This window comes from Mytilus edulis, chromosome 13 (genome assembly GCF_963676685.1).
Source record: "Mytilus edulis chromosome 13, xbMytEdul2.2, whole genome shotgun sequence".
Lineage (NCBI taxonomy): Eukaryota > Metazoa > Mollusca > Bivalvia > Mytilida > Mytilidae > Mytilus > Mytilus edulis.
Genome location: NC_092356.1, coordinates 55,495,247 through 55,639,425, shown reverse-complemented (window position 1 = coordinate 55,639,425; position 144,179 = coordinate 55,495,247). Strand labels below are relative to the sequence as shown.

At 31.8% G+C, this 144,179-nt stretch overlaps 5 protein-coding genes across 6 annotated transcripts in view; 2 read left to right on the top strand and 3 right to left on the bottom strand.

Annotated features, from left to right (window-relative positions):
• The window catches only part of LOC139501738 (ATPase family AAA domain-containing protein 3-A-like), an 18,705-nt gene extending 12,482 nt beyond the window's left edge, over nucleotides 1-6,223 (bottom strand). Inside the window, exons 1-4 of the mRNA XM_071290885.1 lie at nucleotides 5,936-6,223; nucleotides 4,853-4,929; nucleotides 2,444-2,605; nucleotides 1,769-1,838 (exon numbers count right to left, since the gene is read on the bottom strand). Coding sequence (XP_071146986.1) covers nucleotides 1,769-1,838; nucleotides 2,444-2,605; nucleotides 4,853-4,929; nucleotides 5,936-6,125 — 499 coding nt within the window. The 5' untranslated portion in view covers nucleotides 6,126-6,223. The remainder of the gene's footprint in view (nucleotides 1-1,768; nucleotides 1,839-2,443; nucleotides 2,606-4,852; nucleotides 4,930-5,935) is intronic.
• Nucleotides 6,224-58,481: 52,258 nt separating this feature from the next.
• LOC139500636 (uncharacterized) lies at nucleotides 58,482-101,061 on the bottom strand. 2 transcript variants are annotated; one of them, XM_071289393.1, is made up of 31 exons: nucleotides 100,799-101,061; nucleotides 99,939-100,042; nucleotides 97,262-97,360; nucleotides 95,811-95,969; nucleotides 94,398-94,812; nucleotides 92,785-92,935; nucleotides 90,641-90,707; nucleotides 89,320-89,428; nucleotides 86,559-86,653; nucleotides 85,303-85,429; nucleotides 84,739-84,870; nucleotides 83,668-83,934; nucleotides 82,989-83,192; nucleotides 79,677-79,817; nucleotides 78,204-78,479; nucleotides 77,036-77,245; nucleotides 76,228-76,368; nucleotides 75,055-75,164; nucleotides 74,628-74,749; nucleotides 73,184-73,308; nucleotides 72,540-72,666; nucleotides 71,719-71,837; nucleotides 70,977-71,111; nucleotides 70,435-70,614; nucleotides 68,888-69,044; nucleotides 67,483-67,586; nucleotides 66,961-67,068; nucleotides 61,162-61,290; nucleotides 60,493-60,678; nucleotides 59,234-59,432; nucleotides 58,482-58,810 (listed from the first exon to the last, which is right to left on the bottom strand). In XM_071289393.1, the coding sequence occupies exons 2-31, from the start codon at nucleotides 100,035-100,037 to the stop codon at nucleotides 58,498-58,500; spliced, it is 4,806 nt and encodes a 1,601-aa protein (XP_071145494.1). In that variant the 5' UTR covers nucleotides 100,038-100,042; nucleotides 100,799-101,061; the 3' UTR covers nucleotides 58,482-58,497. The 2 variants fall into 2 exon arrangements, with proteins under 2 accessions (XP_071145494.1, XP_071145495.1); XM_071289394.1 differs by lacking the exon at nucleotides 100,799-101,061 and having other exon boundaries at nucleotides 99,939-100,211.
• Nucleotides 101,062-109,176: 8,115 nt separating this feature from the next.
• Nucleotides 109,177-113,821, bottom strand: LOC139501672 (caprin-2-like). The gene is made up of 3 exons (XM_071290820.1): nucleotides 113,681-113,821; nucleotides 110,080-110,304; nucleotides 109,177-109,646 (listed from the first exon to the last, which is right to left on the bottom strand). The coding sequence occupies exons 1-3, from the start codon at nucleotides 113,805-113,807 to the stop codon at nucleotides 109,216-109,218; spliced, it is 783 nt and encodes a 260-aa protein (XP_071146921.1). The 5' UTR covers nucleotides 113,808-113,821; the 3' UTR covers nucleotides 109,177-109,215.
• Nucleotides 113,822-114,959: 1,138 nt separating this feature from the next.
• LOC139501671 (thrombospondin-2-like) lies at nucleotides 114,960-120,674 on the top strand. The gene is made up of 6 exons (XM_071290819.1): nucleotides 114,960-115,308; nucleotides 116,194-116,364; nucleotides 116,804-116,977; nucleotides 119,282-119,391; nucleotides 119,851-119,941; nucleotides 120,357-120,674. The coding sequence occupies exons 1-6, from the start codon at nucleotides 115,086-115,088 to the stop codon at nucleotides 120,581-120,583; spliced, it is 996 nt and encodes a 331-aa protein (XP_071146920.1). The 5' UTR covers nucleotides 114,960-115,085; the 3' UTR covers nucleotides 120,584-120,674.
• Nucleotides 120,675-132,824: 12,150 nt separating this feature from the next.
• LOC139501670 (protein brambleberry-like) overlaps nucleotides 132,825-144,179 on the top strand; it is an 11,390-nt gene continuing 35 nt past the window's right edge. Inside the window, exons 1-11 of the mRNA XM_071290818.1 lie at nucleotides 132,825-133,102; nucleotides 135,749-135,877; nucleotides 136,382-136,567; nucleotides 137,006-137,228; nucleotides 137,864-137,980; nucleotides 138,806-138,985; nucleotides 139,887-140,093; nucleotides 141,172-141,321; nucleotides 142,163-142,257; nucleotides 143,038-143,180; nucleotides 143,795-144,179. The exon at nucleotides 143,795-144,179 is cut by the window's right edge and continues 35 nt beyond it. Of these exons, the coding sequence (XP_071146919.1) occupies nucleotides 132,878-133,102; nucleotides 135,749-135,877; nucleotides 136,382-136,567; nucleotides 137,006-137,228; nucleotides 137,864-137,980; nucleotides 138,806-138,985; nucleotides 139,887-140,093; nucleotides 141,172-141,321; nucleotides 142,163-142,257; nucleotides 143,038-143,180; nucleotides 143,795-143,918 (1,779 nt within the window). The 5' untranslated portion in view covers nucleotides 132,825-132,877 and the 3' untranslated portion in view covers nucleotides 143,919-144,179. The remainder of the gene's footprint in view (nucleotides 133,103-135,748; nucleotides 135,878-136,381; nucleotides 136,568-137,005; nucleotides 137,229-137,863; nucleotides 137,981-138,805; nucleotides 138,986-139,886; nucleotides 140,094-141,171; nucleotides 141,322-142,162; nucleotides 142,258-143,037; nucleotides 143,181-143,794) is intronic.

Below are 144,179 nucleotides of genomic sequence, written 5' to 3'. Positions count from 1 at the left end.
TCTATAGCTGCATCAACTCGTCGTTGCATAATATTCATTTACACACAATGAATGTAAACTTTTGTGTTGTATTTAGAACAGTGATCTTTAAATATTTTTAAAACAATTAATTGCCGTGGGAAGACGATACGCATCTCAGTGATCAACAGTGCGTAGTTGAACTTGAACTTGACCTTGCTCACAATATTGAATGCTAAAAATAGTGACATCAATTTTGTCCACGAGATTTTTATTTGGCGGGAAATAGTATCATGTAACAGTAAACTCAGGTGACCTTTCTGGATAACCGTGGGAAAATTCATTTAAGGTTTAAACTTGCTTTGTAATGATTGACATAAATTTGTGTGCGTTAAGATTGAGGCTCTAGAAGGTACTTTTACAATTGATTAACCGGATTCTAAATTGTATTCCTTTTCTGAATTAACCAACATCAGCCTTTTATTTTTACGTTTCTCAGTCAACAGAGGACATAAAACCGGACATTATTTATACGTCCATAGTCAACACTATATATTAATGGTAGATGAAAACAGGATGCATGTCGTTCAGTTCCTGATGGGCCTTGGTAGAGATCCTCTGTGAAAATTTGCCGATCGTAAAAATCCGATCCACATTTTTTTTTACATATTTCTTTTTTGTAGAGCACGATATAATTTCATTTAAATATTCTATTTTATAATTGTTGAAATACTTCTTTTTATATTTCGCTGAGGAGCAGTAAAATACGGATTGCGCCAATCCAATTTTATTTTAAATAATTAAAGATCAATAACAGATCATAACGGATAAAAACACATGATTTTTTTCTCCATATAATTAAGTATTTAAAGGTTGTGATTATTGTGTTGTGTCTGGGCGGCGAATGTATCTCAGTATTTATGAATATAGGGCTGCCACATTGCATACAAAGCTATTTGTCACTTTACAGTTTCCTTTTTAAATTCAAATATTTCTAGTCGGTAATCTACCGAGGTAGTAAAACATAATATTTTACATTTCAAAATAAATTGAAAGTAACAGAGTTCACTTGTTGATCCGATAAATTAACTCTTTGGTTTAATTTAGATTGGACATATTACCGTAAAAAACATAATTTTGTTTTAAGCCAGTTGATATTAATTATATAATATTGAACTATTAATGAACCGAATATTGCTCACTGAGTAAAAGGTTCTAATTGTGGTAAAATCGTCTTTGTTGAAAAAACAAAAATTATGACCTGATCGGACTATAATGAAAATACAAAATAAGTGTTTTATTCGTATTTTTATACGTTTGTACGTTGTATGTCATATGACAATGACATGGGCATATACATACAAGAATAATTATCTTATTTTAAATAAAAATGTCACACTTTTATCTGACAATGAAAGGACATTTAAATAACGTATTTTAAAGCACACAGGTGCAATCAAGATCGATTAAATGTACAAAGGTAATAAATCTGGCTAATCCGATGATGTTGTCACGCGTCATTAATTTTCAGTACATCCGATGGGCAATAAACCAATAAACAGCCACGCGATGTTGGGAGAGAATCTTTGGAGGAAATTGGGAGTATAATCCATGATTTGCGGTGTCACACCGCTACACTCGGAAATCAGAGATTAGAGTTCGCGATTACATACTCTCTGGGCGTACTGTACATTTGACCTACAAGATGAGTATGTAACTAGGCTTCCGAGTCTGGTGTGTTTTTAAGTAATGAGTCAGTAGGTTTAAAACCTATAAACATGATAAACAGTAGAATTATTAGTATAATTACATTTCCTCAATTGCTCCTGTTTTGCAGTAGATTCTTCTTGTTTTCTGAGATTTTCTTCGTTAAGTTTTGCCTGAAATACAAATTGAATTCATCAAACTACCTTTCATTATCAAACAACAAGCTTAAACTGATACATTAGTACAGGATTACCTTATGTGTATTTATTAATCAATTATCATCATGATCATAGAGTTGTGATCTGTTTCCTGATTTTTTTTTTAACATTCTTCTATTCAAAGTACGTTTTTGTTATTTCACTTAAATATCCCATTTTCTTGTATTAACCATAGTCTTGCATTGCAGATACGGAATGTAAAATAGAAAGCTTGAAAGCATTAAAGAAAAACAAAATCTGTGTTTCTGCTAAAATGTTGAGAAAATATAATGGTATATAACCTTATTCTTATAAATTTTTGTTTTGTTTTTACTGCAGAAACAGTTAAACATTTAATAAATGACCAAAAACCTTAGCACTGAATTTTCTTTGTTATGCCAGGTCGGGCTTTTTAATTTCAATTTATACATTATTATGTTAAAACACAGGTATGCTTGATAGAATGTTCATATCAGAATAAAATATCAATTACTATGTTAAGAAATCATTGAAAAGTAGATCTGACAGTGAATGCTACAAAGGTAGGGAGAACATACTCAGGTTTTCACGAGTTTCCTTACTTGTTGTGATAACTGATCATCATAGCGTTTCCGTGCCAACTGATCCTGGAATTGAGCTCTCTGCTGATGTTGTTTTGTTTCTTCAACTAATGTCTTTCTTCTTTCCTCTTGTGCAACTCTTGCTTGCTCTATTTTCAGCTGTTCTATTTGGCCTTCCATTTCCTAAATATAAGAGTCAATTCAAAAATAACAAATGGAAAATACACAAAAATGAATCAAGTTTTTAAAAGTTAAAACTATATATAGGTGTTTTGAGGCAGTACTATGGTAGTCAGGGTTTCCGCTGGCGGTCGTCATTTTCGCAATTTGCTCTGACTTTACCCGATCAGACAATACTCGGAATTCACCTTGACCTTATTACGATTTGGACAGAAAATCAATAATCAGCTGATTGCATTTGATTGCATTTGATAGCTATCGACAACAAAGGACTAATTAATAAAGGTGTTGATTGAATTGTTTGACAAAATGATATGGTTAAATGTCTTCCGCTAATGTCAAATACAGAATTTATTTACCACTTTGCGACGCACGTGTTTGAAGCAAACTTTTGACGTCTCCTCTCCTTTTAAAGATAGTTTAGAAAAGAAAGCTGTTGTTGTGACGAAAAATTTTCAAAAGCAAGAAAAATCTCCGATTTAAAACTTTAACTATCCTTTGACTTTAACATAGGTAATTGATTAGGGAGAGTACTTTAAAGTCGTTTGAGTGACACGTGTGTTTCAAGCATAGTTTTACGTCTCAACCTTTTCATTTACGATGGTCAAGAAGAGAAAACTGTTGTTATGAAGAAATCTATCCAAAAGGTTGGGAACAACCCCTCGAATGAGAGTAGCCCTTCAATGTTATGACTACACATGAAATGAGGGATCAAAATATCATGTGATAAAAGCTTTTGTTTTGTTGTAAAAACCACTTCTTAGTACAAAAGGGCACATCAATATTTTTCTTTTAAAGAAACTTTCCCTACGAACTATACTGGTATTATATAATCAAAACATGTCCATTAATTTTGTTGTATTCCAGGACTTATATCTTCTTTATTATTAAAAGTATAGTGGCCCCCTCATTTAGAAAGAGGGACGAAAGATACCAAAGGGACAGTCAAACTCATAAATCTAAAACAAACTGACAATGCCATGGCTAAAAATGAAAAAAAACCCCAGAAAAACAATAGTACACATGACACAACATAGAAAACTAAAGAATAAACAACACGAACTCCACAAAAAACTAAGGGTGATCTCAGGTTAAAAGTTGTTTAAAATACAATAAATATTTTTCCCTTTTATGTTAAAAACAAAATCTGTTGTTTTAAAGTAAATGTTTAGTGTTTATTCATTAAATGTAGACTCTAAAATAAGTTTGACAGAATAATCATAGACACAATGGGACAAAATCAACTTATTTAAGGCAAAAGGGGGGAGGGGATAAGAAAAAAAGGAAAATTTTAAACGAAAAATATAGTTATGTTACTTGGCGAAAAAAATAATAAAGTGGGGAAAAATATATTGTTTTGGCGAAAGACGTGGCGAAAAAAATAATTGACCCAAGGGAAACCCTGATGGTAGTTTAGAACAGGATTGGCTTGGCAGGCAATATCTTATAAAATATTTATACATGATAATCATATAAATGGAAATATTTTGAATGCTATCTAACAGAAACTTATTGAACTGCATAAAAACTGTGAGTTGGACGAGGCAACACTAAGCACCAAGATTTCCTCTCAAAAGCAAGGATGTATATGCATTGTTGTGCAAAGCATAACCATATTAGAAGATTTTAATGAAAATTTGTAGTTAATCCAGCATTTCAATTTTAGCATGACATCATGGATATTAAATTAACAGTATCCATACACCATGTACACATGACATGTTACATGTACATAATGTATGTTTAAAAGAAACTTTTAACAGATTTTTAATTTTTCAATTGAATATTTCATGTTTTGTGACACACTACATGTAATATATATATATCATTAGCAAAGTTTTGAATGTTTTATACTGTTTTTAAAAACTTATTTTATGATTTTCCTGTGTCTTACAAAAACTGTTACCACTAACCAGCTCATCAAATGTACAGTTGATTTTCAGTGGTTGTCGTTTGTTAATGAGGTTCGTAAATGTTTCTTGTTACTTTTTTTTTTATACAGATTAGAATGTTGATTTTCTTGTTTGAATGGTTTTACACTAGTCATTTTTGTGGCCCTTTATAGCTTGCTTTTAGGTGTAAGCCAAGGCTCTGTGTTTAAGTCTGTACATTGACCTATAATGGTTTACTTTTACAAATTATGACTTATGGGGAGATCTCATTGGCACTCATACCACATCTTCTTATATCTAAGAACACATAAACATGATAAATCTCATGTATTAGACAATAGACAAAATTCCACAATACCTTAAGCTTCTTTTGATTTTCAAGTTGTAAAGTTGTCTCTTGCATTTTAGATAATTCCAATGCTTCTTTGGAGTGTTCTGAAGAAAAAATATCATATCATAGAAACTGTCATATAGATTTTTGTATCATGTTTATTAAATATTCACAGTACACCCAAATATACAATACCATGATTACCATGATTACAAGAATTAATTTATCATTACTTTGGGAAGTTATTGAAAATTTAATGCACTAATAAATGCATAAAAGTATGATTTTACGTACATGATGTATAGGCAATTTTTGTTTGCCGTCAATAAAAATTTTTACGGTTAAATTTGGTTTCAAAGTTGAATGAAAATTCCCTCTCAAAATCCAAACCTAAAGAAAATGGCTTCTCAGCATAATGACATCTCAGTAAGGCATGACTTTTCTGGTGAAAAGTTAAGACAATTATAGAGAACCACTTTTAACATGATTGGAGCGCCCCTCCCTTTTAACCCTCTTGCTGCCAGAGGGATTATACTCAGGAGTATACTCCGGCTGTGCAGGAGTGACACAAATGTCCAAAGTTAAATTTATGCAAGCACATCGTCTCTTTCAATTATAAGATCCAAGATCAAACTGTGCTTTGTTTTTGTTCAATGGGTCCCAAATGTAACAGCCATTATGTTGTGATGTCATATACCGAATGAAGTTGTTTGGCATGTTACGTCACAGACGTTGAGCTGTCATATTTCCTGGCACATGAAATGCAACCTTGAAAAACGGTCTGCAACAAGAGGGTTAAGTTAGTTCATTGACCACTCATAAAAAATTCTGGACCCACCACTGCATAATCATTGCCTGGTGAGTACTCTACAGCAACATAATTATGACATGCACCACTTCAAGTACAGATTTAAAAATTGACATGATCAGACTGGGAACATTTACACTATAGAGTATAGTAAGATAAAATGGCCTATTGGCTAATGAGATTTTATGTAACCTTCGATTTCAAGGACATTGTTTCATCAGCAATTTGTAATGGTTGCATTCATTATTTATCAAACCAATATGTCATACAAGTGTTAGGGATGACACTTAACGTGTTCTTACTTGTAGCTTCCAATTCCTTAGCTGCTTTTGCTGCTCTTTCCAGGGCTGCAGAGTCAAATCGGTATGCATCCATTTTCGACTGAGATCCATCTTTTCCTCCCTTGTCATCGCCATCTGGTGGTGCGGGCGGGTAGGGGATTTGTGGTGGTTGAATATTCTGTCCCTTATTTGTACCAAACAGCCACGACATGTTTAATTCAGGTCCAAAACCTTCTTGGACTGGAATACAGAAAAAGCTTCTGCAAACTCACGTGTAGTAAATTGTCGATCTTGCGCAATCACTACATCCGGTTCTTTTATTGGGTAGGATCAAGTTCGGACAGTTATGTTGTGTTTCCGGGTTTTGACGTGTATATGTTACAGTAAATAGGTGAAATTAGGAATCACACGTAATTACTAAACATTTCAGTAAATACCTGTAATTACTAGCCAATTTAGTAATTACATGTATTTACTAGTTGTTTCAGTGATTACTGGTATTCACTGATTTTTTTTGTCATTTTTACAGCTATTTACTAACTTGATATTTTTGTTTTAAAATTAAAGATATAATCCAAGATACAAAATAAGAAAGTAAAAGGGTAGGTATTTAAGGGCTGACTTAATTAAGGATTAATGAATATAAGGCACACCTTTAGTGGTTGTGAATTGAAACTGAAAAATGGTTGTTTTAAAAGTATTGAAACTCCCTTAATATCATTTGCAGCATGCAAGACAATGATATCAATCCAAAATTGAGATATACATTTGTGAGAAGTTTATAGTCAACTTTGCCAGCTCTTTTTGATGATAAACATTTGATAATGCCAATTTTGGTTGAATAATTCTTAAAATCTCATAATTTCTTTATATTGCAATCTTCATCAGGCATACTCTGCTTACTTCATTTGCTTTAATATTTTATATTGATCAATTAAATCAAAATCAATCATATTATGTCCTTTTAACCTATTTTTAATTTACTTTACATTATGTTTGAAAATAACATTGTAATTGTTCTGCTCATTTTGGGCGCCGTGATTGGCAAATAAAATATTTGTTGTTTGTTGTTGTTGTTGCATATAAACTTGCCCAATGACATAAGTCAAATTCCTTTTATAAAATAGTTTTATTTACGACTTCTTTTGTCAGACTGTCGTGATAAAGCTGACATTCTTCACAAACAAATTTATACAATTTGATGGTGTTAAGGGTCACATTTCATATTTTTGTGTTTCTCTTTTTTATGAGTTTTTCAAGAACTCAAAACTCCAGCTTATATACCTGCAACAAAATTTTATTACCGTTTTTATCTGTATAAGAAAAATCTGTTGTGGATTGAATAAGCCATTCCTTTTGATTTTCTTTCAATGTTGTCATTATGATTATGTTTCTTTTTGTCGAGCCTGCGACCATTGTCGCAAAAGCGAGACACAGCAAACTATTCTGTCGTCAGTAACATTCACAAGTATTCACTATGTGGTTAAAGGTCTTCAAATTTTGATAACTTTCTTAAATTATCCTGGATTTCTACCAAACGTGAACAGAAGCTTGACTGTAATTATGAGATAATTTTCAAGAAGTAAATTTTGTGAAAATAACATTAAGTTTTTCCGTATTTTACTTATAAATGGACTTATATATGCCAGTTAACATTACATTCACATTGTGGTTAAAGTTTTAAATTTTTTTATAACTTTCTCAGAATATCCAAACTTGGACAGAAGCTTGTTTATGATCATAAGATAATATACAAAGTAAAAAATCCCTTTTGGTATATTCCTTATAAATGGACTTTTTTCCCCCACTTAACATTACATACAGTCTGCGATTAAAGTTTTTTTAAACATTTATTAGATTTCATAAACCATCCTGGATTTTAACCAAATTAAGACAGAAGCTTCTTACAGCACTAGTCAAAATATTTGATATTTTCCCCCCATTTTTGTTGAGCCTGCGACTAACAGCTAAAGTAGGCGAGATACTGGGTTCTGCGAAACCCTTACAATTTTAAATCTGAATACATCGGTAACCTATCTTCAGCTAGGTGTTGAATTGAAGTTCACATGAGGTCCAATTATTCACTTGCAAGTGCAAAAATCATCAACCATGTTTCTCTGCTTATTTTAGTAAAATAGAACCAGATTGACTGCTAAAAGTGAATTATAATTTCCCTATATAATTTTCATTAATGATTTAACAAACAAAAAAATTCGTAAGGGTTCCGCGGAACCCAGTGTCTCGCCTACTCAGTTTGCTGTTAATTGCAGACTCAACAAAAATGAGGAAAAACAACAACAAAAATTTCCCTCTCGATACTGTTTTTTTTATTGAAAGAGCTTCCAAATTTGGTAAAAATCCAGGATAGTTTATGAATCTAATAAATGTTTTATAAACTTTAACTGCAGACGGTATGTAATGTTAACTGGAAGAAAACCTAAGTCCATTTATAAGTAAAATACGGAAAAAGTGGATTTTATTTTACAAAATTTACTTCTGAATAATATCTTATGATCACAAACAAGCTTTTGTCCAAGTTTGGTAGAAATCCAGGATAGTTTAAGAACATTATAAAAATTTTAAAAACTTAAACCACAGAATGAATGTTTTGTTTCTGGCAAAAAAACTAAGTCCATTTATAAGTAAAATACGGAAAAGTGGAAATTTATTTTTACAAAATTATCTTCTTGATACTATCTTATGATCATAAACAAGCTTCTGTCCAAGTTTGGTACAAATCATGGATAGTTTATATGAAAGTTATTAAAATTTTAAAAACTTTAACCACAGAGTGAATGTAATGTTTCCTCGCAGAATAACTAAGTCCCTTTATAAGTAAAATACGGAAAAAATGGAATTTTATTTTTACAAAATTTACTTCTGGATACTTTCTTATGATCATAAACAAGCTTCTGTCCAAGTTTCGTAGAAATCCAGTATAGTTTAAGAAAGGTATTAAAATTTCAAAAACTTTAACCACAGAGTGAATATTCTATAGCTAGAATTCCCATAACTTTTGATCAGCTTACCATATTACAACATTGTTTTAACAGTTAGTAAATAGGTGTAAAAATTCATTTTAAAATTAGTAATTACTGGTAATAACTGGGCCGTTTCAGGAATTACTTGTATTTACTAAGTACATCGGGGATTACATGTAATTCCTAAATTTTAGTAATTACATGTAATTCCTAATTTCACCTATTTACTGTAACATATACAATACAATACAAAGTTTTTTATTGTCAATTATGACGCCCAATAATTTGAGCAGTACAATTAAGTTCAATTTCATACAAGTGATTACATATTGATTACATTGATTATTTAACAATTAAACAAAGTCAAGTATTTTCAACCAAATAATTTCTGCAGAAATATATATAGTTTTACAATATAATATAGATGGACAAACTACCGGTGACTAAACTGTATCTATAATTGATTTTCTCTCTTTGAATAAAGTACACAATAATAAACTTACTTTTTTAATTATAACATTATCTTCAGATGACATAAACTAAGGATTTGTACAAATCCTTGCATAAACCATATTAATTTTGATTTATTTGGGAGTCTTTTAAAGTTTTTGTTAACCTTATTTAAGTAATCTATATATTCAGATCTTTTATTTTCTAAAACAGGACACTGAAGAAGAAAATGAATTTCATCTTCAACTTCAGTGTTACATAATTTACATATTCTATCCTCCACTCGAAGCCCCACATATCTGCCTCTTTCAATTTCTAATTTATGTGCACTGACTCTGAACTTAGTGAGCAGTCGCCTTTCATCCTCATTTAAAATTAATAAGTATTTTTCCATATAAATATTTTCTTTAAATAATCTGTAAGTTCTTAGTCTATTTCCATGCTGTTTATTTTGTCTATCATTGTAAAGTTCAGATTTCCAAATACAAGAATATTTCTGTTTTAATTTCTGGTAAATTAGGGATTTTAAATCCTTCTTTGAATTTTTAACAAGTTTAAGATCTATATCAAGATATTTCATAAGAACAGCAATACAACTATACCAACTATTTTTGTTTAAACTATTTAGTGATCTAGAGACATTCAGGGCTTCAGAGAGAAGGATATAATCAGCAGGGACGGATCCAGCCATTTTAAAAAGGGGGGTTCCTAACCCAGGACAAAGGAGGGGGGTTCCAACTACATGCCCCCATTCAAATGCATTGATCGTCCAAAAAGGGGGGGTTCCAACCCCCAGAACCCCCCCCCCCCTCTGGATCCGCGCCTGATCAGACTTTAATATATTTTTATAATATCTAAACATATTGAAAATTACTTAAAGAAATAAGGGATATCTTCTCATTTCACCCAATACAGCTATATTTGTAGATTTTTTACCTAAACCCAAAGAAAATTTACAGAATTTGACATGAATACTTTCTTGTTTCATGTCCTTGCATATTTTAAAAAGATCATGTTCATTTTAATATAGTTTATTTATTACTGAAGATCCCCATATTTCACTCCCATATAACAACACAGGTTTCACAGTATGATCAAATATATGTGAAAGTGTGTTAATTTTAGGTTTATATAAGTTAAAACTGTTTTAATATTTAAATAAAGCTTTCAATCCCCTTTTCTATAAATCATCTTTAGCCTCTGTAAAGCTTCCACTTGCACTCACATAAATTCCTAAATATTTATAGCCCCTAGCCCTTTCAATAGGTATATTATTAATATTAAATATTTGTTCATCTAGTTTTCCTGTTTTAATAAATACTACTGATTTAGTTTTCTTTATATTTATTTGGAGTCCCCATTTATCACAGTAATTATATAGTGTATCAATACACCTCTGTAGACCATCAGCTGTTTCTGACATCACTACTAAGTCATCTGCATACAATAAGCAATTAAGCTGTAAGCAGGTTTACAGGTCTCATCATAAGAGTCAAGAATATCATTTATAAAAATTTTAAATAAAGTGGGGCTTAAATTATCCCCTTGTTTGACTCCTATGTTAGATGTAAAGTTTTCAGTCATAGAATATTTGTCTACCTTTACACTAGCTCAATATTATTATACATATCTGAGTGTTATAAAATAAATCACTGACTCCAATATTTCTCAGTTTATAAAAAAAGTCCATCATGATTAACAGTATCAAAGGCTCTTCGTAGGTCAACAAAGCATGTAAAGAATTTTTTATTGCCTTGTTGAGTATACTTTTTTATAAGAGTTCTCAAAACTAAATGATGATCACTGGTGCGCTTGCCTTTACAGAAACCAATTTGTTCCGGTTTAATAATATTTCTACTTGCCAAAACCTTCTCTAAACGAATATTTAAAATTTCCACACATAACTTGCCTAAACAATTTCCAATGGTAATTCCTCTACAATTTGAAGAGGGTCTTTGAAGGATCATCTTTTGAACCACTTTTAAATAAAGGAACTATTAATATATCCTTTTGTCCAAATTTTGAGAAAATATCCTGAGTTTAAGATACTATTAAACAATTTTTGAAAACAAGACTCATGTTTGACTGGACTTTAACATTTCATTTAAAATTGAGTCGAAACCACTTGCTTTTTTATTTTTAAGTGTACTAATCGCCTTTTCTATTTCTGCTTTTGAAATCAAATTATCAAGTTCAGTAAATATTTTTTCTCTTTCCATGTCTTTTAGCTTATCTTTTAAATGATCACAGGATGCATTAGTGTCTTTTTCATTTAAATTTTTGAAATAAGAAAACCAAGCATCCTGCTCCATAATTAAGTTTTTCACGGCCAGTGGAATAAGACTTATAAAATAAAGAACATTGTTGATATCTCATAAACATGTTTAATTAACCCCGCCGCATTTTTGTGCCTGTCCCAAGTCAGGAGCCTCTGGCCTTTGTTAATCTTGTATTATTTTTATTTTAGTTTCTTGTGTACAATTTGGAAATTAGTATGGCGTTCATCACTGAACTAGTATATATTTGTGTAGGGGCCAGCTGGAGGACGCATCCGGATGCGGGAATTTATCGCTACATTGAAGACCTGTTGGTGACCTTCTGCTGTTGTTTTTTCTATGGTCAGGTTGTTGTCTCTTTGACACATTCCCCATTTCCATTCTCAATTCTATTGTGCCGAAGCACAAAACTATTGAATTACTTGGGGATAAATGAGTGGTGCTGATTATTAAATGGTATCGATTAGAGAACAAGAAATTGGGATGTAAGATCGTAATCCCATTTGAGGAATTAATCTCGATCTCAGTCTACGCAAAGTCCCATCTCCTTAATCCATTCAATATCTCATTAATAAAGATTTCAAGAATATTTTTTTTAACCTTCGGAGAATTCAATAAAAAGTGACTGATATACTTTTAACAGAATGAATAGAGCTACATGTAGATAATGAAATCTGTTGTGCAATCAAAGCTAATAAAAAAAAAACATACACAGTTTCATAGATATAGTTGTATACAGCTGGCAAAACCTCGTTATTATAATATAAAACGTGGGAAAATAAATGAAATGTGTAGGTTGATTTGTATATAAATTCTATAAAACGCACAGGAGTTACATGTAATTGAAATAAAAGCAGTAAAAAAAGTCCGAGAAATCGTAAAAACTGTATGATCTGTGAACAACCAAGGCAATTAAAATACACGAAGTGCAAAACGAATAAACAAATAAACTGATACAGCTTAAATTATGTTAAGGGCATATGATTCAGTTTTGATCCCAATGACATATTTAAATTTTGCTGACAATTTGCATATATACTAGGCTATTTTGTGCATGATTAAATCAAATATGTACTAAAAAATATACCTTCATTTGCTATTTTCTTTTTTAGTAAAATGAGGTCCAAATTTTATATATTTGCTCAAAATTAGGATTTGTGAACGTATTTTTCCTTTCGACAAAAAAAAAACACAACTTTTAGCTGTTTTTTGTTAAATTATTTGTAAATTCTGTTTTTATATATAAATGTCCCTTCAATTTGTGCAATTTGTTTTTCAAATAACTCACATTTCTCAAATGTTCACGACTGTAGAAATAAAACGTCATTTTTTGTTGTACATTTACTGATTTACGTTTTCATAAAAATCGGCACACATAATCTTCTTACGTAGTCAAACCAAATGGCACTGATTTTTGAAAAACAGAGGGGTCCATTAACTTGTTTTTAAGTTAGATAAGTTTGAATGATAAAACTGAATCTTATCCCGATAAGTCATAGTTTGACGTCGCGAAAATAACATTTATGTTAGCAACGTCATTACATCCTCTGTAACTGTATCGTATGCCCTTCTACATTCATACATTTTAACATTTTCCCACTGTTAAAAATCAGGTTAGTGTAAATAGTTAGTGCATCGGAAGTTTTACAAATAAAAGTAAAAGCGAATTATGCTTTGCTGCTACATGCATAAATTACATGTTTTATACGTTTACATAAACAGCAACGTCCAAACCTACCAATACCCCTTAGTAATATCGTAGTAATCACTGACTAAAATATTTTTAGTATAATTGCAATGAAAGTGATACTACAGGCATGTGTCATTATAAAAATCAGATTCACTTCTCCCATGGGAATGTACTACGGAGCCCCGCTAGGGACATGCAAAGGAAAAAAAGATATTGTGCGCACACAATAATATGTTGTGAGCACAACTTATATATATTGTGCGCATAACTTAAATATATTGTGCGCACAACTTAAATATATTGTGCGCACTAAATAATATATTGTGCGCACAACTTAAATATAAAGTGCGCACGAAAAAATAAATTGAGCGCACAACTTCAATATATTGTGCGTACGAAATAATTTATTGTGCGGACAATTTAAATATTTTGTTCGCACAATTTAAACATATTGTGCGCACAACTTAAACACATTGTGCGCACAATATGATATACTGTGCGCACCAAAATAATATTGTATGCGCCCAAAATTAGAAAAACTACGGAGCCCCGTTAGGGACATGCAAAGAAAAAAAATTATATTGTGCGCACAACTTAAATATATTGTGCGCACAACTTAAACATATTGTGCGCACAACATAATATAGTGTGCGTTAAATTATTTGACCTTACACATGGTACGGAGCTTCAATGTCTCCTTTTTAAAGTGACAGAATGGAGAAATGCATAAGGTTTTCTTTTGAAATGGGGCTAGATAACATGGAAATACTCTAGCAAAATATCATCAGTGCATTTGTATCGACACCTGACATGGATACTGAATAAATTACGTTTATTTCGTCTGATACTTGGTTCACCAACAGATGCGTTGGAAGCCTCCACTTTATATCAGAGTTTATTGGAACGGTTTGAAACAGACTTGGCAATAGAGCGAGGACACTATCGAACCTATGTAGACTTTCTTGTAACAAATATACAACTACTATTTGCACTTATGCATTATACTTTATTTCTGAAAATCTCAAGATTTTGTTTTGATTGACTCAAGACTGACATGTTCATCAATTCACGACTTTGATTTTGTTATGCTCCGTCGACGAAAGAGATGGCCATTGTATTTAAAAGTCTTTACGTCCGTTCATCCATCCGTCTCTGTTTGTGGTAAATGATTTGGTTATAGTTTACGATGAAGTTTTAGTGTCATCAACTTAAATGAATAATGTGGTTTCTCTAATCATATCATTATAAAAGTGTAGAGTAAGTCTAATCCACTGAAAACTGAATACACGTACTCAAGTTTTTTTTATCATTAAAGATGACTATGTTTGTTCATGATTAAGTACGGTTTTGACTCAAAATGTACTGTTCGTTATTGAAATGTGACGGTGTGTTCAGTCAAAGAAATTCACCATGAAGTTGTGATCAAATAGAGATAAAACTGAGTACATATATAATTCAAAAGATGCAATATGAGTGCCAATGGGTCAGCTCTCCATCCAAATCATAATTTATTAAAATTTAACAATTATTGGTTATAGTACGGTCTTCATTACGGAGCGTTGGCTCACACCTAACAGCAAACTATAAAAGGCCCAAAATGACTGTAACAAAACGATAAACATATATGAACCACACCAATAAATGACTACCACTAAATAACAAGTTTCCGACATAGAACAGTATGCTAATTATGATTTAGAATTTTTTTAAGAGTTGTGTACAAATGTTTCAGACCAAATTATAGATTCATTCTGATTAAAAGAAGAGAGGGCAAGAGGTCACTGATAGTATCTATTTTTGATCGATTTCATTATACAATTTTACAGAATATTGGTTGCATTCATTATGAAACTGAAATTGTTACGGAGCAATTTAGGAATAGTCAATGAAAAAGTATTCCTCAGTGGTTCATTTTGAAAACAAACGAAACAATTATGATTCAATTTTTCCAAATATGGTCCGTTTTGGGACATCATTTATTCAAATACTTGTGGCCCGATTGATCGCGATCGATGCGAGTACCAATAAGACAACATAATACATATACACCATAGCTCGTACAAATACGGGTTATATTCTTCTCACATATTTTATTATAGTATGATACGCAACACCTAACGAGAGGGATTGTGCTTGATATTCAAATAATTAAGACAGTCATAATCTTTCAATCAGTTTAATTGAGGTGTGGAGCTGGCATGTCAGTAACTGCTAGTAGTCTTTTATTGATTTATGTATCATTGTCATTTTGTTAAGTTTCATTTGTTACCTATTCTGACATCGGACACGGACTTCTTTTAATCTGAGTTTTACTGTCGGTATTGCTGATTTTTTATCTGCATTCTTCAATTTGGCTAGAGGTAAAAAAGGAGGGTTGAGATCTCACAAAAATGTTTAACTCCGCCGCATTTTTGTGTCCTTCAAAGGTCAGGCGACTCTGGCTTTTGTGTTGGTCTTCTATGAATTTAAATTTTAGTTTGTTTTATATATTTTGGATAGATAAAGGAAGATGTGGTATGAGTGCCAATGAGACAACTCTCCATCCAAGTCACAATTTATAAAAGTAAACCATTATAGGTCAATGTACGGTCTTTAACACGTAGCTTAGGCTCACAACAAACAGCAAGCTATAAAGGGTCCCCAAAATTACTAGTGTAAAACCATTCAAACCGGAAAACCAAAGGCCTTGTAATTATTTTGTACATTAAATACAGTTAAACTATACCTTTATTATCGTATCTAAAAAATGAAAATAAAGTCAAGGTCAGACAAATATATATTCATTACAATCATTCCATAAAACAAATAAAGTATATTCATTACAATCATTCCATAAAACAAATAAAGTTTACTTATTCCTTATAGTATCTGAAAAACAAATCAAACAAGAATCAAATAACACGAACCATCAATATAAAATCAAGGCCAGATTAATATTACTGCAAGATAGACAATTACACCATACACACATTCCGTACCCCAAATATATCTAGCTAAATGCTTATAGTATCCTAGAAATACATCAAAAACACAAAAAATTACTTTGCCGGACCACTTAACCCTGAAAATGAGGTCAAGGTCAGATGACACCTGTCAAGTTGCCATTTAGACATTAAAATCGTTTCATACAACCAAATATAGAAGAACTATTGCATTTGGTATCTGAGATTTCGTCTAAACCACGAACATCTAACCTTGTTGAATGATCAATAAAATGAGTTCATGGTCAAGTGAAAACTGTATTCCTAATTTTGGGCGCACATCATATCATATTGTGCGCACAATATGTTTAAGTTGTGCGCACAATATATTTTAATTGTGCGCACAATATATTTAAATTGTGCGCACAATATATTATTTTGTGCGCACAATATATTATTTTGTGCGCACAATATATTTAAGTTGTGCGCACAATATATTAATTTGTGCACACAATATAATTAAGTTGTGCGCACAATATATATTTTTTTGTGCGCACAATATATGTATTTTTTCTTTGCATGTTCCTAGCGGGGCTCCGTAAAAAACAGTTTTCACTTGACCATGACATCCTTTTATGGATCATGGAACAAGGTTTAAGTGTTCGTGGTTTAGACGAAACATTAGATACCAAATGCAATAGTTCTTCTATATTTGGTTGTTTGGAACGATTTTAATGTCTAAATGTCCACTTGACAGATGCCATTTAACCATGACCTCATTTTCAGGGTTAAATGGCCCGGTAAAGTATTTTTTTTGTGTTTTGATGTATTTCTCGGATACTATAAGCATTTAGTTAGATGTGGAATGGTGTAATTGTCTATCTTTCAGTAATGTTAATCTTACTTTGATTTTTTATTCATGGTTCATTGGTCCATGTTATTTGATTCTTGTTTGGTCTGTTTTTCTGATACTATAAGGAATAAATGAACTATATTTGTTTTATGGAATGATTGTAATGTATATATATTTGTCTGGTCGGTATCATCTTACCTTGACCTTTTTTTCATGTTTTTTGGTCAATGTTAAATATCTCAGAATTGGTCTATTTTTCAGATACGGTAATAAAGGTATAGTTAAACTGTATTTAATGTACAAAGTAATAATAAGATTTGTTTCTCAGGTACATTTTGTTCTTCAATACAGCTGAGCAAGAAAATCCCGAATCCAAAGGCGTGTTTCAGCTGGCCCATAAACAAAAATGAGTACTTGGTCAGTGATAATGGACGTCATACTAAACTTTATAAGTGTTTCTCGTTTCTTATATAGATTAGACCGTTGGTTTCAAGTTTGAATGGTTTTACACTAGTAATTTGGTGGGCCCTTAGCTTGCTGTTCGTTGTGAGCCTAAGCTCCGTGTTGAAGACCGTATCTTGACCTATAATGGTTATTTACTTTTATAAATTGTAACTTGGATGGAGAGTTGTCTCATTGGCACTCATACAACATCTTCCTTTATATACACAAAATATATTCAAGAAACTAAAATTAACATAATACGATGTCACGATGGGTAACAAATGAAACTTAACAAAATGACACTGAAATATAAATTAACAAAGGACTACTAGCAGTTACTGACATGTCAGCTCCACACATCAATCAAACTGTTTGAAAGATTATGTCTTAATCATATGAAAATCAAGCACAATCCCTCCCGTAAGGGGTTGAGTATCATACCATCATAAAATATATGAGAAGAACATAACTCGTATTTGTATGAGTTATGGTGTAGATGTATATAGTGGTCTCATTCGAAATCGCATCAATGACGATCAATCGCGCCACAAGTTTTTGAATAAATGATGCCCAAAACCGGACCATATTTGGAAAAAATGAATCATAATTGTTTCGTTTGTTTTCAAAATATTCCACTTAGGAATACATTTTTCATTGACTATTCCTAAATTGCTTCGTAACATTCCAGTTTCATAATGTATACGAACAACATTCTGTAAAATTGTATAATGTGACCTCTTGTTCTCATCTAATAATCAGAATGAAACTATATCTTGACCTGAAACATTTGTACACAACTCTTAAATTTTTAAAATCATAATAAGCATACTGTTCTATGTCGGGAGCTTATTAGTCAGTGATTGTCGTTTATTGGTGTGGTTCATATCTGTTTATCGTTTTGTTATAGTCATGTTGGCCTTTCATAGTTTGCTGTTTGGTGTGAGTCAACGCTGCGTGATAAAGACCGTACTATAACCAATAATTGTTAACTTTTAATGAATTATGACTTGGATGGATAGCTGTCTCATTGGCACGCATATTGCATCTTCTGATTTATATATGTACCAGTTTTATCTTTATTTTATCACAACTTCGAATTCATGGTGAATTTCTCAGACTCAAATTTCAATAACGAACGGTACATTTTTGGTCAAACCGTACTTAATCATGATTAAACATAGTCTTTTTAATAAAAAAAAAAAAAAAAAAAAAAAAAAAAAAAAAAAAACAACTTACACGTGTATTCAGATTTCAGTGGATTTGACTTACTCTACACTTTTGACATTATCAAGATGCTTGATGTTTTGATTGACAACATATTTGTTACGTTTGGAGGATGTGTTTTTCAACAGACTGTCGGAATTCCAATGGGAACCAATTGTGCCCCTTTTCTTGACAACGTGTTTCTTTATTACTATGAGGCTGACTTCATACAGGAACTTCTTAGGAAGAAAGATCAGAAGTTATCAATGTCCTTTAACTTTACGTTCCGCTATATAGATGATGTTGTCTCACTAAATAATACAAAAGGTGAAAACAAAACTTTATGACAAAAGAGATGGTTTCAGCTTCCCAATTGTAAACTTTCCATTTCTATGAAGCAACATTCCAGCAGCGCCTGCATACGGAGTATATATCTCCCAATTGACGATATTCCCGGGCTTGTATTTCCTATCATGATTTCCTTGATAGTGGATTGCTGCTCACAACTTGAAGCTATCAAACCAAGAGTTCCAAATGATGAAGTTGAAATCATCCCTTCGTAAATTTTACGGACGCCAGCACGAGTTGGTTGACCGTTATGAAATAACCGTTTCACAGATGATATCGGATATGTTCCTTCTGTCGGAACTTCAATACCCTTCCCTTTCATGAATGCGACCTAAGGAATAAGACTATTTACCGGATTTGTAATAACATAAGTAACACGACGGGTGCCACATGTGGAGCAGGGTCTTAATACCCTTCCAGAGCAACTGAGATTACACTCAGTTTTTGGTGGGGTTCATGTTGCTTAGTCTTTAGTTTTCTATGTTGTGTCTTATGCACTGTTGATTGTCTGATTGTCTTTTTAGTTTTGGCCATAACGTTGTCAGTTTTTTTTTTCGATCTATGAGTTTGACTGTCCCTCTGGTATCTTTAGTACCTCATTACAATGATATCTTTAGAGAAACCACATAATTCATTTAAGTTGATGACACTAAAACTTCATCATAAACTATAACCAAAACATTTACCAGAAACAGAGACGGACGGATGGACGGACGTAAAGACTTTTATATATAATGACCATCTCTATCGGCGACGGAGCATAATAAAATAAAAGTCGCGAACTGAGTAACATGTCAGTCTTGTGTCGAACAACATAAACAAAATCTTGAGATTTTCAGACATACTGTTTAATGTATAAGTGCAAATAGTAGTTTTATCTTTGTTACAAGAAAACAGATAAAACCACTTAGTCTACATAAGTTCGATAGTGTCCTTGTTCTATTGCCAAATCTGTTTCAAACCATTCCAACAAACAGTGATATAAAGTGGAGGCTTCCAACGCATCTGTTGGAGTCGATAAAAATACAGTGATGAAGTTTTGCTAGAGTATTTCGATGTAATATAGCCCCATTTAAAAAGAAAACCTTCTGCATTTCTCCATTCTGACATTTTAAAAAGGAGACATTGAAGCCTCGTACCATGTGTAAGGTCAAAGAATTTAACGCACACTATATTATTTTGTGCGCACAATATTTTTAATTTGTGCGCACAATATGTTTAAAATGTGCGCACAATAAATTTAAGTTGTGCGCACAATATATTTAAGTTGTGCGCACAATATATTATTTTGTGCGCACAATATATATTTTTTTCTTTGCATGTTCCTAGCGGGGCTTTACATGTACAATTATACCGGCATCGATAAGATTAACGATACAAATATTTGTACTGCATTATAGGCACATGCATTTCTATAATAAATGTATCTTCAGTGATGCTCGATGCCAAAATAAAAAATAGGTCAAAATGTAAAGACAAAACCGCACAAGGAATCAGAGCTTTGCACAAGGGAGATATATTCCATAACCTACTTTTAACCAACATTTTGTAACCTTAGCTAATTTAAATAACACTTTTAGTATATTTTCCCTTGCACTTAGCTGTCACTATTATCCAGAATTTCCCTCTTTCAAATCCAAATGCAGTTTTTTGGTGTTGTTGGTTTTTTTTTGTGAAAAGGGGCCCGGGGGGGGGGGGGGTGAAGGATGATGAAGGTTAGTAGTTACCTCCATATCTTCTCTAACGTTCTATGCAAACACACAGTGTTTAGGTTGGTAAGTACTGCGTAGGTCACAATTTTCATATCATGATTTCAAGTTAATCAAATGACGCCAAATATATTTTGCTTTTTCTTCAGGAGTCCATGTACTTAAGGTTTAGGCTTCTTTTTACTGGTTGAGTTAGGTTAGGTTACACTGTAAACCAATAAAAGTTGTAATTGGCACATTTTGCTTTTGACTGTACTGATTTTTATACTCTGTCATTCTGAACCGGTCCGAATTTTACCCGATATCATTTGATAGTAGTTTGAACATCTGGACTTGTTGTCGACATCGACAAGGCTGTCTTAACCCGTTCTCGATGCCCGAACCATACCCAACCAAAGTCCGTTTTCAATGTCTTTACAAGATTTGATCAATGGACGGTAATGCTCGAACCATACCCAAACAAAGTCCATTTTCAATGTCTTTACAAGATTCGATCAATGGACAGTTATGCCCGAACCATACCCAACCAAAGTCTAAACCATAATTAAAACAATACTTTCCTCATTTGTCTGTATTACGTATTTTGAAAATGAATATTGCGTGTTCTGATTTTTAAATGTCACAATTATACTTTTCATCAAAAGTACACCATTACGTGTTCTGATGAGATTGGAGTTCCTTGAGTACATGGAAATAACTTTTAAAATCTGCAAATATACATAAATGTTTTAATGATTGTCTGTTCAAAATAGTTGATTATTTAATGTTCATTTTAGTTGTTACATGTAACACAGTTTTTTACTCATTTATTTGTTATAAACAAAATCTTCAAAAGAGCAAAGATGAATGGTCGCTAGGTTTTTTGTCCTTTAACATCAGAAGGATGAATAAAGTAAACAAGTACACATGTTCTGATAAAAATTGAAGACGCCCAAGTTAAATTAGAAGACACGATAAAGAAGACAGTATTGGGTAATGAAATGTCTAATAAGAATTGGTTAGAAGTTCATGTACAAAATGTAGGTGTAATTCCATCATTGATTTTACTCTATTAGTCTTTGTTAAATTTGTACTTTTCAAAAAATTGTGCAGAATTTATCTCTGTTTCAATTAAAGAAGTACTATAGGCAAGAGTAAAGTTTAATCCTGTCCAGTACTATAGCAAAAAAAGAAATCACATACCATTTCATTGCATATAAGAAAATAACCGTCACAGGAAGTTAACCAATCAAAATCCCTCCTTAATTAACCTGTGTAGAAGCTTTAGTAACCATGTAACCGTAAGTTTCCAAAATATTCTATAGAAACCCCAAATAAAAAAATACTGGTGCTTTGAAATACCCAATATATATTATTTATGACCCATAAAAGTTTTACTGCAATAACATGTAGGATTAGTTACCTACAACTGCATGTTAAATTCAAGAGAATATTTTTGTCGACCTATTGCAACCGGATGAGACGTACCATGCTTTGGTATCAAAAATGTACACCTGTGAGGTATGGTCGGTTCTATATAATAAAACATAACTAAATATGTATTGCTATAAAGTTATGAAAATTTATGGACCTACATCCAGTCGACACTTATATTTTGGCATTGCACAAGGTCTATCCTTTCTCAGACTGTTCTTGGCGCATGCATCCATTTGATGTGTACTGATGAATATATAAGTCTGGGAAACATGATTTATGTGTTAGTTGTAATGGGTTTGTACTAGCTTGCATCAAATGAAAAGTAACACTGAGACAATACAATTTTACAATGCCTACTAATCCCACAGGCACTTGTCTCGTATGTAACGTATAAAGGGAAAAAATTATTCTGAGAAAAGTGCCTATGCTGCTGATACACAATCTGAAGACTAGCAACAATCAGCGTACTTCCTGTTGCTCAAACATAACATATTGCCAGTAAAATAAGAGAAAATGCCTATAGTTACTAAATACTGGTTTCTGGTTCAATATTTCACCCTATAAAAGTCACCCCTTCATCAATGAAAACGAACAGCCGTTTTTAATGCCATTTGGACGAGAGCTACATATCAAAAAGTTGTGTAGCCTATAGCTAGGGAAAACATTGTTGAGGGGGGATAGGAGGGGTCCTGATCCCGAAATCCCGGGCTTAAAAACACGAAATCCCGAAATCCCGGGCTTTAAAACATGAAATCCTGAGGTCCCGAAACTCGACAAAAAGAATTCCCGGATCCCGAAAGGGTCAATCCCGAAATCCCGAGCTGAAAAACACCCGATCCCGGAGTCCTGATAAAGGTCCTATCCCCCTTCATTGTTACATTGAAATGAAAACCAGAGTCGTTTCATAACACATAAAAAGCTTTTACTTTGTTTTTGTACATAATGACTAAAATCTGCTACCATAGAAAAGTCATTTGTCACTCTCCAACTTATTGAAATCTAGCTGCTGTTATGATGGGTGAGGAAAGACTACTTGTCCAGTAAACAAAACAAAAACAGAAGATTGTAAAAACAATTTAGTCAAATACAATACAAAAAGTAATAAAGGCAAACAATAACTGTTAAATTTGAAAAACAACAGTTCTAATTCATCGTATCAAGCATGAATGAGGGACTACCAGATATGATTTCTGATCATTTCTGACCATCCGGTCTGCAGTAAAACTGAAAAACTCAGAAACAATTAAGTTTTGATTATTACATTTCAAGATTGATTTCTTCAAATCATAATTTCGATTCCTTAAAAGCTGAATTTGGAATAAATCCAGATAATAGAACATAAACTATGCAATCTTGATTGTTATTTCCGCTGCTGAAACAATTAATATTCTTTTCAAACGCCTTCTTTGTCACGCTATAAGATTATGTTGTCCAAATTAATTTTATAAACTATTTTAAATGAAGAACAAACTGCTCTTACATATCCCTATTATAGAAGCAAATCATTAAACATAACATCAAATTTTTATTTACACAATTAGAACGATTAACTTTACAGAAAAAAAATCATATATACATATATATATATATATATATATATATATATATATATCACAAAGGAGTAATAATGTATATGTGTGTGCAAATATTATTGCACTTGATTATCTGTGTCAATTATTAAAGAATTAACAGAATGTCAAAGCAGCAAGATATTATTGCGTTCATTAGACAATAATTGTCTTTTTCATACCACATAAACAAACATGTTTTAAACGATTTTTATGATAAAGACAGTATAATATTCCAGTGACTGTTTATATTCGAAACGGCATTTCTGTATATGTATAAAAAGAAAAAGAAAAGACACATAAGACAGAAAAAGCTAGACAAAAATATCCGAATTTTTGGTTTTTAGAACGAAATATGTTTTTACAAGATTCATATAAGAAATGTAGGACCAATGAAATAATTTTCACCTAAATATATCTGTACTCTTTAAAAAGTCAATATATATTTGTTTAAGAAAACATGTTTATGATACATCATACGTTATCTATATGCTTCACCATATTTGTACATAAAAAATTATATTATTTCATAGTTGTGTTATTCAGAGGACACCAGTAAGGATTAGTATAATAGTGAAGAATGTTAACCTCTTGAAATAAACTATTGATTATTATTAATTTAACCTTTATTTCAAAAGGTTGTATTATCAAATTTCAGAAGATATATGTGTTTTAAAGAAAAGGAGGTGATATGATCATCAAATAACTCTTATTAACAAGATACTGAAGATAGGACTTTTCAAAAATGTTTAGCTGGATGAAATAATTTAACCACGAAGTTCCTTTAAATGTTCAAAATATAAGAAGAAAAGTTCACAAATAAAACATAGAACATCACCAACCAAAAACAGCGTGATCAAAACGGAATTAACTTATGATAAATTTTAGATTATGCTTAGGTCCTGCTTTTGTCAGTCTGTTGAAGACACTCAATCCGTTGGATATGTATTAATTGATATAAAGTCTCGGGGAATATAACTAATTTGTAAGTTATAGTTGGCTTTGAACTAGCTTCCTGTAACTACGTGTTCTCTTTTATCAGTGTTTCGTGTTTAAAGTTTCAAGTTGCGGATCAAGAAATATTGATAAATGGGGTCACACTGACTTCCTAAAGGAGCCTGCTCCATACATGCTTCGGTGATTCCTCAAATAATCAACATTTTTTCCAGAAAAGCGGGGGCTGGTCCTCCTGTCTCTCTTAAACCGTCTCTGGTGTTTATGAAAGGTGTTTTGTTTGTGCGTCGTACCATGTTGATCTTAAGTATACAGTTTTAAAAATAATAAACGTGAAAGATTTTTGTTCCTGTCTCTACAAATTCGACTGCACTTGTTTCAACTCTGCCACTCTGAATAAGTCCGCAATTTCCTATACATTTTGTTTGGCGCCAATCTTCACCATGTCCGATCTTAGTCTGTACTTTACTAAAGCCGGAACCAGTTCTATACCATGTTAAAAAGTTTTATGACTTTTCCACCAGCTGTGCAGCAGTTTAAAACCCGTCCTCGTCTTGTTTAAATTTCATACGCATTCTTTGTCTCGCTAGAAGATTATATTGTCCAAATATTTTTTTTATTAGATATTTATTTTGAACAAATTGAACTTATATCTTTCTATCCTTTAAGCAAATTATATCATCTGTCATTCGATATTCTTTTTGGTTGATGATGGCACTGTAGGTTAATGAACAATTATTCAATATAATCCCTTATTTCAAAAGATTCTTGTTTTTGGATACGTGCAATATAATTAAGAAAAGGAGAGGTTAATATGATTGTAAATAAGCTATGCTTTATTTCACTAGATTCTTAAAGATTTTAACATAGTGATTTTCTGAAATGTTTAGCTATATAAAATAATTCTGACCCAAATGTTCATTTAAAGAAAGAGGCAATACAAACAGCCATGCTAACAGAACGACCTGATACTCTGTACCAGCAACAACAACGCAGTCGGAGTAAAATGAAGGCCAAACGACAAACAGACACCGGTCTGTAAAATAGGTTTTTCCAGTCCGCAATATCCAGACAGGATAGCCGGATGTGAAACATCCACATATCATCAATGTTCATTTGTTTCAATAGAAGATAGAAGAAAAATAGAAGAAAACAGCAAAAATTCACAAATAAAATATCCCGTTAATCCGATCCGTCCTAAATAGGGATGAACTCATAATCAATTCATAAATAAAAGTTAGGTTGTGAAATTTTCAGACTGTTTATCGCATATATCCTTTACCGTGGGATGAACTGATAGATACTTTAGTGTACTAGGAGAAAAAAAAAGATTTATTCATTAATTGTAACTGGTTTAAACTAGCAATAATTGCGTATACACTTATATTGGTGCGTTGTTTTTAATTTGATTATGAAAGTTTATGTTTGTGCTTCATACAATCTAGTAAATTAAGCAATTTACAACAGTTTGTTTCTATGTTGTGCTGAAATACCACTGTCTGGGGCAAGCGACATAAGTTTATATGAACTTATAATTAGTGACCGCTACTCAGAAAGTCGCCCATAGTTTCCATGACATTTCATTAGAAGTATATGTTGATATAGGCTTTATAGCTTATATATATGAAAATATAGAAATGTGGAGGGAATACCATTGAGAGAATTATCCACCAAAGTCCGAACGACGTGGATATAAGCAACTCTAATTCCCCGTAAAAACTTTAAAAATGAAAAATGGAAATTAATAACTGGCTCATTAGATGGACTCATCAGATTGACACTGTCAACTGTATATAAAGACAAAAGACACAGGGTTCTGGTCTACGAGTAAAGTCAGTTATTGAAAAACAATTACTTTTAAGATAAATAAGGCAAAAGTAAGTATGATGTCGATTGAGAGAAAACCAGTCCGAGTTACAAACTAAAGGTGCAATACCACGATTGATTTCCTCTGTTAGTCTTTGTTAAATTTGCACTTTTCAAAAAATGGTGCAGAATTTTCCTTTGTTTGAAATAAAGAAATACTTGGCACGAGTAAAGTTTTATTCTGTCCATTACTATAGAAAATATTTCACATTACATTCCATTGCATGTAAGAAAATAACCATCACTGGAAGTTATCCAATTAAATTTCTCCCCTTATTTAACCTGTGTACAAGTTTTAGTAACCATTTAACCTCAATTTTACAAAATATTCTATAGAAACCCCCCCTAAGAAATAATGGTCATATCTTTATGAAACAGAAATGTTTTTACTGGAATAAAATGAGGATTAGTTACCTACAACTGTCAAATTCAAGGGAATATTTTTTTTCGGTCTATTTTCGTATACAACCGGATGTGACATAACATTATTTGGTGGTATTACACCTAAAACCGAGGGAAGCATATCAACTATATTAAGGAAATAAATAGAGCAACATGAACACTGCAGTGCAACAAAAACAATCACCAACATACATAGAAAAGAACTATAAGATAACAACGGCCATATTCCTGACTTGGAATAAGGACATTTTGAGAAAAAAATGGTCGGTTGAACTTAGTTTTATGGCTAGCCAAACCTCCCGCTTACACGACAATGTTAACAAATTTCGCTAAAATCACAACACACTGTGAGAAAACTACAGCACAAACACACGCAAGAAATCTCATCACAGAGGAACGCACACACAACTTATATAATTGTCGACACAACATGCAACCCGCAGAACAATAACTAACATCTACAAGCATGACAACAGTGTCGCACTTACGTAACGAACATACAATTTCAAACTTTATACAATTATTTTTACTATACCATTTCAAACAATTTTCATTTTAATTTTGTGGACTACACACAAAAACCATAACACAAAAACCATAACAGAAACACCAAAAATAAATACACGAATTTTGGATGTACAAAAAACTGAGATGCAATTCTTTAATTGGGAAGTTGAAATCATACCGTTTGTCATAGATTTATTTCCAACATCCCTATAAATTGGTACTTCAGACGTGCTTTTCTTCTACACAAAACGCATCAGTGGTGTTTGAATCACAACAATAATGTTGCGAAATGAAGAGAAGTGTTAACTGAACTTTTGGTAAGTGTATAGTGTTACAAAAAATATTAGTGTCAAATAATTTGACATCTAAATGCAATAAATTTACAAACAATTAACATATAAAAGACATTGCATGTCAACACAAAAGTGCTGAATACTGAAACCTGGTTCAAAACAATCAAAATAATACATTTAAAATTAAAAAAAAAAAGAGTTTATTTTTCTTAATACTTATACACCACATTTTATTATTATCGTCGTCTCCGATTCATATTGGTTGCAAATACATAAAATGTGAGCAAACTCCCTTGAAAATTAGCATCTGCGATGACGACCTTTTCATTAAATTAACAGCTTTTTTTATGATAATCTGAGTGCTAATAAAGTTTTTATATAAACTGTCAAATATAAATATAAAATTCCCCGTAAGATCAGAGTAAGGACATGCAATGTTTATAGGACATTAAATATATTCATAAGAGACAGTATTCCTTTAACTTTAATCATAAGATGTTGGCTTACTGGTTGTATTCAGTACTGATCCAGGTTCATGTAAGTCTTCATTTTCTTTCTATTTCATTTCATTTTGTGAAAATAGTGTAGACGTTGATATTAGAAATAGATATTCATTTACGATATTTAGTTTTTCTGTTGAAGCAAATCGAGAAACAGGTACACTTGATACACACTTGTGTTAATGTTCTTTTAGGCATTGCTATTGATAATGCTTAATATGCAAATATATATGTATAGTATTAGACTTGGGAATATTATTTTAAAATCTTTTTTATCTGTTTGTTTTGGTGACAAAGAACGTAATTTAGTGATTGTCGTCTGCAGTTTGAAATTGTCTGCCGAATTTGTTTTTCGCTCGTTCATGTGAGCATGAATCACGCCGTCTATCATCTCTTTTGAGTTTTAAATATTATTATACAGGTTACTGTACATACGGAATGGGGTTTGCACGTACGTTAAGGCCGTATCGAACACACAGAAAAAAATCATCAAAAATGTTCGTCACCTACGCCATTTTCGTGTTGCCCAGTTTTGTCTTTTTCTTTTTTAGCCATGGAGTTGTCAGTTTATGTTCGATCTATAAGTTTGATTGTCCCTCTAGTATCTTTCGCCCTCTTTTGCTACTGAAGTATGTATCTAAATTGTTGATTATTTACAAACTCGATATTGAATTACGCAGAATAGTCAAAATTATAGTTTGTTTTTAGTTGTTTTTATTTTCTCATGTTGTGAACACGTATGATATTTTAGTAAAATATATTTTAGTGTAGTATTTTTTTAAACAAAATAATACGTTTGTATCATCAAAAAATTAAAACGCCTAACAACTACAAAATAAACCAATTTATCAAATAAACCTGTGCTGTTCTGCTTTTATCAACTTATTGCTATTTGTCCGCCATTACTGGACATCACAAAGGTTCTCGTAAAATGTTGACGTCAATATATAAAATATATGACACTTAACTGGTAAAGTGATTGTTGTTTGACGTCAACGGTTCAAACGGGACAGATTCTCAGGTCAGCCGGGACAGAATTTCAAATATCGATAAGGTGTATTGGTATCATATTCGGTAAAATCCAAACAAAAATTATTCCACATTATTTTATTTTTGAAAAATAAGTTTCATATGAATGCACTCACCTAATATAAGGCTAAATTATATATAGTTCAAAAGCTTATTATTAATATTTTCTGTTTTGCACGGTCGTCAAAAATTCGTTCTGTCCAATATTTGCTAAGTTAAGGTCATATTTCATGAATGGACATTCCCAAATTTCACTAAAATGCAAAAAGATGCATTTTATTGGTTCTTGTTTTTTTCTTCTAACACCTATATGGACATAAAATAACAGAATACCACAATTTCAAATCAAATGCACATTAAAATGATACCTGTGTAATTTTGCAGAACATTATAAGGTGGGACTTTAAATATCTAATTCTCCTGGTATCAGTATTTGTATGTATCGTTTATAGGTTTATAAATGTTTTTGTTCGTTGTTTTAAACTGCAAATAAATATCATAATGTTCGGAAATCAGCCTTAAACCTTTTGCAGTTGCCCTTAATACTCTCATCCGATTATAGGAATCAATTTTCTTTGTATAGATATATAACACATCGATAATTTCAATATCAGGAGATGATAATTTTTCATATCTAAAATGATGATGGTAGTCTTTACGGAATGTACAACGTATAAGTTATCTTATTTAAACTCTGATTTTTCCCGCAGAGTTATAAATAACCTTAACCATAATTGGCACAACATTTTGGAATTTTCCAATGCTATTCAACTTTGTACTAGTGTATTTTCAATACTATTTTGATCTGAGCATCACTGAGGATTCTTATGTAGACGACACGCGCGTCTGGCCTTTAAAATTAGAAGCCTGGTACCTTTGAAAACTTAACAGTATCAAAATATCACAACTAGTTCACTGTAGTAACACAAATTACTTAAAACCTTACTTATATCGATAGATAAACAGATTTGTTTTGTAAGTGTGGCTGTACCTGAAGACAACTAATTCAAAACGGTATAGCACATCGTAATTTTTCATAACAAATAAACCCATCATAGATACCAGGACTAAATTTAGTATATACGCCAGACGCGCGTTTCGTCTACAAAAGACTCATCAGTGACGCTCGAATCCAAAAAAGGTAAAAAGGCCAAATAAAGTACGAAGTTGAAGACCATTGAGAACCAAAGTTCCTAAAAGTTTTGCCAAATACAGCTAAGGTGATCTATGCCTGAGGTAGAAAAGACTTAGTATTTCAAAAAATTCAAAAATTTGTAAACAGTAAATTTATAAATATAACCACATCAAAGCCATAACCTGGTCTTTTTGTTTTGTTGTTGTTATGTTGTTATGCAGCTCTTTATACATTTATGATATTGTATTTTGTCAAATACCTTCTCTATTGATAACCGCCTGGTATGTTTTTTAAAATCTTCATTCCGGAATCGTTCTTCCAGATTTATAATAGTGATCTTTATCACATCGGTCAGTCATCTTTACGTACTAAAATCTTTGAACTTATTATCAACCTAATTTGTTAAATTCTATAATATTTCATATTTTCAAGTAAAAACAAACATAATGTGTTAGATTTACACGCGACGCAATTTAATACTGACAAATGTATCGATATTTGTTTTTATTAGTTGAAAAAAAATTAATAAAATAGCTTATTAATTGCGTTATAACTCAATATATCGCATTTTGCTAAATATCATGTGTGTATAAAAGTGTTTCATTTCATATTTTAAGATCAGATTAACATGGGAATATCTTATAATTTGAAATCAAATAACTTTATATATTCAATAAGAGTGCTCAAGGGTTCCTTGACGTTTATAATTATTATCAATGGTACCAGGATTATAATTTAGTACGCTTAAAGCGCGTTTCGTCTAAGACTCATCAGTGACGCTAATATCAAAATATTTATAAAGCCAAAGAAGTACAAAATTATAAACTATGGCCATAACAAAAAACATAACAGCGACGAAACTTTCGGTTTCCGCAGTTTTTGTAGATGAAAGAAAAGTATTATAAAAGAGCAAAAACCAAGATGACAACCAAGTCACACCAAGTCAAACAAACAATATCAACAAGCGCTGGACATAAAGTTCAATAGTAACGGGAATTCCAGAATTACCAGCTAGAAGAATTAAAATACGGTGCATAAAACAAAAACAAAATAGATTCCTTAACATCACAACAATTTTTTCTCATTTTTGGTAATGTTTAAAACAGGAAAGGGATGAAATAGTTTTATTAAAATTGTTAAACAAAAGGGTCACACAAAATAAAAAAAGAAAACAAACAGAAAAGGAAACGAAACATGCAAAATATGCGAGAATGCAGAACTGATCACATATTATCTACAGAAAGGCAAAGAGTTCAAACATCGGAATTTAACACGACTGGTGCCACATGTGGAGCAGGATCTGCTTACCCTTCCGAAACACCTGAGGTCACCCCTAGATTTTTTTGGGGGGAGGTTTGTTTTGATTATTCCTTAGTTTTCTATGTTGTGTCATGTGTTCTTATGTTTGTCTGTTTGTTTTCTTTCATTTTTAGCCAGGCGTTGTCAGTTTAGTTTCGATTTCCGAGTTTGACTGTCTCCTGGTATCATTAATCCCTCTGTTAAAGTTTTATTCAAAGAAGCAGTCTTTTTTATTGACAATCTTGATTGTATATAATAGAGAATGGAGAACAGGAATGTATCAAAGATACAACGACGCGAGCAAAGAACCGAAAAATAACAACTTTTGTATGTATAGTAACTGTCCAGATTTTTACAAATCTATTATCAAGGTAAAGATACAGGATATGAATGAGATAATAATAAGAGCTTATTGGAAAACTAAAAAAGATGACACATAGCTTCAAAAGTAGGGGAATCTGAATTGAGAAGCAGTACAATTCACAGAAAACTTTTTTTCAAAATGCAACAAAGACACTTCATGAGTTGTTAGCATGTAAACTTTTAAGAGATTTTTTTTTTCAAAATGTCCAATGAAATTCATGCAATCCATGCATGCATTTTGGTGCATCATTTCCAAAATTTTGTTCTGTTTACGGGTTACTATGTCGCTGGGTAAATGTATAGTATCCGTTCATTGTGATAGCATTCCAAATTCCCTTAGGTACTACCCATCTAGTATTAGGTCACCACTCCATTTTTCTATAAATGACAGAGCTCCACCTAGTTGCTACATGTTATGATCGATGGGCAGTCAGTCATTTGTATGTCAGTGAATTTCGTTTTACCATCAAACTTGAATTTTGAATTAAAATAGTCTGATGCGTCCTGAAACTTTCAGTCTTTGAATAGTTAAGGAGTTTGAAATTACTGAAATAGATAATTAGGTATCAAAGGTACCAAGATTATAATTTAGTACGCCAGACGCGCGTTTGGTCTACATTAGACTCATCAGTGACCCCCATATCAAAATAATTATAAAATTGAGAATGGAAATGTGTCAAAGAAACAACAACCTGACCAAAGAGCAAACAGCAACTGAAGGTCGCCTATTGGTCTTCATTACAGCGGGAAACTCCCACACCCGGAGGCGTACTTCAGCTGGTCCCTAAATAAAATATATACGTGTTCAGTGATAATAGACGTCATACTCAACTCCGAAATAACATATATGTTGAGATCTCAACCCTCCCTTATACCTCTAGCCAATGAAGAATAAACAAAATCACAACAATGCGCACAGTAAAACTCAATTAAAAAAAGTCCAAGTTCAATGTCTGAATAGGTAACAAAAGAAAGTAAACAAAATGGCAATGATACACTAAATAACAAATGACTACTAGCAGTTTCTGACAGGATAAAGTATTATACCATCATAAAATATATGAGAAGAACATAACCTGTATCATGCCAACAACTGGTTTAAGAATACATGTGTTTATTTCCGACGCAAAGACACTATAAGTGAATCAATATTTAAGCCAAAATATGTAATATTTAATGACCTGACAACAATATCGTAACTATATCCCTTCTTAATAAGTCTGTTAGCTTTTAAGGGGAATGCCGACATTTTTGTGCTTTGTAAAAAATATTACCATAAAAAAATGCATGTGAAATGCCTGAACGTATAAGATGTCTGCATGTTGAATTATATTTACGAATGATTTCCTTGTATCGATGATAAAATTTAGTAGATGTTTTTGACTAGTTTGTAATATCGAAAACTCTGGTGTAATAATTTTCAGTAATACACACACTACTATCGATAAAATCTGTTACGTTGTTACATACGCGAGCGATTATTACAAGTTGAGATATATAAACGCCGTAAGACGGTGACAAGGTCCATATTGCTTATCATTTTGTACGATAGTATACAAATACTTTTGAATTGAATGAATGAATTGAACACAGTGGAGGTGTCATCACTTTTAACTTATGTGTACACGTATATCGTTGAGTTTATGTTATTTTACCAATGATAAAGAAAAACCTAAAGTTTTGTACTTTCTTTTATTGATTTCAACAGAGAAAAGAATGAGGAAATGCCCTTTGCATTTTTATTCTTGCTATATAAACCTTTCATTAGATAGTATTACTGCCTTTTTTTCAATAACGCCAACTTATTGACATATTGCATTTACGTCTGGCATGACATGAAATTGAATATCTATATTTAAAACACACACAATATCAGAGTTGATAACACATGTAACACTTTGTGTGTCTATTTAGTTTAATGTTTCATTCGTTTGAATTAAAAGGTAGAAAGGCCGGCCATTTCTACTTATTATTTTACACTCTTTTCAGTATAACATAAAACATACACATTAAAGTGACGAATAGAAATGTGATACGACGAATTAAAAATACCTAATTACTTCAAAAATTTGCCAAACCATTGTTAATACATTAACTCACAAAACACTGAACTCCGAGGAAGATTCAAAAAGGAAAATTTCTAATCAAATGACAAAATCAAAAGCTCAAACACATCAATCGAATGGATAACAACTGTCATATTCCTGACTCAGTAAAGGCATTTTTTTACATAGAAAATGGTTGACTTAACCTGGTTTTATAGCTATAGCTAAACTTCTCACTTGTATGACAGTCGCATCAAATTCAATTATATTGACAACGATCGATTTGTGAACAAAACAAACAGACAAAGTAGGTATACATGTCAAAAATAGAGGTACATCAGTCAACATTGTGTTTTTACCTTACTCACAATAAAAGCAAACAGACAAAGTAAGTAAACATGTCAAAAATAGAGGTACATCAATCAACATTGTGTTTTAACCTTACTCATTATAAAAACAAACAGACAAAGTAAGTAAACTTGTCACACATAGAGGTACATCAGTCAACATTGTGTTTTAACCTTACTCACTATAAAAACAAACAGATAAAGTAAGTAAACATGTCAAAAATAGAGGTACATCAGTGAACATTGTGCTTTATTCTTACTTACTATAAAACAAACAGACAAAGTAAGTAAACATGTCAAAAATAGAGTTACATCAGTCAACATTGTGTTTTAACCTTACTCACTATAAAACAAATAGACAAAGTAAGTAAACATGTCAAAAATAGAGGTACTTCAGTCAACATTGTGTTTTAACCTTACTCACTATAAAAACAAACAGACAAAGTAAGTAAACATGTCAAAAATAGAGGTACATCAGTCAACATTGTGTTTTAACCTTACTCACAATAAAAACAAACAGACAGAGTAAGTAAACATGTCAAAAATAGAGGTACATCAATCAACATTGTGTTTTAACCTTACTCACTATAAAACAAACAGACAAAGTAAGTAAACATGTCAAAAACAGAGGTACATCAGTCAACATTGTGTTTTAACCTTACTCACTATAAAACAAACAGACAAAGTAAGTAAACATGTCAAAAACAGAGGTGCATCAGTCAACATTGTGTTTTAACCTTACTAACTATAAAACAAACAGACAAAGTAAGTAAACATGTCACACATAGAGGTACATCAGTCAACATTGTGTTTTAACCTTCCTCACTAAAAAACAAACAGACAAAGTAAGTAAACATCACACACATAGAGGTACATCAGTCAACATTGTGTTTTAACCTTACTCACTATAAAAACAAACAGACAAAGTAAGTAAACTTGTCACACATAGAGGTACATCAGTCAACATTGTGTTTTAACCTTATTCACTATAAAAACAAGCAGACAAAGTAAGTAAACATGTCAAAAATCGAGGTGCATCAGTCAACATTGTATTTCAACCTTACTCACTATAAAAACAAATAGACAAAGAAAGTAAACATGTCAAAAATAGAGGTGCTTCAGTCAACATTGTATTTCAACCTTACTCACTATAAAACAAACAGACAAAGTAAGTAAACATGTCAAAAATAGAGGTACATCAGTCAACATTGTATTTCAACCTTACTTACTATAAAACAAACAGACAAAGTTAGTAAACATGTCAAAAATAGAGGTACTTCAGTCAACATTGTGTTTTAACCTTACTAACTATAAAAACAAACAGACAAAGTAAGTAAACATGTCAAAAATAGAGGGACATCAGTCAACATTGTATTTCAACCTTACTCACTATAAAACAAACAGACAAAGTAAGTAAACATGTCACAAATAGAGGTACATCAGTCAACAACCTTACTCACTATAAAAACAAACAGACAAAGTAAGTAAACATGTCAAAAACAGAGGTACTTCAGTCAACATTGTGTTTTAACCTTACTAACTATAAAAACAAACAGACAAAGTAAGTAAACATGTCAAAAATAGAGGTACATCAGTCAACATTGTGTTTTAACCTTACTTACTATAAAAACAAACAGACAAAGTAAGTAAACATGTCAAAAATAGAGGTACATCAGTAAACATTGTGTTTTAACCTTACTCACTATAAAAAAAACCAGACAAAGTAAGTAAAGTTGTCAAAAATAGAGGTACATCAGTCAACATTGTGTTTTAACCTTACTCACTATCAAAACAAACAGACAAAGTAAGTACACATGTCAAACATAGAGGTACATCAATCAACATTGTATTTAAACTTTGCTCACTATTAAAAAACAAACAGACAAAATTAGTAAACATGTCAAAAATAGACGTACATCAGTCAACATTGTGTTTTAACCTTACTAACTATAAAACAAACAGACAAAGTAAGTAAACATGTCAACAATAGAGGTACATCAGTCAACATTGTGTTTTAATCTTACTCACTATAAAAACAAACAGACAAAGTAAGTAAACATGTCAACAATAGAGGTACATCAGTCAACATTGTGTTTTAACCTTATTCACTATCAAAACAAACAGACAAAGTAAGTACACATGTCAAACATAGAGGTACATCAATCAACATTGTATTTAAACTTTGCTCACTATTAAAAAACAAACAGACAAAATTAGTAAACATGTCAAAAATAGACGTACATCAGTCAACATTGTGTTTTAACCTTACTAACTATAAAACAAACAGACAAAGTAAGTAAACATGTCAAAAATAGAGGTGCATCAGTCAACATTGTGTTTTAACCTTACTCATTATAAAAACAAACAAAGTAAGTAAACATGTCACAAATAGAAGTGCATCAGTCAACATTGTGTTTTAACCTTACTAACTATAAAACAAACAGACAAAGTAAGTAAACATGTCAAAAATAGAGATACATCAGGCAACATTGTGTTTTAACCTTACTCATTATAAAAGCAAACAGACAAAGTAAGTAAACATGTCAAAAATAGAGGTACATCAGTCAACATTGTGTTTTAATCTTACTCACTATAAAAACAAACAGACAAAGTAAGTAAACATGTCAACAATAGAGGTACATCAGTCAACATTGTGTTTTAACCTTATTCACTATCAAAACAAACAGACAAAGTAAGTAAACATGTCAAAAATAGAGGTACTTCAGTCAACATTGTGTTTTAACCTTATTAACTATAAAAACAAACAGACAAAGTAAGTAAACATGTCAAAAATAGAGGTACATCAGGCATCATTGTGTTTTAACCTTACTCATTATAAAAGCAAACAGACAAAGTAAGTAAACATGTCAAAAATAGAGGTACATCAGGCATCATTGTGTTTTAACCTTACTCATTATAAAAGCAAACAGACAAAGTAAGTAAACATGTTAAAAATAGAGGTACATCAGTCAACATTGTGTTTTAACCTTACTCTCTATAAAAACAAACAGACAAAGTAAGTAAACATGTCAACAATAGAAGTACATCAGTCAACATTGTGTTTTAACCTTATTCACTATCAAAACAAACAGACAAAGTAAGTAAACATGTCAAAAATAGAGGTGCATCAGTCAACATTGTGTTTTAACCTTACTAACTATAAAACAAACAGACAAAGTAAGTAAACATGTCAAAAATAGAGATACATCAGGCAACATTGTGTTTTAACCTTACTCATTATAAAAGCAAACAGACAAAGTAAGTAAACATGTCAAAAATAGAGGTACATCAGTCAACATTGTGTTTTAATCTTACTCACTATAAAAACAAACAGACAAAGTAAGTAAACATGTCAACAATAGAGGTACATCAGTCAACATTGTGTTTTAACCTTATTCACTATCAAAACAAACAGACAAAGTAAGTAAACATGTCAAAAATAGAGGTACTTCAGTCAACATTGTGTTTTAACCTTATTAACTATAAAAACAAACAGACAAAGTAAGTAAACATGTCAAAAATAGAGGTACATCAGGCATCATTGTGTTTTAACCTTACTCATTATAAAAGCAAACAGACAAAGTAAGTAAACATGTCAAAAATAGAGGTACATCAGGCATCATTGTGTTTTAACCTTACTCATTATAAAAGCAAACAGACAAAGTAAGTAAACATGTTAAAAATAGAGGTACATCAGTCAACATTGTGTTTTAACCTTACTCTCTATAAAAACAAACAGACAAAGTAAGTAAACATGTCAACAATAGAGGTACTTCAGTCAACATTGTGTTTTAACCTTACTCACTATAAAAACAAACAGACAAAGTAAGTAAACATGTCAAAAATAGAGGTACATCAGTCAACATTGTGTTTTAACCTTACTCACAATAAAAACAAACAGACAAAGTAAGTAAACATGTCAAAAATAGAGGTACATCAATCAACATTGTGTTTTAACCTTACTCACAATAAAAACAAACAGACAAAGTAAGTAAACATGTCAAAAATAGCGGTACATCAGTCAACATTGTGTTTTAACCTTACTCACTATAAAAACAAACAGACAAAGTAAGTAAACATGTCAAAAATAGAGGTTCATCAGTCAACATTGTATTTCAACCTTACTCACTATAAAAACAAACAGACAAAGTAAGTAAACATGTCAAAAATAGAGGTACATCAGTTAACATTGTGTTTTCACCTTACTCACAATAAAAACAAACAGATAAAGTAAGTAAACATGTCAAAAATAGAGGTACATCAGGCAACATTGTGTTTTAACCTTACTCACTATAAAAACAAACAGACAAAGTAAGTAAACTTGTCACAAATAGAGTTACATCAGTCAACATTGTGTTTTAACCTTACTTAATATAAAAACAAACAGACAAAGTTAGTAAACATGTCAAAAAATAGAGGTACATCAGTCAACATTGTGTTTTAACCTTACTCACTATAAAAACAAACAGACAAAGTAAGTAAACATGTCAAAAATAGAGGTTCATCAGTCAACATTGTATTTCAACCTTACTCACTATAAAAACAAACAGACAAAGTAAGTAAACATGTCAAAAATGGAGGTACATCAGTTAACATTGTGTTTTCACCTTACTCACAATAAAAACAAACAGATAAAGTAAGTAAACATGTCAAAAATAGAGGTACATCAGGCAACATTGTGTTTTAACCTTACTCACTATAAAAACAAACAGACAAAGTAAGTAAACTTGTCACAAATAGAGTTACATTAGTCAACATTGTGTTTTAACCTTACTTAATATAAAAACAAACAGACAAAGTTAGTAAACATGTCAAAAAATAGAGGTACATCAGTCAACATTGTGTTTTAACCTTACTCATTATAAAAACAAACAGATAAAGTAAGTAAACATGTCAAAAATAGAGGTACATCAGTCAACATTGTGTTTTAACCTTACTTAATATAAAAACAAACAGACAAAGTTAGTAAACATGTCAAAAAATAGAGGTACATCAGTCAACATTGTGTTTTAACCTTACTCACTATAAAAACAAACAGACAAAGTAAGTAAACATGTCAAAAATAGAGGTACATCAGTCAACATTGTATTTTAACCTTACTCACTATAAAAACAAACAGACAAAGTAAGTAAACATGTCAAAAATAGCGGTACATCAGTCAACATTGTGTTTTAACCTTACTCACTATAAAAACAAACAGACAAAGTAAGTAAACATGTCAAAAATAGAGGTACATCAGTCAACATTGTATTTTAACCTTACTCACTATAAAAACAAACAGACAAAGTAAGTAAACATGTCAAAAATAGAGGTACATCAGTCAACATTGTATTTAAACCTTGCTAACTATAAAAACAAACAGACAAAGTAAGTAAACTTGTCAAAAATAGAGGTACATCAGTCAACATTGTGTTTTAACCTTACTCACTATAAAACAAACAGACAAAGTAAGTAAACATGTCAAAAACAGAAGTGCATCAGTCAACATTGTGTTTTAACCTTACTTAATATAAAAACAAACAGACAAAGTTAGTAAACTTGTCAAAAATAGAGGTACATCAGTCAACATTGTGTTTAACCTTACTTAATATAAAAACAAACAGACAAAGTTAGTAAACTTGTCAAAAATAGAGGTACATCAGTCAACATTGTGTTTAACCTTACTAACTATAAAACAAACAGACAAAGTAAGTAAACATGTCAAAAACAGAAGTGCATCAGTCAACATTGTGTTTTAACCTTACTAACTATAAAACAAACAGACAAAGTAAGTAAACATGTCAAAAATAGAGGTACATCAGTCAACATTGTGTTTTAACCTTACTCACTATAAAAACAAACAGACAAAGTAAGTAAACATGTCAAAAATAGAGGTACATCAGGCAACATTGTGTTTTAACCTTACTCACAATAAAAACAAACAGACAAAGTAAGTAAACATGTCAAAATAGAGGTACATCAGTCAACATTGTGTTTTAACCTTACTCACAATAAAAAAAACCAGACAAAGTAAGTAAACATGTCAAAAACAGAGGTACATCAGTCAACATTGTGTTTTAACCTTACTTACTATAAAAAAACCCAGACAAAGCTAGTAAACATGTCAACAGTAGAGGTACATCAGTCAACATTGTGTTTTAACCTTACTTACTATAAAACAAACAGACAAAGTAAGTAAACATGTCAAACATAGAGGTACTTCAGTCAACATTGTGTTTTAACCTTACTCACTATAAAAACAAACAGACAAAGTTAGTAAACATGTCAAAAATAGAGGTACTTCAGTCAACATTGTGTTTTAACCTTACTCACTATAAAAACAAACAGACAAAGTTAGTAAACATGTCAAAAAAGAGGTACATCAATCAACATTGTGTTTTAACCTTACTTACTATAAAACAAACAGACAAAGTAAGTAAACATGTCAAAAATAGAGGTTCATCAATCAACATTGTGTTTTAACCTTACTTACTATAAAAAAAAACAGACAAAGTAAGTAAACATGTCAAAAATAGAGGTACATCAGTCAACATTGTGTTTTAACCTTACTCACTATAAAACAAACAGACAAAGTAAGTAAACATGTCAAAAATAGAGGTGCATCAGTCAACATTGTGTTTTAACCTTACTCACTATAAAAACAAACAGACAAAGTAAATAAACATGTCAAAAATAGAGGTGCATCAGTCAACATTGTGTTTTTACCTTACTCACTATAAAAACAAACAGACAAAGTAAATAAACATTTCAAAAATAGAGGTGCATCAGTCAACATTGTGTTTTTACCTTACTCACTATAAAACAAACAGACAAAATTAGTAAACATGTCAAAAATAGAGGTACATCAGTCAACATTGTGTTTTAACCTTACTAACTATAAAAACAAACAGACAAAGTAAGTAAACATGTCAAAAATAGAGGTACATCAGTCAACATTGTGTTTTCACCTTACTCACAATAAAAACAAACAGATAAAGTAAGTAAACATGTCAAAAATAGAGGTACATCAGGCAACATTGTGTTTTAACCTTACTCACTATAAAAACAAACAGACAAAGTAAGTAAACTTGTCACAAATAGAGTTACATCAGTCAACATTGTGTTTTAACCTTACTTAATATAAAAACAAACAGACAAAGTTAGTACACATGTCAAAAAATAGAGGTACATCAGTCAACATTGTGTTTTAACCTTACTTAATATAAAAACACACAGACAAAGTTAGTAAACATGTCAAAAAATAGAGGTACATCAGTCAACATTGTGTTTTAACCTTACTCATTATAAAAACACACAGACAAAGTTAGTAAACATGTCAAAAATAGAGGTACATCAGGCAACATTGTGTTTTAACCTTACTTACTATAAAACAAACAGACAAAGTTAGTAAACATGTAAAAAAATAGAGGTACATCAGTCAACATTGTGTTTTAACCTTACTCACTATAAAAACAAACAGACAAAGTAAGTAAACATGTCAAAAATAGAGGTACATCAGTCAACATTGTATTTAAACCTTGCTAACTATAAAAACAAACAGACAAAGTAAGTAAACTTGTCAAAAATAGAGGTACATCAGTCAACATTGTGTTTTAACCTTACTTAATATAAAAACAAACAGACAAAGTTAGTAAACTTGTCAAAAATAGAGGTACATCAGTCAACATTGTGTTTCACCTTACTAACTATAAAACAAACAAACAAAGTAAGTAAACATGTCAAAAACAGAGGTGCATCAGTCAACATTGTGTTTTAACCTTACTAACTATAAAAAAAACAGACAAAGTAAGTAAACATGTCAAAAATAGAGGTACATCAGTCAACATTGTGTTTTAACCTTACTCACTATAAAAACAAACAGACAAAGTAAGTAAACATGTCAAAATAGAGGTACATCAGGCAACATTGTGTTTTAACCTTACTTACTATAAAAACAAACAGACAAAGTAAGTAAACATGTCAAAAATAGAGGTACATCAGTCAACATTGTGTTTTAACCTTACTCACTATAAAAACAAACAGACAAAGTAAATAAACATGTCAAAAATAGAGGTGCATCAGTCAACATTGTGTTTTTACCTTACTCACTATAAAAACAAACAGACAAAGTAAATAAACATGTCAAAAATAGAGGTGCATCAGTCAACATTGTGTTTTTACCTTACTCACTATAAAACAAACAGACAAAGTAAGTAAACATGTCAAAAATAGAGGTACATCAGTCAACATTGTGTTTTAACCTTACTCACAATAAAAACAAACAGACAAAGTAAGTAAACTTGTCACAAATAGAGGTACATCAGTCAACATTGTGTTTTAACCTTAGTAACTATAAAACAAACAGACAAAGTAGGTAAACATGTCAAAAATAGAGGTACATCAGTCAACATTGTGTTTTAACCTTACTCACTATAAAAACAAACAGACAAAGTTAGTAAACATGTCAAAAATAGAGGTACATCAGTCAATATTGTGTTTTAACCTTACTCACTATAAAAACAAACAGACAAAGTAAGTAAACATGTCAAAAATAGAGGTACATCAGTCAACATTGTGTTTTAACCTTACTCACTATAAAAACAAACAGACAAAGTAAGTAAACATGTCAAAAATAGAGGTACATCAGTCAATATTGTTTTTTAACCTTACTCACTATAAAAACAAACAGACAAAGTAAGTAAACATGTCAAAAATAGACGTACATCAGGCAACATTGTGTTTCAACCTTACTCATTATAAAAGCAAACAGACAAAGTAAGTAAACATGTCAAAATAGAGGTAAATCAGTCAACATTGTGTTTTAACCTTACTCATTATAAAAACAAACAGACAAAGTAAGTAAACATGTCAAAAATAGAGGTACATCAGGCAACATTGTGTTTTTACCTTACTTACTATAAAAACAAACAGACAAAGTAAGTAAACTTGTCAAAACTAGAGGTACATCAGTCAATGTTGTGTTTTAACATTACTCACAATAAAAACAAACAGACAGAGTAAGTAAACATGTCAAAATAGAGGTACATCAGTCAACATTGTGATTTAACCTTACTCACAATAAAAACAAACAAATATGTAAGACAGAAGCACAAAATGGAATAACGACCAAGCATATAAGCAAAAATAAAAGACAAGAATACACAATAACGGGATGAATAAGTAAAGACCCACGTCCTATGTATCAAAGAAAATACCTAAAGGCATATAGACAAAGATCATTAGGCAAAAACGAAAGACAAAAATACGATATTCATTATAGAACAAAAACACAATAACGAGATGCACTAGTACCGGGCAACGTCAATAAATATCAATAAAAACAGACTAAAGTTTTAAGTTTTACATCACGGTTCAAAAAACAGATACATGATTTTTTCAAAGAAATGTTATTTTTTTTACGTAAATATTACTGAATGGTAATGTACTTTTGAGTCTGACCTCAATTGTTTTGTCCTTAGTATTTAATACAAATAACATGCCTACAACTCTTGAAATGTGTTCACCTCTCAACCCATATTTTAGAAAAATACGCCTTTAACCAGACAAGTAATTTATTGAAACAGTTAAACTTGTAAATTATGAACAGCTTAGATTATACGATTTATAAATAATGACAACATGTTGTAAAAAAGAATATTGCATTCCAGAAAAGAGAAAAAAAGAAATGTTGATTCAAGAAATTAAGCTTTAAATGGAAAACCATTATAGAGGTTTATTTTTACTGTTCACGACTGTACCACTAACAAATTCACATATTTCAGCTGATGTCTTTCTGAAATATTTATCTCTTTTACAATTGTGAATACTCATAAAACATTAGTCATATAAAAAGAAACAGAGGTAATTAAGTTTCGATGATTGGTAATAAAATATTTCTGACTTAGAAATACATTCAGACAGTTCAAAACATACGTATCTAGACTTTTTCAAACGGAAGTAAAACAGCTGACTAGAAGTTATGATTGGTTTCAATTTCAAGATCAACAATTCAGAAATCGGAAACAAATTTAGTGTTTTTGGCCGATTTTTTTTTATTATGGACTATAAAGACATTTGTTATCTTCTACTAATGAAACCATTGCAGAACCCAGATGATTCTTCAATAACAATATTTTATCATCTGAAAAATAATCTTAATCTAAAAACTCATTATATCAGTAAGTGTCTCTTTTGCGTGCTGCTGTGGATCACATCAAGGAATAGTACGATAGAAAGTTTAAATTCTCGGTATATAAATACATACATAAAGAAGTTAATAATGAAATGTATTCGTTCATTGTTTAATGTGTCTTTTAATTGAGGAAAACACTTTAATAAATATTTTTTAGTGGGCCTTTTTATGTTGTGATGTTGCGCTATTGTTTCAGTTTAGATGATGGTCTATTAAATAATTTAAAACCCTCTGCATTTGTTTCAACCTGGAACCTGAATGCTATGTTTGCTGTGTGGGTTTTGTGGACTTAGTATGTCTTTCGCCGCCTGTTTTGCCAGGGTTTCTATTGCTCTGCTTTGGATTTTTCCCAAACTAAATACTATCATTGAGATCCTGTTCTTAAGGGGGAGCTTGCCAATTTCTCTCGGTTATTTGTGCGCATAGTTTCAGACATTAAACAAAATAGTGTGTGTGTGTGTTTTTTTTTTATATCATTAAACGAAATACATCCCGCAATTCAGTTTTTGTGGTATAATCTACTCTGCTGAATCATTACGACTATCAACTACATTTTAAAGAATTGTCTAGTTATTTATTTTCTTCACACGACTGGTATACGTATCCTAAGTATATTATATCTAATTCGTTTCTTTCGTACATTCTAATCGTTTACTCTTGGCACTAGTTTGGTAATTGATTCGTTTTTCTTTTGTCTTTTATGTCAATATCAATTACGGGAACACCAGATAATTTCTTTCACCATAAGAGCCTCGATTCAAAAGAAGTAGTCCAGACCATATACATCTTTGGACTATACGCATAGGGTCATAACGTGTTATCTTAAGCTTTCCTTCGCAAATTTTGACATTTTCACCTTTTATGTGTGTTTGTTTTGTTCACACATCGTACATCATATGTAGCTGCCATACAAGTGAGAGGTAAAGCTAGCTATAAAACCAGGTTCAATCCACCATTTTCTATTTAAGAAAATACCTGTACCATGGCAGTAATATGACAGATGTAATCCATTCGTTTGATCAGTTTACGCTTTTGTTTTGTATACACATGTGATCAAGTGTATGTTCCGAATATTCATATGGTTCGGAACATTTATCTATTTACAGAAATTATTAAATGGGTTTCAACTCGAATTTATACTGATTTTTGATTCCTCAACTATAAAAGATGAAATAAAGAAATGGATTCATAGTTTCGACCGAAAATTAATATATCAATAAAAACTATATCTTGTAACTTTTCAAGATATTTTGTTCATCACAAATCTTTGGTGATCTTTTATAATTATGATGTGACTAATACTTGATTTTCAAATAAAATATTGATGTAATTGCTTGTGTACCTCGTTCAGGTAAGGTATATTTTCAATATTTTGGTTGTTATGTTTAGTTCTTGTTAAGTTGCGTGCCCTCCAAGGTATATACTGCTTTGCCGATTACATAAAATTGAGAATAGAAATGGGAAATGTGTCAAAGAGACAACAACCCGACAATAGAAAAAACAACAACAGAAGGTCACCAACAGGAATTGAAATAAAAATGAACAAAAGAATATGTTTTGTATACGAAAATGAGAACTTCAAGGCATTTCGGCAGCATGCACTTTTTTAAGACAATAATAATTAATTTATCTTATCAATCATTAAGTAAAGTTTTACTGGGATTTAGATAATACCATTTCATACGTTCATCAATATAATGTTATTCTAAAAAAAAGATAGATTAATAGAATATATTTTTTCTTCATACAGGTGGTCCTTCCAGCCGGATTTGAATTTTTCACTGAACCTGACAATCTACCAAACTGTGTAAACCCTCATTCATTAGTAACACCTAGAAATACCATTGACGGACTATTTGGTTCTAAACGTTCACGATTGCAACCAACAATTTACAGTGTGAATGAACAATTTTCACCAAATGTTCATTTGCCATGGACATGTACATTTGAAACATTCTGGAAGGACTTGGGCGAAAACCATTTCCCGCGTTTTATCCAAGATGGAATTTGTAATTCTGGTGCATGTTGGTATGGACACTACTTTTGTCAGTCTGTCGTATACAAAATGGAAGTTATCTACAGACAATTCAGAGAGCGATGTTTAGATAGAAATCTCCCTAATATTTTAGCGTCTGATTGGAGATTGAAAGAAATTAATATAACAGTGGCATGCCTTTGTTCTAGAGGTTGAATTCACAGACCACTTCAATAAAGTATTGCATCTCAAAATAAATAGTTAAATTTCGTGTCTGTTTTGTTAAATATGTATGCCACAAGAAGTTTAGGTCAAAACAACAGATTTGTTCCAGTTTTACATGAGCAAAACAATAATACAATCAAAATGATATCTTGATTCATTGGCAAAGAGGGGGACATATACCAGAGGCCATTACAACTCATAATTAGAAAAAAACTGACATCGCCAGGGCTAAATAGGTAAAAGACAAACAGGCAATCAATAGTACACAAGAAAAATCATAGAAAACTAAAGACTAAGCAACACAAACTCCATAAAAAACTTGAGGTGATTTCAGGTGCTCCAACAGGGTAAGCAGATCCTGCTCCAAATGTGACATATGTCGTGTTGTGATTGTATGTTCACCCGTCAGAATAGTCAAATAGTATAACAATGCAGCATGTCATCCGGTACTATTCTTTTATTTATAATAATAATACTTAAGATGGGTATTCAGCTGTTTTAATTCAGTATTCTTTTTACTAGAATCTAATTATAAAATAAAACCACTTACATCCTATTTGTCTTATAAATAAATCTAGGTTAATCAGCATTCACGTTAATAACATTGATGGAAATGTAAGTGATAAGCAATACACAAAACATAATAATCCCCTTGTCATCCTGGTAAAGGACTATGGTTAAGGGTATTAGTATCGTTTAGGTGTGTAACTCATATGAATAACTCTTTTAACAGTTATATTATTTAGGTACCTTATCATTTTCATGTACATGTTCATGATCAAATGAGACCAGAAGTAGTATCGAAATAAATCGAAATAATTTTGGTACTAAAGAAAATTTATAAATTCAGTTTGGATATTGGACAATTTTCAGAAAAAGCAAAATGAAGGCAACAGTCGTATACCGCTGTTCCAAAGTGATAAATCGATTAGGAGAAAACAAATCCGGTTACTTACTAAAGCCGAGGGGAACACATCAACAACTATTAAAGGGGGAAAACAACAATAGAAACACTGATGTACAACAACAAAAAACGCTAACATACATTTAAAAGAACTACCTGATAACAAATGCCATATGCTTGACTTGGTACATGACATTTGATGAAAAAAAGGTCGTTTAAACCTGATTTTGTAGCTAGCCAAACAAACCATTTATATGGCGATGTAAACAAACGTAGCTAAAATGACAATTATCCGTGACAGCAATAGAAATTTATATATAAAAAAAAAGATGACGATCGTCTATTTTTTATAAATAGTATAAACCTACTAGTCTCACCTCTTTGTCCGGTTTGATGAAAAATTAAGAACGCAATAAAAATTAGGAAGAGAAAATATATTCATTTATCTCTAAGAATAAGATTTCAATTTATTGTAAATGATTATAGTTATAATTCATTATAGCGAAGCAAACACAACAGTTATTGTCTTTGTAGCATTGGAGCAATGGTGTTCATAAATTCTGATATATGTATGTCCCTACAATATCATACTCTTATGTTTGTTATAAAGATATTATTGGGTGCCTTGTAAACCTGAATGATATTCTATTGGAAGGTTTGTTTGTGTTTTAAGGAGTTTTGGATCTTGTAAAACACAACGAACTTACGTGGTCCTCGTTACGATGATACATGTAAATTGACAGGACACAAGTAATTTGAAAGGCCCTCTTTTCTTTTTTGATTAATTTTCGACTAAGGAGATCACTGGAAACCATGACAAACAATACAATGATTTTACTTGATACATTTGGATTTTTGCCATTTGACTAACACTTTATAATTTTTATATTTTCTGTAGCATTATTTAGATTTCATTTACAACATGGAAATTTCCACAGGACTCAGTCATGTAATAACTGGTTAATCTCTTCTGGCACAAAATCTACGACAAGGAAGTCAACAATAAAGCAATTGATAATGATTTATATTGATGTCAGATTGATTATTCGCTGTTTTCGTTATGTTTGTATGCATCTTTGCTGGGTACTCGGGTGTATGGTTCCGTGAGATCTATTGTCAAATATTTCTACCAAGGCTATAACATGAATAAAGAGGTTCTGTTATTCTTTGGTATATGATTACTTATTCAATTGGTGTCTCTCATAGGAATTTTTACCCTATCTCCTTGTTCGTGTTAGCAGACTTACGCTAACATAAATCTTAAATAATTTTCTGAAACAGTTTGAATATAATTATTATTTAGCGTCTCCATATAAATATAACCGGACTATCACTTGAAAAAATTTAAGAATGCCACATAATAAAAACAAAAACGTTTACATTGCTTGTGATAAGTCTTTACGTTTTCATTTCTGTTAAATATTTAACATCATACGTGTATCAAAGTGACGTGAGAACATCGTCACCGAAACAGATATGCAAATTCGAAGATGCACTAGTTCTCATTCTCAAGGGTAGACATTTGGTTACTACCTCTCCTACTAACATCCCAGGAGTAAGACAAAAAAAAAGAGGGTTGGTGAAAATTACACTTTATTAATGTTATCCATTAGGAAGTAAAATCATGAAATGGAAGTTTGTTTTGCAGATGATTTGGTTTTCTCTTTTTAAAAGTCAACAAAAATCCCGAATCATTAAATATAACGTATTTACTCCTTTTCCTCCTATTTATTTAATCAGCCTTCTCCAACTTCGACCCCTGTCAATGTAAAAGAGTTTACTTATCTGTATTTTTGTAGAGGAGAGGGTTATACCATATGGATAATACGTTAATGAGACAGCAATCAAACTTCGAAAAAATTCAATCGGAAAACACACATCTCAATGCTACCATTGAAAAAAACTGATTGCTTTAGTGGTATTTCTGCATGTCACAGTTGTGTATTTGTTTATCTATTTATCTAACATTATCGTAATAGAACGGTTACCATTTGTAGAACATGATCTGATTTCCCTTCCGGAACACATTGAGATCACTCGTAGTTTTTGCTGGGGATCCTGTTTCATTGTCTTAAGTTTTCTATGAAATGTTTTGTGTACTATTGTTTGTCTGTTTGTCATTTTATTAGCCAAGGCGTTGTTACTCTTGTACCGTTCGCTTCCCTTTAATCATTTAAAACACACATGGCAACAAACAAATGAAAGTTTTTTCTTAAATGGGAAATGTCTGTTTTATAGGATCAAATTAAATGTGGAGTCATATAATATGAAGAGAAAGAAAAAATGTTGACGTAGATAAATTAATCCTCTATAGAATGAAGCTTATACAAAACGTAAGAAATCTAGAAATAAGTCATTTGTCTCATTTACAATCGTTGGAATCGTTCAAAATCTCCTAACTTTTTTTTATCATTATCTATTTTTGTACAAAACTTTATAACTCAATTTGAAAATGAGGTTCTTTAATACAAAGTCAAACGAGCATCAATAAAACAAAATCAAATATAAGTGTACTTTAACATTTATTTAGGGCACATATAAAAAGAACAAAGGCAAGTCCATAATTGAAATGTTATGGTATTAAAAATATGTTTAGCGTCTTCGTTACACTATCTGTTGTTTTGTAATATGAATTAGCGCTGGTGTCTGCTATTATATTGTTGACAACGGTGTACCCATTATTATTCGTGGGTGTAGGTTAATCACAAATTTAAATTTCTATAAGCTTGTATTCAATTTTAGCAGGACAACGAAATCTAATATTCATATTATAATTCGTCTCCAAATTTCGAAGATTAGTACTCATTGACTTAAATGAATCCCCAGTATTTCGGTATAGAAGTGGTTATGAAAATAAACTCATTAAATATAACAGGCGTATACTCCAGTACATCAGACAAGCATTTCGTCTACAAAAGACTTATCGTTGATGCATAAATAAAAAAGGTAAAGTTTAAACACAACCCTTATTTCTTTTGTAGTCGGCTGGTACAAACAGACTTTCAGACCTTTGACAATCTGGTACCTTTGATAACTAATTTCAGGGCATTTTATCTATTTTTCAGTCTTGTTATCGTTTGTTAGTATGACTTATATACTTTTAGACTCTTACTCTGATAATCAACAACATTCGGGTTTTTTAAGAAACAAAAGTAATTAAGGACCATATGACTTCTTCAAATTCCTTAGAATTTATAGCTAACGATATCTTGTCCACTTTTTTTCCGGAAAATACATATCAATTTTGTCTTTGAAAATGTTGATTACTTATGTAACTATTAATCACATGTTTAATGTGATAACCTACAATTTGAATAGTATCTTAAGATGCAATATCAACTTTGAAACATTTGTAGTATTATATTTCAGACTTTTTTTTTTATAAATGTACAAGGAATTGCTCTCCAGGTAATCGTTTCCTCGAATGTTATACCAGCACATCCAGCATTTAGAAAGCCGGACTGAAAGAGTCCACTGTCGTTTTTGTTGATAAGTCAATGTTAGGTCTCTGTCAAAATATAAGAGTAGAAACACAAAATACGATTATTAACATTTTGAAAGTTGTTGATATTACAAACTGCATAAGAAAATCATAACATAAACCCATAGTACGTATATTATATCATAGACGTATCGACGGAACAAAGGGCTACGCCCTCTTTTTTGACCGAAAATTAATAGTTTTGGTACGTTTCCAATTTTTCTATCGCCCCTTTTTTCGAGAATACCTCCGCTATTTTTGACAATCCTTGATGCGCTTTAATTCAACATTTATCCGGAAAGTTCATTACCAAAATTTTGTAAAGCCAAAATTACAAAAGCCAAATGAACCTAAATAGAAGACACCAAACCCAATTTGAAACTATCTACCAAAGTTCAAATAAATTGAATGTATAAACTACCGGTATTTTATTTTTTATGTACGTGTGTGCTTAATATATATACGTTATAATTCGTTGAACATATCAATGGTCGGGCAACAAATGACACAATTTGTAGACTAAGAATTAGAATGTCTCCGAAATTCAACTTTTTCTGTATTGGTTACAATAACTGTTACAGTACATTTCACATGTTTTGAACAATAATCCAAGAACGATGTTTATGTAAGAAGTTCCCGCGCAAATGTCATGTGTTACCGAAACGGGAAACACACAAAAGAATTGTAGGTGCATGTTGTCATTCGCATTCCGATTAATTTACACAGTTCAATAAAATAAACATGTTAACATTATCTATATTGGTTTTGAATTTAGTAACTAGATCAGAAAAATGATTTGTTTCTCGCAGACAACACAAAATAATATACATATTAACTCGACACCGTTAATCTAAACATCCATACAACAAAATGGGACGACCAAACAGATTTCCTAATTTTGATAAAGGTGAAATATGTAAATTAGAATTGTGCACTCTGGAATAAGATCATAAATAAAGCCCTATATAAAGTGTAAACCAAAACAAAATAATGTATGAAATCATTGTTTATTACATCTGCTTGCATAATAATATTGAAGTTGAAACTAACAACGATCACGTGTATCCTGTCAACCCCTGAAAAACATAATATTGTCTTCTTGACTACTTCCACAAACCGTGGTCTGGTAAAATGATATATTGTTATAGTGTATGTTAAAGATGTAATTGAAGTTTCAGAATTTGAAGTAATGGACCTATTTGTTGGTTTTATTTTCATAATCGTATGATTTTTTTTGGAAAATTCTACTTTGTGTTTGTACCGTCAAATTATTTTGTTTAACTGTTATTCTTTGTTGTTAATCCCAGTCTTAACGGCTCTTTTTATGTCGGAGAAACATAATGTTTGCAATATTTTTAATTCCTAATATCCATTTTTGGTTTCAATTACGCATCTTTTTTAAAATTGTTAATCATTCATCCCTATCGACACATTTTTAAAACAATTTCTAGAACTGCTTTTTAAATAACAAAATAATATAGATATTTCTAACATATATCGTTAGTATAAAACAAGAATGTGTCCCCAGTACACGGATGCCCCTTCCGCACTATCATTTTCTATGTTAAGTAGACCGTGAAAATGGGGGGAAATCTCTTACTTGGCATTAAAATTAGAAAGATAATATCATAGGAAACATTTGTACTAAGTTGCAAGTTCATGAGACTTCAACTTCATCATAACCTACCTCGACCAAAATCGTTAACCTGAAGCAGGACAGACAGAAGGACGAACAAACGGACGAGCGAACAGACGAACGACGGAACAAACGGACGCACAGACCAGAACACATTATGTCTATAAATGGGGCATACAAATTATTAATTATGTTCAGTAAGCAGGTAATTACTTATTCAAACTATGTTCATATGTTTCACAAATGAAAATAGTACAGATGTGCTTGAAGCGACCACAAAGGGAAGTAACTCGTAAATTACTACAATAATCACACCTAGTCAGGATTCATGGCTTTTATTAGATGTGTATTCGTTCTTAATATTTGTTGGATTTATTGTTTCGGAGTTTCGAGAGACGTCCATTTTCTCTTAATTATTACACATTTTTTGTATAACAACCAGCTGAACTCGCTCCCGTGTACGAAATTTTCTAGTTGCGTTGAAGACCTGTTTGGTGGCCCTGATTTTTGGTCGATTATTTATCTCTCTGACAACGTTTTATACTTTGATATAGTGGACATCCAAGGACAACTGTCGACAGTGAATAATTAATAAAGGATTAAAAATTTTACTAATTGTTATAATATTAGCAAGTTTTCATTTTCTTAAAAGTGATCTGCTTACACGTTGGCAACTATATATACAGAAAAATGGGACGAAACATTATCCCATTACGAACAGAAAAACAACGTCTAAACTTAAAAAGATGACAAAAAGTCCAAATATTCCCTCAGATATAGCATAGTATGTGTAGCAAGAACACGGCTATCACTTAACCCGGAGTGAAATCAGGTGCTGCAGAAGTTGAAGCAATTGATGTTTCAGAACGGACCTTTTGTAGTGCATTTTATACGGAAACATATTCCGGGATATGTCATTATCGAGACGTCCAGATATTCTTCTTTACCAATACATGAGAAGATATTCACAAAAGAAACGCACACTGGATATACAAAAATATATATGAAATATAAAAAAAGTTCAGCCAAATGGTAAAAACCACTCTGTTTTTGTTAGACGTATTTCTATTTGAATCGTTTTGATGAATTAATCCTTTTCAACTGATATTTATAGTTAACTCTAATTTTATACTGTTACACCACTGTCCAAGGTTATCTGCGGGTTGAGCACTCACAAACATGTTTCCTCTGCCACATTCTGTATGTGTATGTGATAAGTCAGGAGCTGCAAGCTGAGTTGATGTAGTTGATTTATGCCGGTCATGCTTGTTTTCTGTTAATGTTTTTGGTATAAATTGAACCGATAGGTTTGTCAATTCAATTATTTCATATATTTCGGGACTTTTTATAGCCAACCATACATTATTGTGTTTTCTCATTGTTGAAGGCCTTACGGTTTTCTATAAATGCTTACAATCACTTCATTTGAACTTTGTTGGATAGTTGTCTCAATGTCAATCATACTACATAAATTTATTTATATATTGGTAAATTATGTCGTATATCAAATGTTTATTAACAATTTTGAGATATTCGATGTTTTCAATACATTTTTGATGGTTTCTGCGAGTTTAACATCTGTATTTTGTTGTGAAGATAATATGTTGCACTGTAAGTATTAATGTCTTTCTGGTAGTTTAAAAGATTGCTTTCACATTGACTCACATCCAACATTTTCTTTTTATCAATATCGCCTACGACCAGATAGAAATTAAACAACAATGCTAGATTAGTAGTATGTGCTTATCACAAAATTAAAAAAGAAGTATTAAAATCTGCCTTATTTTTTTTATAAACAACGGCTAATTTCAAATAATATTAGATATTGGTGTGGTTATTCAACTCTTTAAATTTATTTTTATCATATGTCAGACCTATTAAAATGATTTTTTTTCTATGTTAAAAGAGCCAACGGAATATAGTTTTAGAATGTAGTAAGGTGAAAATAAATAAACTAAAAAAATTCAAAAAGTCAGTAAAAGAGCAGCGAAAGACGCCAGAAGAACATTCAAACTCATATCCATGGCTAGAATGAAAAAGAAAAATATAAAGATGAACAGACAACCAACAGTACACAAAGCAAAACATGGAAAACTTAAGACTGAGTTACACCTCACCGAAAACTGGTTATTTAAGGTGTTCCTGGAGGGTAAGAAGATCCTGCTTCAAATGTGACACCGTATTGTTGCTAATAGTCTAGTCAATCTAGCACAAGTTTAAACCTAACCTTGACGTAATTGCAACACAAGATGTTAAAGTTTGAATCTTTAGCATTATACCCCAAATATACACAGAAAAAAGTCCAACAACGCTAATTTGAGTAAAATTTAAAAACATAACGATTTGAAAATTCCCATGGAGATTTGCATTGAAATGGGAGATAACTCTACAAAAAAGCAGAAATATCAATAGAAATTGGTACCATATAATTACTTTGCCGCTTCTATTTAACTGAATGTACTGATTTTTGATATTTTAGCCGTCTTTAGTGTATAACAAACAACTCTAAAGGTGTTTTTATAATATCAACCTAGATTCCATAATTCATTAGTTGACCATTTATTAGATTTTTCAACATTGCAAGGAAAAGGATCTCAAATAAAAAATGATCAAGCATAGTTTCTTCTTTTTGTGGTTTAAACTATCTTGAAATAAGGTAAAAGCTCAAAAATATAATTTATAGCCATATAAACAATACAAAATATTCACATTATATTTCCAAATTGGTCACAAAGCCATAAATTTTCAATTTCTTTAATGAAAAATGTGCAAAAAAAAATAATAAAGATACCCATTACACTTCGGTTTTGTACATTTCATGGGCAGAAGATTACATAATATAATGTAGTCAAATGCAAACTTATTACCCTATCAAAGTATCATACTTTACATGAATTCTAAGAAAATCAAGCGATTTTAAGTTCTCCTCTAGATAGATTTAATGGGACTTTTTGTCTGTGTATTTTTGGGGCTAAATGCTATAGAATAAAACTAGCACATTTTCTGTTGTAATTAGTTTGAGGTTCAAACTTAATTTGACTGGACTAATTTATCAAACCCGATAATAAGTCTAATTCGGTAGGTCACATTCATAGAAAAGGTACGGGATTGCAATTACGACATCAGGAACACATCCGTTATCGTCTGTGAAACTGATATTAAGAAAAGTATTATATTGTTAGTTATCTGGATTCTAAAATACTGTAAACAACTTCTGGTTAATTTCAGATATTTGCCTAAATTTTTTTCAATCATAACTTTTGATTTTTAAACCCTATATCTCACCATTAATACTGCCCTTGTGAAATTGTAAAAAATTCTGAATGAAACTGTCCACAATGCTTTTCAATATAGAAGTAGTAGCACACGATATAATTTTATTACTTTCAGATACCGTTAGACAAATTATGCTAACAGTGAACAAAACATGTACCTGCTTCAAAGAGGAACAACTGATCAGTATACTGGCGTTTCTTTTTGATTACATATTTGTTGAATTTGGAGGTAGAAAGTAAAATCACAAAAATACTGAATTCTGAGGAAAATTCAATCGGAAAGTCCCTAATCACATTGCTAAATCAAATGACAAAACTCATCAAACGAATGGACGACAATTGTCCTATTCCTTAAAATGGTGGATTGAACCTGGTTTTATTTGAGGTAGACCTTTCATTTTTTTCGTATAAGTCTCAGTTCCTGGAAACACTAGTCAAACATAAAGGATTAAGGAAGCCATATCCTTAATTTCATGTTCAGAAATATTGATGATGGTCTTTTACCTATTTATCAAACCAGGTTAAATGAACAATGTTCTGCATATGGAAATGCCTGTACTTTAAGTCAAGAATATGACAGTTATCCATTCGTTTGATGTTTTTGAGCTTTTGATTTTGACATTTTTTTTCTCGGAGTCTGATATTTCTATTATGTTACTTTAACATTGTATTCTATTTTTAATTTAAGGACAGTAAGTCAAGATGACGAAAAACCCGCTGTGATGGCTTCTGCATGTTTGTTTGGAATGAATCATTCTTTCAATATGTTTATTCAAGATATTTAATTTGTATTCGTTTGCTCGTATAAATATATTGTAAGTTTTTCTTATTCAACACATTGAGATTAAAGGTAGCGGGTTCACCCGTAAAGAAAATTAATTTGACTCATATATCAGTTCACTCGAGCACGTTGGAAGTCGTAATCCTCAGTGGTGTGTACTCAAGTTATATATAATTAGTCTGTTGTCATTCAGGGTATCTTTGATATTTTATTACAAATCTTTTAATTGTGCCGGACTCGGTGCAATTTACACCTCTGTATTAATTTCTGTCTCATTTGGTCTCTTGTGGAGAGTTGGGTCATTGGTAATCATACCTCATCTTCTTTTTTATATTAAAGATGTCTTTTATTGTTTTGATCGCTATATAAAAGAGGGACGAAAGATACCAAAGGGACAGTCAAACTCATAAATCTAAAACAAACTGACAACGCCATGGCTAAAAATGAAAAAGACAAACAAACAACAGCACACACGACACAACATAGAAAACCAAAGAATAAACAACACGAACCCCACCAAAAAACTAGGGGTGATCTCAGGTGCTCCGGAAGGGTAAGCAGATCCTGCTCCATATGCGGCACCCGTCGTGTTGCTTATGTGATAACAAATCCGGTAAATAGTCTAATTCGGTAGGTCACATTCAGGAAAGGGAAGGGGATTGTAGTTACGACGTAAGGAACATATACGATATCATTTGTAATACGGTTATTCCATAACGGTCAACCAACTCGTGATGGCGTCCGAAAAATTTACGAAGGGATGATTTCAACTTCACCATTTGGAACTCTTGGTTCAATAGCTTCTTTGTGAGCAGCAACCTTTATTATTGATGCAAAAAAGTGTAGACCATTGCATAAAAGAGAAAATTTATTAATTGTCTGTTTTTCTATGTAGCTGTTGTCGCATGTGTTTTTAAAATCAAGCGACCCAAATTTTACAATATGAAAACTAAGTAAAATAAGCTTCATAAAAATAGACTTTTTCAAAGATATTGAAGATAACACTTTATTTATTGCATGCGTTATATGGGCTTATCTGGATTTACCTCTACCAGGAACCGCCAGAAACGAATATTAGAAAGTAAAATAATGTATAAGAACACCAATCAGGATCCTTTTTGCTGATTATCGTTCGTTATGATTAAGTGTCTCTTTTGTCCTGTAGAGAATTGACTAAGGATGGTTGATTTTTGCAGGACTTGTAAATTTGTAAATTTATTTACAACTACTCTAGACCGAAACATGCATTCTTCTTGTGTACAATTTGGAAATTAGTATGGCGTTCATTATCACTGGACTAGTATATATTTGTGTGGGGGCAAGCTGGGGGACGCCTCCGGGTGCGGGAGTTTCTCGCTGCATTGGGGACCTGTTGGTGACCCTCTGCTGTTGTTTTTTATTTGGTCGGGTTGTTGTCTCTTTGACACATTCCCCATTTCCATTCTCAATGTTATTCCCGTTTTTTGTTTGTTTTGACTGTTAAATTGAAATATTCCCCATATTGACTTTATTCACACATATCATTTCAAAGCATATTTATTGAACAACAGCTGAGAATGACCAGATTTTACACCGCGAACTGTCTGTTAGAGTTTTGAACTGATAAGTCTCTTTAATATTCCAGACCACAGCCTTTCCTTTCATGTTCATTGATTCCATCTGATTACCGTATTTGTCCATATTTAGATTACAAAGATCGTATGGAATGCAAGATCCTTTTCCGTAGGCAAAAAATACACCCATTATATCACCTTTATGTGCACTTATTTGTTCAGCAAAAGGAATATAAACTTTTCGCTTCCTATCGTGTCGACTTTTGTCAATAGTATTCCGTCCAATGAGAGTAAAGCTGAGGAAGTAACATTGGAAGGATTAATATAATAAATTCATAATACCAAATTTTCAGAAATATTCACACGTTGATTGTGTCAGACTATATTATGGTCTTGTCAATTATTGAATTTACCTCGCAGTTCGGTATTTACTGGATAACTTTTTTTTTAATTTACATATAAACCAAATGTTAAGGGATGGATATCTAGCAGTTAACTCTGTTCATACCTTATAATGGTTTCCTGGAGTCGTTCTGATGTTATAATCAGACCGTCTGGTTTTCTCGAAGAAAGTGACCTCACCGTTTCTATCAAAAAAGCAGTATTCTTTTTATATGTTTTTTTCTTGAGCGCTCAGTGATATTACACATATTATGCCATGCCATATAACACGATACCAAACTTTTACATTAAAGAAGTATATCATTAACTATACACACCGTCCTTTATCAACAGGTCTCCAAATACTGAAGGTAACCTCACAGTCAACCATTGAATAGAAAGTCCAGGCAACAACTCTCCCGGATTTATGAATGCGCATTAAAGCGTTGTTTCCTATATACATTTTTCTTTCATTGGCGAGCATGCGTCGTGAACGAAGAGAAACCTCATTGTTTCTTGATTGCACTAAGTGGCTCTCTGAAAAAAAATTAAGATATGAAGTTAAGATGATGTAAAATATCAATGAAAAAGTACCAAACACAAAACCAATCTAAAAACATACATTCTCCTATTGCAGGACTATATATATATTTTAATGCATCCTTCTGAAACAGATATCCAATAAATCCATATTTCAAAAAACTAAAGTTATAGATAAATAATTCTCTTATTCTTTAAAATAATAATTATGTTATCAGATATTAATAAGACAAATAAAGGCAAATGCGGGACAGCTTTTTCCGAGGCACTTTGTAATCGAAACATGTTTTACAAGTCACAAATAAAATTTGAAAAAAAAATATTTGAAAATAAGAATGTGTCCATAGTACACGGATGCCCCAATCGGACTATCATTTTCCATGTTCAGTAGACCGTGAAATTGGGGTCAAAGTTTTAATTTAGAATTAAAATTAGAAAGATCATATAATATAGAACATGTGAACTAATTTTCAAGTTGATGTGACTTCAACTTCATCAAAACTACCTTGACCAAAACCTTTAACCTGAACTTTGCAATATCATTTTCTATGTTCAGTGGACCATGAAATTTGGGTCAAAACTTTAATTTGGAATTAAAATTAAAAAGATCATATCATGATGAACATGTGTACTAAGTTTCAAGTTCATTGGATTTCAACTTCATCAAAAACTACCTTGGTTAAAAACTTTAACCTGAAACGGGACGAACGAACGAACGGACGGACGAATGAATAGACGGACGAACTGACCCACAGACCAGCAAACATAATGCCCCTCTACAATTGTAGGTGGGGCATAAACAAATATGAATTACAAATGCAAAATATTTGATTGGCATAACAGTACCATGTGAGTGTGCCAGATAATTGACAGATATAAATGAACGTAAATGAATTTCAGCAATTGATTATACTAATCGATATTATACTAATGTCAAATCTTTGACGTCATGAACATGCTCCCCTTATTATATTTTTATTGTTGTCAACTGCCTAAAGTTTTTGTTTTTGATATGAGCGAACTTTCAAATGTTAGAAAAGACGCATACATAAATTACCTATGCAAACTGGTGGATCACCCGTTAAACTTCCATCCCTGAGACAAGCTCTTTTATCATTACCACTATCTAGCTCATAGCCTTCAACACAATCGTATGAAAATATTCCTCCCACACGAGTTCGTAAAGCACTTCCTGCTTTCATAATGGTTTTCGGTTGCAAGGTTGGAATTGCACATATGGTTGCTAAAATATGAACATTCAATAGGTATAAAAGCAATTTTATTTTGATAAATTTTCTACCTCTAAGACCTTTGTCAATTGTGTGGAAAGCAATTAGAAAAGGAGACTGGAGAAAATTCATTGAAAAATTGTTAACGGGGTCCATAAACGCACAGACAATCAAACGGGATGTGACTATGTAATATACATCCCGCACATGTACAGCTGAACAAACACCCCTTAACACACTTGAGCAAGAGTTTTTCTGCCGAAGAGAGAGAGATTCTTAATAATGGTAGAATATATTCAAAATACCCATGACTCTAAACAAAACGTTTATAAAATAGACTATTTGGACGGAACTGCGCAAGACTTACTAGTATATTGATACAATTTTTGAAACCTAAGAAAGAAATCTTTTATGCATATAAAAATGGTATCTATTTTTGGGTCCGTCGATTTAAAGTTTTGCAGTTAAATTTCGATTATCAATCATAATCATCTTACCAGTTCCACAGAACCCACATGTCCATGGACAATTGTCCCTGGAAAACTCTTCGAAATCTATACACATTCCAGGATCGTCTTTTAATAGGTCCAAGCAATCAAGTCTGTAGTCTAGACATTCAACACGATCTAAAACAGAAAGTATTGATTTTAAGCAATTTGCGTAGGTTGTCCATACAAACGATTATACCGACGCACATACCATTTTAACATTAGAAATAAATTCAACTCGTTCCCAAATTCAACGGGTTATTAACTAATGCAAATTAATTCGTTGTGAATTAACGTGTTGTTCTGTCACTCATTACATATTTGCTTTATTTGAATTCTTTCATAACTTATTACATAGAACTTTTATGATAATATAACAAGTAAAACTGCGAGCTACTGCTCACTGATGCTACCCCGCCGAAATATTTCCGTAAACAGGAATTTGTTGAGTGCATCAGAAATAAACACATTTATCCTAAAACCAGTTTTTTTGCATGATACGGGTTATGTTCTTCTCAGATGACTTTGATGGTATGATGCTTAAAACAACTTACTGGAGAGTTTGTGCTTGATTTCACCTGTTGTGAAAATAAACTATCAATCAGTTTAGTTGAGGTCTGGAGCTCGCATGTAAGTTACTGACAAAAGTCCTATGTTAATGCATGTATCATTGTCATTTTGTTTAGTTGCTTTTGTTACCTTTTCTGACATCGGACACTCGGACTTCTATAAAACATTATTTTACTATGCATCTTGCTGTGTGTTGGTTTTTTCTACTTTGACTGGTGGTATAGTGGATAAACTCATCATAGGATGGTTGAAATCTTACGAAACATACATAATTTTTGCGCCTGTCCCTAGTCAGTAGCTGGTAGTCTTTGTTAATCTTGTATGTATGTTTTTTTTTCTTTTATTTTATTTATATTTTTTGGAGTGTAATCTGACGCCCATTTGTTTCAATATTTTTGTTAAATGTCTTTGTTTTTTTGTTTTCTTTGTCGGATGGTACTTTAAAACGTTTTAACTATTTACTAGTCTAGGAGTAAAAAGAGGGACATTAGTTGCCAATGATACAATTCCTAACCAGTAGCTTGAATATCCTAAAACGTTCAAATATACTACAATTACTTATATGTTTTTTTATATACAATTTGACCCAGAAATAAATAATTGCTTTTATGCTTTCTAGAGAGAAGCGATAACAAGTAAAACAACATACATTCAGGAAGATAAAATCCAAGTCCTGATAAAAAAGTCAAGTTTCATAAAAGTCGGAACATTATCAAAAGGTCTTTTTTCCAAATAGATGAACAGATATAAAGAAATGCAACAACAAATAGTCTGTGTGTGTGTGAAACCAAATAGATATTTGTGTTGCATCTTTTAAAAGAATGTGAATGTCAAACTTCGTTTTTAATTTTTTCCTATTTTACTATACGTATTTAAGGAAAAACCTTTTGTTGAAAAGAATATGATATTCAGAATTTATTTTCTATCAGTACATGACCCCTTTCATCGAATAAAAGTTGATGTTTGAAGATATATCTGTTATTCTATAATAATTTTATTTTAAAAGTAATGCGTCTTCTGATTGGCTGACAGCGTATTGTCTATCAGCTCATTGACATAATTTTGTCATGTGACCGTGAAGTCATCAACGTTTTTTCATGATTTTCTTCTATTAAGATGTGTTTTAGAATTAAATTATAAGGAATGACTGAAATTTACTTAGTTTTGAAAGGCAAAAGGTGATGTACCTTTAAAAGGCAACACTTTTAAACAGGAATATTGCTGTATTTAATTCTGCTTAGTTGATTCGTTCCAAAACTGAACTCGGTACTTTTTTATACACACAAATTATAAACATTTAGTGAATCTGTGTAGGATTCGTTTATTGTCATCGTCAGTTTTCCCTTAGATGAGGTGTCAAATCGTCTGTTTTTAGTTATATAACAAAAACAGTCACACTCACAATTTTTTCGTAAAGCTATAAAATAATTACGTATTCCTTTTATAAAAGCAATTTGTTTAAAAGGATACATTGGAGCCTAAGGTACATTACATATCCCCCTTTTAATAACGTTAGTAAAATTAGCATTGTAACTTTGAATAACAGAAGGTTACCTGTTGTCATAGGCATGGGTGAAACGTGTTAGTATCAATTAGTTTCCGAAAATGTCTTATGTTAAACAGTAACAAAATGTAAGCTAGACCGAATTCGTCGACAAGGTAAAGTCTTCTTATGTGCATGCATTAATGTGTTTGCAAATTCAGTAACAAATTATGTTAGTATACTGAAAGACATTGAGTTATGTGAGAAAACAAACCAGACGAAGACCGAAGCAGGTATAAGGCTTCACCAAATTACCAAAAATTGAAAACGGTTATCTGATGAATTTGTACCGTAAATTCGGGACCAATTATTGAATGTGTTTTTACATGACTTGTAATTTTTGAAATATATATTAGTTCAGCTGTTAAAATTTAGAATCACAAACGTCCAGTTAGAACAAAAGTATCCATATTATGAAACATAGTATACCAAGTTTGTATTGCTCTATAAATGTATTATTGGGAAAAAATATAAATATATATTGTTTTTGTGCCGATACATCATGATGATGTTCTCATGGCTATATGCAAATCCGGATTACGTGTAAATAACACAACGTTTGCAAACCAGTTGAAACTATCTGGGGCCTTGTTCAAACAATGTATTTTGAATGAATAAAATTTAGTGCTGTACTTTTATATGAGTTTGTTATTTTTGTACAATTAAAAGGTGACGACTTACTAGTCTAGGCAAGCTAATAAAAGAACAGTAAACATCGGACTTTTATAAGTATTCTATCAATCTCTCTATTTATATATATACTTGAAACTGGAATTTTGTATAAAAAGTCAAGATTTAAAAAATGTTTGTAAGACATTATTAACCTACGCAAAGAAGAAATAGGTAGACATGTAATATGATAAGAAGTAAAAACAAAACGACAACATCAGCGGAAAGAAAGGAGACATTTTATCAATTGATTTTGTTTTTACCTATGTTTCATTATTAGAATTGTGTGTTTACACATGCAAGATTGTTTCTTGACGGGGATTCAAACTAAAGTTATAGCGACACCACTGATACATGTAAAATCGTCTGTTAAGTCTTTTGCAATTCATGACAAACACTGGCCAATGCTAGACAAACAAAAAGCGTTCTGATTATGCTTTTCTTTGTCGTCTCACTCAGTGACAATACATGAAGCATGAAGGGTTTTATTTAATGTACCTGCGCAATGTATCTTCATTTTGAATATGAATTTTGTACATACAAATAACGGTGCCAATGTTTTAAACTCTTGTTTTTTCCCCAGAAAGTTTACAACATTGGCACTAGATTGAATTCCAGAGAAAAGGTTATTCATATTATGCATTTCACATCAAAGAATATATATTTAGGGTTAAATTAGGGATGTATAAACACAGTTGGTGAGAATATCCATGATTGCATGTCCCAAGTGCTTCCTGAAAGGCTATATTGGTCTGCTATTTATTGTATTGACTTTTTTTATATCATTAAACATGGTGTAGCTGATTAGTATAAATCCTGAAATCAAATTTAAGAATTTTTTGTCAAGTAGTTCATTAGAAAAATGTGACGACAATTTTCAGCATGGCTATAATGTGTAAAATGATACAAGTGTTCGGTTAAGAGGAAGTTATTAAGTGACATATCTGAAAACAAATCACGCGGTGAACATTAAACATCGGACTTTTATTAGTATTCTATCAATCTCTATATTTATATATATACTTGAAACTGGAATTTTATGTAAAAAATCAAGATTTAAAAAATGTTTGTAAGTCATTATTAACCTACGCAATGACGAAATAGGTAGACATGTAATATGATAAGAAGTAAAAACAAAACGACAACATCAGCGGAAAGAAAGGGGACATTTTATCAATTGATTTTGTTTTTACCTATATTTCATTATTAGAATTGTGTGTTTACACATGCAAACATCGGTCCTTTACAGAGATTTGAACTAACGTTATTGCGACACCATCGGTACATGTAAAATAGTCTGTTAGGTCTATTGCAATTCATTTCAAACTTGGCCAATGCTAGGCAAACAAAAAACGTTCTGATTATGATTTTCTAGGTCGTCTCAATACATGAAACATTATGGGTTTGATTAAATGTACCTGCGCAATTTATCTTCACTTTGAATTTTGTACATACAAATAATAGTGCCAATGTTTTAAACTCTCGGGTTTTTTTCCCCAAGAAATTTACAACATTGGCACTAGATTGAACCCACTAGAAAAAGTAATTCAAATTGTGCATTTCACATCAAAGAACAATTGGTGGGAATGCCCATGATTGCATATTCCAAGTGCTTCGTTAAAGACCATGTTACGAGATTTGCTCCTATTTATTATATATGTGTATTAACTCTTTTATATAATTTCTTGCAACCTGATAATTTGTTTTTCATGTTTTTGGACATATCAAGTAAAATTGAGAAAGGAAATGGGGAATGTGTCAAAGCGACAACAACCCGACCACAGCCTGCTATCAATATCAAGCTATGGTTGTATCAAATATATAATAATTTTGGTTTTGATGATTGATTTTCCCCCTCTTTTGTTGTTAATGTAAAACTAGGGATTCTGTTTTAGATCCATTTATTTCACATAAAAACACATCTTTTGAACAGTGCTTGCCTCCATCCTTCAATGGAATCATGGGTGTTCATATGTTTAATAACATCCGACAACACTTGGGTATTTCAAAAATGATTGGAATGTTAAAAAATCAAGTTTCATCTCGCGTTATTCCGAGATTGTATGTACTAAACGATGCTAAGACAACTTAAATTAGGTTAGGTTATATATTTGAGGCAATCATTAGTTTAAGTGATAGGAACGAACACAATTAAATCGAAAAGTATATTAAGAAAAACAAAACTCAGCTCTGGAATAACTACATCATGTATAACCGATAATCAACATATACTATATTTAAAAGTTACACTATATCACATTATTAGGCTTTGTGTCAGTCACTGTTTGCTAAATTTCATATGATTAAAACACTTTTGTATTTCCATTATATTAAACATTGTCATATTTTGTAATGACTGATGAAAAACATACTTACTTATGATTTAGGTTAGATCTCAAATTGTAGACAAAGGGAAACAAATCAAGCTATTGCTGAGTGAGTAATTTACATTAAAATCTTTGTACAAGTAAAATTTTAGCACAATAAATACTTTCGGGTAGTGCAGTTGGTAAATATCTCAAAATCGAAGAGATGAGTTTTGCAGTTTTTGTTATATTTTAAAAATACATACAGTTGGAGCCCTATATAAAATATGCAAGACAAAATTCAAAATTTTTATACTGATTATTTACATAATCAAATCTTGGGAGCATCTGCAGGATTTTATGGATGGATTTGTGTTCTATGTTTGATTTTGGAATTCAAGTGCCTTAACAAAGGGACCTTTTTTTGACACGGACACGAACGAGTGCCACATGTGGAGTGGGTCAGCTAACCCTTTCGTAGCACCTGAGATCATCCCTAGTTTTTGTTGGGATTCATGTTGATTAATTGCTAGTTTTCTATGTTTTGGCTTGTGTACTATTATTTATCTGTTTGTCTTTTTCTTTTTTAGCAAAGGCATTGTCAGTTTAATTTTGTATCTATGAGCTTGAATGTCCCTCTACTATCGATCGCAACTCTTTAATTGGCCTTAATATGCCGTGTTCATTACTCTCCAAATTGAAAGGTACATTATTACTTACTAGATGGGGTGAGTTTACAGATAATAGATAAATAATCCCAATCACAACCCCAGCGATTCCACTTTCCCTCATCGTTTACATTGGCACATGCATTTGATGTATCATTTCCTACAAAACAAAAGGTTAAAACTTTTATCATTTACCAAAAAAAACCCACATTTTGGTTAAATGCATATTCTTGACTTAAACTGTATAATTATATCATTTGCTTATTTTTCGGCCTAATTATACTTTGATTTTCATTCTACACTGTGTTTATCTATTCATCTAACAGACGAAATAAATTATTCGAAGGTTTTTCGTTGAATTTTGAAAATATTTCAATAACTGTTTGTGTTGCTATTCGACTGTTTATATTTTGTTACGAGCATATACAAATGAACGGAATACTATGCATTAAATTTAATTCGACATGTAATAAGTTGGAAAGAAATACTAACGAGTGAGTACTATTATAAAAAGCATAAAAATTCACATCATATTTAAACATAAACAAAATTGACATGTAATAATGAATTTTACCTCGTCCCCAATTTGTCCACGTAACAATTGAACCATCTTCTTTCCATATATACTCATCATTTTCATCTTTTTCTATACCTAGCCAGAAGGAACGACTGTTATCGCTGTTAAAAAGATAAACGGGAAATACTTATATTCACTATAGGACCCAAAACAGCTAAATGAATAGTTAAATCTGTCTGAAATTCTTACCAGTTGTTTTGTAAAGTGTCAAAGAAATGCATATGGACTGTCCAACATTTGAATCTCAGATAAGTAGTTAGTTTAGAATAATTATTTATTCTTATTCGTTTTTTAGTTGATGGTTCTTGTTTCTTTTCATCGTTTTCTAAACGAACGTAAAATGATTTGCAAACATTTCCTTTTAATATCAACATTTTTTATAAAAACATCTATTAAAATTGTTACTTTTTAACTAGGACGTGTCGTCATCTGAATGATCCGTTGTAACGACATGAAAGGTTCAAAAAGTAACCCAAATTGAAGAAGGGTCGATTTCAGTATATACAACTACGGGAATTTTTGTAAAACATCACCAAATCACCAAGACAGCTATGTTTTCTTGTTAAAACTCATTAAAAGTAACCCACTTATAATTCACCATAGATCGTTTTGTGTAAAACCCATCAGCTCAAATCACCAAGTACAATTACAATGTAAATTATCAAACCTTCTCAGGGAAAGTAAACATTAGATGTTTGGAATTCAATTACATCCCTTGTGATAATTTAGCTCCTAATGTATTTAAGCACTGATTTATGAATGTTTTTTATATGGACGTGTTCCTAGTGAAGGTTAATTAAGCTATGGGTGCATCAAATCTATCGTCTTTAGTACAACTATGACGAATGATTCACATTTTACGAACGAATTTTTTAAATTGAAATCATTTGCACATACTATATCATTATTTGCGAGAGGCCATTTCCTAGGGAAAGTTGTTTTGTATAACATCTCATAATGTTTATGCAATGAGTTCAGATTTAATCCACCAACAAAAGACTTTGAAAAATGAACACTGCACAATGTCACTCAAGTTTTTTAAACCAGTTACTACTGTAGCAAAAGTAACTTACATCAGTGCAACCATGAACATGTTATTTAAAATTAGATAAAAGTTGGTATTATCCTGTCAATTCTTTTGTTATTTTACAATTGGGGTTTGTGGCCTAATTTTCACAACAAAACAGTAAACTTTAATCAAAACAATCTCTAACTGATTAAAAGAACGACGAGTGCAAGTAACAGAAATAACTGATATGTGCTTTTTCTGAGCAGGTGAGCTATACAAATAAATGCTAGTTTATTTTTATAAATTGTTATTTGGATGGAGAGTTGTCTCATTGGCACTCGTACTCCATCTTCTTATATCTATTTATTCATTAAGTTGGCATATTAAATGTACCTTAACGTCAACAAAAAATCATTTTCCTTTAGATCCTTAGCAGACGACATGGATGCGGTCATGTTGGCACAGAGTTCTCTTCCTTCATAAACTGTCATATAAACATCGTACCATTTGTAACATCTTTCAGAATAGGTTATCCAACCGGGCGGACATTCTACAAAGAACAAAAATAAAATTGTGGATTCATTCTTTTTTTCGTGGGTCCCGATTCACGTGGATGGAAGAATAATTGTATGTTCGTTTATATTTTATTTTATGGTGCTGTCAAAGTTTGTGTATTATGGAAAAAATAAAATGTGGTTTGATTGCCAATGAGATAACTCTTAAAAAAGCCTTTAAAATAATTAATACTGTAATGAACGGTAACTTATATATAAAATGTTCACCAAAAATTATTGCTAGTTCCTAATATTTAATACTACTGAAGTAGTTATAGTCATACATGCAATGTTACAAACTGATATATTTCTATTCATTATTCAGTCTAGTCGGAATGATGGTCAGCGTGTTATTATAAGTTCCCATTAAACCTATTAGCAAATTTTATAAAGTTCACCAATTTGCAAACATAAATGTTTAGTGTCTGTTCCATAATGACCTTACAAAAAAAAAACCAAGAAACGGGACAAAACGAGCCACTACAGATAATGAACTTAAACTCATAAACTCGTTCACTCACACATTTATTGTTTCAGTCCACGTTGTTTTCAAATATTTTCATTTCGAAAAAGATGCACTTACCTACCGCTCCTACAAGTTGAAACAAAAAGAAATGATTGTGAAAGCCTTAACCCCTTTGAGGAAAATGTTGGATAGATAATGCAAACGTGGTAAAATTCCAGAGTCACTAAAAGACTGTGTAGCTTGTTCAATTTTATATGGTGAGAATTCGATTTGGCTAATGTATGAAAATTAACAAAATGTGTACGGATCTTAACAATAAAACAGTCAGTTAGCATGCCAAATGAGTATAGTTGAGGATCCCAAAGACATTTGTTTAAGAAGTCTTTTCAAGGAAAGATTTATAGTGATTTTAAATAAAGTATTTAAAAGAAGAAGGTATTGATGAAGAGTAATCTTAAAATCTTGATAATTGTTTAAAAGAAGGAAAATATTTTTATCTGTTTCGTTCGTTGTATAAAACAGAAAGGCAATTCAATATTTACATAATGTATCGCACGAAGTAATTGTTGTATGTTTTTAATCATTTGTGCTACTGGTAATTATAATAAAGCCTTTGATCAATGTTTTTTTTTTAAATTTGTGTTTTCTTATTGCCTAACATTTTATGAAAGTTGATGTCAAAACTATTCTAGTAAACTCAACATATTAAGCAGACGTAATTGTAAAAAGAAACAAATAATATGCGAATAAAAAAGATAAAATTTCTAAGCTATACCAATCCACTATGTGATAACATCGACGGGAAATATATGCTGGTACAACCAAGCGTAAAAGCAATTAAAATTACCCAATACTTTGTCCTGTTCACTAAAAGGTAATAATTTAAATGTTTTCCCACTTAAAAGAAGTTTAATACGTACTTCCACAGACAAAGTTTCCTCCTGACCATGTACCATCAGCCAAACATACATGGGTATCTGTTTCCACACCGTTTATACACATGAACAATACAGTTTCTCCAACTGCATAGCTAGTTTTCAAAGGTACTTTCGGAATCCCATCAAAAGGTATTAGTGGGCTTGTACAAGATACACGTTTCACTACAATGTAATGTTTCATCAATTCCGTTTTATTTAGAATTACAAGAATTAATAATTTGGCATATTATTTATTTCAGATATGATTAAGTCCGTAAGGGGAATTCACATTCATTAAAGCATATTTTATCATTAATGCAGTAAATTCAAAAATTATTGCTAGCATATACTATTGTGATTTTGTCATTTAGGACTAAAATGCGACTTTAATTTTTGCAATATTGAGTAAAATCCTTATTAATTCATATAAAACATTTCAAAATGCGAGTTTAAATTATTGCGATTATAATCCTGTAGCATATTTCGCAATAATTTCTGAGTTTACAGTATTGTATCATCAATACAATATTTCTCATAAACAGTACCTGGTAATGGCTTCTCAAAACTACACAATTTACAACTTTTTCTACAACCACGTGATGCCTCTATATCCCGAGAACAAAACTCCTTATCTTCTGTCATTAAATCATTACAGTCATCGAAGATGTCATAACATTTCTCTGCAAGAATAAACAATTTGTGATACTACGTCAAAATATATAAATTTAGAAAACAAATATAATTTGATGATACATATTCATTTTTAATTTTGATTAAATAATGTCCTTAATATTTCAATGAAAGAAATGTCATATTCTATCTTATATGATATTTATACCACCAAGTTAATTGACGAGTAATTATTTTATTTATGAAACCTGCAAAACGGAGTTTTCATTTTTAAAACTGCTTATGGTCTAATGGTATGTAACAATGTGTCCTGAAATTTTTCATTGTTTTTGTCGTAAAAATACATTATTCAAATCATTTTTGTTGAGTGTTAAAAGAGCACAGTGCATATTTGACTTTACAAAACACGCAATACTATATATTACCAGCTTTTCACGAGGGATATATTACTTAGTCTGTGTATCTTTACATTGTTCTTACCTAGAAAGGTGTGTTTACATTATGTCAGTACAAACGCAGTGACGATATAAGGAAAATCCGAATTTGTTTGTACTCTGTTGGATAATTGGATAATTTTAAACAAAATGTGGATGAAATGCAAATTGGAATAGACATTAATATGTCAATGGGTTTGGTATTAATAAACCATATACCTACCAAGATTGCAAACATCACAATAGTCACGTGAACACTGGTCTTTATCAGTATAACACCATGGTGCTAAACCATCGCCTGCACGCCTACAGAAGTTTTCTTTTAAAAAGGATGCAGATTCACTACAATGATGACAAAACCAAAATATAAATGATGCTAAGTATTCTAGTAATATAGATTCCTTCAAAACAGGACACACGACATACTATATTCAATTGACTTTCAAACGATACTCTAGAAAATAAAAACTTGTTATAGAAATTTAAGTGTATAATTAACATGTATGCATGGACATTCGAACAAACTTATTCTAATTGTTAAAGTAGTGTTTCCAGACATACGAAAATGCAGAAATATCCCATTAACACGAACATGCATATTAAAGTAGTTGTTCTCCTTACAAACGTAGGTCAGTGAATTATTAATTAGTACCAAAATAAACAAATGTGGAATAGTATATACAAGTGTGTTGACTCCCTTATTCATGACTTATCATCACATTCAAAGCTTTATTTTTAATCTAGAGTAAATTGAAAATTCAACCTTTGGATAATTAAAAGCGTACCCTGGTGGAGCAGTTATGTTTTTAGCGAGTAAGTACCAGTATTGTTGTATTATTTCACGTACATTTGAACTTTTGATTGTCTTTCAGACTTTTATCCTTATGCCATTTATTTTGTCGTTTTGTTACTTGACTTTCAAATATGATTGTTAATTACACCCTTATTATTTAATTTCCGTTTTCAAAAATGAAATAGTACATTTGGTTCGATATCGCACTGCTGTGTCTGTTATAGTAAATCATATTTGATGTTTCATAATACCTTCTTTGATATAGATTATTCACACAATGTGTAACTTTACTCCAATGTAGACATGTCTGGAACTTTTTTGTAACATTAACGTTTCCATTGTAAGTAGTTCCATTTCCGTTGTAACACATGTCTCGGTCTGTAAGATAATTTACATTTCAAATGATTTCGAAGGTTTTTAATTAGATAAAAATACATTACATCCTTAAACAAAATGAAAAATAGAGTGCATGGTATGAGTTTATCTATCGTTCCAGATAACTTCATTTTATCTGTTTCTATAATGTACAACATAAAGTTGACAATCCACATGACAATACATTACAGTTCTAGTGAATAACATCATTCGAATGTAATGGAAAGAAAAAAGTTGTCGAAGAGCTGATCAAACCAAAAAGCATAACTTATTATTATGAACCATGCAATGATTAACATCAAACAGAGCACCATTTGTTTCCTCTATTTAGAATAAAATTATTGTTATATATATAAACATATCTGGTACAATGTTAAATGCCTTTCTGCCTTTTTGTATGTTTGTTGTCTGATTTTTGGTTTGTCATCAAGTTGTCAGATGTATATCAACATTGAAATCAAATTTAAGGAATAATAAGGTATGCTTACTAAAATATAAATTCCAACATTATGGTACAAACCTCTTATCAGTGATATTGTAGCATTAAACCCTGGCAGTAGCTGATTGTTGTTTCCACTTGTAAATGTTATTCCTAGGAAATTCATATCGGTCATCACAGACCTCTTAAAGTCATCGCCACAGTATCTGTAATTTTAAAATATGTGTGTTGCATTGATCAAAGATACAAAATGATTCGCAAAATAAACAATGAAAAAGAAAACCCAAGGCAACACCAAGTTGCCAATTGTTTTCCGTTCGTTTGATGTGTTACAGATTTTGGTTTTGCAACTTAGCTTGCTATGGGACTTTTCATTTTGAATTTTACTTTGTGTTCGGTATTTTCGTAATTTTGCTTTTTGTACAGAACTTGGAATTCTTTATTGAACTAGCTACACATGTTACAAAAGGGTCAGCTTTTTTGTAGATAAAAACGACATTTTACAAATGTCGTGTGTCTAAAGTGTTATGAATTTTTTTGACGAAAACATAAGAAAAACTCATTTTTTTATTTTTTTTTTATACCTTTCCGTTCATTTGAATGATAGTTATATGAACCTAATTGACACAATATGTGTTGTTTTTCGTGTATTAAGTTGCAGAACTTCGAATGCACATAGTTAATAGAAGCTGTTTTTGTTTTGTACATAATTGGTTGAATGCGTGATCTTCTTGGTCGCATCAGACTGCATTTTTTTTAATGAGTATTTAAGTGTCACAACATAAGGAAATGGATAGGCAACGGTTACGTTACATGTGTAGTTAAACCTAGTTTAATCCAACCACATCAAGTGTCTTCGTCTATTGAAACCACGTGTTGTTTTTCTTTTTTGTGTGTCTTTTTGGGAGTCATCAGGTGTTGGTGGTCTGCTGTACTGTTATTATTTTTAGTGATTCCTGTTATCCCTCCCTTTTGGACTATTAGGTATTCTTTGGATAAACCTTCATTCATTTATGTGCTCCATCAAAAACATGTTTAAGTGTTAATATTTGCTATATAATGAAATATGTGATACACACTGCTTCGCGACTATAAACATTTTATCCCACATTTTCTGCATTTGAAAATGCCTGTACCAAGTCAGGAATATGACAGTTGTTGTCCATTCGTTTGATGTGTTTTATCATTTGATTTTGCCATTTGATTAGGGACTTTCCGTTTTGAATATTCCTCGGAGCTCAGTATTTTGTAATTTTACTTTTTAAGTATGAACTGACGAAAGAGTATTGTTACACAGAGCGTTGAAAAATATAAGTTTGACAAAAATTTGAAATGCGATTTTTTTTTCTTCAAATATGTATTTGTTTTCCAATATTTTACCTAAATATTATTTTATTGCTTGAATTTGCAAAACATAGTTTCACTCTAGAGCTTTTATTGAACTTGGAAATTTTAGGAATTAACTTTATTTCGAACAGACCCGATTGTTTCCTACGTGATGACAATACCCCAATTAATACTTTACTTTATTTCCGGTTGACCTGGTAGAGCACTTCTGATACCAACTGTAGATACACATTCTCCACTATCACCAACTTCAAAGTTAAACGTATGAAAATTCAAAATCAGTTTGGAATCTTTAGGGCCCTGTTAAATTAAGAAAAAGTGTGATATGATAGTACTGGCTTCTAAATATTTCTCGTTTGTTTACTAGAAATTTCATGCATGTAAATTGTCAAATGTAAAATCATATGTGTTCATATTATATTATGATTAAAATCGAATATTGTAAAACAAACCATGTTTTTGTATTCTGACTTTTCTGTTCATATGTTGTTCTTTTCAATTTTGATTATTAGTAGAAATTAAAACAATAGTGTACGTTCGAACACATACTATTAACACCATTTTAATCAAGTATAACATTGAAAAGAAACATAAAACTAGCTTACCTTGAATATATAATTACATCTTTGTCTTGCAACATATGGTCCCGGGAAATTAGGAGTCGCTATGTGCACAACTGGATTTTTCAAATTCAGTTGATACATAGCACCACAATCTGAAGTAACAAAACAGGAAGCAAGTTGTACTATAAAAATTGAGATTTCCTGTTAGAATATAAGAAATGGTTTGATAAAACTTGAACAGAATTTGATTGACAGGGAGAATTGTAAAAGTGATGCAAAACATACCAGAGGGACATTCAAACTCTGAAGTCTAAAATAAACTGAAAACGCAATAGCTCAGAAAGAAAAAGACACACAGACAAACAATAGTATACAAAACACACAACATAGAAAAAACTAAAGACTAAGCAACATGAACCCAACCAAAACTTGGGGGTGATTCCATGTGACTTGAAAGGGTAAACATAAAATTGTATGACAAGGAGAGCTGTAAAGTGTCAGATGTTCACCTTCCAATGTGAATCCCACACAAATATATTATTTTATTGGAAACTTAATAACACATCTCAAACAACATTCAGAGCATACATATTAGTTAGTTTATCTGTTTGTTTGTAGTTTATACCTATGGAGTTCTTTATTAGGAAACGAATGATTGAATTTATAGGAAAAGTCAAACTTGTATATGTAATTTATCGAATGTAACAACATATTGCTCAAAAGGAGATGAAACATATTCTAATAAACACAAATATGAGCCACGCCTTTTGTGATCAAATATGAAAGTCTACATCTTGTGGTAAAAAGGGATATTTTAATCTTCCTCTTAAACTTTCAAATAATCTACCATTGATAGCACAGCTTATATGGTATGATACGTTATAAAGTCTGACTTGCAAAGCATCTTCTTAAATACGAAAATATGTATCCATTCGGGGATGATTCTTTCACGATTCATTCTTCATCCATAGTTTTTGGGCTGAAGACCGTCATTTTTCTTGGAGTAAAACGTTTACTAAATTTGATAATTAGATTGGAAATGTTCATGTCTGTCTGACATCTTTACGTCATTTAAAGATTTCAAATATCAACCTTTTGTTTGATTTCATGGTAAGAAAGCCGTGTCGCACTAAAATACAACTGGACTAAAATGCAAATTTATCATACGCCATCTTTACACAGAAATTACAACAATTTATTTTGAAGTATACTCACTTGTATCAGCATGGTGGTAGTGGCAAAAGTGAACTTGATAAACTCTCCCAATACCACCCACTTTAGGAACAAACCCATATAAGGCCTCGTTATTGGATGCATCGTTTCGGATAGTTAAATATTCCTCTGTGTCTATCATATCTGTAGGGAACAGAATGTTAAACATACTTCATAATGTGAATCGATACGTTCAACAAATATATTAAGTATCACTTTTCTTAAAAGTTCTTCAACTTCTAATACATTACGAATTTATATTCCACACTATACGGGCTTATTTAACATATGTGTGCTTCTGACACACAAACTGCTCAAACAGAGTTATGTGGAAAACAACTTAAATCGATATTAAATCTTAAGATCAAAGAATAGTTTACTTTTTTTGTTTTTATTGTTTGTGTCCTAATCTCGATTTTTACAGTTGATTCACAACGTGGATGATGATCTGTCTGATTTACTCTTTCAATACTTGTATATTTGTCTCTGAGTAGTGTTTTTTTTCGACATAATATTATCTTTGTCTTTCAAATGTTTGAATTTGATCATTCCTGATTAAAATAAATCCAGAACAGCGTTTCGGACACACAAAAAATGTATACGAGGTTATAATCAATTTAATGAACAAGATACATGTATATAAAAACGAATAAATATTTCTATTATAATCTTCATGAATGCTTGCAGTTATTGGTAGTATTTACCAGCTGCTGATAATTGACGTCGCCTTTTATTGTGCGTTGAATTTTTGTTGATTTCGTTAATTGAGATCATAATAAGAAAATATACTTAATGTTTTTAACATATTTACCTACAACCTTCTGGCACGGGAATTTGCTATGGCGAAACAAAACAAAAGAATCATGCGTTGGAAGTGTAATAGGATCTGACCAAGTACCATCATCCCGACAACAAAAATGGATTTTAACATCTGTAGTAAAATCTCCATTAGGTAAAAATTGACCTGCAAACGTTTTGGGTGGTTGTATGTCATCAAACTTGATGAATCCGTCTTCAAATCCTATCAAAACAGCATTGATATATTAAAACATTGACACGTCACTTCCGATATATTTACATCATTCAGTTATGTTTCAAACGCCATACTAACAGTTTGTCTTATGTTTTTACAATGCCTTTTCCGTAATTACTTCTGAAGAAAATTGTAGATCCACGCAGCAAGAAGATGAATGGTCCACGACAAAACAGCATTTAGATTAAGAAGATGAGGTGTGAGTGCCAATGAGACAACTCTCCATCCAAATAAGCATTTAAAAAAAGTAAACCATTATAGGTCAATGTACGGTTTTCAACACGGAGCCTTGGCTTACACCGAACAACAAGCTATAAAGGACCCCAAAATTACTAGTGTAAAACCATTCAAACGGGAAAATCAAAGGTCTAATCTATAAAATTTAAAAAAAAAAAAAACGAGAAACGAGAAACACGTTTAAATTACATAAACAAACGACAACTACTGTAAATCAGATTCCTGACTTAGGACAGGTGCAAACATTTGCAGCGGGATTAAACGTTTTAATGGATCCAAACATTCTCCCTTTTTCTGAAACAATAGCATAACATCACAACATAGAAAACACACGGTAAAATATCAATTGGCCAGCTTAACTCAATCAAAAAGCGTACATTAAAACAGCGTAGTTCACTTGTTTGTCTATATCAATTTAAGATCCAAAAGAAATGTTTAACGTGTTTGTAGTTGACATCGTCTTCTTGTGGACGAGATATCTTAGATGTTTTGTTAACTTATGTATAGCAATTTATAACATTTCGCTTTATAAAGCCTTTTAATATTCTGTGTTCCCCTTTTACGGGTATCAAATTGTCTTACTTGTATTTCCGATATTTCTTATTTAATAGGTAAGCGTTAGATAAAAAAATTAGAGGATTTCACAATTAATGAAATCATTCATTTTATTTATGTTATGTCAAAATTCAAATCAAATAGCCTTCTTCACCTGTAGGACATATTCCTGTATAGCTAAGTATGCAATAAGACCCTTTCTGCCAGTAACTTGATGGTCCTAAAGGTTCACTTTTAGGTTTTGAGCAAAACGTATACGTCACGTTGTTTGATCCAACCGTCAAGGCTGAATACATCGTGTCAGACATAATCGGCAATGGTTCTGTAAACTGCTGAAGAGAACTCTCAGCAAATCCCTCTGGACATCCGTCTTGTGATTTTAGCATTGAAAACGGCTCAGCAGGCCAACGATTATAAAACACTTGACTTTCTGTGAAAAATTAAATATAAAAAAAAACCTTTAAATATTTTTCAAAATCATGGTCATATAGAAGAATAACGATTCACTCTGATCAATGTGGATAATTTGCTTCTTATTTAGGTAAACCTCACCAAGAATTATGATATCAAATGCAGATTTATGTGCAGGTTAAACATAATATAGATATAGGAAGATGTGGTGTGAGTGCCAATGAGACAACTCTCCATACAAATAACAATTTAAAAAGTAAACCATTATAGGTTAAAGTACGGCCTTCAACACGGAGCCTTAGCTCACACCGAACAACAAGCTATAAAGGGCCCCAAAATTACTAGTGTAAAACCATTCAAACGGGAAAACCAACGGTCTAATCTATATAAACAAAACGAGAAACGAGAAACACGTATATATTACATAAACAAACGACAACTACTGTACATCAGATTCCAGACTTAGGACAGGTGCAAACATTTGCAGCGGGATTAAACGTTTTAATGGATCCAAACCTTCTCCCTTTTTCTGAAACAATAGCATAACAACACAACAAAGAAAAACATACGATAAAATATCAATTGGCAGACTTAACTCAATCAAAAAACGTATGATTAAACAATGAACGAATAAATTTGATCTGCGATATCTGAATACAAATGCACAGTTAATTAAATATTAGAGACAAACATTCATGACCAAAAAGCTAACAAACAAATTCAAAAACAGGACATGACTGAGAAATATTTAACCAATCAATGTTCACTTTAGAAAAAAACCGGTTTTTTTATAATCTTGAAGTTTATACAAATGTTGTAAGAATAAGTGAAAAATTGAAGATATTACAAATAATCAAAGCTGTTGTACAGACAAGATCCATATAAATAAAAATAACAAAAAAGCATTATAAACAGTATCAACAGGTCGAATTAACAAGAAAATACGATTTGAGAGTACTCGCAGTTACTGACAGCTAGTTAAAAGCCAAAACCATAAACATGTTTAAAAATGATAGGAAAACAATGTAGGACTAGTTGCTATCAACACAGTGAAATGTCTGCTAGATCTTTTTCACTTTACAGGAGAATACCCTTTCTTTATCTACTTTTAATATATCTTTTAAAAATCGTAAAATGTTGAAATTAAATTAGAGAGTATGTACTTAGAGTGGTTGTATCTTATATAACAATATTCTACTATAAAATATAACCTTACCGAAGTTTTCTGGTGTATAATAACAGTAGAAAAATTTAAAGTGGCGAAAGGCCGCCTTGATACGCGGGTGATAGCCACCCCTGTAGGCGACTTTGAGGTCAAGATTCTTCACTTTGAAAAACTGTACTGTAGATTTCATACCTAGAAATATAAAAAACTAGTACTATATTTATAACAAATCGTTGATAAGTTGTGATAGTTATTATGTTTCTTAAATTAATATATTATAATTTACAGACACGGCTTCCTCCTTTAAACTTATACCTCGAATTTGACATACACAGTCATATCAGTACCGGAATCTATATATGACAAACTCGACGATTTTAATTTTGAAATTATCAATTTCGCTTAACTTAGTAGCAATATACCAGCTTCACCTACATATAGGATATAGATTTCCAAATTTATTCGGTATTCCAGAGGTTGCAGCTCCTACTAAGACTTTGTAAAACGTCACCAAGTGTCTGAGCAAAAAGCTGATGAACCATCAGTTTGTCAAAGAAAGTCTCGTTCGTTTTTTAAAACCAGTTCATCGAAAGGTACCAATACCTTGTTGATAAATATTCCGTATATACTTCACAAATAATACACTTACTGACGTTGTCTATTATCTTAGTTTCATGTTTTGAGTTCTTTTATTTGTCTTTCTTGTCTTTATCAATATTACTTTTACTGTTTGGTCTGGTATTTTATATATCTATTTGACGTGGCTCTGTTCTTATGCATCCCGTCATTGTGTTGTTTTCATTATCTTTCATGATTGCTTATGTGGTTTGTCCGTGTGACTCTATGTGTTCTTTGTTATTGTTCTATCGTATTTTTTTGTATTCTTGTATTTCATATTTGCTAATGTTTTGTTTATAAGGTCTTTTGCGTTTCGTTGATACATAATGACGAAAATAAGTAGAAAAAACAATAAGCATATAGACAAGCGATAAGATGGACAACATGGACAAGGTAAACTTCTAATTTAAATTCTGCAAGATATACATAAAAGATCTATAGACTATATTTTTTTCCTAATTTGAACGACCAAATTATTTTATATCTCTAACTGATTGACGTCAAACGCGCGATTCTTCGTCAGAGTTAATGTTAATCTAACCATTTGGTCCCAGTATTTAAAATTTTCAATTCTTTATGGGTGGATTTAACATACATAAATAACTAGAGGCTCTTAAGAGCCTGTGTCGCTCACCGTGGTCTATGTGCATAATAAACAAAGGAAACAGATGGATTCATGACAAAATTGTGTTTTGGTGATAGTGATGTTTGTAGATCTTACGTTACTGAACATTCTTGCTTCTTACAATAATCACTATTTATAATGAACTTGGCCCATTAGTTACAGAGGAAAATATTTTGCTAAAATTAATGAAAATTATAAAAAATTGACTATAAAGGGCAATAACTCCACAAGGGGTCAACTTACCGTTTTGGTCATGTTGACTTATTTGTGGATCTTACTTTGCTGAACATTATTGCTGTTTACAGTTTATCTCTATCTATAATAATATTCAAGATAATAGCCAAGAAAACGCACAATTTCCTTAAAATTGCCAATTCAGGGGCAGCAACCCAACAGCCAGTTGTCTGATTAGTCTGAAAATTTCAGGGCAGATAGATCTTGACCTGAGTAACAATTTTACTCATGTCAGATTTGCTCTGAATGCTTCGGTTTCAGAGTTATAAGCCAAAATCTACATTTTACTCCTATGTTCTATTTTTAGCCATTTCGGCCATCTTGGTTGGTATGCCGGGTCACCGGACGCATTTTTAAAACTAGATACCCCAATGATGATTGTGACCAAGTTTGGTTAAATTTGGCCTAGTAGTTTCAGAGGAGAAGATTTTTGTAAAAGTTAACAGACGACGACGATGACGACGACGGACGACGGACGCAAAGTGATAAGAAAAGCTCAGTTGGCCCTTCGGGCCATGTGAGCTAAAAATACAAAAATAAGAATGTGGTTGTTAAATTTTTATTGATGCCTTCTTTGTGTTTCTTTGTTAAATATGTTTTTCTGTTTTAATTGTAGTTAAGATTATAACACAATGTTGTCTGCTGTACTCCTAGTTTAGACATTTTCCCCCATCATTTCTGTTTTTTTTATTCACGCATCGTTGTCGATGTAGTGGGGTTTGATAAGGCTGTCGTGCAAGTGAAAGGTTTATCGCTATAACAAAATGATCAATCCACCATTTTCTACATGAGAAGATGTCTGTACCAAGTCAGGAATATGACAGTTTTAAATCATTTGTTTGGTATGTTTTAGCTAGTGGTTTTGCTATTCGATTTAGGACTTTCTGTTTTGAATTTTCCTCGGAGTTCAGTATTTTTTGTGATTTTACTTTTTTATGGTAAAACAATGAATAACTAGATGCAAATGTGAACACCAATTTTTAAGGCAATCTTAAAATCAGAGAATTTATACCTGATTTAACTATGTTAAAAGTACTGCTATATCAGAAATGACAATAAGCATATAATTGGATCAATATCTTCATGGTTATATGAATACAAGATTGGCAAATTGAAAACTAGATATAAGCAAAACAAGAAAAGTATTGTTCACTGTCACTTACAATAACATGGAAGAAAGGCTAAAGATACCAAAGGGTTTTTCAAATGCATAAGTTGAAGTTAAACTGGCAAAGTCGTTGCAATATAAGACGATCAACAGTATAACAAAACACAGTATAATGTGATAAATAATTGAAATATGTTTTTGTTTCATCTAATATATACCTTTACTTTTAATTAATATATTGGTAGAATATCGAATAGTTATCAAAAGCACCAGGGTTATAATTTGATACGCAAGACGTGCGTTTCGTCTACGTATCACTTAACGCTTAGATCAAAAGAGTCATAAAGCCAAGAAAAGAACAAACTTGATGAGCATTGTGGTCCCAAAATTCAAATAGAATGTGCCAAATGCATCTTAGGTAATCGTTGCATGGGATAAGAAAGTCATTAGTATATATAATAATTCATACTGTAGCAAACAGTGAAATATATAAAAATGACAATACAGTTGATATTCGTGCCAACAACAAAGTGCATGCTACTGGGCTAGTGATATCCTAGGGACGAAACGTTAACTATCAGTGGCATCGAACCAGTGGCGTAAATAGTTTTCAAAGGTACCCGGCTTATAATTTGATACGCCAGACGCGCGTTTGGTCTACATAAGACACATCAGTGACGTTCAGATCAAAATAGATAGAAAGACAAAAGGAGTACAGACTTGAAGAGCATTCCAAAAAATTGCAAAATACGAAAAAATCAAAAGTAAGATGACCTACCATGTACGGCTTGACATCCATAGAAAGTTTTCTGGAAGAGTATAAACGGTTCCTTGTTGGGTAAATATAGAGGTTTAGCTAATCGATCGTCGGACCGACAGCAAAATTGCCATAGTACATCTTTCTCGTACGCTCCATCAGGTTGAAACCCATCTGTAACTGGGTTATCTAGTGTGTCTATCCTTACAGCTCCACTGGAAAATCCTGTCATTTCGAAGAAGTGACAGTTCAAAATATATTGCTTAACATACTGGCAAAAGTTTCTATGCTTGATATATAAAGCAAAAACCTAGAGGGAAACATGTGTATCACGCGATATGATATATTGCGTTCAAAAACTCATAAACACAGATGAACAGGATACAGCAAGAATTTTTACATAGATGTATAAAAATAGGTTACACATGTTCCTCAACATTTAGAGAAAGATATATATCTTCACAATTCCGTCCTCACATTCAAAATAATATCATCGCTTTTTATGTAGAAGTATTCGAATTGTATCAAAATCAAAATGTTTTCATCAAAACAAGATAGTAAAAAACAAAATAATCATTCGACTGATTTTAGCTATTTAAAACGAAAACACATATTTTTTGTAAATTAAAGGTACCAATACCATTTGTAAATAAATGGTTAGACTGTTGAAACTAGGTTAACTATTCAATCTATATCTTACCTGAAGGACAAGAATTGCCATGTTGATATATACAGTATTTCCCAGGTCCCCATTTGACACTTTCACCACTAACTGATGATTTCCTTGTACAAAAAGATTGTGTCAAAAATTGGCCATCTATTGTTATGAATGCGCCATGATTTATCGATTGACTGTTCCGAAGTGTTGTATATTTTATATTTCCCTCCACGAACCCTATAGGACAACCTGTCTTGGGTTTGAGAAGGGAGAAACCTTCCGAGGGCCAATTTTCTACAGTTGTTAAATCTACAAGCCAAAGATTGGTTTTCATTAAATACGTGAATATGTAAGAACATTGACAGTTTCATTTGATTGGCACCAATAAAGCCATTTGCTGAAACCTTTTCATTTCTTCTTTTAAATCCCGAGCGATTTATGACAAGAATTCAGGGTAAGTAAAAAACTGTCATCATTATAACTGCTCTTGTTGTTGGTATTTTCCTTGTCGATGTCAGTATTTTTGAGAACCTTGTAACACGTTAACAGACTTTCACAGGCACCAAGCGACAAAATAAAGTTGAAAATGAAATAACATTATGAAACTTCGTGCGTACGAACCTGACAAGAGCATTTTCCGTTTGTTTTCCATCAAATTAATTAAAATAAGTCGGATGAAGTAAAGTTTGCCAATATAAGCCAATCAGATAAAAAAAAACATAACTTGACAAGAAAAGTACTAGTGTGACGTTTTGTATATACATTTATATGATGATAATCACGAAGGTAGACAATTGATTTAAAAAGAATGTTAATTGTGAACATTATGTCTGTTTTGTTCATGCATCGTTGTATATATAATGTAATTTGATGCGACTGTCATACAAGTGTGAGATTTAGCACTATAACACCAGGTTCAATTCACCATTTTTTACATTTAAAAATGCCTGTACCAAGTCAAGAATATGACAGTTGTTGCCCATTCGTTTGTTGTGTTTTATCATTTGATTTTGCCATTTGTATAGGAACTTTCCGTTTTGAATTTTCCTCGGAATTCAGTATGTTTGTGATTTAACTTTTTAAATATATATAGATATTGAATAGACAAGTAACCTGAATAGTATAATGAAGTACATCCTGAGTGAGGATCTAAACCATCTATACACCGACACTGGCATCGATCTCGTATTACTGTTAGATATCCCCAATTATCACATTGCAGCTTAGAGTCACCACAATGCAAAGCTACAAAGAACAAAAATGGTTACATTTATCATTGATTGGGGCTTCTACCTATATCGTGATCCTTGCTAAACTTGTGGTGGTAGGTTGCTCTAAAATCAAATTATAATTAAATATGTTGTCTTCATATCGTTTGGTTACACTTGTTCTTACGGTACCAGGGGTGTATGACATGATTTTTGGTGTTTGTCAGAAAATGGAGTGAAAAAAAAAAGAAAAAAAAGTTTTTTCTACTAGAATCTATTATTTATTTGAATACAGATCTATGCTAAATTGAGACATCTATCTCAAAAGTGCGCATTTGATTGGCAACTTGAATCCAGTAAACATTAATTAATAATCAGACTTTTGTAATCAGTGATAAATAAGTTGATTATATTCTATATGAATACAAAAATGTTACAGCTATGCAATACTAGTATTAAATGATTTTACCTTTACAATTATTAATGTCGTTGACAACTTCAAACATATAGTAGTCAGTAGGGTCGCCATTCAGTAGAATTAACTCGTGGTCTGAATCCAGTACTTTCAGAGTATCTTGGTAATCAATGTGTCCATGCTGAGTGTACCACATGCAATAAATGAAATAAAGTAAGTACTTTTTATGTTATACTACGCTTATGAAAATCATGGTTGTCGATCGGATAAGGGTTTTTAGTGAATTTGAACAGACACATATAATATTAGTAGAAAATCTTACCTTACCTTACGTTTTTCACTACCAACAATGTAAAGTTTCCTAAAATCTTTAAAGGAGATACATAGATTGTTTTTAACTGCAAACACTGCAAACAGAACATTTTTCTTTCTGTTTGTTCGTTTGGCTTGATTGTTTGAGTTTCCCCTACTTCATTTAAATGAGTTCAGACGCTAGGAAAACCAAATATATCTCAAAATTGGCATGTTCGATCTAAATACAAATATTCCTGTCAATTGTTTTGTATTTGACTAAGGTAGATCCCGTGATATTTTGTTTTTCCGTTGATCAACTGGTTAAGACAGTGGACTAAAATGTTGCAGGACTATATTTTTGTGCAGGTGATTTTAAGAAAAACTGCAGTTCATTCGATTCATAAAACCAAAATAGAAACATTATTGAATTTAACAAAACAAATCTTCCAAAAGGAAAACAATAATTCGATGTTTGGCAAGATCTATTCTATCTATTCAACTGTCATGGAAACATATAATCTTTAGCTTTTATTTCACCCTTAAGCTTTAAACAAAAGAACTGTGTAGGATTTCTATTGGTATCCATCTGAGTAGAATCTTTTTCAACTGTTTTTTTTTTATTCGTTCTTAAGCAATAATGTTTCACCACTGTCCCATGTTATGTGAGGGTTGGGATCCTGCTGACATGTTTAACCCCGCAAAATAATGTATGTGTGTGCCTGTCTCAAGTCTGTGATTCAGTGGTTGTCGTTTGTTGATGTGTTACATATTTGTTTTCCGTTCATTTTTCGTATATAAATTAGGTCGTTATTTTTTCTCGTTTGAACTGTTATACATTTTTCATTTCGGGGCCTTTTATAGCTTACTATGCAGTATGGGCTTTGCTTATTGTTGAAGGTCATACGGTGACATATAGTTGTTTACTTCTGTGTCATGTGGTCTCTTGTGCAGAGTTGTCTCATTTGCACTTATACCACAACTTTTTTTTATATAACTTATGAATATATTCTACTTACAAATGCCCCATAATGCATCAATGAGGACAAATCGTATCTTCCATATAATCGGATTAAATTTGAGGCTATTTTTTTAAAATTCTGTACATTTGTAGCTGCAAGTGTAAATCAGAAATTGACAAAATAAGAGTTGAAAAACGCTGTACACACTAAAACATATATTCAATAGTGTTTGCTAAAAAAGGCGAAAGATATCAAATGGACTTATTTATTAAACATAAACTGACCATGCGATGTAAAAAACAAAAAAAAAAAAGACGAAAAGACGAAAAACAGTACACAAAACATAGATAACTAAAGTGTGAGCAACATCAACCCAACAAAAACCAAAGATGATCTCAGGAAGGGAAAACCGAGCATGATCCATCTTTGGTAACCGTCGTGCTTAATTCTAGACAGACCGATCAAATTAAGGGAAAAGTAACCTTCTTAGCCACTAAGCCTAGGAAATTTCTTTTCACGGCTGCTGTTTATTCTCAAATATTCATCTGTCTTGTATTATTTTTAATTTTAGTTTCTGGTGTACAATTTAGAGTTTAGTATGGCGTATATAGTATTGATATTTGTTTAGGGGTCAGCTGAAGGACGCCTCTGGGTGCGGGCATTTCTCGCTGCATTGAAGACCTGTTGGCGACCTTCTGCGGTTGTCTGTTGGTCGGGTTGTTGTCTCTTTGACACATTCCCTATTTCCATTATCAATTTCATGATATATGAACTAAAGTTAGCTAGTGCATATATCCTGTTCTTATGTTGTACTGTTACACCACTGTCCCAGGTTAAAAGGTGAGGTTAGGCTCCCGCTATCATGTTTAACCCCGCCACATGTTATATGTATATGTTTTTCTCAAGTCAGGAACCTATAGTTCAGTGGTTGTCGTTGAACATGTTATAGATCAAATATATTATTTTATTAAACAAAGATAAGGTTAAAAACAAAAGTAAAAGATATATGTGAGTAAAAGTGTGTTTTATTGTTGCAGGTTCAACAGCTCACCAGATTGATGTACGTCTAAAAGAGGGACGAAAGACACCAAAGGGACAGTCAAACTCGTAAATCTAAAACAAACTGACAACGCCATGGCTAAAAATGAAAAAGACAAACAGAAAAACAATAGTACACATGACACAACATAGAAAACTAAAGAATAAACAACACGAACCCCACCAAAAACTAGGGGTGATCTCAGGTGCTCCGGAAGGGTAAGCAGATCCTGCTCCACATGCGGCACCCGTCGTGTTGCTTATGTGATTACAAATCCGGTAAATAGTCTAATTCGGTAGGTCAAATTCATGAAAGGGAAGGGGATTGTAGTTACGACGTAAGGAACATATCCGATATCATTTGTGAAACGGTTATTCCATAACGGTCAACCAACTCGTGATGGCGTCCGTAAAATTTACGAAGGGATGATTTCAACTTCACCATTTGGAACTCTTGGTTTAATAGCTTCCTTGTGAGCAGTAACCCTCTATCAAGAAAATCATGATAGGAAATGCAAGCACGGGAATATCGTATCAATTGGGAGATATATACCCCGTATGCAGGTGCTGCTGGAATGTTGCTACTTAGAAATGGAAAGTTCACAATTGGAAAGCTGAAATCATCTCTTTTGTCGTAAAGTTTTGTCTTCAACCGACCCTCATTGTCAATTTCTAGATGTAAGTCAAGATATGAAGCCGACTTAACTGTATCTGTAGTATCCTTTATCTCCAATTCGATGGGATAGATGCGATCCACATAGTCACCAAATTTTGAATTGTTTAGTGAAAGAACGTCATCTATATAGCGGAAAGTAGAGTTAAAGGATATTGCTAACTTCTTATCTTTCTTCCTAAGAAGTTCCTGCATGAAGTCAGCCTCATAATAATAAAGAAACAAGTCAGCAAGTAGAGGGGCACAGTTTGTTCCCATTGGGATGCCGACCGTCTGTTGAAAAACACGTCCTCCGAACGTAACAAATATGTTGTCAATCAAGAAATCAAGCATCTTGATAATATCGGTTTCAGAGAATTTTTTGTTTGAATCAGAATGGTTCTTTACAAAGTATGATTTATCCCTCCCTAAGACAAGATACTTGTATCTACGTTGGCCATTCTTTTTTATGAAGCAAAGTAATACCAACTCTTTTAATTTGTCTTTTAGTTTGGAATGTGGAATACTTGTGTAAAGAGTAGAAAAGTCAAATGTTTTAATACTGTTACAAGATGAAAGAGAGTTAGATTGTATGTACTCTAAAAGATCTTTGGAATTTTTAAGTATCCACATCTGATTCACGCCACCTCTAGAATAGGCAGTTTCACAATAACTTTGAAGCCCGTCTTTGATTGCTGATAAAATGGATGTTAATAATTTAGAAAGGGGTTTCGTGGAGCACTTGGAAGACCCAGCAATATACCGTTGTTTGTAAGGACACTTATGTAGTTTAGGTATCCAATACAGTGATGGAAGATCCAGTTCTTCATCTTTGGTTGAAATACCAAAGGAACAAAGAACAGACCTATGATTATCCAGGATTTCCTCTTTGGTAATATGTGATTAGAAAGTCAGTCTTTGAGTTCGTTTCTGTACGTGTTTCATTGGCGTTTTTTTTTTTTTTTTTTTTTGCTGCACTTTAGTGTTTATGTTGTTTCGTTGTTTTCCTCTTATAGTTGATGTCTTCCCTCGGTTTTAGTTTATAACCCGATCGATTTATGACTTTCGAACAGCGATATATTACTGTCGCCTTTATTCATACATAAAATTTAAAAGAAAAATCCGAACCTTCAGAATTAATGTTGTCGTAAGAAACCCGTACATAATCTCTACCAAAAGGACTTCTTTGTTCGTGGAATAGTCCAAGTGAATGACCTAATTCGTGAACACATGTTCTCTGAAAAATGAAAACAATGTGTGAATTAAAATTATTATTATTTGATAATAAATGAGACAGTTAGATAATGAATTTAAGTTTTTAAATATAAATAGAATTATTCTATAATAAAAATATCCATTCAATCAGAAATTATGTTCTTTTGTTTGTCTGTTGCTACTTTTTTTCTTTGGACTTATGAGTTTGGATATCCTTCTGGTATCTGTCTCCACTCTTTTTATTCATTTTTTTCAATTATAAATAGTATCACCGAGACTCTATCATTTCCAAACTTACACCATGATTTACATATACAATGTTTAAATTAAGGACTTTCTCTAAGGTTATATGTATATGTGCCACCCTTTATTTTCTCATATTTAGAGTTTTCACAGTGACCCACCGATTCTGGTATTTTGACTTTCATTATGAAAGATTGTCATGTGATCAGGAGAAAAAAGTATGGCACAATGGACTATGGGAAATGATGTATGCATATGACCCTAGGTCAATATGAATATATAATCTAACACCTCGCACATTTGCGATGAAAGAAATGTTAATATCCAAGAGCTTCCGAATATTATCGTGGTTGGCACTAAATGCTTAATTCCGATCTCCTGTAAAGGAGGTGAAAAATAGCGGTTGGCTACTAAATGTTCAATATCGATCTCCTTTAAAGGAGGTGAAAAAGTATAAATATTTGCATATTTGAGTCTCGAGGTCTCGTAACTTGACGTCCATTTGAAAATAAAAGTAAAAATGTTTAAATCAATGGATCGCTGAGAAAACGGTCTAAATATGAGAAAATACAGGGTGGCAGGTATGTGAAACTTACATAAATGAAGAGATAAATGAAAAATGAACAAATTGATACCCGATTTATTTAATTCCAAGGCCGTCCGTTGTCACCAGAAGCGACGAAGCAGCGCATCTATTTTGGATTGGCAAATATCCACTTTTTGATATGGGACGAGCTCTAACGTCCGACAGCCCCAGCTTGTCTGGAAAAACAGCCGTTGGACGTCAGAGTAATCTCGGACTACTATTTCTCGAGCAAAGCTCTCGGGATTATATTGATGCCTCAAATATATACGAATTTCGTATTGAAAAAAACATTATATACTTTCTGTTTAATAATATTACATATGTTTTCTATAAAAAAAAAATTGGATTTATAAAGAAATGACACAGAATGACACAATCGACATTTAAACAACAACTTAAACTCACATCGTCACAGCAGTTGATTTTCTGACCGTTTAGAGCAATTGGTGATCTTCCGATTAGGCTATTGCATCTATTAAATATTTTATTAGCATATAACATCAAATGCAAACTAAATATTATATACACATTCATGGATCCACAATCTTGCAATCCCCGTATCTTGGCAGATAAGTTGTTAGTGGCTTTGACCTAGCTGTAACTGCGAGTACTCACAGATCTGTACTAAGTGTCTTTTTTTGTAGGGATGTACAAGTACCCAACCACGTCCACTTGTTTTTGTATTATTTGTATTTGCATCTGATGAGTTAAGCCTTTTCAACTGATTTTTATAGTTCGTTCTGATGTTGTACAGTTACACCACTGTCCAAGATTGGGGAAGAGTTGTGATCCCGCTATCATGTTTAACCCCGCCACAATTTGTATTTACGTTCCTGTCCTAAGTCAGCAGTCTGTAATTGAGTGGATGTCCTTTGTTTCTGAGTTACATATTTGTTTTTTGTTCATTTTTTGTACATAGATTAGGCCGTTAGTATTCTCGTTTGAATTGTTTTACATTGTCATCTCGAGGCCTTTTATAGCTGACTATGCGAAATGGGCTTTGCTCATTGTTGAATGCCGTACGATGACCTATAGTTTTTAATTTCTGTGTCATTTGGTCTCTTGTGGAGAGATGTCTCATTGACAATCATACCAAATCTTCTTTTTTATATATCATAGCCCATAATAAATTAACTTTTGCAGCTATTTTCAAATTAATAATAGTTTTATCTAAGAACTGTTCCGATGTAAAAGTGGTTGCTCAATGCTAACATGATTGAAATATGTATGTTTTCTTCAATGCTAAAATTAAATCAATTGTTTGATACTCTCCTATCACCCAGTGGCAAATATTTCATGTATATTTAGGACTTGAACAAATTGATAATAATTCAGATGGTAAATTTTGATACAATCAGATTTATGTTACTTATGGACTTTTGCTAAATATGTGCCAAATAATTCACTCGTAGAAATGTTTGTGTTTTGTTTCAGGAAACATGGCTTACTGATTAGTCAAAATCGACATTACACTAGCTCTCAGTAAAGGCAAGTATTTCTGTTTTTTGTTTCGTACCAATCTAATGAGTCCGTCCCTTCAAATGAATGTAAAGGTTCGTTCTGTGCTCTTTTATATTACTGCATGTTCAGTATTAAGTGAATGTTGAACGCAATCAAACATGTTAAGAGCCGCAACATTTTTTATGTGCCTTGCAAATTTAGTAGTCTACAATTCAGTGGTTGTCGTTGTGTGCTGTGAGCCCATTTATTTTTTCTTCTCTTTTTAGCAATCAAAACTTTGATATTCACTTTTAAATTGTTTCATATTTTGACATGCCTGGGCATTGACAGACTACTATATGTATCAGCTAAGTTCATTGTTAAAGACATTGGTCTACGGTTGATAGTTATCTCAAACCTATAACCTGTCCTTATTTCTGTAACACATGATCATTTGTTAATAGCAAGACAAAGCAAGCAACCATGTATCGGTATTTGTGATATCCAGGGATATACAATAAACAATTGTTACACGATTTCAGAAACGTAATAATGAAAAGGTATATATCAGATTATTTGTCGTATAAGTAAGCGACAGCTAGTATAAGTTCAATAGTCGTTTAATTCGGTTAAAATTTGTTATTTTACCATATTCATACCCAATGCATTATTATCACTTATCAGTGTAAATGGATTTTGAACTTGATTCAGTAACTTCAAGCACTCTTGAATAAGTGCTTTGTTTCTTTTGTCTTTTTGTCAGTTTTTGTTTGCTTTTCGCCAATTTGACAAGTCAAACCATTTCAAACTAATTTTGTATATATATTTTGTTGTTACACCAATGTTTCCAAATTATGGGAAGGTTGAGGGATCGCTAGTTAACTCTGGACTTTTTTTGGCTGGCTGTACGGTATTAGGTTTGTTCATTGTTGATGGCTGCTGAATGACCTTTAGTTGTCTAGATATTTTAACTCTGTTAAATAGTTGTCTCATTGGCAATCATATTATATATCCTTACTTTTGAAAATTAAATCAGAGACCACAGATAAAATGAAATACATGTACAGTAACAAAGAAAAGAAAGAAAAAATATGTTAATTATTACAAACCCTCCTGTTCTTATAAACTTTAATCTACTGTCATGGTCCAGTCCATAATCAGCACGGGTACTGTTTGTCCACTCAACAAAACGTACACAAGTCCAGTATTCAATATGACGGAATGCTCTATAGACTCCTCTTTTTCTAATTTCATTATCTCCTAGACGATGATAAAATTAGTTTTTAAGAAGTAATAATTATAGAATATGTAGATTCAATAACAAAAGCAATCTGCAATATTAGTATTTAAATCAGAAGATAAGTATTACATGCTTACACAATGTTTTTCCATTCAGAGTAAACATAATTCAAATGCACCTGTTTACTTTTTTCTTTTTTAAAAGTAAAGTTAATACATGAGAGGAACATACACTTACAAAAATTTATAGTCATGTTCCTGTATTTAAGAAGTTTCGTTGTTAATTTTCTGTCATATTTATTTGTCATTTAAATTTTAAAAAAAATAGGTCATTGATTTGTTTTTTCATGTAGGGGTCTTTTATAGCTTACTGTACGGTATGCGTTTTATCAATGGCCATGGTCGCACGTCGATATATTGTTGGCACTTTAATAGGCCTCAGATCACAATTAATTCCCTTTGTTCGTGGTCTAGGAATATAGTTCCCAATAATTATATGGGGTATTTCTTCACAAGTAATTTGTCTACTGTTTTCTTTGCAATGTTTACTATTTAAGTGGTCCTATCAGTTGCATAGATATTGAAATAAGTAAAACATGTGGACAAAAATTATTGTTGAAAGTGAAAGTAGTGATTTGGCCTAAATGAAAGTAGGGTAGCAATCAGCCTTTCGTCATTTTTTCAAGATCCAAATCCTACCATGGCATGCTAATAGGGCCCTCAAAAGAAAAAGCACTGATGGATTGTCCTAGGACAAGCATTTTTTATTAGAATAATAATGGTCTATAAGCAGTTAAATTTATTTCATGTTTGTAGCGGTGCAAATTTTTAATTCAATTTGACTTTAACTAAAAAATACATTGTAGCCAAGGGAAAGAATAATTGTGTTCTGAGGCCTGCTAACATACATGTCTTTTGGACCTGGTTATTAGTTGTTTCATCCACAATTGCACCAATTCTCCTTATTCACTAGCGTTGTCATATATTATCATAAAAATCATTAGTGTGATGTAATTAAATGTTTCGAATAAACTACATGTAATTATCTGATGAAGATAACTTAGTGTGAATGACAATGCACACATATATACAATATGACTCCAGCTATTATAAATCTCAATAGATTTCGGAATATTAAATAATTATTCGTTTCACCATCGAAAAATTACATAATCAAAAATATATTATTATGAAAACCGTTCTAGTTTATATCGACTTTTAAAATCTTTGGAAACTATTTAAAAAAAATATATATGAAAAACCAATTATTGTTAAAAAAACAATGTTAATATTTTTATAGATAACAATGTAACTTTTAGAAAATACCCTTTTTAAATATCTAAGATAAGAACAGATGAATTACAGGTACATATCAAGATGTTAGTCTTTCAGAGGACCCCCTAATTTCCAACGTTGTGTTAGTCTAATTATCAAATGTTATAGAACCGTGATCCCACCTGTATATCAGTCTGTTCATACATACCCTCGTAATATTGAGTCCAAACATAAGGTATTATTGCCTTTGGCCAGTAACGTTCCACATTTGCAATAGCCAATCTTTTTCGCCTTTTCTTCGCACCTCCCATATGATGCTTGTCCCCTTCTTTATTATTCATTTTATTTCGTTGTATATTAATTTCATCTCCTTCAATATTTATTACTTGTCCTTCATTATTCATTTTATTTCGTTGTATATTAATTTCATCTCCTTCAATATTTATAAATTGTCCTTCATTATTTATTTTATCTCCCTTGTTATTCTTTTCACCTTCTTTATCAATCTTTTCATTTACTTTCTTTTTCTTTTTGTCTTTTCTTTTTTTGTTCTCATCTTCTTTATTTTTCTTTTCGTCTTCTTTATTTTTCTTACCGGACGAATGCACATTTGGATATTTTTCCTAAAAGACAGTCTTCATTAACATCATATTTTAGTTTTGCTTTTAACTCTGATAATTTCCGTCTTTTTTCTTCGTACATTTGTATATTTTTTGCTGTATAATTGATGTAATTACTTAAATTTTGTTTTATTTTTGTCTTCTTTGCGTTTTAGCATGTTAATATCGGAATAATGTCTATTTGAATTTGTCTAGAATTAATCCTTTAATATTTCGGATATTATAGAATAAACTGTTTCATAGTTCAAAATTATGAGAACTTGTCGCCTACTATGCCCAAGCTAAGTGCAGTAAAAAAAGGGAGGAGCTTTTTGGTCACACGTAACCTGCATAATTTGTAAGTTTTAGAACTATAGACATAATCAGGACAGATGTTTGATTTAAGAAATTATCCATGAATTATTTTGATTCTAATAAGACACATACGGTTATTAAAAAACTGAAGCGCGAGCGGGTATGCTGTGAGTTTGGCTGTTCTTTTCTACTCTACGTTTGATAAAGCTCAAGCATTCTCATAAATCTATAGCTTGCATGGATTATTTCGTGAATAACTGCTAAAATATCTATTTAATTATTTTAATTCTCAAACCCAGCATTTGTCATTTTTAATTTACATGTTTTTCTCGTAAGCTACCGTCAAATCCAAAGTTGACATTTCGTAACTAAGGAGCCGCCATGTTGCATCGTTGAAATCAGTAAATATGCGAATAATGCAATACAAAAGAAACCAAATTAAACAAAGCTTACCTAATAAATAGGAACTGACAAAAATGAGGGATAAACGTCAATGAAACAGCAGGAATGCTATGCAAATAACAAAAGATATGATGTTTACTTTTATCATCTGTAACAACTTGTTTCATTGTAACTTGATTATTGTATAGCTTCTCTTTTGTGTATTTTTGTCTGGATTATAATTCCAAATATCCCTTTTAGTTTTATTATATTTCATTTGTTATGTCATCGAAACAATCCAATGTTATTGCTTGTTTAACACCTACTATGAACTTTTTAAGTTTCTCTGATTTCCATATTTTATCCGGATCTTGTCCTCTCTTTTCTGCTATTTTCTCTCGATACTCCACATCTTCTAATTCGATTTCTTCCTCCTCAATCGTTTGCTCTGTATATCCTGATTTCATTTCTTCTAATTTCTCTTCCTTCATTGAGAATATAACGTGAATTATAAAACATGGTTTTTTTAAACACTAATCACCAGTCTTTAATGAACGAAATAAAAAAACGCAACTCCATTCGTTTGATGTGTTCGAGTTTTTGAGTTTGCAACTTGATAAGGGACTTTCCATTTTTAAATTTCCTCGGAACGTTTTTTGGTGGTTTTACTTTTTGAATATACAAGGTAACAGGGATCTTCAATACCACAAACCACAAACATTCGACTCCTCCAATAAATAGATTCAAATATATCAAAACGGAAAACATGTAGTCTTGATTGCCCTTAGAGTACATGCGCAAAAAGTCATGGGGTTAACTTGTTTGAATTAAAATAACACTTGGAAAAATGTTAATGTCGAAGGGACTTTTCATGATATACCGTCATCAGGACTGTTCACACATAGCTTATGAAAGCCACGGTTGAAGGATTGAAACGTTGGAAGGATTTAAAAGAGATTAGAAGAAGTTATCTGAATTAAATTTTACCTGAAGGAGTTTAAAACTTTGTTTCTTAACAACTTTTCCAACGGTGAATATTCTATGAACTATTTGTGAGAGTCCAGTAATTGATATTTTTTTGTGTTTTTGTTTTTGTTTCGTCCCGATCTGAGAGTTGAAGCCAACTGATTTTCACAGGGTTTTTTTTCTAAAATTGTGCTGTTACGAAACTAAACCAGTTTATGGAAAAGGTTGAGCACTAACAAACATGTATAGCCCTGTCACATTCTTTATGTACCTGTTCCAAGCCAGAAGCGTACAATTTAGTAGTTTCTGTTAGTTAAGATAGATCATATTTGTTTTCAGTTATACATAAATTTTCTGATGCTCTTGTTTGAATTTTTTACTTTTCATGTCGGAGTTTTTTTAAGCTTACATTACTGCATTGGCCTTGCTCATTGATAAAGGCCGTACGGTGATCTTTAGTTGCTTTCATCCATGTCATTCAGATTCTTACGAATAGTTACACCAATTCTAGTTTTACATGTATATACTCAATCGTATATTGTTTTTAAAGCGAAACATTCGATTTACAGATAAATTAAGTCTGTAAAAATACTTTTGTTTCGTTGTGCGGTTACTTGTCGATTAATTTGTCTTGGTTGTTTTTTGTTATCTGAATTTTGAATTGTTAACTTCCCATTTTACATACCTAACTAAATAGCTTCTTTTTATAAATATTTTTATTGAAAACAGATATTGCAATATCAGGGTTATCATTAACGTATGTAAATAATTCTTTTATATAATTATACATATTAATAGTGTTTAAACTTACACGCATCTCGTTCATCTTCTTAAAGTTTCCGTAACTGTGACTTTTCTTTCCTATTACTACAGCAATAGGTCGATACATGTCCTCTTTGTCACCTTTATTCTGATGATCAAAAGAGAAACGTTAAACATATGCGTCACAAATAGCTTTATATATAATTGTTCATTTGACAATTGTTTTAACATTTCAGAATTAATTGGCGAACGAAGTCAACTCTTAGTCAGGACAGATTGTAATCCTGTCGATCTAATCCTATTGAAGGATCATGTCTTTGATATACTTACGACATAACAGCCATCGTTATTTTTAATATTTTTTGCAATATACATGTAGAGCATGATTTGTGAAAAGCTGAACCTCGTGGCTACTATTCATGCGAATAAAATTAAAATGTTCATCTAGGCACTGTATTTTGGGGAATGTATTGGTAACAAGTATAAATGCATTTTTTTTAAAAGTTGATCTTATCTTTAAGGTAGGTAGAATTTCTTCCTCCATCTTGGATTTTGAAATACCAGAAAACAAAGTCTAGATCTTTGATAAAAGTGCAAATTTTGAGAGTAGTAGGTATTTCATGTGTAAGAATTGTCATTATAATATAGAAAATGCCATGTTTTATCCAAAAAAAAAGAATGCTTTTGATTGATTCATTTTTTTCCCATTTTGCCAAATAAGGGGAGGCAACTCAAATACAAGGGCAGATAATTCAGATAGTGTTACTTTTACAATAGAATGTGTTAGGAATTTACCTATTTTATTATGTAACAAGAAAACAATTACAGTGACTCCATTTTTCTTTTTCTTATCTGAAAGCATAATATTGGAGCTATCTCCTCATATTTTATCTCAAAATTCTATGGTGCAGTTTTCGTTTTATGGCGGAAAATTAAGTTTTCCATGCATAATCTATACAAAATATGACAATTGTGCACAACCTGTAGTGTGAAAATAAGCCCCGTGACCCATTCTTTTTATTGATGTTTTTAAATAAGCAGAATATAAACAACATTTTGGCAAATTATTAAAAAATTATATAGATTATAATTTAGACACCCCATCTACCTTAAAGAAAATATGTTAAATCATTTTAAACGAGAAACTCCTTTGATATTTGATAAACAATCATATCAATAATATATTTAAAGCAATTATTGTAATGTATTTTGGCAATATGTGTAAATATAAGACACGATTATTTAAGTAAAAAATAGTGTCTAATCCTTAATAATATTAATAAATTTTGAGTTTTGATTTAATGTGTGCAAACTATACCCCCCCCCCCCCCAAAAAAAAAAGTTACAATTAATACACTAAATATAAGGATATAGATAGCAGTAATATTCTACCTAAAAATAATGGATTTGATAATAGAAAGAAATAGCCAAAAAAAACAATATGAGATTTAGTAAGTCACTATCTATTAAAATCACAAAAATGATGATGAATTGTACAATTCAATATGGTAGATCCTCATTGTACAAGAAATTCTGAGAATAAGGAAACAATAAACAACCTATAGACAGATGTCCTAACAATCATAGTCCTAGGAGTTGTGACTTGCCAACTCAAAACACGAGATTGTATTATTAGAAACTTTCCGATTCAGTTTTGAAATAAAGTTTACAATAACTAAATGCATATTAGATAATAAGATAATAAAGCAATGAGTTATTCAATATAAATTTCATACCAAAATGATGAATCTAAAACTAAATTCAACTGACAATTCAACCCGCACAAGAGCACAATATCATATGACTTTTTTGTATTAGTAAAAACCGTTATGCGTTTCATTTTAACACCATTTCTGTAAATGACAAATTAATGAAATGTAGAATCAACATTTTCAAGGGAGATAAGTCCATTTTAGACAAAACAGTTATTTGAAATTAAAAAGATTGCAGGTAATGTGAATAAACATAATTCAGAGCTTTTATTTTTTTTTCTGGAATATTAAGATATTACAATAAAAACAACTTTAACCTCGTCATCACACAATATACTTCATCAGGGCGATAAACCATGAAGTTATGTAGTGCTAGCTTTCGAGGCCAATATACTTAAATTGATCGATAAAATCATGTTATAACTTCAACAGTTGTGTTATATTATAACACTCTAAAGTCATTAAGTATGTATGCTTTATTTCTTTTGGTATTTGAATGTATATTAGGTCTTTTTAATTGGTTGATATAATTACTTATTGTAGTGTAATGTTCATATGATTTTTGGATTTAGTTAAAACATGAATTTAACAGTTGTCCAAATTTGTAATTATACCATACATTGTCACTTATATATAATACATAAAATCAAATATGTTGTCATGAGAAAACGGTATGATTCATGACACTATACAAAAACAGTAGAGGTAAATAAAACAAATATACAACGAACAACGAAAAAAGAAACTGTTTTGCAAACAAATAAAAAATAATATATAATGGCTAGTGAACCACAGAAAACGAGATTTGTTTAATAGCTTCGCGTAATACTGCAATACATTTCGTTAATAATTCAGCAAATCATCAGTAAATTTGAAAAATCAATTGGGTGGTTTTTTTTTTTTTTTTATTTATTTCATTTAATTTATTTTTTTACATTTGTATATGTGTTGATCTTTTTTAACTGAATATAAATTCAATTAATGTAAAGATGAAATAAACATGTATCAACTTACATAATCGGGTAAGTCCTCTGCAGATATGGACATCGAACAACAACGGACTGTCATCACTATTGTCATTGTAAACAAATAAATCTTCAATCTTTTTGCCATGATGTCTGTAGCACTTAATAGAAAACGATAAATCATACAACGGTATGAAATAATACTTGTTAATAAGTATTACCCAATGCATTATATATCTTAATGTAACTTATGTGTTTGTACTAATTTTGAAAGTTGATGTAAAATTAAAAAAAACAAACGTTTTCTTGAAAGGAATGATACGTTGCCCTAATATTGTAAGAAAAAAATATAGTTGTTAAAAGAAGTTTCATAATTTCAATTAAATAATAAATTCATAATGCAAAGCATTTAGAAAAATATCATATCTATAAAGCTAGTCATTACCAATTGCATACCATAAATTCGAAAAATTATTGTTGTATGAAAACAAATTTAGTAGATATTTGTTACCAATGTTTTCTTTCATATTTCATTTTCCTGTGTTGTCTTGACCATCGCTAATCATATATTTTTATTCAAAATCCCTTTATCAAACAAATATACTTCAAATATTTAAAAAGTGTTAAATAAACTCACCAAAAATAACAGGATTAAAATTGTTTACGGTAGACGCGCGTTTGACTAATTTTAAACTCATCAGTGCCGCTCAAAATATTTTTTGTTAAATAGTCAAGTATCAATTAAAAAATAATTAACAACATACATGTACGATTCCCAAAGAAGTTGAAATGATCTATTCCTTTGGTAGCACATCATTACAAAAATTCAAAGATTTGTGGACAATTAATTTATAGTTTTTTTACCATAATAAAGGTACTAGCATTCTTTTACAAAATTGTAAAACATACCTTTGCTTTTGTTGTAAGATGTCCAATACACAGTTAAAGAAAAGTGATTAACCGGTGTATTTGTTATTACCTCGATGTTGCACACTCTCTGGGATATATGTAATCACGATGTTGAACACGTGTCCTAAGAAATAATTTAATTTAATATTAACTATAGTTTATTCAATCAATAATTTCATAAATCTATCACAAAAAATAACAAATATATGCATGAACATGTTCAATCTACGTTGATACTGACACTTCTTTATTTTTTGTACGATGCAGAAACAAAAGAGAGTACAAAAAATGACATACCCTGATCTTTCAATAATATATTTCTAAACTACAAGTCAATATAGGTTCAAACAATACGTATGGAAGTTTGGTCTTCAGTAATGGACATACAATATGAAAAAGAATACATCAATATTGAATTTACAACAAAATACAAGTCAACATAGATTTTTAGCAGCAATTATTATCAATTCCACAATTGATTTAACTAAGTTCCCTTTTACAGTTCATCTTTTTATTTTATTATGCCTGATTTTAGAAGAGGAAAATATATTACTGTTATTTCGCCTACACTCAACCAAGACGTGTGTCGGAAGGGAGATAGTATATGTTTTGTATGACATAATTTGAAAACGTTTCTTTGTTTATGCACTTTTGTTTGTCTTTGTCTATTTAATTTTCTTACGATGTTATATATTCAACTTGATACTATTTCATTTGTGGTTTTTGTCTTTTCTATGACGAATATATCATATGTTCTTCGATTTATGAGCACATGAAAGACATAAGTGTATACGTTTTAGCTAGCATGGACGAAGTCTTACTTGAACATTCAAAATATAGTTCAAATGGACAGGAAATCAGATGACAATAGAAATGTCATTTATATGTATTTTAATAGTATGCATTTTTGTTAATTTGTAAATTGAATAGCCCTAACAATACCCATAGCAAGTATTCCAAAGTCTGACTTAATGGTAAATTCTAAAATAAAAAAAACCTCCTCGTGTGATCCTCATTGTAACATTTCTAGATTAGCCGTCAATGAAACTACTTACTTGGTACAGGAAAGTAATGAGTTTAACTGGTTTTAAAACAGACGAAATAGCCACGTAATAGGTATTTCGTTTTAGCTCAATTAACTGCAAATCAGACGTAAAGAACTAGTAACACATTCCACACAAGCAAACTGGTGTAATTATTCATTAAACACAGTTAAACTTACGTGACGCTGTATGTTTTCATTGCGTTCAACCAAATTGAAATATCTCAGCCACAGTAGTCCATTGGGCATCAGCAGGTCGCGGGAGCTAGATTAATCATACAGATGCATTTGTTTTAACGTCCCCGTTATTTTATTTTATTTTGCCCTGTTCACCTTATATCGTATTTTATATATTTATACATTTGATAAGACAAAACCACATAATATATCTATATAATTATCAGAAATCCAAAGCCTGAGATGTAAAAGAAATAAATCAATATTGTATCAAAAATACATAATACCATGTTACAATTTCAGACGTTACAGAAGCAGTTGTTGTTGTCATCAATAACGGTTTCCGTACAATAATTAAACCACTGACAAACTTTTAGAATGAACATACGCAATTTGCTATGGGTATGTTGTTGGAGAACTATATTGTACATGTTTGCAAACAATGCAGGATACTACAAGTGACTTTAGAAATGTTAAAAGTATAAATCATGTTAATAAGAAATGGTTGTCACCTTGTTACACTAAGAGAATGAAGAAGAAAACACATGTCATCAGTTCATTGATTATTACCGGTTAATAATGGTGAAAAAGTATCTTACAATATGTATTGTCCTTTAAAGAGAAAATTACAAAGCAATACGTGCATACGTGTTTTGATAAGACATAGATAAAATATATGTTGAATGTACTACTTACTTAATAGTAATACGTCACATTGAAAGGATAAATAAAGGCAACAGTAGTATACCGCTGTTCAAAATTCATAAATCAATGGACAAAAACAAAATCGGGGTAACAAACTAAAACCGAGGGAAACTCATAAATATAAGAGGAGAACAACTACTTAACACTAAAATGTAACACACATAGACAAAATCCCACGAGAATAACAAATATAACATATATATATAACATCAAAACCAAATACATGAATATGGGATAGACAAGTACCGTGACACTTCTTATCGCAATGTGAATTTACACTAAAAAATAAGAGAAAACAAACGACACAACGTTATGATGTAATACACACAGAAACGAACTATAATATAACAATGGCCATATTTCTGACTTGGTACAGGGCATTTTTAAAGGAAAAAATGGTGGGTTGAACCTGGTTTTGTGGCATGCCAAACCTCGCACTTTTATGGCCATGTGAAATATAACATCAAAATGACAACACAGGACTACAATATAAATAAATTGGAGAACACAATTGACAAAGAATCACACGAACAACAGCCAACAAAAGGCAACAAGTTCAAAATTTTAATACGCCAGAAGTGTATTTTGTCCACACAAGACCTACGTGTGACGCCCAGATACAAAAGTTTGAAAGCCGAAACGAGTACAAAGTTGAACAGCATCGAGGACCAAAAGATCAAAAAGGTTGTGCCAAAAACGGCAAGGGTTTTCTGTTAGTTACCTGAAAATCCCTATAATTTAGAATAATTTATACTTTTGCAAACAGTAAATTTTATAAAATGAATATTCAAAAGATGTACATGATAAAACTGAAGTATTAACTAATTACAGGAAACAACTGAAATACATTTACATAACCAGACATTTGAAACACAAAAGTAGACACATCCGAATAAGTTTAAACCTCTACGCCAAGTGACGTTCTATTTGAAACTGAAAAATGACGAAAAAATGACGTCATTTGAATTTGTAAAACAGATCATCAAAAAATGAAAAATGACGTAACATAAAATGATTAAGATAGAATTAGGATTGATTTAAGATTATATATTTGAACTAAATACTGATATTGCATTTAATAACAAAGCACATTTTAATACTTATTAATATGAAACTAAGGTAGCAATTAACTATATTAAAATGCTATGTCCGGTTTGTTTTGAATCTAACTTCAAACGTAAAATATCGTACTGATTACGTTGAACGAAATCAAATCTAATAAATGAAGGCGGTGATTAATTTTCTTTACCATAACACATATATATATAATAGAAAAGACGTCAACACATTTGACAAAATCCGATGAGAATTACAAATATAACATTAAACATTTAAACTAAATACATGAATTTGGGATAGACAAGTACCGTACCACGTCTTATAGTAATGCGAGTTCACACTCGGCAAAACAGTCACAATCGGGAATAAGTCACGTTTGGTAATTAAAAGATTAGACGACATTATGACAAAACACAATCTACCATGTGGTAAAAATGTTCTTAGCTAGTTTGGTCAACGACACATCGTATGGATCCACCAAATCGTGATGGTGTCCATAAAATTTACGGAGTGTCAATTTTAATCTGTCCTCCTCATAACTTTGTTGGAGCAGTTTCTGCGTAAGGAGCACACTCCTGTATATGAAGTCCGTATAGTGTGAACAAGCACGAGAATAACGTATCAATTGTGATATGTAAACACCATACCAAGGGGCAGAGGGTATGTTACTGCTGAGAAATGGGAAATTGATAATTGGGAAGTTGAAATCGTCCCGTTTATCATAGATTTTCGTGTGAAATCGTCCATCTATGTCAATATTGAGGAAAAGATCAAGGTATGAAGCAGTCCTTCTAGTATCAGTGGTATCCTTAATTTCAAGTTCACTTGGATATATGAGATGTAAGTATTGGCTGAAATATGGGTTATTCAATGATAGAACATCATCAATATATCGGAAAGTAAAATTAAAGAATTTCGCAAGGTGCTTTTTCTTTTTGTCTTTTAGAAGGTTCTGAATGAATTCTGCTTCATACGAGTACAAAAACAATCAGCCAGCAGGGGTGCACAATTAGTACCTATTGGAATACCGACTGTCTGTTGAAATATAAATCCTCCAAACTCAACAAATATATTGTTGATCAAAAAGTCCAGCATTTTGATAATATCATCTTCAGTATATTTTCTGGGAGATTCAGTGTGATTTTTCACAAAATATGAATTATTGTAACCCAAAACAAGAAATTTGTATCTACGATTTCCGTTTTTATAGAAAAAGCTCTGTTTTATGAGATGGTGTAGTCGATCTTTCAACTGAGCATGGGGAATAGTAGTATATAGCGTAGAAAAATCAAAAGTTTTTATGTTGCTGCAAAATCGCAAAGATTGTGATTGAAGGTTAAGCAGTAGATCTTTCGAATTTTTGAGAATCCACATCTGGTTAACACCACTGGTAGAATATATCTCCTCACAATATTTTTGAAGCCCATCTTTAACTGTCGAAAGAATAGTAGTCAGTACTTTAAAAAGATGTTTGGTCGAACATTTTGAAGACCCAGCTATGTATCGTTTTTTATATGGAGTTTTGTGTAATTTAGACGACATCCTTAAACACACACTTAGAAATGGCACTTGAGAGGTCAGCAAATGAGTGATATCAATGAAGATGAACACGAGTGTATTATCAACATCTAATTTAAAGAAAAAAAGGAACAAATAGATATAAATATGAAATCTCTTAAAATGTAACACATTGAATTTCTTCTTTTGGTCTCATATTACCCTATGATATCTTATAAGAGGACGCAATAGGACAACATCCTTAAACACACACTTAGAAATGGCACTTTAGAGGTCAGCAAATGAGTGATATCAATGAAGATGAACACGAGTGTATTATCAACATCTAATTTAAAGAAAAAAAGTAACAAATAGATATAAATATGAAATGTTTTAAAATGTAAATATGCCCCTATACTCTAATTGGTGTTTTTAAAATTACCAACAACACCACTCACAATCCCACTAAGAAAATAAAAACAATATTTTTTACCACTGTTGACATTGAAAATAACACTTTATAAATTGTGTTCGACCGAAGCTCATCTGGATATACGTTTAACTTAATATTGTAAAAACCGAAAGATGTCAAGAGTTTTATGGCCAAGAGGCTTTTAATATCTTAATGTTTGTGTTAATACTAGCAGCAATTTTGTCTCTTCAAAATTTCTATCTCGGTAAAAGTTTAAGGTAAAAATATTTACCTGACCGATGGTTAACTTATCTGGCAGTGTTTATGGTTCGATAACGGTCAATTTCTTATTTGGTGGGATCTGTGTTACTAGTCTTTAGTTTTCTATGTTGTTGTTTTTTGTTGATCGTTGTTTGTTTTGGTTGTTTTTTTATTATGCTGGTATTAAGTTGTCAAGTTGTAGTCGACCTATGATTTTTAATATCCCTTTAGTTTATTCATAACGACTTTAATAAATTAAGAAATGGTTCATGTAAATGCCTCTTGAATTTGTAACAACGAATTAATAATCAGAATGGGTTACTTATGATTGTTATTTTCTCACCGACATAACTTTTATCAGACCCTGTATGCTAATATTCCTATGTAAATTTTAAAATTGTTTGTATGCACATTGAACGACTAATTTATGTGACGTATAGAATTTTATGACGTCAGACACTCAAATCAATGAATGTGTTCGTAGATAGTAGATGTTTTTGTGTTTTGTTAGATTGTTCCTTTTAAAATTGTTATATGATGATGACTGATGTACCCATATTTTGACTATTATATTTATTGTGTCTGTTTATTTAACGCATCAATGTAAATATGTCGGAAATTGATGAGACTGTAATTAAAGTGAGACGGTTAGCGTTATAGAACCACGTTTAATTCACCATTTTCTACATTTGAAAATGCCTGTACCAAGTCAGGAATATAACAGTTCTTGTCCATTCGTTTTTGGTGCGTTTTGTTGTTTGATTTTGCCATGTGATTATGGACTTTCCGAATTGATTTTCCTCTAAGTTCAGTATTTTTTGTGATTTTACTTTTTATTCAATTGGTCTAAGTTTTCCTATTTGGTAAAGTACTTGTGAATATACACGTCTAATGTAACAGCGAATGGATACACAACTTCATAAAAGTGTGTTAACTGCGAGTTCCTTCATTACTGCTTAGTAATTTTATCCACTGTACATTATCATTAAACCGCCACTTTTTATAATCTGAAACATATTGGGTGCAAATTGCAGACTACATAACAATTGAATTGAAAATTGTTTGTCGGTCTTTCAGAAAGATGACAAACCCGGGTTATGTCAAAGAACGTCTGATCTGCGTTTTCTAAATAATGAGACGCTTAGCTAGCTATAAAACCAGGTTCAATCCAACATTTTCTACAACAGACAATTTCTGTTCTTAGTCAGGAACATGATAGTTTTTATCAATTCGTTTGTTGTGAATGAGCATTGAATTTATCCATATGATTATGGGCTTCCCGTTTTTGAATATTTCTTGGAGATAAATATTTTTTATATTTCACTTTAAAATTTGTCAATATTTTGTATGGACATCTCATTTTTTTTAATTTGCCTTGGAGATCAGTATTTTGTATACTTTGATATCTCTAATTCATTTCATAGTAATAATATAATTCCTTTTTTCCCATTTGTTATGATTTGAAATGAGCTAAATGATGTAGTCAATATTGCTTCCATTTCGAGACCAAACTAAAATATACTTCTCATTGATATATACATGTATGTCATGTTACAAGAATTGAAATTCAACTCATCTTTTTTTCGCCTCTCTTTTCAAACACCAAATTAGTGGATTATAAAACCACTTCTTTCTTTCTTAAAATTGATGTTTATGATATTGATATATATTTGTTTAGATCAGAAACGGAAATAAGTTAGCATATAGTCTCTCCAGTGACGACATATACACATAATATGCACAAAAACAGATAACTAAACTCGTGTGAAATGCTGATTTAAATTGTTATTTAACGTCGTACTTTATTTGGTCTTTTTAAACATTTTTGATTGGGTCGTGTTTTTAAGACAAAACGAGAGTTTGATATCAATGATGAGTTTATCAAGTAATTCTTTCCATTATTATCTAAAAGAGGAATGAAAGATACCGGAGGGAAAGTCAAACTCATAGATAGAAAAAAACTGACAGCGACATGGCTTAAAATAAAAAGACAAACAGACACATATTAATAGTACAGAAGACACAACAAAGAAAACTACAGAATAAGCAACACGAACCCCACCAAATACTGAGGGTGATCTCAGGTGCTCCGGAAGGGTAAGCAGATCCTGCTCCCCATGTGGCACCCGTCGTGTTGCTTATTGTATTACAAATCCGGTAAATAGTCTAATTCGGTAGGTCACATTCGTGAAAAGGGAAGGGTATTGTAGTTACAACATAAGGAACATATCGGATATCATCTATGAAACAATTATTCCATAACGGTCAACCGATTCGTGATGGCGTCCGTAAAATTTACGAAGGGATGATTTCAACCTCACAAATTGGAACTATTGGTTTATTAGCTTTCTTTTGAGTAGCAATCCTCTATCAAGGAAATCATGATAGGAAATACAAGCCCGGGAATATCGTATCAATTGGGAGATATATACTCCGTATGCAGGCGCTGCTAGAATGTTGCTACATAGAAATGAAAAGTTCACAATTGGGAAGCTGAAATCATCTCTTTTGTCGTAAAGTTTTGTTTTCAACTGACCCTCCTTGTCAATTTCGAGATGTAAATCAAGATATTGAGGTAAATGGCCTGCGTGTATACTGCTTGTATGAATGGATTCGCGGCTGCGTTATTGTCTGACTGAAGTAGTTAATGACCTATACTACTGTTGTGATTTGATTCGCGGCTGAGTTATTGTTTCACTAACGTAGTTGATGACCTGTACTACTTTTGTGAATGGATTCGCGGCTGAGTTATTGTCTGACTGACGAACGTAGTTGATGACCTATACTACTATTATGAATGGATTCGCGGCTGAGTTATTGTCTGACTGACGTACGTAGTTGATGACCTTAACTACTTTTATGAACGAACTCGCGGGTGAGTTGCTGTATGACCGACGTAGTAAACGACCTATACCGTTTTTATTAATTTATTGTCGGCTGAATTTGTGTCAAACTGACGAAAAACCTAGATCAATTGTTGTTGATAGTGTTCTTGACAAAACATTAGAGTCTTCATAAAACTGTTTTGGAATTTTAGATTATAGCCATAGTACTTTCTAAATGAAAACGGTACATTTTTCACTAAATTTGAAATAATGTTAGAATTGTACACATTATACTGGTAAAGCTGGATGTGGAACATAAATAAGCTATGTGTACATTGCATATAGTGCATGCCTTGTATATAAATATGAGATTGAATAGGAAGCATAACAACTATAAAACAATGAACAATATAAATATTTAGATTTGGAATGACACATTTTATATTTCAAACAACAAAACTCCTGCGAACGATGTCAAAGGTCTCGCGGGTGATCCAAATACTTCTATGGATGTTTTTGTCCTGTAGTGACGAACCCAAACCATATCTCCCTTGTTCATTTGTATTACAACGGTATGAGAGCCCGCGTTATATTCTGTTGTGGAAGCTTCATTTGCGACCAATTGAACACCATTTTTCACCATCTCTACGTACAAATCGTCAGCAAGGTGGTTCTTAAAGGTACTTGAAGACAAAATGTACACTCCATTGACTGGAGAAGTAAAATGGCCGTGTCTCACATCATATCCGCTCCCAATATTCAGCAGAACTTTGTCATACTTAATTTCTTGTAACTCTCCAAGACTGATTATGTGGGTAAGAACAGCAGAAAAGGCAACGTGTACAGTGGTACTCGGTTGTGGTGTGCTCTCTACAAATGAACCATAAAATTCTTTTAAACAAGTTTTGTTCAGTTGAATTTGATGATTTTCGTTTCAATAACGATAGTATAATAAAACAAAAGCTGCATAAATTCTTAACAGGATTGTGTTTCTATATGGCTTTCGATAACAGCTTTCTAATATAATTGGATGCTAATTGTTATACATGAAAACTTCATTTTAGAAATATATTGTCCATGAATACATGTCCAACATTTCATCATTCCTTGTAAATTGCAAATAAAAAATTTAAAACAATGATTACATTAACCTGTATAACCGAATGTGATTGATAATCAAAATTTGACTTGACAAGATAGATGCAATTACATATTCAAGAACTTCTGCACCTCAGATGTATGTGAGGTGCACAAATGACTTAAACTTGTAATCATTATCTTGCAAATCTGTGTAATGACTTACCACTAGGAGCTAACAACCTTTCAGCTCTGTTTAAATGAACGTCAGACGAATTTATATTCTCTTGGCAAGAACAACTCCCTTTACTTGCTAGTTCCATTCGCAAAGACATAATTTCTGCGTTCAGAGTGTTTTTCATAGTATCCATTTCCAATCTTAGTGATGAGATTTGCTGTTGTGGTTTCACAGTTTCTGTTACAAGCTTTTCTCGGAGGAATGCAATGTCGTCTGAAAATTAAAAAAAGCAGGCATTGTTGATTAAAAATATTCATAGAAATAATAAAAGCCTAAATATGTAAATTAATGAATGGAGTAGTGTAACTGATTGGTAACGTATTTCTGAATGTTGTGTTTTATTTAGTTAAATCATTATCAATCAAATAACATATCATACGTTTAATGATATTTGTTCTAAATGTTTGTATATTACTTGCAAATAGACTGCAAAAAATGTTTGTAACCAAACATTTATATTTGTTTTTAAACAATTGATGTGTGTTTGTTAAAATACTGAAAATCATGATGCGCGATGTAGAGGGAAGACTTTTATTATGAGATAATATTGAAACAATCCTTACAATATATATAGTTTGAATAAAGGTAAGGATTTATGTTAGTACTGATACTGAATAGAATATTTAAATTTGTATTCTGTATATTCAGTGTATATAAAGTGCGAATCCAGCTAGTTCATTTTTACTGTTATATGCGGGTATGTCTATTGTAGAATAAAGGATCAGGGAAAACTGTATTTTTTTATGTTTTGAAAATATCAAGTTAAGTGATTTGAAGATAAGTTTTAACATATTTTCATTGTGATATGTCTTTATAATATACAAACATAGCATTAAAGTTCAAATAAGTGTTATAAAAGCATCATAATATAGCATATCGATTATTGAAAGCGATCCATTTTAGCTATAGATGCGATGAATTATCACTGTTAGTGCAGTCATTATTAATGTAGAATTTTCAAAGATGCGAGGAATTTTTATTGTAGAATTATGTGATAAATGCACTTGCAACAAACGAAAAAACTTAGTTGATGACTTAAGAATTTATGATACATGTATTTTCAAATTGAAATACAAACTCCTCATTCATTCTTCATCAAATATATAGCTTTTCAAACTTGTAACAAAAGCGATTCTCAAAATGAAAAATTCTAGATCCGCGAATGGATACTACCGCAGAGGTAAAACCATACACATTTGGGTTATTGTACACAAAATGATTGCTACAATTCATTTTTGTTGATTTTAGACCCTTTGGAACTCTATATCAAGATGTACGTAATTAGTGGTGAAGTGTCATGGAAATGGATAAAAAAAAATAAGGATAAAGATCCCTATACGCTTTATAAGAAACTAAATGAAATACATTTGAAATAAATGTTATTTCTATTGAATTTATTAGAGTGTTTTAAAACCAAACTTTCCTCCGTAAGTTAAATTTTATCAAATCTTTCTCTTACTTTATCTATTGTTTGAGCAAGTCGGCTAAATTAAGGCCTTACAGCTAATTTCATAATGCATGCAAAGCAAAACGTTGGTTGGCTTGCTTGCTTTGTTTGTTTAATTGTTTATACAAACTTTGTAAATAAGATTGACATTTTTAAACAATATGATTAGGCATATGATAGTTTAACCTGTATTTTTAATATTTGAATTAAATTGGGTGTTATCATAACGATTATCCAATAAAAGAAAAGCAAGCAAGTCAACTAAAGTCTTGCTCTACATGCTTAAAGAAATGAGCTGTAATAGATAAAAAAATAAATAAAAAATTATACAGGGGAAATGCACCGCATATACAGTACTAATGATTTTCGCTCCACAGTAAAAATGAAAGAATAGTATCATTATTCGACAGTAAACATGACTAGCATTACGAAATCATCATAGTGGAATTTAGTTAAATATGAAGAAACTGAATGACAAAACATATTCTACGTTATACAACTTTATTAATTGTATTAATTTAAAAATGAATATTTTGTACTGCAACAACATCTTACCTGTTAGTTATAAAGCACCTGCACGATCTGTTCGTGAAATGTCATAAATATTCACCTATTTTGGTATATATTTCAAAGCTGGATGGCTTTAGGCGCGATAAAACCCCGCTCGCATCTCTTACTTTGTTTTATTAGTATTATGTATTTCTGAACATATACATTTTAACTCATTTTCTTCATTTTCTTCGAAAGTAAAAAAAAGTTCGTCTGTTTATTTATCATTCTACATTAGACATGTATGGCATATACAGTAAAAATGATATTTTAGGATCCGCACTTTACATACACTGATATTGGTCTATAGAAAAAACTTCTTTCATACTTTATTAATTCAATCCATATCGTATCATCGATTTAGCAAAAACAGAAAACAAACAATAAAAGTCTACAGGTTGCAATTCTAATAGGAACTCATGTTGAGCCTAAAACTGTGCCATTTTACTATGAAGTTTTGTATAAAAAAAAATATATCCTAGAAAGAAGTTGATTTATGTGCACTACTTTGTTTTCAAAGGTCTAAACATACTGTTCGGCATATTTTAAACATTTATCTGCCCCAAACTTGTTAGAGTTTAAACTTATACTTAAATTATGTACTAGCCCTCCCTTCACTTTATGCCTACTTCATAATCCAGTTTTAAACCGCAACAATAAGTTTCTGACATTCTGGCGTCAAACAGACGATTCTACACCGGAGTTGATGTGAACCTAGTCATTTATTCACAGGATTTCAAATATTTCAATCCTTTATGGGTTGATTTTAAATACAAACATAAGTAAGCAATGGTATAAAAAAAGAAGATGTGGTATGATTGCCAATGAGACAACTGTCCACAAGAGACCAAAATGACACAGACATTAACAACTATATGTCACCGTACGGCCTTCAACAATGAGCAAAGCAATGGTGGTTGTTAAATTATTGTTATGATTGAGATTGCGACACGGTGATGACTGCTTTACCCCTACTTTGACTATTTTACCTATTATGTCTGTTTTGTTCACGCATCGTTGTAAATATAATGTAATTTGATGCGACTGTCATACAAGTGAGAGGTTTAGCGCTATAAAACCAGGTTCAATCAATCATTTTTTACATTTAAAAATGCCTGTACCAAGTCAGGAATATGACAATTGTTTTTCGTTCGTTTGATGTGTTTTATCAATTCATTTTGCCATTTGATAAGGGACTTTTCGTTTTGAATTTTCCTCGGGGTTCAGTAATTTTGTGATTTGACTTTTTTCTATACTTGTAACATTCCCAAGTTAGGACTCTGTGAGTACGTAATCAAAACAAGATATATATTATTATTATTATATATCTTCCAAAAGAGGTGTGGTTTGAGAAACAGCTGTATTTGCAAAGTGCAACCTTTAGAATTGTGCAGCGATTTTGATAATGGATAAAAAAAAATTAGAACATGAAAAAACAAAAGTTTATTTCCTGTAGTTTTGACACAACACATGACATTTGTCATATAATTTTGAGTGTGTGTGTGAGTGCGTTTTCGTGGTATGATTCTGTAGACATTGAATAAGTGTAATGGTCACTCAAGAAAACACATTTGTAAAAGTCGGTATACATACCCTTAATGGTGTCCAATTCATGTTTTGTACTGACAAGTGATTGGATCGATGGTTGTATTCTGACAGTTAGAACATTTGCATAAAGTAAGAACAGAACTAACGATATAAATAAAGCCGCCATGTTCATTAAAGACTACTTCGTACATGACAGATAAGATAAGAATATGTTTGTAACCCACTTGTAGTCTTACTTTTAAAAATGTGTATACGCGAGTTATAGATCGTGTTGATTACACTATAATATTGGTTCTTCCGCATTGTGCAGCTTGTGCAAAGTAATCTGAATTGTTGGTTGTTTTGTAAGTCTGCTATTTTGTAAGCCGTGTGCTGGTGTTGAAGTGTTTGTGTTATGCTGGTGTTAAAGTGTTTGTGTTATGCTGGAGTTGAGGTGTTTGTGTTGTGCTGTCCATTTTGTTTTAAAATCACATGGAAGAATCAACGTCCTTAGAAAATATCGACTGTGGTTCTCGGTTTGTTGACACATTTCTAGACTTTGTTTCATTTTAATGGTTTGATAATCTTTTTCCGACGCAGTCAGTTTACTAGTCGTTCAAATTTGGTAACCTTGACCTTATTTTTTTTTAAACAATGATTACAGCTTGGGTGTTGAAGCCGCCGATCTTTTCTTTCTCATATGAGTTGAAAATGATATCATTGTTGATATTATACTATTTACGTCTTATATCTGGGATTAATACAGTATGTTTATTGGTCCCAGGATACATTTTACAGATTTTTTTTCTGACTTTAATTTCACAGGCTCTTGTTTTTTTAAACACACTCTTCTATTTCCCTTTACTAGTCAGTGAACGGAACTGTATATCGGCTTGAAACAGACATACATTTTATGTTTTAAAACTAAAGATAGTACTTGTGTACAGACTTCCGAATACAAATTGCATGCATCAATTACAATAAATGTATACAATTTAAAGGGCAATATACCATAATTGAGACAGACTATCATTACCTTCTCTAAGCTTATATTGTTGTGTTGGATGCGTATATGTTGATAAGATCGCCAAATCTTATGAGCGTACTCTCAAAAAGGTTTTATTTTGTTCTTTTTGCGTTCATTCTACAAACTATTTTTAAAAGGATTAGCAAAATACATTATGACGTGTTTTCCATTGATGATCTATTTACAATGATACAAACAATGTAAAAAAAATTCCAAACACTTAGCTTGCACAACCAGTGACCTGTACTTAATAATTTCACTGTATATATAATCCCACTTGAAAATGTTAACTAGGTACTTGAAGTACCGCCTGTTTCTGATTGTATGTAATGACATAGTAACAAGAAAAGTAAGATACGAGTTAATGATTTCATAAGTGCATCAGCGTACTGTTTACATGTATGTCAATGTTTATTTCATTACTTTTGTTATGCACTACACAAAATGGACCGACACAAATTATTAAATGTAGATCGTCAAACTGACCATGCTACTTCTTATAACGGTAATAAATGGAGTGTTAGTAGAGTGCTGTATACCTTAAAATGGACATCGTGTTTAATTGGTTTAGCTACAGGATGTGTAATAACAGTTGTTATGACTCTGTCTTTAATGCTTATTATAGCACCATATTTGCAGTTTCACAATGCATTGATTTCGTCAAAAGGTGAGTTGCCACTTAATAAACAGATGTTAAATATTTATAGAAAGTTTACATTTTCATGTGTATTAATTACGCAATTTAGTTGTGTATTTGTTAGACTTGAACGTTGTTACTTTTGTGATTCCAAGTCTTTAAAGATATTAAATATGCCATATGTATTCAGAGGACTGACAATTTTCACCGCACATATTCTCTCGTAGTACCGTGAAGTCATCGAGTAAGACCAATCGTTGATAAGAATACCACAAACAGACCCACATTTAACAAGGTGCATTTGCTATTTCTCAGCCAAATACGTGCTAAATGTATTACGGAACAAAGAAGGAAAAAAATATTATCGCTTTTAGGCAGAATGATTTGCAATTGCCCATCATTTATCTACTGATTATGTTCATATGCTGTTTTCTTTTTATCAGGGTGTTTTTTAAGTCGTACATCATAGGTAGTTTTTAAAAGATCAATTATATTATAAGAAAGAAGGTAATTAGATATAGGAAGATATGGTGTGAGTGCCAATAAAAAGTAAACCATTATAGATCAATGTACGGCCTTCAACACGGAGCCTTGGCTCACACCGAACAACAAGCTATAAAGGGCCCCAAAATTACTAGTGTAAAACGATTCAAACGGTATGCATGCACTCTTCACACAATTCGTAACCAACATTTTGTGAAGGCTTAACATTCAGTCAGAAGTAATTTTGATCATCAACACCATAACACATAATGTTTATGTAAGCCATTACAATATATAGAACTAAGACATTAATTAGTAAGCAACATAACATAACATTCTAAATTTTTTATTTTAATCTTTCCACACGGTTTATGTTTGATGTGTGTTTATTGTAACATCTACAGTAAATTATGTTGTATTCTTTTTAAACAGGAAATGATGTGTGGAGTAGTTATGGCGACTGGAAGTGGCAACCTTGTTCTGTTACCTGTGGACATGGTATACAAAAGGGAGAAAGGTCAAGGACGTGCCATAGTGAAGAGTATTGTGTAGGTAATGAAACGGAAAGTATGACAAGGCCTTGTACTATTGGACACTGCAAAGGTAATACTGATATACGATAAGAACTCGTTATATTAAAAGACTCTTAATTCAAACTCGTAATCCTGCCTATTTCTTAACATTTACAGCGCCGATGGTTTGGGAGATTATTTTTCCTGTTATATTGGTAAATAAATTGGAAACCGCTAAACAAGTTTAGTTAGAAATATAAGCAGTTATATACATAGTCATTTGTTTTACTAATCAAGATGTTATTTGGCTGAACATTCTGTATATGGGTTTAATTCATGATTAAAAGCTGTCGTTATTAACATCTTAATTCTGTGTTAAATGAAGGAAAGTTGTGTCACTAGAAATTATACTTAATTGGTTATTTTTATCCCTAAAATATAATGAGATACAGTTGAAAGGAACAAAATTATATCCTCGAATCGTTTTAAAACTGAAAATGAAACTGCATAATTAAATTCCTATATTGCAGTTGATGGACAATGGAGTGACTGGATTGTGGATGGACCTTGCAGTGTCACATGTGGTAAAGGCACACAGGATAAGTTTAGGGAATGTTCCAACCCATATCCACAAAATGGTGGAAAGTCTTGTACGGGCCAAAGAACTAAACAAACAGAATGTAATGAACGAGAATGTTGCCCTGGTAAGATATTCGCTGATTTCGAAAATCATTACTGGACAATGTTTGTGATAAGATATTAGCTAGGTGATAACTATCGAAAATTGAAATCACAATGTGTCACAAATGGAGCTGGATTCGCTTACCCTTCTGAAGCACATGAGTTCACCCCTGTGTTTGGTAGGGTTCATGTTGTTAAGTCTTTAGTTTACTATGTTGTGTTGTTGTGTCTTGTATACTATCATTTGTCTGTTTTTCTTTTTTCTTTTTTAGTCTTGGCGTTGTCAGTTTTTACTTTCGATTTTTAAATTTGAATGTCCTTCTGGTATCTTTCGCCCCTTTTTTAAATGTTTTGCTGTTCTTGATATACATTTATATAGGACGCTCATACCCAATAGAGTTGACAACTGAGCATGTACTAGAACATTCAGTACTGACATGATTTTAAACAAACCTTCCTAAAATTGTCTGTTTATCAATTTTGAAATAATAAAAAAACTATGATTTCAACTCTCTTAGGACAAGATGACCTTAGATAAATTTGGCTTTTTTTAGGGTTTTATTTTTCATATATCTGTTTGATCTGTATCTGTTCTTATATTTTCTAGGCTTTCAAGTATTCAGCTTTGAGCGTTCTTGGTTATTACTATTATCATTATTTACAATATTCATATAGCGCAATATCTATTCAAAGTTGCTCTACGCACTTAACATAAAAACAATAAATACAGTTAAAAGATTTGTTTAACTCTAAAACCATTAATACAATATGGATGAAGGTAAATCCAAAAATGCGCTTCGGATGAAATTATTTAAAGTTTTGTTTTTATTTTATGGACAGGTATATAATATACTAAATACTTGTAATACGAATGCTTTAAATAAAGGCAATAGTAGTATACCGTTGTTCAAAAGTCATAAATTGAGAGAATACAAATCCGGGTAAAAAACTAAAACCTAGGGAAACACATCAACTGTAAGAGTAAAACAACGACTTTAACATGCCTGGTGAGGAATAAAAGATATGTCGACAATTGACTATTTCATTCTTTTTAATTATTACTATAATCTTAGACGACTTCCTTAATTGATTTGTTTTAATTAATATTTTGATTGTTATTTATATTGTGTACTAACATGTTGTTCAATTAAAACAATTAGAATAAACATGTCTATCACGGTAAGACAACTGACACATAACACTACATAACGATAACAATTTCGTTGCGACTACAAAGATATACAGAACCTTAAAGATGATATTAGAACAGGATTTATCCTATCTCTTCATAATTGTTCCGTCCAACATGTAAAGTTTAAACAGAATACATTTTATTTTATTTTTGAAACTGTTTGTCGTTTTTTGACTACAGCAAGTAAATGTTAATCAAACTACTTTCGATTGAAAACAAAACTTTACGACAAAAGAGATGATTTCAGCTTTCTAACTGTGAACTTTCCATTTCTAAGTATTAACATTCCAGCAGCACCTGTATACGGTGTATATATCTCCCAATTAATACGATATTCCCGTGCTTGCATTTCCTATCATGATTTTCTTGATAGAGGGTTGTTGCATTAAATACAAGGAAGCTATTAAATCAAGAGTTCCAAATGGTGAAGTTGAAATCATCTCTTCGTAAATTTTACGGACGCCATCACGAGTTGGTTGACCGTTATGGAATAACCGTTTCACAAATGATATCGGATATGTTCCTTACGTCGTAACTAAGTTCCCTTCCCTTTCATAAATGTGACCTACCGAATTAGACTTTTTACCGGAATTGTTATCTCATAAGCAACATGACTGGTGCCACATTGTGGAGCAGGATCTGCTTACCCTTCCGGAGCACCTGAGATCACCCCTAGTTTTTGGTTGGGTTCGTGTTGTTTATTCTTAAGTTTGTTTTCTATGTTTTGTCATGTGTACTATTGTTTGTCTGTTTGTCCTTTTCTTTTTTAGCCTTAGCGTTGTCAGTTTATTTTCGATTTAGGAGTTTGACTCTCCCTCTGGTATCTTTCGTCCCTCTTTTACACTCGTGAGACAAAAGTGAGTTCTCTCTAAAATAAATGTCCTATCATTTTAACTAATTATAAAATCGATACTTTTCACAAAAATGTTACCAAGTATATTTTCATAATTTTATGAACACAAACTTTGCAATCAAGACTTATTCTTAGACAGTAACTTCCCAATTAAATATTAGCCCTCAATTTATCATCGGGAAAGTATGATAATAGAATTAACCACCCAAAATATAAGCTATCAATGAAAGCCTGTCATTCCACAGTTTGATAATGCATGATATGTTTTGGTTATGGTTTCAGGAATAACAAAGCCAGACAGTCTACAATGTGCAAATGGTTGGATACGGAATGATGACTTCAATGCATGCTATTGTTTCAGTAAAAGACATACCTCATGGGATAACGCTCAGGTAACTTGTCAACTGTTCAAATTTTAACAAAGAGGTATACTACCCAAAGTATCTAGTAAAAGTTGTCCATTTTTTTTTTATGTGAATGTGTATGTGTGTTAAAATAACTTTTCGTAACACGTCTAATTGTTTTAAGTGTACTGGAACTCTAAAAACTAACAGAAGTAATCACCAAAAATTATTCAGATAGCTATTATCCAATTTATTACAAGGGGTTTAAGGAACCTGAATATATGATCCATATATCATTTTCTTAGTGCATAATCTTTCTTGCAATTGCTGTTTTTTTATGACAGTAGGCTTTTGTAACTGTCCAAGAAAGATTCATAAAAGTTGGCTAGGATTCTTAAAATAGTTAGTTTGCAACGGTGGATTGTTTACTCTGCCTTAATATAATATGAATACAACGATACATTGTTTCACAAATATAATTTGATTGTATTGATAAATTGATTTCAGATGTATTGTAGACAACAAAAGGCCGTACTATCATCAGTATATTCTAAAGCTGAATCTGACTGGTTGTCTCTTAAAATACGAACCGCTATCGGTAAGAATTTTGCATTACTTTAGTATGATAAGTATATATTTAATTAATTAATACTAATTTGAAAATGAATAAGACTCAATTCATGTTTCATATGGCAGTACTCTTCTTGATTGATGCCTACGATTATTTTTTACATTTTTCACAGCATGTAAGAAGCCAAATGTTTAATCGCAGTCTACTTGACTTGTAATTTATGTCGACATTATCAAAAAGATCGCCTTTATTGAATTGGATTTATTTCCCATTGGCCATGTTGGTGCGAAAACTGATTCATTTACTTATACATGTTATAATTTAACAGACCATATCAAAACTTGTGGTCAAGCGTTTCTTAAGTGTATATTACTTGTTTCAGTACATTAAAAAAAAAGTGCATTACAAAAAAATAATTTATATGATTGTATTTTGATTTTAGGTAAGGATGTATGGATCGGAGGTAAAAAGGTCAGATATGAATATAAATGGATTCTTTCATCGGGATATGGCAGAATGAATTTTACAAACTGGGCTCCTAATGAACCAGTGATGAATCCGAGACATAAAACTTACATTTGTGTACAAATATGGCAAAGTTCCTCATATCAATGGGATGACTTTGATTGTGGTTATAGACAGCCATTCGTCTGTAAAAATAATCTATAAAATAAACGAAGGATATGGTTCGAAAACAAGACAGTAACTAGTGTCATTTTTGTTCATTCTTTTACAATAAAATTTAATCATGTTAATCCTAGATGGCTAGTTTGATTATTTATCAAAAAACACCCACTTTATTACTATATGATTATTGGTTATTGGTAAAAGCTCATAGGAAAATGGACATATGGCCAAATGTATTCGGAATAACAAAAAAGTTCAAGACTAGGGCGTTTTTATGGTTCAGCCTTATAAATTCACAAAGAGAACACAGCATAAAAAATGTGTTGAATGTCATACAATATTTGTTAGTAAATTTTCTACATAAATGTACTTAAATGAGTGAAAAATAAACCAATCGGAATTAAAACTATTGTCGATTAGTCGTTATATTATATCTAACAAAAGCTAGCCAATGACAGTAGTTTTCCCTTCGTTTGATGTGTTTGGGGTTTTTACATTTGATGAGGGACTTTCCGTTCTTAATTTTCTTTGGAGATCGGAATTTTTGTGATTTAATTTTATAATGGCTTACAAAACGACCATTTTGGAAGCATTTTTTTCGACATGTACGTTACTACAACGCATTTTTCTATTTCTATGTAGCAACATTCCAGCAACGCCTGCATACGGAGTATATGTCTCCCAATTGATACGATATTCCCGGGATTGTATTTTCTATCACGATTTCCTTGATAGAGGATTGCTGCTCACAGTGAAGCTATCAAACCAAGAACTCTAAAAGGTGCAGTTGAAAACATTCCTTCGTAAATTTTACGGACGCCATCAAGAGTTGGTTGGCCGTTATGGAATAACTGTTTCACAGATGATATCGGATATGTCCCTTATGTCGTAACTACTATATTCTTCCCTTTTCACGAATGCGATCTACCGAATTAGACTATTTTGAATAAATGTTCAAACAACCCCTTATTGACTCTGTAATGCCTGGTACAACACATTGGGTCATACTTTCAATGCATTTATAATTGTAACATTTGAGATTTTTTTAAGTTAGTGAAATTAAATCGGATGACCTTTACAATTTTGCAACTGTACATTTAAATACTACAATTTTGATCACAGAAGTCTAGGTTTCTAACGATATTCACTTGTTATGTTAAAAGTATAAGCCTAGGCTCTGTGTTGAGGACCGTACCTTGACCTTTAATGGTTTACTTTTATAAATTGTGACTTGGATTGAGAGTTGTCTGATTGGCACTCATACCACATCTTCATATATATATCTAGTTAGGTGACGGGAAATTAGTCAAGAATCAATTATCAAATTACATGTTTATAATTAGTATTATGTATCATGTATTTATTGGAATAGGGTAAAACAGACATTTCGAAAAGCATTGTTCAGTTCTTTTATTGCATATCTAGACTATACGACGGGTGTCCCAAAAGATGGGGTCCCGGAGATCAGGCTCGGATAATTTTACTTTGTTTTTGTTGTGTTCGTGTTCATCAGTCAATTTATGTTGTGTTGTCTATACTGTTATTTTTATTTTTTGTTTGTTTTCATGGTCTTCTTTTTTGCCAGGGCACTGTCAAATATCATTTTTGACTTATATGAGTTTGAATGTCCCTTTGCTATGTTTCTCCTCTCTTTTGACTACTTTGTCTCTAAGATATTTTATGTGTTTGTTGTCGTACATTCGTTTTGTACCCTATTTTCGACATTGTTACCTGTTGTGTCTGTTTGTTTTGTGCACGCATCGTTGTCAGTATAATAGATTAAAATGTGACTGTCATACAAGTAAGAGGTTTGTCTAGCTATATAGCCAGGTTCAATCCATCATTTTTTGCATAAGAAAATGCCTGTGCTACGTCACAAATATGACAGTTGTTATCCGTTCGTTTAATGTGTTTGGGCTTTTGATTTTGCCATTTGATTAGGGACTTTCCTTTTTGAATTTTCCTCGGATTTTACTTCTAGACGCAAATACATGAAAACATATTTTTTTATTTATTCGATTTAATGGTAAATAAAAAAATGCAAATCTACAAATCTGCATTTATATACAAATGAATATTACAAAGAGTACTGACGCTATAACTGTGCTGATGATAGCTATATTTATATACGATGACCATTGCAAACAGGAAAACTCGTCATCAGGAACAGCTATAAACTGATTAATTTTGCCATCTTCATTTTGACATGTGACTTCAGTTTTATTTTGAATCGACGAAGTACTGTTCATAATCCATTTCTTCAACCAAAGCGTTTTACAGTCGCATTTAATTGGGTTGTGGTCTAATTTTAATTGGTCCAATGTGAGCGATTGTAAACTTTCAGGTAAATAAAAAATTAAATTTCTATCTAGCTTTAAAATTTTCAAATTAGGCATTTTGCTAAAAATATCAGAATCAATTTTAGACAAAATATTGTTAGACATACGTAGCTGTCTCACATAAAAGAAATATGTTTGAAAACTTAATATCGTTATATTATTTAAATCCAACCAAAGGTCAACCATACCTGATGGAACACTTTTAGGAAAATGAGAAAGAGTAAAGACCTCTATTACGACAATCGATAATTGTTACTTTGCTTTGTGAATATCTGAAACATTTACAATCAGACGGACATTTACTATTAATATTGCTATAAACATCTTCTGCTTCAATTGTCAAGACTGTCTTTCCATTCAACTCTTCCGGGTTACTACACGTCCAATCTGTATAGAAGTCTTAACTACACTACAATAATAACAAACACAAAGCAATGCATTTAGCCGTGCAGACTAAGAGAGCCGGCGTTTAATGTATATTTTATATTATAAATCATGACATATATGAAATACAAATACATTCGAATGAGGTACACAGAAAGAATAAACATCTGAAACAAGTTTACTCTGTATCAATAAGAGCCCATATCTCTACGTATGCATGTATGTATGTATGTATGTATGTATGTATGTATGTATATATATCCGTCTTTAACGTAACCTCGCCGCCCAGGAAAAACCATCAAAAAACTTTATTAAAGAAAATTGATTTGGAAACCTGTGTTCGGAGCAAGTGCAAGGCACGCCTCGGGACATTGATGCCAAACTCCATCAAGAAAAAACAGCAAAATAATATACAATATCAAATATTATGAAACATTGAAGTTTAGTGTTGAACGTCTGCGGCTAGAATGATTTTCAAACCCAAGAACATTTAAAACCCGCTTTCACCTCATTAACATAAGAATACTTATAGACACAATCCAAATGATTGGTCCACGTATCCACGTGTACAACTACACATAACAAAAACCCGCCAAAAAATATATACCGTTCTTATAAAACGTTCCTTTTAGACAACATTTTCCCGCTATACTCCGAAACGCGGGAAAATACATGTCTTAACTACACTACAATAATAACAAACACAAAGCAATGCATTTAGCCGTGCAGACTAGAAACACAAAGAAAGGGCGGAAAAGCGTAAATGATATACAATAAAATGAAAATGCTAAAGACCTAGCTTCTTAGTAACTTCTAAACGATGTGCAAGTGAGTCTGCCACGTACCCATCTTTGGCAGTATCAGATTTCCATCGACCGTGCCGTTTCCAGCAGCGTTCGTTAACATCAGCGTTAGCTGCGACAGTGGCTCCACCCGCCCTTAAAGAATGTAAACCTATGTTTATATCACCACAAACTTCTTTGAGTCTAGCTACTATACACTCTCTAGCTCTGGTATAACTCAGTTTTTTGTTCTTGTAAATTAGCGAACACCGTTTGCCTGATCTAAAAATAGGTTTAAATAAATACTGCTCAGAACTGGACTCAATTTTACAAATACTGAAATATTTGGACAATAAACTATAAGGACAAGCAGCAGACTCACCATTTGAAATAACTAATTTCTCCCCTAATCTATACTGATCAGTTTTGCTTTTGTCAATATCAATCTCTAAATAATTAGTTTTGAAATGAACATCTTTACATCGAAGAGAACTAAGCTCGTTGTATCTCAGAAAACCAGAGAAACTAAGAACAATCATACATAAATCCCTTAAAATAGCTATATCATCACTGTCTTTATATTTTATACAAAGTTCAATAATAGATTCAGAATCAATATGTTCCTTTTTAACTTTCGGTTTATGTGGTTGACGTTTAGAAGACTCCAGTAAATTGGTCACAAATGCATTTTCTGTGGGATCTGAAAAACCTTGAACTGTATGTGCCCATTTTATACCGTAAAAAGCTGACTGAACTACACTATAAGATGAACCTGTGTCTATCAGTTTGGTTAAATATAGGGCTACATGTATAGGCTTTGCTGGTAAAGATAGTCCCCCTTGTTTCAATATAAATCTCTCCCACCGTTTATAAGCATAAAAATATTTATTGTTAGTATTGTCACTTCTGGACTGCAGTAAATACGATGACATCTTATGTCCCAATTCGTCAAAGTCAGCCGAAAGAATCCCTCCATCTTGTATTTGCTCCAACACCCTGCTTTTCAGACCGATACCTGTAGGAAAGAATGAAATAAATTAAAACCTTATTTTCATAGCCAACATCCTGAAATCTGTGGATTTTCCGAACATACCATTTCTACCTCGGCCTTTTCTGATAACTGTTGATGGTAATATTTTACTATCTTTAATGAACGATTCGAATTCTACAACATTACCATTGACTTTGTGTAAAAGTGGCCAATATGGTGCTGAGACCCATAAAGGAACAAATAACGTGCTATCTGCTTTATCTTGTATAATCTTGTGTATACATCGGGATATGTCTGAAGGTGGTGGCACAATCCAGTTATTTTCTTTACCCCAATGTCTATTAAAAGCATCAATACCTAGTGTACCTGGACACCAGTGTTTAGTATTGAATATGCTACATTTTGCATTGTAATCAGTGGCAAACCTATCTACGGTATGTGGACCCCAATTCTGATTAAAATATTCAAATGTAATATCGTCTATCTCCCAATCATCGCAATCGATAGTCTTGCTAATTTTATCTGCTTTAACGTTCTCTTGTCTAGGTACCCACTCTGGTACGATCTTAATGCAGTTTAATTTACATACATTAGCTATGTTAATTGTAATATTTTGTAAATCAGATTTCTTGCTGCCCTTTTTTATTATGTTTACTACATTTTGATTATCTGTGTGCCACTTAACTGTTTGACCTTTTAATGACATAGATATAGACTGCAATACTCTATAAACTGCCTCAAGCTCTCTCCAAGTAGAACTTTTCAATTTTTCTCCATCGTTCCAACTACCCATAATCTCTTCGTCTATGGCTTTTACCAAATAGCCACCGTAACCTATGCCCGAGGCATCTGTGTATACTACACTCGAGTATTGCTCAACAATATGCAATTCTCTGCCATTCATTTTCTCTATATTTTCCTTCCAGAAAATTATCTCATCAAGAGATCTACCGTTCAAAAGAACATGAGCATTCCAGCTTGCTTTATACAAAATGCATTCATACATACTTCGTGTACGTAGTCTAACTACAGGACCAACTGCCCCTTGCATAGATATGATCTGACCAATTATAGAAGCAAGAAACCTTGCAGAAACGTGTATTTCTCCTTTACCTATTTTGTGTATAACTCTATTTAAAGTATCTAACAATTTGGAAAGTCGCCTTTCCGTGACTGAAACCATGCCTTTGTCAAATTGCCATACCAAACCCAACCATACCACATTTTGGCTAGGTGTCCAATTGCATTTATCTTCTGCTATCAAAAACCCAGAAGCTTTCAGTACTTTCTGAACAACTATGCTAGTTTCATGAGCCTGACTTATCTCGTCAGCCCCGCCTAAGCCATCGTCTAAATACATGATAATCTTCAAACCTGAATTTCGTAAATGTTTAACAATACACCTTAAAACTTTGGTGAAAATATAACCAGCAGTCGATATACCAAATGGTAAAACATTAAAGACATAATATTTTGTTTCATGATTTTTGACCCAAGCAAAACCTAAATATGTCTTGTGTGACTCAAATATCTCTATATGATGGTAAGCCGATCTCAAATCGTAAGTAAAACAGTAATCTCCCTTCTTAAACATTTGACTGGCTACGCTAGCATCTTCATATTTAAATCTGAATTTATGAAGATGTGGGTTAATGTGTCTACAATCTAAAACTAACCTTAATTTGTTTTTATTGTTAGCTACCGTCAACGGATTGACCACTTTAGGTTTACATGAAAATTCTTTTATGCATCCTAATTCTATCAACTTTAAAATCTCATTTTCTACAAAATCTGAATTCTCTAAAGACGATTTGTTGTTATTCAAAAATACCTCACTTGGCTCTGTGTGAAAAGGTATTTTATATCCGTGTTCTATGATATCAATAACTGTCTCGTTAGCGCAAATATCATTACGCCAATAATCAATTGAACTTCTTAATTTACCTACGGGTGAATTACATGAAACTATAGCATTTTCTCTACCAAAATTAACAGATAAATCATTACTAAATAATCTAGTACTTATCTTATCAGACTTTTCTTTCTGAGTTTGCCAACCCTGTTTATAATGGTCTGACCTCCAATGTCCTGACATACCACACTCATAACATTTTCCGGGTCGATGCACCACAGGAATGTTAACTGTACTCTGTTGATTAACTGAGCTGAATCGAGTAGACTGTGGGGCACTGTAAGGAGTTGTACGTGTCTTAAACTTTTTGTCGCTTTTCATTTTCCTCGACGCTTTGTTTTCTGCTCGTATTATACGTTTTTCGTCTTCGGAGTCATCTGCAAGGTTGTGCGTTTCATACTCTGTAACTGTTCTCCATCCGTTCTCGGACTGATCCGCGAGCTTAATCAATTTTTGTCGATGATTAAGAATGTCCAAACCTTCACAAATGTTCCTCATCGCGCCCTCTGTACTTTCGTTGTTGTCCTGCGATTCTGTAAGAATACTTCTGGCCTCTTTCATCTTGTTGGCGATTTTTGTGTTGACCTTGAACTGCTCCTCGTTTCCCTTTCGCTTGAAAAACGTAATTCTCAGTGTTCATCTGCTGGATTTTAGACATTTGAGTTTCTGATAACTGCCTCTGCGTTTCGTGGACGGATCTCTGAAACGTGTCTAAACGACTAGACATTAATCTGTCGATGCTCTGCAGTATCTCGTTCTGGTTCTGACTCATAGCGTCTTTAATTTTTCGGTCGATGAGCATGTTTATTTCTGCCGGCTCCGACATGTTTAGTGTTGAACGTCTGCGGCTAGAATGATTTTCAAACCCAAGAACATTTAAAACCCGCTTTCACCTCATTAACATAAGAATACTTATAGACACAATCCAAATGATTGGTCCACGTATCCACGTGTACAACTACACATAACAAAAACCCGCCAAAAATATATACCGTTCTTATAAAACGTTCCTTTTAGACAACATTTTCCCGCTATACTCCGAAACGCGGGAAAATACATATATTCTTCCCCACTCCAGTACGAAAGGTCTTTAAATCCTTTCGTTAAATGATTGAAGGGAAGGATGTCAGAATTGCATATAAACTTATTTTCATGAGGAATGAATTTAAAATGTTTGAAGACAATCAAAAATATCTCTTGAGAAGTCGGATCAAGACCATCGGGAATGAACAATCCAGAAATATTACTGCCCGTTAGATCTATAAATTTCTCCATTTATATGTAGTTTCATAAATGTTAGTAAAAAGAGGACTGGACGATCGAATAATACTTCTAATCAGCAATAAACGATCATCACGTCTCAGAATTGTATCCAAATTGCTTAACGACATATTAGTGTATCGTATTTCTGCCTTTTCCAAACTTCTGATATACAGTATCGAAACCGGAAAATCTTTAAGTGGGTTATTATTGAAACTAACAAATTTCAGTTTTACACTGTGTATTGGAAGAATATTGTTGTTTAATGTTATAATTGAGTTATTATCCATCTTTAGTCTTTCTAAACAGTTAAGACGAATAAATATCTCATTTGGAAGCCTGTTTAATTTGTTATGACTTAGATCTAAATCAATTAGGTCGTGCAGATCATCACATCAAAAATGTCTTATTTCATTGTAACTTATATCTAAATACAATAGCCCAGTTTGACCTGCAAAACTCAACTCATCTACCTCTATTATATATGATTTCGTTTTAACACTAAACACTGCATTCCATCCGTCTTTATGAACATCTGATATGAAAGTTTGTGGATCAGATTATTGGAAATTTCAATGAAATGTAAGTTACCGCTCACTTGAATTTGTTCAGGGATTGCTATTCCATTGTTTATTAATGTCAACGCTCTACGAAACATAGTCTTTGGTATGTTTAAACGTTGATGAATCGAATCCGTCTCTATAAAATATTCTAACACTGAAAGGTTATCAGGAATATAGGCTTTACTGTAAGTCCATAGAAATGTTAAAGTTCCATCTAAAGAACAGCGTGATAAATGTAATAATTGTAGTTTGGTAAATCTTTTTCGTATGACTGATTATTTTACGATTCCTTTACATCCCGAGATCAAATATTCTTTCCATTAATCTGAAGATATAGATATTGTCCTTATGAGGTTCATTTCATTCTCACCCATAGCAGTCATTGCTAAAGATGTAAGTTTATTGAAACCTTCACAGCAATCAGCGTGGGTTTCGGTAACGAGCTGCACGCCATTCATTACCAAAACTCGTGCCTTCGACTTTGAGAGCTGGCTAGTACATAAGAAGATAGGTACTTTTGTACCATTTGGCATTTTATAAACTTTTGGCATTTTTTACTTTAGACTTTTTACTTTTTTAATATTTTTTCATTTATTTAAAAAAAAAATTATACACCTTTCAATTAAATATATATTTTGGCTGCAAAATTGTTATCCAAGGATGATTTCTTTTGATAAAATTTACATCACACATTTCGGCTTTTTGTTACTTTGGCTGTTACCTTAATTTCAAAAATAATGATAAAAACTACAACTTTAAAATGGCTCAATACTACAAAATAATTCCATGTTTATGTTAAAAAGTTTTTATCTTTATTGATTTTTATCATTCTTTAATTTTTTTACTTCATGATTAAAATCTGTTTATCAACTAACACACTTTCATATGGATATTTAACACACAGAGTAGGCTTATATAGGTGGTTAAGGTTGGTATGGATAAGAGAGAAATGGAGGGAGGGAAAAGGAAGAATTGAGAGGTTGAGGATTAATAATGAGAGTGGTATGTATGGCTGTATGTTCTATAGGGACAAAAAGGAAGAATAGAGAAGATGAGGGTAATATTGAGAGTTGTATGTAAAGTAGTAAGATTAAGAGGGAGAAAATGTTAATTGCTTTATAAGGGCTTGATGTACTGGTCTAATGAAACTGCAGTTTTCTTTTTTCTCTTGTGTAGATTTTATTTTCTTAAAAAATCTGGAGTAAACATTTTAATTTGTAAAAGTATTGCTGTCAAAAATTAACAAGTTAACAGCCTTTCTTGTTACTGATTATGTGCTGCTTATATATTAACAGTGTAGCACTTCTCAGTGTCTAGATAGGGTTGCAGCTTTTCATCAATTTTAATAGTATTATCTTACAGTTATGGATGCAGTGATAAACACACTTACACTTAATAAATGTTTCTTTCATTCTGGGAAAATTTGCTTTCCAGTATTTTATAAATGTCTTGGTCTAATGTTTCTTCTGTATCTTTGCTGTCAAGTTTGTAGTTCATTCTCATCATATGGTTTTTTTTAATCAGTTTTCGAATGCAGTAATTGTGTGTAGGGTGCATGTATCTTACATTTGATGGATAATTTCCAACAGTCAAATCAAGTCTGATTATATATGTTAACCAATGACAAGCAACATAAAAAATGGGTCACTATGACATTCTTTATTGGCATACATCATTTTATATCCAAGCCTCTTTTAAACCTTTTTAAAAACAGCCTCGGCCCGTGGTCCTGTCAGTGTTTGAAGCACAGCAAAGTGGAACTAGAATCTAAATTGGTGTATACTGATTCTTACGCTAAGCAAGCTGCATTAAAAAAAGTAAAAACCAGCAAAGACTTGTGCTTGGAGTCGAAATATTGAGTCCGGTTGGGTTGACACATTTCCATTCGGACTGCCACCTTGTCAAATAGCATGTTAAAAAAAGGGCAGTGGCTATTTTTCCGGCACCGGCTAAATAGCAAATTTGCTATTCTTCTTCTTCCAGGTAAGGAACCGAAGTCAATATTTGAAAACTATACGCAGTGTCGGACAACACAGAAAGTTTTCTCTTGGCTATTTACAAGTTAAAACGTTCTCTATACATATACAATCAAAATTATGTACAGGATGTTACTGTCAAAATTTTAGCAGAGCATGCCTTCAGGGCAGCTCTGAATCCTTCAACTGTGTCAGCTGATGTCGCTGATGTTGGCAGTTGGTTCCATTTTCTGATGGTCCTTATGAAATATGAATGGCCGAAGGCGTCTGTTGTATCCCCTTCTTAGTAGAACTCAAGTTGGAAATGAACAGATCACGTATCTGTTGAGAAGACAATTTTTATATTAAAAAGTCTGTTATATCGGTTCTGGATCTATTAATAACAAATTAACTTTAAATATATAATATTTGAAATCAAAGAAATCAGCATAACGCTTCAAACTTGAATGATACAATGGGATATACGATTTAACGTATCTGTTCAAGGCATGCAACAAATACGTTACTATATATATATATAGGAAACAAATACGTTACTTAATGTTTGCACCCTGAATTACAATACTTTAACATTTTTTTTATCCTGTAGGTACAAAATTAAGATGTCTAATATATTCGTATCTATGTATTCAGATATCTAAATTTATATATTAGCGAAAAATGTATTAAAATTTCAAGTTAAAATTAGTGCAATTACTAATATTGACGTTCTTTCATACGTCTTCGTAAATTGCAGCTGATAACGTGTACTCGTTTGGTGATATTATTCATTTTTATTTAATCATTAAACAAAACAAAAAAAATATTAAGGGAGATATCTCAAAAGTCTGAATTCCGAAATGATATCGATATTTCATCGTTAATTGAAATACAGTAACGTATCTGGTCCATTATTTCAAATATGTTTCTGATACCAGGACATTTTTCACTGTTGAATAGTAAGATCAAATAATATGTAAAAATATATTTATTCAGTTTTAAAAATAGATCCTATGCAAGTAGCAATTGTGTTAGTTTTAGCTAGTCTAAGATATCTTCCTTGACTTTCAAAAACATATTTGTTTAGAAATTTTAAAGCAGATGAGGCTTCAAATATCTGTACAGGGACAACAAATCATATCAAATTTGGAACTTTACTACAAGATTAATATAACTGTAATATCCGTTACTGACAATTACTCACTTCAACTGATCATGACATTTTCTGATTTAATTTGCCTATGTTGTTCAATTGTTTAATTTTTGTGTTTATCATGTTTATCATTTTCACTCTCCTCCTGGAGGCAATAAAGAATATATATATTGATGTGTTCATTCAATATGGGTGAGTGTATCTACCATGTCTACCTTGAGTCATTTTTGTTGGTACTCGCTTCTCAATGATTTTTTGAATTTCTGATTTGTAGGTTTGCCACTTTGATTCTACAGTTCTGTCGCTGATGTTTTTAAAATCTGTTTCGAGGTCTTCCTTTATCTTTAAAATATCTATTTTGTCGGCTCTGATTAAAATATCTTAATTCAAGCCGACAAAATAGCCTATTTCTATACAAATGGCTAAATAACTTGCAAAGCACCATGTTAACTATGGCTGCGAAATTAACTATGTACTTTGTCAACAAAGCCGAATTCGTCTTATGTCTATCATATTTCGGTGCGATTTAATTAAGCCGGCGAGTCATGGTTGCATACAGAATTATTATAACAAATCTCTTCATTTCATTAATGCATAACTAATCACTTTAACTACAAAGTAAAAACAACTTCATAGTTCTGCATGCTAAAAAAAATCCAATTGGAGGTAAGAAACCGTTATTTTGAAGAACTGATGCTGACTAAACCTTTTTGAAACGAAATGGTATTTGCTGTTGGGACGAAATGATTTGTGTCGAAAAAACGTTAAAAATAAGTCTCACTAATTAGAGACAAGAAGCAATAAGAAGCGTCAAGCGACAACAAAATAATTTAGCTAAATAAATTCTGCTCGTCGCTTCTTGGCGCTTCTTGTCGCTAAAATTATTCTTGTCGATAATTAGTGAGACCAAAAAATAATAACCAATCAAAAAGACGAAAAAATTCAGCGAGGGGCATTCAAAATATGAAATTCAACTTCCTGTTGTTAATTTGCTGAAATGCATCACATTTGTTATTCTTTTTTCATATTGCTAGTTTGCTTTACCCTCACTGACAGTTTGGTCCTAGACTCCATAAAAGGATGGCTTTTTGGCCCCGACACAGATATAGATAAATCATTCTCGAAAAATGTGAAATTTGAAGTGGTTTCAACAGACAAAAAGTTTCTGAAGTTTGCCAGTGAACTGAACGAGATGTCCCCTTTGGATTCTTGTTATCATATAGTAATTATACATGGGAACAGTATATATGTTCCTGCTTTGTATAATATATAAGTTCCCCCTTAAAAGAGGGATGGAAGATACCAGAGGGACAGTCAAACTCAAGATCAAGATTATACTTATACAAACCGGACAGGAGAAAACTTTGAACAAAATAGACGATTAATTGTGTGACACTGACAGTCATATAATATATAAGTTCCCCCATAAAAGAGGGATGAAAGATACCAGAGGGACAGTCAAACTCATAAATCGAAAATAAACTGACAACGCCATGACTAAAAAATGAAATAGAAAAACCGACAAACAATAGAAAACATGACAGAACATAGAAAACTAAAGAATAAACAAAACGAACTCCACCAAAAACTAGGGGTGCTCTGGAAGGGTAAGCAGATCCTGCTACACATGTGGCACCCCTCATGTTGCTTATGTAATAACAAATCTGGTTAATAGTCTAATTCGGTAGGTCACATTCATGAAAGGGAAGGGGATTGTAGTTACGATGTAAGGAACACATCTGATATCATTTGTGAAACATAACGGTCAATCAACATACCTGCCAACTTTCACGATTTAGGCGTGTATTACACGATTTTGACCCTTTGTCACGATTGCACGAACGTGATCGTGAAAAACCCTCTAAAACACGATTTTGTGAAAATCTACACGAAAAATATGGATGGTTCCCGATTTTGAACTGTGTCAAAGGAAGACATTCGTGTTCAGCCAATCAAATTCTATGTTTCTCATGATCAAATTAATCAGCCAATCAAAAACGTTTTCTCTCAAGATAATTCTAACATCCTAGATTTTGAACTTGTGTTGAATTCCTCTGTTTATTTAAAATCGTAAACATGGCAAATGGTTTTTCACCTGCAAGGAGGTTCTTACACAGAATAAGAATAAAAACATGGCTGATTGACAAACTTCAATGATGCAGTACTACCATAAAGATAATAAATAGTAGTTTATTCACTAATTTATTGATATTACAATTGCTGTAACAAATGTTATTTATGTATTTAATTAAAATACCAAATCATTTAATGTACTATTCTTTATTTTTCACATGGACAAAACAAAACAAAACACATGAGGAATCCCTTAAATGAGGGACTTCCCTTAGTCAAGGGGTCATTTTACTTCTGTGAAAAAGAAAAATGAAAAATATAGATTTTTATTTAACTTAAAAATGGGAAATTCTGACATTATATTTAAAACTACTTTTCTTAATGTAGGATCCAATTATTTTGAAAAATAAAGAAGATAGACATGATATATTAGGCCAAGAACATACCAAAATTCTTGGACATGTGTTGACCATATTATACCAGATAGATCATAAGATGTATAATTTTTTTGGAAAAGTTTCTTCAAATAATATGAATATGTGCTCATTTTTACTTAAAAAAGTGTTTTTAATGTCCTTACATTGAGGGGATACCCCTAGGTGTTGTTCCCAACCTGATAAAGGTCTTTCTTTGTGCATAATTTTAAATTGGAAAAGTCAACAATTATTTAATATCCTTACACATGAAATTAATTCCTAATCTTGCAGCTACATGTTCATCTTTTCTACTGATATATAATAACTAGAATCATGCAAATAAACTTAAGAAAAAGGCATGTAAGCTCATCTGACAAATATGACACTTTTTCTAGACCACAAAACAGCACACGCAAAATAGTCGTCGCAAAGAATTGTAACCTTTGAAATTGTTGTCGCGCACTAAAACCCCCATGGGCACTTTCAAAACTTGGCAGGTATGAATCAACTCGTGATGGGGTCCGTAAAATTTACGAAGGGATGATTTCAACTTCACCATTTGGAACTCTTGGTTTAATAATATATGTTCTAAACAGCTTTTAGCATAAAACAAGTTCCATTGGGAACTTTCCTTTTATAATATTTTATTAAGGAAGTTCGCTTGTCTTGTCAGATTTTCAGAATCCTCTGGTTTTATCCATTTGAATGCCTTAAAAAAATTGCCCATTTACCCCCATTTTTCTTTTTATAAATCTTTTACATGTATAATGATAAGCCATCTGTTAGTGTTAAAGTCTTATAAAATTTAATTATTTTTTAATAGTTTTTGAGAACTTTAACTTGTCAATTTTTTTTGCTCTTTTGATTCCTTTATTTATCCTCTATCAATATAAACTAGTGTTTTAAAAAGTTAATTATTTTGAAACTGAGAAGCAAAGTCCCTTAAATGAAAAGATCTTCTTCTTCCAAATAGCAAAATACTGCCCACTTTCAACATGATGAATATTCTTGCAAGTTGCACTGATTAAGATGACCATTAAAATGAAAAATAAAATTTAAATTCATTTACCGTGCCTATGTGTATGTATGAAAAAAAAGTATCAAAGTATTGACCGACACAAACTGTTTCACTCTTTTTAAGCAAGTACAAGATTAGACTCCAAATCTTAGGATAGAACATCAAATTTAATGCCAAATAACATGAGTACAACAATTTCAAATTGAATCTATTTACATATTGTTACAAGTGTGAAAGTAAATACAATGTACACATGGTATACATATATAAAATATTTTTGTGCTGACATCATGTGTACGTTTTGTACTTACCACTTGTCAATTTTGAAATTCAAGACCTACATTTTATCTTTTATTTATAGGTTGTATTTAGTCTAAAGAAAAGGTGTGGGGAGCTTACTGAGGAGGAATTGAACAAGTTAGCAGTACAACTACTGAACTGTCAATCACAGGCAGAAGGGAGACCTGTATTTAAATGTACTACTGACATGGTAAGAACTGTGATCAAAGGTATATATACAATGTATCTTTACGTGACTGAGTGGTCTAAGTAGTCCGTCAACACTGAGGTTGTGAGTTCGAACACCGCTCGTGCAGGTGCACTCGCCTCCAATCTTAATTGACTAGGATTGTCAGTTTTCCTATCAAAGGTCAGTGGTTTTCTTTGGGCACCATGGCTTCAACCACCAATTAAAACTGGCCGCCACGAAATAGTCTAAATGAGGTGCTTAAAAGCACCAAAAAATCTAAAATCAAATCAAATCATGTGTGCAGGAGTTCCATTTTAATCACATACATGATTGTTCTTGATAAATGCACCCAATAATTTTTCTGATTTACTGTAGTACTAAAAGTAAGATTTAACATTTGATCTGATAGTCTAAGTCTGCCATGTTTGTTATTGAAATTGTAGAGGCTGCCCTTTTTCTCTCTAAAATTCTGAAATATTACATAAAACATGTAAAATTATTGCGTTGTTTTATTTGTCTTTCTAGACTTTAGCTGACTGTACAAGAGAGATGGATGGACCGACATGGAATGCCTATCAGATTGTTGGTAACAGAGCAAGAGCAATGTGTTATGCTACTCAACAGGAACAGTTTAGAAGGATGACCGAAAAGACCGTCAGTAATTTGGTGACAGCAGCTACAGATCAGCTGGACAGCATGGAGTTAATAAAGGTCTGACCTCTATCTGTTCTAAAGCAGCTATAAGATTGAAAGTATAAGAGTTATAAAGGTTTCTTTTTTCCCCGGTTTTAGATGATACAATGATTTACATGTTTTCGAATATTTCATATCACTTTCTTTATTACACCTGCAATGTTTGCAATGCATATGATTATCTTCATTTAATACTGAATAAATTTTGGTAATTTAGGGTATACATTGAGTAAAAAATATTTCTAAAGTTTTATTATATAATTTATAAATCAAAGACAGGTGAACTGGTTTGCATGCACATGTCCCATGTTTCTGGAATTATTGCCTCTTTCTCATTTAAATAAGTTCCAGATATTCCCATGTACACATTGTTATATGACTGGAAGAGGTCCATGTAACAGTAAAAAATCCAACAGTCACTATATTTAATATTATTTATTATTTATCTATTTATAGAATAACCAGGAAGCACTACACAACATGGCAACAGACACCATAAGAAAGTTATACGAGAGTCAACAGGAAATGCTAGGCCATCATCAACAGTTACAGATAACACAAGAGGGAGTCATGACCCAGATAACGGACAATATGGCATCACTCAAAACAGAAAAAGCTTTGATTGCTGCTGGAAACAAAGAACTGGCAGATCAGACTCACAATATAAAGAACAAATTAGGTTATTGTTGTACTCCATTTATATATGTTTTTCTTGTCTGTTTGTCTGTCTGTTAATTTGTCCAGGTTCAAATTCTGGTTTCAGGTAGTTTACTATGATGCTGTACATAGTAACATAAACTTGATTTTTTTTTCCCTCTGAGTCACTAATTATAAGATTTGTACAATGTCAGATTTTTTTTTAACTTTTTAACTTTTATTGTTATAAGCCATGATACATGAACACCTGAAGAGACATTAAAGATACTGTATAGCGGGTTATTTTCGCGGTGTGTAAATTTTCACTTAATTTCAAGAATAAAACAATATAAATTAGCCAATTTGCAAAGATATTGATAAAAGTTTAAACTCCACCAAAAAAATAACCGCCAAGATATTTCTTATACCTAACATGCCTTATTCAATGAAATTTGTGAAATTTTACACACACAAAAATAAGCCACTATACAGACAATTGTTGTATCAAGTTGTGATAATCAATGTATTTTATTATATATTTTGATTGGAATATTTTACCAAATTGAAGCCTGAAAATGGATGACTGTCCAGATTTTTGTGAGAATCAGGATTTAAAAAAAAATCTTCAATGTATCTATATTTAGATTATTTAGATAAAAATTGGTTATCTTTTTTCAGAGGAGGCCATGCAGACTTTACAGAGTCAGAATCAAGAACAAAAGACAAACCATGAAATTATCATACAAGATCTAATGAGCATACAGACGAAGGCCCAAGATACCATAGATAAACTTGGTAAGATTTATTCTTTATTTGATACTTATTAGATATCCATGCCGTCGTGAATTATTAAATATTAAACCCTTGCTTTATATATGTGGGGGTAAACTGTCTTACCTCTGTCTGTCCATCAGTCCCATGCATATTTTTCGTCACATTTTTCTCAGGAACTACATTATAAGAATTTCTGAAATTTGGTTTCAGGGTTTATATGAGTCAGCTATACTGTGTGATGCGTTTTCAGATTCATCACTCATCAACTTCCTGTTTACCGAACACTTACATATTTTTACACTATTAAATTTATCCAGATGTGTCGGGTATCATCAGTGAATAGAGGTTCACAGTTTCACTTGTTGACATTATGTAGCAGTAAGTCCTTTTTGGGAATTCCTTACTTATATAACACCAATCATTTACTGACACATAAGTGTAAATCCTTTGATCATTGAATAAAAAGAGGTATATGTGTTTGAAAGCTAAAAAGAAATATAAAGATAGTGTTTGGATCAAATGGACTGCAAATATAAAGCCTGACATTTTTGCAAAAGAATTTTGATTCTTCAATAGCATTAAAAAGTACAAGCAATGATTTCTGAATTTAAATACATAAACCTTGTGTTGTTGAGTTGAAGTCTTTCTGGTGTTTAATCCACATCTCCTTTTATTGATAAGAGCAGTATTCAGACTTTTTATTTAATTTTCAAAATGGTGAATAAATTATTTAAACATAAATGTTAACATTATTTTCCCTAAGTGATAAGATACCTATTTGGTAATTGATGAAAACACTTATTGTTAAAGGCTATTAAAGGTTTTGAGATGGGTTTTGTTTTTCAGACAAAAGTACTCAGCATTTACTACAAAACCACCAAGATCTGAAGAAACAATATGTAGTCATGCATGAAAAGATGGTTAAAATTAATTCAACCGTAACAGATTTGATGAAATCTATAAATAGCATGCAGGAAAAGTTGGACAAAAAGATTTCTTGGTTTTCCCATTTACTAGGAACTACCGGTAAGATTCTACTTTATGTCTAGGTCAAGAAGTCATAGTCTTTGGTAAAGCTTGAAATGGTATATGCAAAAAGTTTTGAAAAATATTTTATACATAAAACTAATGACTAATCTGTAATGGTTTAAACATGGTTTTTCAAATAGTATATATCTGACAGTCACACAAGCCTTCATAATAGACATTTATTTAAATCTATGGAAAGGAAGTAGACTTACAGATACACTTAACATACCTAAGAATTTGTATAAACAAACTGTAAGTTAAACATTGATCTTACTGTAGAGGATTCTGTATGATTGCAAATGAGACAACTCTCCACCAGAGACAAAATGACACTGAAATCAATGACCATAGGTCAATGTACAGCCTTCAACAATGACTAAAACACATACCACATAGTCAGCTATTAAAGCCCCAAAATGACAAATGTAAAACAACAAAAAAATTTTATGCTCTGGTTTATGTACAAAACAATGAACATGAGGAAGGAATCCAATATGTTATATATACAGAACAAACGGCAACAAATTAAGTTTTGATAAGAATTATATTTTACAATGGTAAAATAAAGAAATAGGGACCTGTTTAATTTAGACTGTTTTTGAGCTTGACAAAGACTGCATTGCTTTCAGATATTATCTAATTAAACTTGCATACTGAAGTGAGATGTCATTTTCTAAAAGCAAAGTTGACCATTTGTTATATACTTTTCCAAGCTCTCAAATGTTTCATGTGTTTGATTTTCCTTTAAATCTCATAACATTTGACAGATGTTATTTTAGAAATACTTGAAATATGGGTCATGCATACAAACTATATATAAAATTATCATACTTTTTGACAACACATTGCAACTATTTGACTATTACTATTCCAAAAACATTCATGTTCATTTTTCCAGAGGAGAAGATAACTACACTATTGGTGTTTGGACAACATATAGTATTCCTCATACTGATAATGTTCCTGACAGCCTACCTACAGGTTCCTCCTATGTCTCGTGTTCTTATCCTCATAGTTACCTTTGTGAACTCAGCTATAGAGATCCAGTCTGGCAAAGGAGCAGGATTTATCAGAATGGCAGGAGTTGACTTCTCTATAATCATGGGTAAGGCTACAATGAAATTAAATAATCAGTACCTTCACCAGCTGCCTAACCTAAATTTTCAGTGTTTTTAAGGAAAAGAGGCTGAGCAATATGTTTTTTAAAGACATAGATGTTGCAATTTTTTATAATTCCAAATCAGAATCACTGTAGCAAGGACAGTCTTGGAGTTACATTTTGGAATGTACATTTGATAGTTCATATTGAATACACAGAGAAAGTATCTCTTGTCTATCTTCCAATTAAAAAGAAGGTTTTATATATTGTCTCACCTCTATCATTCATGCCATGTCTACAACATTATTTGATTTAAGAGACAATACAATTTTACACTAGCTAAAACAAACAGATCAAAAACAAAATTATCTTGTGAACAAAGCATGTTTAATTCATTTGGTTTTTTTCTCTAATGGCAATGAACAATTATCTGGATAAATGTTGTGGAATTAATGTACATGTAGTATAAACCCATCTGTATGCAGATTTTCCTGATATTGTAATAATTAATTTAGCAATTTTGTCCATTTTTTAAAAATCACATTAATAAATGCATGCACTAATATCTGAATTTACAGTAATAATGTGGAATAAAATTTCAGTTAATTGGTTTTATAAAACAAAAACAAAAAAGTGAACTTGCACCATTTGTCAATTTAACTGTCATAGATTAAAAAAAAGTATATCAGCAGCAGTGAATTTCTGTCTATACTCTAAAGAAAGTAACACTTAAGATATAACTGTATTGTGTTTTAAGCTACGATGGCATCAATTGGGGATTTGATGGTCGCAAATTAAGTTTACTGACGACATGTTACCGGAGACAGTAAACGAGTATTTGCGACCATCAAATCCCCAATTGATGCCATCGGAGCTGAAAATACAATATTGTTATCTCCATTCTAATTAAACTGACAGAAAACAACGTTAAAACCTGTATTCAAAATCTGTCATATGCCGTCTGCACTTGCACGTACGTCCCATAGCATCAGTTGTCAATTGATGCCATGTAAAAAAGTGACGTTATCCAATCAAAATGAACGTAACAAACGTTGTTACATTAGAATTTTGCTTTGATTTGCAGCAAATGGTCTTTATTATATTTGGAAATCTAAAAGTAATATACAGAAAGCTCCTTTAAGACTTACAGGAACAGATACTGATGCTACTCAACCAGTCACAAATGAAGAGTTACAGAACCTGACAAATATAGTCGGAAGATTACAGTTTTCATGTGAGTAATAATTAGATATCAGCACCATGATTTCTGCAGTAAAGTACAGTTTTACTTATTGTGATACAAAATTAATCTTGTGTAAAAAAAATTATTGTGTAACATGGATTTGAATTGTCTTTTTAAACTATTTTTCCCCTGATGGTCAAGATAAAGGCCATTTTGTCTGTAAACGAATATTGATTTTTTTCACACCGGTTGATGCTTTTGTTTAATATTAGACAAAAATCTAAAATTCGACCTCCAGTCAGATTTTTTAACGTATACAAGTAAAGAAGTCATTTTATCTTCTCTTGAATTCTTAAAATTTCTTTGCTTTAACAGAATTATGAATTGTCTGTCCTTTGCAGGTGTCTTTACTAATCATTTAAGTGTAATTTCATGGACAATGAAAATCTTAATTGTCTGTTATCCTCAGAACACTGCTCATTTACAAGCCCCCAAGGAGCAATTTTTGAAGGCCTTGTGCAAATACTTAAGAAATTTGCACAATCAGTTTCCTTGTTGAATTAATGAGATGAAACATTGAACTCTTATAAAAAAATTATGAGCTAACCTGAGAAAAACTGTTAAAGGCATGGTTTAACATCTCAAACCTTGAGGATTTGTGGGATTGTAAAAAAAAATAATACTTATACAAGTAATTAAGGGGAGATTATTCAAATATTATAATTAACTTATATAAGTATATTTTATTTTACTTCTTCAAGTAAATAAAGATTACTTTTACAAGCAGTACCCATGACTGACCTCAGTTATTCTTAAAAATGTCTTTATTGAAACTTCTTTGCTTGCAGTGCTTCATGTTTACAAGTGTTAATTGTTTTTGTTTATTTAAAAGTAAACGAGAGTGGTATAGGTAATGATACCAGTATGAGAACAACACCTAATGTAACACAGATAGAAACACAGGCTAGACCAGATTCTTCTACAATGGTGAGATATCATACAATCATTTACAATATAGTTTGTGTACATAGGAAGTTTGTTTTTAAATATCAATTTGAAAGCATCACTTTTTCTATCCTTGATAATCATGATAATGGTATATTTGCTTGACATCAGGGGCAGATGCAGGAATTTTCAAAAGGGGGGGTACTAACCCAGGGCACCCAGGGCAAAGGGGGGGTGCAAAACATATGTCCCGATACAAATGCATTGATCGGCAAAAATAAAGGGGGGGTGCGCACCCCCGGAACCCCCCCCCCCCTGGATCCGCCACTGGACATATATAGATTTCAAACTGACAGTTTAAAAATCTGTTTATACTTACCACTAAAAGAACACTCTTAAAAATGTAATTATAGACATATATGTTATCATGCAAAAATGTAGTCTTTGAAATAATTATCACAGTCATGAATCATTTTTATTTTTCATTTAAAAAATATTTTGGATAGCTCAGCTGGTGTTGAAATCCATGACATCCTTTTCTTTAAATATTTATTTGTACCTGTGCAAGTCAAAACTTCTTATTAGAATAGAAAAAAGAATATAAATTAAAAAAATTGGAGCTTTTTATGAAAAAATGGTTATATCTCTTATATTTTATCCAAGAAGCATTGTGTGGAATTATTTGAAAACTGTTTTTCTGATTATTAATAAATTAGCAAATTATCAATAAGCATATTAAAGAAATGAAATTAAATAAAATCTGAACAAAATAAGGAGTGGTTACCAGCAAATTGTGTTCACCATAAATTTTAAATCATTTAGCCTGAAGATGTAGACAGAGTACATAGATATGTGTTGAATAGTTCGATGGAGAGATTTTCTACACATTCCAGAGAGGGTACACCTGTATTATCTAGGACCAGTACACCGCAGCCTTCAACATCAATCAACTACAGAAATGTCAGGTACCATGTGTATTAATTTCTTAAAAATATTCTCCAATTACATCACAAGAACAAGTGCCTGCATTTACACAGAGAATACAATGTGTTTAACTAACAATTTTATATTGAATTGTTTAATTATCTTGAAGGTACATTTGTCTTTTACAACTGCAGAACAAGGCAAAAGGATATTAAATGTGTTATTTTGATGGTTGTATATTTAGATGAAAGATTGTTGTTATCAACAGGGATTCTAAGTGGGAAACTTCACTGAAATTGAACCTTTCTTAAAGGAGGCTAAAGATACCAAAGGGACATTTACAGTAACCTTATTGAAATAAACAGACAATGTCATGGAAAAAAGTGAAAAAGACCAAAACACTAACAATAGTACACAAAACACAACATAGAAAACTAAAGACTGAGCAACATGAACCCCACCAAACAACTAGGGGTGATCTCAGGTGCTCTGAAAGTAATATATGTAGTCCTTTGTAAGTATTTGCAAGTCTAATCTCTTCCAAAGTGTTAGCTGTCTAATTAATTGGTAATGTTCTAGAAAAAAATTTCACAAGCATAGTAATGTTATCCGTTGTTCTTATATATTTTTATGTGTCAATAAATAAATATTGTAGAGGTTCAACGCCTAGTAGCAGCATGAGTTCTCGTTGTAATGGCCTGACACGTGGTGGGACCCCATGTAGACTGAGTTCTGTCAGAGGACAATCTTACTGCAGAAATCATACAGATCAAGGCTAACCTATAGCTGTGTCAAGTCTTCCACCAGTTAATACAGACATGCCTGGAAACAAATCTTCCAACAGTTAATACAGACATGCTTGGAAACAAGTCGTCCAACAGTTAAAACAACCATGCATGGAAATAGTTAGAAATTGAAATGTAAAAACTAAAGGATTTTTGTATCTACTGTCAACATTTCCTTGTAAATTTTGAATAATCATGATAATCAAAACAGCTCAAAAAGATGTAGATCTCTGATTGATTCATTTTATAAAGATG

Bases quoted from the DNA above. Each gene is read 5' to 3' on its own strand.
- LOC139501672 (XM_071290820.1), bottom strand. From the start codon at position 113,807: ATGAACATGGCGGCTTTATTTATATCGTTAGTTCTGTTCTTACTTTAT. The intron at 110,305-113,680 runs GTATGTATACCG...TTTAATTTTCAG, and splicing joins TGAATTGGACACCATTAAGG to ACGACATTGCATTCCTCCGA. The intron at 109,647-110,079 runs GTAAGTCATTAC...GTTCATTTGTAG, and splicing joins AAGGTTGTTAGCTCCTAGTG to AGAGCACACCACAACCGAGT.
- LOC139500636 (XM_071289394.1), bottom strand. From the start codon at position 100,073: ATGATTTATCGTTTTCTATTAAGTGCTACAGACATCATGGCAAAAAGA. The intron at 67,587-68,887 runs GTACATTTAATA...TCTTTTTAACAG, and splicing joins GATTTTTTGTTGACGTTAAG to CGATAACAGTCGTTCCTTCT. The intron at 67,069-67,482 runs GTAAAATTCATT...TTTGTTTTGTAG, and splicing joins GTGGACAAATTGGGGACGAG to GAAATGATACATCAAATGCA.
- LOC139501671 (XM_071290819.1), top strand. From the start codon at position 115,086: ATGGACCGACACAAATTATTAAATGTAGATCGTCAAACTGACCATGCT. The intron at 115,309-116,193 runs GTGAGTTGCCAC...CTTTTTAAACAG, and splicing joins TGCATTGATTTCGTCAAAAG to GAAATGATGTGTGGAGTAGT. The intron at 119,392-119,850 runs GTAACTTGTCAA...AATTGATTTCAG, and splicing joins CCTCATGGGATAACGCTCAG to ATGTATTGTAGACAACAAAA.